General features: G+C 50.3%; 1 protein-coding gene across 2 annotated transcripts; it reads right to left on the bottom strand.

Annotated features, from left to right (window-relative positions):
- Nucleotides 1-42,760: 42,760 nt before the first annotated feature.
- LRRC4B (leucine rich repeat containing 4B) lies at nucleotides 42,761-119,401 on the bottom strand. 2 transcript variants are annotated; one of them, XM_040334487.1, is made up of 3 exons: nucleotides 119,323-119,401; nucleotides 102,823-104,104; nucleotides 42,761-45,921 (listed from the first exon to the last, which is right to left on the bottom strand). In XM_040334487.1, exon 3 carries the CDS (start codon nucleotides 45,861-45,863, stop codon nucleotides 43,938-43,940), a length of 1,926 nt encoding a protein of 641 aa, XP_040190421.1. In that variant the 5' UTR covers nucleotides 45,864-45,921; nucleotides 102,823-104,104; nucleotides 119,323-119,401; the 3' UTR covers nucleotides 42,761-43,937. The 2 variants fall into 2 exon arrangements, with proteins under 2 accessions (XP_040190421.1, XP_040190420.1); XM_040334486.1 differs by lacking the exons at nucleotides 102,823-104,104; nucleotides 119,323-119,401 and adding an exon at nucleotides 78,965-79,319.
- Nucleotides 119,402-144,179: the final 24,778 nt, after the last annotated feature.

Genomic DNA, 144,179 nt, shown 5'->3' with positions numbered 1-144,179 from the left:
GGGGGAGCAGGGAGAAGGATCAGCTGCCATTCTGGGGGAGCAGGGAGAAGGATCAGCTACCATTCTGGGGGAGCAGGGAGAAGGATAAGAGATGATCTTGGGGGAGCAGGATAATAGATGATGTTGGGGGAGCAGGGAGAAGGATAAGAGATGATCTTGGGGGAGCAGGGAGAAGGATCAGCTGCCATTCTGGGGGAGCAGGGAAGAGAAGAATGATAGAGAAGAAAGATCACTGACCATAGTAAGGGAGCGAGGAGGAGAGAGAAGGATGAGTGACCATACTGGGGGAGGAGAGAGATAGGAGTTGTGAAGGACTTTTATGCAATTTCCTATATGCTTCAGTAATTCTCTCCCTGCTATTTTAATGTCTGTGTGTAGAAGGTGATTTCATGTGGACTCATTCCTCTGCATAACAGACTGTTGAAGTGCTAATGTCCCATCCCCAGCCAGCTCTCTATTCTAAAGGGTAATTGATCTATTGTGTGTGTGAAGAAGACCTGTGTTTACCCTTAAGAGATGTGTATTGTATCGTCAGGCTAAATGATTAGATAATTGGCTCATGTTAATTATTCTGATTGCTTCGTTATAGTAATTAACTTCACTGATGTCATTATCTAAAGAAATGTGTCTGTCAGGGTCGGCACCAGAGTGTCTACCTATAATCTGTATGGGAGACCCAGTGTGTGGAAAGGGGGTGGAGATTTCATTGTTCTTTGATTGATGATTAGCTTGTAAACTGTATATAACTAGCAGAATGCTGCCATTAAAGTGTCTCTTGTTCCAGCATTAAGCTTTGGCTCATGTGTGGGTTATTCGGCGATTCCAGGGATTCCTACTCGTGGAATATTGGGGTGATTTTCTTTATGGGAAGAAGGGAATGCTTGACAGGGATATTTTCTACTACTGTCACAGGAGTTATCATCCAGGAGAAGCAGGGATAGGAGAAAAGGGAGAACGAAGAGTGACCATACTAAAGGATAAATGCGTTAACCCTACTAACCCCTCACCCCAAAACCTATTTAATCCTAATGACTGGACCCTTAAAACACTTAGCCCAAAATTCTAACCAACAAAAAGGAAAAAAACAATCAGAATCCACATTACAAGGAGCACAGACCAGCAAAAGTCACAAACCAACATCTTGATGCACAGTCCTGTTTTCTTGTTCAGATGAATCAGCAAAAAAGCTGCAATTCCAGTTCCTGATGAAGCCTCTGAACTTCGGTCAGTGTGTACAGCCGTCTGACCAGCTTTTGTGGGAGGGACATGTTGGAAAACCAGCAGCCAATGGTTGCTGGTGGTGCTCTGTGTATTCTGTCAGGGAGGTGGAAGTCCTCCTGTCAGAATACGGGAGAGATCACTGCACCAACATCACTTTGTGTTAGTACAGGGATCTGTCAGTTTTTTATTGTACTGGGCTCAAAGCCGAACCAACCTCTTTGCTGCTGTCTGTGAACAATCAGGACTGTGCAGCAGCGAAGAAGTTGTCACGGCTTTACTCAGCCACACACACAACTACATTCCAGCCTCTGTGCTGCTGTGTATGAAGAAACAGGACTGTGCAGCTGCAGAGTATTCCATTGTTTGCAGCAGCAATGTGAGCCCGGGCCTTACTTAGTCACATGCAGAGTCCTGTTCAGATATAGCAGCGATGTGAGCCCGGGCCTTACTTAGTCACATGCAGAGTCCTGTTCAGATATAGCAGCGATGTGAGCCCGGGCCTTACTTAGTCACATGCAGAGTCCTGTTCAGATATAGCAGCGATGTGAGCCCGGGCCTTACTTGGTCACATGCAGAGTCCTGTTCAGATATAGCAGCGATGTGAGCCCGGGCCTTACTTAGTCACATGCAGAGTCCTGTTCAGATATAGCAGCGATGTGAGCCCGGGCCTTACTTAGTCACATGCAGAGTCCTGTTCAGATACAGCAGCGATGTGAGCCCGGGCCTTACTTAGTCACATGCAGAGTCCTGTTCAGATATAGCAGCGATGTGAGCCCGGGCCTTACTTAGTCACATGCAGAGTCCTGTTCAGATATAGCAGCGATGTGAGCCCGGGCCTTACTTAGTCACATGCAGAGTCCTGTTCAGATACAGCAGCGATGTGAGCCCGGGCCTTACTTAGTCACATGCAGAGTCCTGTTCAGATATAGCAGCGATGTGAGCCCGGGCCTTACTTAGTCACATGCAGAGTCCTGTTCAGATATAGCAGCGATGTGAGCCCGGCCTTACTTAGTCACATGCAGAGTCCTGTTCAGATATAGCAGCGATGTGAGCCCGGCCTTACTTAGTCACATGCAGAGTCCTGTTCAGATATAGCAGCGATGTGAGCCCGGGCCTTACTTAGTCACATGCAGAGTCCTGTTCAGATATAGCAGCGATGTGAGCCCGGGCCTTACTCAGTCACATGCAGAGTCCTGTTCAGATATAGCAGCGATGTGAGGCCGGGCCTTACTCAGTCACATGCAGAGTCCTGTTCAGATATAGCAGCGATGTGAGCCCGGGCCTTACTTAGTCACATGCAGAGTCCTGTTCAGATATAGCAGCGATGTGAGCCCGGGCCTTACTTAGTCACATGCAGAGTCCTGTTCAGATATAGCAGCGATGTGAGCCCGGGCCTTACTTAGTCACATGCAGAGTCCTGTTCAGATATAGCAGCGATGTGAGCCCGGGCCTTACTTAGTCACATGCAGAGTCCTGTTCAGATATAGCAGCGATGTGAGCCCGGGCCTTACTTAGTCACATGCAGAGTCCTGTTCAGATATAGCAGCGATGTGAGCCCGGGCCTTACTTAGTCACATGCAGAGTCCTGTTCAGATATAGCAGCGATGTGAGCCCGGGCCTTACTTAGTCACATGCAGAGTCCTGTTCAGATATAGCAGCGATGTGAGCCCGGGCCTTACTTAGTCACATGCAGAGTCCTGTTCAGATATAGCAGCGATGTGAGCCCGGGCCTTACTTAGTCACATGCAGAGTCCTGTTCAGATATAGCAGCGATGTGAGCCCGGGCCTTACTTAGTCACATGCAGAGTCCTGTTCAGATATAGCAGCGATGTGAGCCCGGGCCTTACTTAGTCACATGCAGAGTCCTGTTCAGATATAGCAGCGATGTGAGCCCGGGCCTTACTTAGTCACATGCAGAGTCCTGTTCAGATATAGCAGCGATGTGAGCCCGGGCCTTACTTAGTCACATGCAGAGTCCTGTTCAGATATAGCAGCGATGTGAGCCCGGGCCTTACTTAGTCACATGCAGAGTCCTGTTCAGATATAGCAGCGATGTGAGCCCGGGCCTTACTTAGTCACATGCAGAGTCCTGTTCAGATATAGCAGCGATGTGAGCCCGGGCCTTACTTAGTCACATGCAGAGTCCTGTTCAGATATAGCAGCGATGTGAGCCCGGGCCTTACTTAGTCACATGCAGAGTCCTGTTCAGATATAGCAGCGATGTGAGCCCGGGCCTTACTTAGTCACATGCAGAGTCCTGTTCAGATATAGCAGCGATGTGAGCCCGGGCCTTACTTAGTCACATGCAGAGTCCTGTTCAGATATAGCAGCGATGTGAGCCCGGGCCTTACTTAGTCACATGCAGAGTCCTGTTCAGATATAGCAGCGATGTGAGCCCGGGCCTTACTTAGTCACATGCAGAGTCCTGTTCAGATATAGCAGCGATGTGAGCCCGGGCCTTACTTAGTCACATGCAGAGTCCTGTTCAGATATAGCAGCGATGTGAGCCCGGGCCTTACTTAGTCACATGCAGAGTCCTGTTCAGATATAGCAGCGATGTGAGCCCGGGCCTTACTTAGTCACATGCAGAGTCCTGTTCAGATATAGCAGCGATGTGAGCCCGGGCCTTACTTAGTCACATGCAGAGTCCTGTTCAGATATAGCAGCGATGTGAGCCCGGGCCTTACTTAGTCGCATGCAGAGTCCTGTTCAGATATAGCAGCGATGTGAGCCCGGGCCTTACTTAGTCACATGCAGAGTCCTGTTCAGATATAGCAGCGATGTGAGCCCGGGCCTTACTTAGTCACATGCAGAGTCCTGTTCAGATATAGCAGCGATGTGAGCCCAGGGCCTTACTTAGTCACATGCAGAGTCCTGTTCAGATATAGCAGCGATGTGAGCCCGGGCCTTACTTAGTCACATGCAGAGTCCTGTTCAGATATAGCAGCGATGTGAGCCCGGGCCTTACTTAGTCACATGCAGAGTCCTGTTCAGATATAGCAGCGATGTGAGCCCGGGCCTTACTTAGTCACATGCAGAGTCCTGTTCAGATATAGCAGCGATGTGAGCCCGGGCCTTACTTAGTCACATGCAGAGTCCTGTTCAGATATAGCAGCGATGTGAGCCCGGGCCTTACTTAGTCACATGCAGAGTCCTGTTCAGATATAGCAGCGATGTGAGCCCGGGCCTTACTTAGTCACATGCAGAGTCCTGTTCAGATATAGCAGCGATGTGAGCCCGGGCCTTACTTAGTCACATGCAGAGTCCTGTTCAGATATAGCAGCGATGTGAGCCCGGGCCTTACTTAGTCACATGCAGAGTCCTGTTCAGATACAGCAGCGATGTGAGCCCGGGCCTTACTTAGTCACATGCAGAGTCCTGTTCAGATATAGCAGCGATGTGAGCCCGGGCCTTACTTAGTCACATGCAGAGTCCTGTTCAGATACAGCAGCGATGTGAGCCCGGGCCTTACTTAGTCACATGCAGAGTCCTGTTCAGATATAGCAGCGATGTGAGCCCGGGCCTTACTTAGTCACATGCAGAGTCCTGTTCAGATATAGCAGCGATGTGAGCCCGGGCCTTACTTAGTCACACGCAGAGTCCTGTTCAGATACAGCAGCGATGTGAGCCCGGGCCTTACTCAGTCACATGCAGAGTCCCGTTCAGATATAGCAGCGATGTGAGCCCGGGCCTTACTTAGTCACATGCAGAGTCCTGTTCAGATACAGCAGCGATGTGAGCCCGGGCCTTACTTAGTCACATGCAGAGTCCTGTTCAGATATAGCAGCGATGTGAGCCCGGGCCTTACTTAGTCACATGTAGAGTCCTGTTCAGATATAGCAGCGATGTGAGCCTGGGCCTTACTTAGTCACATGCAGAGTCCTGTTCAGATATAGCAGCGATGTGAGCCCGGGCCTTACTTAGTCACATGTAGAGTCCTGTTCAGATATAGCAGCGATGTGAGCCCGGGCCTTACTTAGTCACATGCAGAGTCCTGTTCAGATATAGCAGCGATGTGAGCCCGGGCCTTACTTAGTCACATGCAGAGTCCTGTTCAGATATAGCAGCGATGTGAGCCCGGGCCTTACTTAGTCACATGCAGAGTCCTGTCTGCGTCTTCAGATATAGCAGCAAAGAAGACATTGGCTCGGCCTTAATAAGATACATACACACAACACAATGGCAGTCTCTTTACTGCTGAGTGTGAAGAAATAGGACAGCACAGCAGAAGAGGCTGATATTTAGTTGTGTACATGTGACTAGGGAAGGTCTGGATAAAGTCTTTAATGTGCTGCACAGTCCTGTTCCTTGTTCAGATAGAGCAGCAGACATTGACCCGGCTTATCCCAGCCATGTGCACACAACTAAATGCCGGCCTCTTTGCTGCTGCATCTGAATAAACAGGACTGTGCGGCAGAAAAGCGGCCGACATTCTGTGGTGTGCATGTGGTGAGTAAGTCAGAGCCGACGTCTTCACTACTGCACAGTCCTGTTTATTCAGACACAGCAGCACAGAGCCCGGTATTCTGGAGACTTGGCGTTACTCTGCTACATGCAGACAACATCTTTGGACATGCAATCAGTTTTGTACATGTGGCTGAGGGTGCGCCATCTTAGTTTTGGGTCCAGCTTTAGTCCTGTTGAATGTTCAGAGAGAGTAACTGTATTGCCCCATCACCCCCTTTATACTTACTGTGACTGGAGTCCCTTTGGGCGAGGGGCCCGTGGAACCAGAAACCCTTGGAGAGGTTGGGAAACCCTTGTTTCAGCTCCCCATGCACCTCCTATGTGTAAGTTACCCCGTGTCTATTAGGGGTACAGGTGACAGAGAACCCCGGTCTGATCTGTACTAATCGGACTCACCGTACAACCACACCGGAATGTTGTGTATATATATATATTGTCTCATACTACGGTGTGATCTCTGTTTTTGGCATTTGGGGTGTGGCTGTATTCCATTGTTCTATTATGTCTGTCTTCCTTGGGAGAAAAGTATTATGGGATGTGTGGAAGGACCATCTGATGAGCCACCAGCAGAAGAGCTGGCATCAGGGCCACACATCACTGAGCTCTGTCTTCCTTGGGAGAAAAGTATTATGGGATGTGTGGAAGGACCATCTGATGAGCCTCCAGCAGAAGAGCTGGCATCAGGGCCACACATCACTGAGCTCTGCCCATCACCAACAGCGCCATCTGTGGAGTTACCAGAAACTTCTCCAGCTGAAGCGCTGACAACCGGACAGAGGGTCCAAGACCTCGGCCCCACACCTGCGGCAGTTCTGGAGGCCCAGGGTGAGAAGGAGAAGGTCACTTCCCAGCAGCAGATTAAGATTGAGGGGGAGAAGGGAGTGTCGTTTTCCCTTCTCATCAGTTGGCCAGGGTGGAGAAAGCTTCCTCCAGAGCAAAGATCAGTGCACCAGATCCTCAACAGCATGATGAAGCCACCCTGTCTTCTCCCCAGCGGCTGAAAAGTCTCCAGGGAGAAGGACCAGTCCACACTTCTCCCCAGCGGCTGAAAAGACTCCAGAGAGAAGGACCAGTCCACACTTCTCCCCAGCGGCTGAAAAGACTCCAGGGAGAAGGACCAGTCCACACTTCTCCCCAGCGGCTGAAAAGACTCCAGAGAGAAGGACCAGTCCACACTTCTCCCCAGCGGCTGAAAAGACTCCAGAGAGAAGGACCAGTCCACACTTCTCCCCAGCAGCTGAAAAGACTCCAGGGAGAAGGACCAGTCCACACTTCTCCCCAGCGGCTGAAAAGACTCCAGGGAGAAGGACCAGTCCACACTTCTCCCCAGCGTCTGAAAAGACTCCAGGGAGAAGGACCAGTCCACACTTCTCCCCAGCGGCTGAAAAGACTCCATGGAGAAGGACCAGTCCACACTTCTCCCCAGCGGCTGAAAAGACTCCAGAGAGAAGGACCAGTCCACACTTCTCCCCAGCGGCTGAAAAGACTCCAGGGAGAAGGACCAGTCCACACTTCTCCCCAGCGGCTGAAAAGACTCCAGAGAGAAGGACCAGTCCACACTTCTCCCCAGCGGCTGAAAAGACTCCAGGGAGAAGGACCAGTCCACACTTCTCCCCAGCGGCTGAAAAGACTCCAGGGAGAAGGACCAGTCCACACTTCTCCCCAGCGTCTGAAAAGACTCCAGGGAGAAGGACCAGTCCACACTTCTCCCCAGCGGCTGAAAAGACTCCATGGAGAAGGACCAGTCCACACTTCTCCCCAGCGGCTGAAAAGACTCCAGAGAGAAGGACCAGTCCACACTTCTCCCCAGCGGCTGAAAAGACTCCAGAGAGAAGGACCAGTCCACACTTCTCCCCAGCGGCTGAAAAGACTCCAGAGAGAAGGACCAGTCCACACTTCTCCCCAGCGGCTGAAAAGACTCCAGGGAGAAGGACCAGTCCACACTTCTCCCCAGCGGCTGAAAAGACTCCAGAGAGAAGGGCCAGTCCACACTTCTCCCCAGCGGCTGAAAAGACTCCAGAGAGAAGGACCAGTCCACACTTCTCCCCAGCGGCTGAAAAGACTCCAGGGAGAAGGGTCAGTCCACACTTCTCCCCAGCGGCTGAAAAGACTCCAGAGAGAAGGACCAGTCCACACTTCTCCCCAGCGGCTGAAAAGACTCCAGAGAGAAGGACCAGTCCGCACTTCTCCCCAGCGGCTGAAAAGACTCCAGAGAGAAGGACCAGTCCACACTTCTCCCCAGCGGCTGAAAAGACTCCAGGGAGAAGGACCAGTCCACACTTCTCCCCAGCGGCTGAAAAGACTCCAGAGAGAAGGGTCAGTCCACACTTCTCCCCAGCGGCTGAAAAGACTCCAGAGAGAAGGACCAGTCCACACTTCTCCCCAGCGGCTGAAAAGACTCCAGAGAGAAGGACCAGTCCACACTTCTCCCCAGCGGCTGAAAAGACTCCAGAGAGAAGGACCAGTCCACACTTCTCCCCAGCGGCTGAAAAGACTCCAGAGAGAAGGACCAGTCCACACTTCTCCCTAGCGGCTGAAAAGACTCCAGAGAGAAGGACCAGTCCACACTTCTCCCCAGCGGCTGAAAAGACTCCAGGGAGAAGGACCAGTCCACACTTCTCCCCAGCGGCTGAAAAGACTCCAGAGAGAAGGGTCAGTCCACACTTCTCCCCAGCGGCTGAAAAGACTCCAGAGAGAAGGGTCAGTCCACACTTCTCCCCAGCGGCTGAAAAGACTCCAGAGAGAAGGACCAGTCCACACTTCTCCCCAGCGGCTGAAAAGACTCCAGAGAGAAGGACCAGTCCACACTTCTCCCCACCGGCTGAAAAGACTCCAGAGAGAAGGACCAGTCCACACTTCTCCCCAGCGGCTGAAAAGACTCCAGAGAGAAGGACCAGTCCACACTTCTCCCCAGCGGCTGAAAAGACTCCAGAGAGAAGGGTCAGTCCACACTTCTCCCCAGCGGCTGAAAAGACTCCAGAGAGAAGGACCAGTCCACACTTCTCCCCAGCGGCTGAAAAGACTCCAGAGAGAAAAGTCAGTCCACACTTCTCCCCAGCGGCTGAAAAGACTCCAGAGAGAAGGACCAGTCCACACTTCTCCCCAGCGGCTGAAAAGACTCCAGAGAGAAGGACCAGTCCACACTTCTCCCCAGCGGCTGAAAAGACTCCAGAGAGAAGGACTAGTCCACACTTCTCCCCAGCGGCTGAAAAGACTCCAGAGAGAAGGACCAGTCCACACTTCTCCCCAGCGGCTGGAAAGACTCCAGAGAGAAGGACCAGTCCACACTTCTCCCCAGCGGCTGGAAAGACTCCAGAGAGAAGGACCAGTCCACACTTCTCCCCAGCGGCTGAAAAGTCTCCAGAGAGAAGGACCAGTCCACACTTCTCCCCAGCGGCTGAAAAGACTCCAGAGAGAAGGGTCAGTCCACACTTCTCCCCAGCGGCTGAAAAGACTCCAGAGAGAAGGACCAGTCCACACTTCTCCCCAGCGGCTGAAAAGACTCCAGGGAGAAGGACCAGTCCACACTTCTCCCCAGCGGCTGAAAAGACTCCAGAGAGAAGGACCAGTCCACACTTCTCCCCAGCGGCTGAAAAGACTCCAGAGAGAAGGACCAGTCCACACTTCTCCCCAGCGGCTGAAAAGACTCCAGAGAGAAGGACCAGTCCACACTTCTCCCCAGCGGCTGAAAAGACTCCAGAGAGAAGGACCAGTCCGCACTTCTCCCCAGCGGCTGAAAAGACTCCAGGAGAAGGACCAGTCCACACTTCTCCCCAGTGGCTGAAAAGACTCCAGGGAGAAGGACCAGTCCACACTTCTCCCCAGCGGCTGAAAAGACTCCAGGGAGAAGGACCAGTCCACACTTCTCCCCAGCGGCTGAAAAGACTCCATGGAGAAGGGCCAGTCCGCACTTCTCCCCAGCGGCTGAAAAGACTCCAGAGAGAAGGACCAGTCCACACTTCTCCCCAGCGGCTGAAAAGACTCCAGGGAGAAGGACCAGTCCACACTTCTCCCCAGCGGCTGAAAAGACTCCAGAGAGAAGGACCAGTCCACACTTCTCCCCAGCGGCTGAAAAGACTCCAGAGAGAAGGGTCAGTCCACACTTCTCCCCAGCGGCTGAAAAGACACCAGAGAGAAGGACCAGTCCACACTTCTCCCCAGCGGCTGAAAAGACTCCATGGAGAAGGACCAGTCCACACTTCTCCCCAGCGGCTGAAAAGACTCCAGAGAGAAGGACCAGTCCACACTTCTCCCCAGCGGCTGAAAAGACTCCAGAGAGAAGGACCAGTCCACACTTCTCCCCAGCGGCTGAAAAGACTCCAGAGAGAAGGGTCAGTCCACACTTCTCCCCAGCGGCTGAAAAGACTCCAGAGAGAAGGACCAGTCCACACTTCTCCCCAGCGGCTGAAAAGACTCCAGGGAGAAGGGCCAGTCCACACTTCTCCCCAGCGGCTGAAAAGACTCCAGGGAGAAGGACCAGTCCACACTTCTCCCCAGCGGCTGAAAAGACTCCAGAGAGAAGGGTCAGTCCACACTTCTCCCCAGCGGCTGAAAAGACTCCAGAGAGAAGGGTCAGTCCACACTTCTCCCCAGCGGCTGAAAAGACTCCAGAGAGAAGGACCAGTCCACTCTTCTCCCCAGCGGCGGGCATGTTCTCTGAGGGAGACAGAGGTTGTCTGGGTGAGTAATTCTATGTTTGGGACAATTTATTTGGGGTACTGTGGGGGTACGGGCATTGGGGGACTGGAACTACTGACTAACTTCAGAGTCTATCCATCTGGGGTCTCCTCCTGTGTTAGTCCTCTGCCCAAAGAGATGTGTGACGGGAGTCACTTGGGCGGGGGGGGGGGGGGGGGCGTGTCTATTAGGGGCACAGGGTGACAAGAACCCCGGTCTGATCTGTACTAATAAGACTCATTGTACAACCACACATGAATGTTGTATATATATATATATTGTATATTGTCTCATACTGTAGTCTGCCTTCTGCTGGGTTGTTTGGGGTGTGGCTGTATCCCATTGTTCTATGGTGTCTGCCTTGGGAGAAAGGTATTATGGGATGTGCTGTGAGGAGGGAGGCGGGAGATCCTCCCACAGCTCTCCCTGCTGATTGGACAGTCTACCTCGCCCTGAATGAAAGGGAGGGGGGATGGTCCCGAGTGTTACCTCTGTGTACCTGTGTGTTAATAAACAGTTCATGTTCAGCAGTCAGTACTCTCCAGTCCTTGGTTGTCATTGGTTGGAACATCTGATCTCTGTATTCAGACTGGAGGAAGCGGCGTACGATGAAATCACACAAGCGGAGTGTGGGGCGTTTTGTTACCCTTACCTGAGTCCTATCATGATCCAGGCGCTGTGCCCGTCTACAGCAGCTCTCTCCTCTCTCTCTGGTCACAGAGGCAGCAGCGGGAGACATTGGCTCCTGTTGCTGTCCATCAAATCATGGATACAGAAAGTGAGTGACGGGTTGAGCAGCACTGCGTGCATCAACAGACAAACACTGCATGGCACAGGATTGAGCTGCAGGTGTGCCCCCATAGAAAGTGGCATTCCAGGGCGAGTGTCCGGGGAAGTCCGGGTCAATGTCTTTCCTTGTTCAGACTCAGCAATAGAGAAGAGGGCGGTATAGTGTGACTGTGTTAGAGTGTGTCTGAGTCAGAGACAACATCCTAGCCGCTGCACAGTCCCATTACTAGGAATATCAGCAGCGAGGAGGCCGGGATCTGATGGGATGTGCTGGGAAAATCCTCCTACCTTACATCACAGCCAGGTGTTCTTGGTGCTCCTCCCATCCCCCAATCCAGGAGAAGTCCTCTGTAGATGACGGGACTTCTCTGACATCTGTCAGGGAAGGAAGATCACAGCTTCTTTCTTCTCTGTCCTCAGAAGACTCTTCACTCCACAGACCATCTGAAAGGTGACGAGAAAAACCTCCTAAGACTCCGAGTTACCCCGAGAGGAGAGAAATAAGCTGAGAGTCTGGGGTGATAGGGGGGGAAGACTGCTGCCTCCTGACTATCTTCCATCCTACTCCACCCACATAACCCCCCCTTCCCCATGACCCCAATTACATCCCTCTATTCCCCCCATACACCCATCACCCCAATTGCATCACCCTATTCCCCACCAGACCCCCATTCCATCTGACTAGTCTCCCCCCATACACCCCCAGGCCCTCATTACCCCATTCCATCCCAAAACACACCCCCAGACCATTCCGCTACTCCCCCCATACACCCATTACCCCATACACACCCATTCCATCCCCAAACACACCGACCAGACCCCCATTCCATTCCACTACTCCCCCCATACACCCCATGCCCTCATCACCCCCATTCCATCCCCAAACACACCCCCCAGACCCCCATTCCATTCCGCTACTCCCCCCATACACCCCCATGCCCTCATCACCCCATTCCATCCCCAAACACACCCACCAGACCCCATTCCATTCCGCTACTTCCCCCATACACCCATTACCCCATAGACCCCCATTCCATCCCCAAACACACCCCCCAGACCCCCATTCCATTCCGCTACTCCCCCCATACACACCCATTACCCCATACACACCCATTCCATCCCCAGACCCCCATTCCATTCCGCTACTCCCCCCATACACCCATCTCCCCATACACCCCCATTCCATCCCCAAACACACCCCCCAGACCCCCATTCCATTCCGCTACTCCCCCCATACACCCCCAGGCCCTCATCACCCCCATTCCATCCCAAAACACACCCCCAGACCATTCCGCTACTCCCCCCATACACCCATTACCCCATACACACCCATTCCATCCCCAAACACACCCACCAGACCCCCATTCCATTCCGCTACTCCCCCCATACACCCATTACCCCATACACACCCCCAGACCCCGATTCCATTCCGCTACTCCCCCCATACACCCCATGCCCTCATCACCCCATTCCATCCCCAAACACACCCACCAGACCCCCATTCCATTCCGCTACTCCCCCCATAAACCCATCTCCCCATACACCCCCATTCCATCCCCAAACACACCCCCCAGACCCCCATTCCATTCCGCTACTCCCCCCATAAACCCATCTCCCCATACACCCCCATTCCATCCCCAAACACACCCCCCAGACCCCCATTCCATTCCACTACTCCCCCCATAAACCCATCTCCCCATACACCCCCATTCCATCCCCAAACACACCCCCCAGACCCCCATTCCATTCCGCTACTCCCCCCATAAACCCATCTCCCCATACACCCCCATTCCATCCCCAAACACACCCCCCAGACCCCCATTCCATTCCGCTACTCCCCCCATAAACCCATCTCCCCATACACCCCCATTCCATCCCCAAACACACCCACCAGACCCCCATTCCATTCCGCTACTCCCCCCATACACCCATTACCCCATACACACCCCCAGACCCCGATTCCATTCCGCTACTCCCCCCATACACCCCATGCCCTCATCACCCCATTCCATCCCCAAACACACCCACCAGACCCCCATTCCATTCCGCTACTCCCCCCATAAACCCATCTCCCCATACACCCCCATTCCATCCCCAAACACACCCCCCAGACCCCCATTCCATTCCGCTACTCCCCCCATAAACCCATCTCCCCATACACCCCCATTCCATCCCCAAACACACCCCCCAGACCCCCATTCCATTCCACTACTCCCCCCATAAACCCATCTCCCCATACACCCCCATTCCATCCCCAAACACACCCCCCAGACCCCCATTCCATTCCGCTACTCCCCCCATAAACCCATCTCCCCATACACCCCCATTCCATCCCCAAACACACCCCCCAGACCCCCATTCCATTCCGCTACTCCCCCCATAAACCCATCTCCCCATACACCCCCATTCCATCCCCAAACACACCCACCAGACCCCCATTCCATTCCGCTACTCCCCCCATACACCCATTACCCCATACACACCCATTCCATCACCAAACACACCCACCAGACCCCCATTCCATTCCGCTACTCCCCCCATACACCCATTACCCCATACACACCTATTCCATCCAATAACACACTCCCCAGACCCCCATTCCATTCCGCTACTCCCCCCATAAACCCATCTCCCCATACACCCCCATTCCATCCCCAAACACCCCCCCCAGACCCCCATTCCATTCCGCTACTCCCCCCATACACCCCATGCCCTCATCACCACATTCCATCCCCAAACACACCCCCATGACCTCTATTCCATCCCCCTATTGCCCCTCCCCCCAAAAAAATCACCATTCCATCTTCTTATTCACCCCATACACCCCCCCCCCCCCCCCCAGGGGCCTCCATCTCCTCCATTCCATCCTCCTATTCCCCCCATATACACAGACCCCAGACCCCCATTCCACCTACCTGACCCATACACTGGTTCACCCACCTACCTGACCTACCAGAAGAATATACTGGCTCACCTACTTCACACACACTGACCGACCGACCCACCTACCTGACATCCGGCCTCTCCTCACCGTCACATCCGGGCCTCTCCTCACGGGAAGTATTTATTGGGCGTTCCCTGCCATCCAGCCGCTCTATGGTGTCCCTGCTGGCCGGGAGGTCCACTAACACAGAGCCCCGCCCCTGCGCTGCTCACACCCAGACACACAGCGCCGCACAGAGGGACACGCTGGAGAAAAAGAGTCCCGGAGCGGCGCTGTGTGAGGAGATCATCCCGCCGATTAATTCCCGACCGGATTATACCGAGGAAATATAATATTCGGTTCGGGGCCTTCAGAGGGAGTCATACCAAATTCAGCCACCAGATGGCAGTATTATTATTACGAAGTGCTACCACATTCATCCACAAGGCGGCAGCCGAGTAGCATGTAATATCCTCTGTATAGAAAATCAATGTGAGCGTTACCAGAACCAGCCAGCAGGTGGCAACACAGGGGTACATGAGATACAGCGCATGCCCATAGTTTTGGTCTTCAAGAAAATGGCGGCGCGGCGGACGTTTCGTTTTAATGTACTGCGCATGACCAGAGCAGCTTTCATTTAGGCGAGCAGTAATCTGATGAGTAGAAGTAATCTGATAGAACACCGGCAATGCGAACATCGCCGTTGTTTTGTCACATTCGGCTCCCCACCACAGATCGCTCCGGAAGTGACGTTCCGTCGCCACCATCTTGTTACACTCCACACTCCTGCACAGTAATGATAGAGTGTGAAGGGGGAAGCGGACATCTTGTTACACCCCCCGGAGTTTTAGATTTTACACTTATTTTCAACACAAAACTGAGATTATTTGCTTAAATACAGTATTTTGAATTCTAAAACTCCGGTGGGTGTAACAACATGTCCGCTTGCCCCTTCTCACTGCATCATTACTGTGCAGGAGTGTGGGGTGAAGAAAGATGGCGGCGACAAAACGTCACTTCCGGAGCAATCTATGATAGGGAGCGGAATGTGACACTACAGGTTACACCGTAAATCTATCGGCTGCGGCCGCTGTTTCGTCGATTTTGGCGACCTGACAGAATTGGTAACGGAAGTGACGTACCGTCGCCGCCATTTTGCTACACCTAGCACTCCTCCATAGTAAGGGTACCCTGATAAGGGGGAAAGCGGACATCTTGGTACACCCACCGGAGGATTACATTTCACACTTATTTGTACAAGGAAAGTGAGTTTATACCGTGAAATGCAGAGCTTAGAAGTCCGTCTGATTGGTTAGATATTGAAATTTAAAAGCAGCAGTGTTCTGTCAGATCAGCAAACCTGAGAGGCGCATGCTTGCCGCTGCTTTTGAAATTCAACATCATAAAAGTCAGACGGAGTTCTAAGTCCTGTATTTCCGAATATAAACTCACTTTACTGCTAAATATAAGTGTAAAATGCCAAACTCCGGTGGGTGTAACAATATGTCCGCTTTCCCCTTCTCAGGGAATCCTCCTGTGCGGGGTGTAGCAAGATGGCGACGACGTGGCGACACTTCCGTTACCAATTCTGACGGGTCGCCATATCTGGCGAAACACCGCCATTTTCTCGAAGAGCACGGCAAATGTATCCACTCCAAAATGGCAGCACAAGCATGCGCAGTAGTATACACAACAAGGGATACTCTATTATGGAGACTTTTCACCCGCGCAGAATTGTATGGAAATTGCGCTCAGCATAGTGTTCCCTGCTATGAGGAAACATCCACACCACTCCTGAGTGTTCCGATAAACCTCAATGCGAACATCGCCTGCAACCTGTCTGCTGAGGCCGCCATCTTCTTGAAGAACATTCCTACCGCAAAATGGCGGCACACGCATGCGCAGTACTGCACAGAACACGGATATTCTGATGATGCCCCTGGTGGTTAGACTTGGTAAGACACGTCCCATTATATCACGCTTACGGTATAATCGGTACTCCGATGCCCCCTGGTGGCTGTAACTGGTAATACACCACTTATGATATCAAACACAACATGTGGATGTGACACATTATTCATCCCGCCGATTCCTTCCCGACCCGGATTATACCGAGGAAATATAATATTCTGTGCAGGACCTTCAGAGGGAGACATACGAAATTCAGCCACCAGATGGCAGTGTTATTATGTCATATATATATATATATAGTGTAGAAATATGAAGTGCTACCACATTCATCCACAAGGCGGCGACAGAAAAATCCTCTGTATAGAAAATCAATGTGAGCGTTACCAGAATCAGCCACCAGATGGCAGCACAGTGTTTACATGAGATAAAGCGCATGCCCAGTCCGCCGCCATTTTATTGTAGAGAATTGCGTAGGTCTTCAAGAACATGGCAGCGCGGCGGACTTTTCGTTTTAGTGTACTGCGCATGACCTGAGCAGCAGCCAGTTGGGCGAGCAGTAAATATTCTGGTCTTCAGTAATATGGCGGCCGGCCCGCTGTTCATTCTATTCATAGGGTCAGATTTCCTATTGCGGGGAATTTTCTCTATAACAAAATGACGTCACCGGCTCCAAATCTAAGAAACATTATAAACTGTCCAATAAGAATAATGGGGGCGGAGCACGGCACACTTCCCCGCCCATGTAAAACACGGCACCCTATCATGGACATGGTCACACCCCCTCACAGTGATTGGCGCTCCATCTAACTTTTGGACAACGAGCCTCAAAGGCAAATCTGACCCTATGAGTAGAATGAACAGCGGTCCGGCCGCCATATTACCGAAGACAGAGTACTCTTTACTGCTCGCCCAACTGGCTGCTGCTCAGGTCATGCGCAGTACACTAAACAGAAAAGTCCGCCGCGCCGCCATTTTCTTGAAGACCTAGGCAATTCTCTACGATAAAATGGCGGCGGACTGGGCATGCGCTTTAGATCATGCAAATACTATTCTGCCATCTGGTGGCTGATTCTGGTAACGCTCACATTGATTTTCTATACAGAGGATTTCACTGCTACTCTGTCTCCGCCTTGTGGATGAATGTGGTAGCACTTCGTATTTCTATGCTATCTATATATATGACACAATAATACTGCCATCTGGTGGCTGAACTTTTTAAATTCAACATCCAACCAATCAGACGGAGTTCTAAGTCCTGTATATCTTTATATAAAGTCACTTTACTGGTAAAAATAACTGTAAAATGCAAAACTAGAGTGGGTGTAGCAAGATGTCCGCTTCCCCTTCCCACTCTATCATTACTGTGCAGGAGTGCAGGGTGTAGCAAGATGGCGGCGACAGAACGTCACTTCCGGAACAATCTGTGATGGAGAGCTGAATGTGACGAGACACCGGAATGAATATTATGGAGATTTTTCACAGAATTGTATGGAAAGTGCGCTCAGCATTGTGTCCCCTGCTATGAGGAAACATCCAAAAAACCTCAATGCGAATATCGCCTGAAACCTGTCTGCTGAGGCCGCCATTTTCTTGAAGAACATTCCCACCACAAAATGGCAGCACACGCATGCGCAGTACTGCACAGAACACGGATATTCTGATGATGCCCCTGGTGGTTAGACTTGGTAAGACATGTCCCATTATATCACGCTTGCGGTCTAATCGGTACTCTGATGCCCTCTGGTGGCTGTAACTGGTAATACACCTCTTATGATATCAAACACAACATGTGGATGTGACACATTATTCATCCCGCCGATTCCTTCCCGACCCGGATTATACCGAGGAAATATAATATTCTGTGCAGCACCTTCAGAGGGAGACATACGAAATTCAGCCACCAGATGGCAGTGTTATTATGTCATATATAGATAGTGTAGAAATATGAAGTGCTACCACATTCATCCACAAGGCGGCGACAGAAAAATCCTCTGTATAGAAAATCAATGTGAGCGTTACCAGAATGAGCCACCAGATGGCAGCACAGTGTTTACATGAGATAAAGCGCATGCCCAGTCCGCCGCCATTTTATTGTAGAGAATTGCCTAGGTCTTCAAGAAAATGGCAGCGCGGCGGACATTTCTTTTTAGTGTACTGCGCATGACCTGAGCAGCAGCCCGTTGGGCGAGCAGTAAAGAGTACTCTGGTCTACAGTAATATGGCGGCCGGTCCGCTGTTCATTCTACTCATAGGGTCAGATTTCCCTATTGGACTCGTTTTTCAGAAGTTAGATGGAGCGCCAATCACTGTGCGGTGGGCGTGACTATGTCCATGATAGGGTGCCGTGTTTTACAGGGGCGGGGAAGTGTGCCGTGCTCCGCCCCCATTATTCTTATTGGACAGTTTATAATGTTTCTTAGATTTGGAGCCGGTGACGTCATTTTGTTAGAGAGAAAATTCCCCGCATGGAGATTACGTCACATAATAACCCCGGAGCTACGAGAAGCGTCATTACGTGTAACGGAAGTGACGTTCCATCGCCGCCATCTTGCTACACCCCGCACTCCTCCATAGTGAGGATACCCTGAGAAGGGGAAGCGGACATCTTGGTACACCCACCGGAGTTTTCCATTTTACACTTATTTGTACCAGTAAAGTACGTTTATATCGTGATATTCAGGACTTAGAACTCGTCGGATTGGTTGGATGTTGAATTTTACAAGCTGCGGCGAGTCTTCTGATCTCTGATGTCCGCTTCCCCCTTCTCACTGTATCCTTACTATGGAGGAGTGCGGGGTGTACCAAGATGTCCGCTCTCCCCTTCTCACTATCCTTACTATGGAGGAGTGCGGGGTGTACCAAGATGTCCGCTCTCCCCTTCTCACTGTATCCTTACTATGGAGGAGTGCAGGGTGTACCAAGATGTCCGCTCCCCCTTCTCACTGTATCCTTACTATAAATGAATGCGAGGTGTACCAAGATGTCCGCTCTCTCCCTTATCACTGTATCCTTACTATGGAGGAGTGCGGGGTGTACCAAGATGTCCGCTTCCCCCTTCTCACTGTATCCTTACTATAAATGAATGCGAGGTGTACCAAGATGTCCGCTCTCTCCCTTATCACTGTATCCTTACTATGGAGGAGTGCAGGGTGTACCAAGATGTCCGCTTCCCCCTTCTCACTGTATCCTTACTATAAATGAATGCGGGGTGTACCAAGATGTCCGCTCTCCCCCTTCTCACTCTATCCTTACTATGGAGGAGTGCGGGGTGTACCAAGATGTCCGCTTTCCCCCTTCTCACTGTATCCTTACTATGGAGGAGTGCGGGGTGTACCAAGATGTCCGCTTCCCCCTTCTCACTGTATCCTTACTATGGAGGGGTGCGGGGTGTACCAAGATGTCCGCTTCCCCCTTCTCACTGTATCCTTACTATAAATGAATGCCGGGTGTACCAAGATGTCCACTTCCCCCTTCTCACTGTATCCTTACTATGGAGGAGTGCGGGGTGTACCAAGATGTCCGCTCTCCCCCTTCTCACTGTATCCTTACTATAAATGAATGCGGGGTGTACCAAGATGTCCGCTCTCCCCCTTCTCACTGTATCCTTACTATAAATGAATGCGGGGTGTACCAAGATGGCGGCCTCATAACGTCACTTTTGTTACGCATTCTGACAGGATGCAGAATCTGACTAAACACATGAGCTACGAGAAGTGGGCTCTAGAGGACGACTAGGCCGCTGTAGTGTCACAGTCTGTTGCCTATCGTAGAATGCTGCGGAAGTCACGTGGCGGCCAACTGCGCATTCGCGCGATGCGTTCCAAACGCAAGTGCGATGCGTTCCAATGGATTTACGACAGTACACACCAGCGAACCCGGCATTCAGGGCGACGTGGATTTAGAGGAAAGTGGCCAGTCGGCCTCAAATCCTCGCTTCGCTCAGACCGCTCGCTCCGCTCGCTCGGCCTCCTGGCGCTTTTTTTAACATCCTCCAATCCACGGGGATGATAAGGAAAGAGCCTGGATGCCGACCGAGGTTTCACTGGTGTGTACTGTCGTGAATCCATTGGAACGCATCGCACTTGCGTTTGGAACGCATCACGCATGCACAGTTGGCCGCCATGTGACTTCCGCAGCATTCTACGATAGGCAGCAGAATGTGACAACACACCGCCATTTTATTGAGGTCCTTCACCTTTTATGTTGTCCGACATAGAGGCGGAAATATAAATAAGACCGTGTCTGCTGTTACCGCCATCATGTTGAGGACCAATCAATTGGTATAATGAAAAATGGCGGCTTGGGCATGCGCAGTAGTATATAAGATGATAACACTCGCTATGCTGCCCCCTTGTGGTTGGATCTGGTATGACTCTCCTGTGTTACTATACATATAATATTACCGTCACTCTGCCCCCTTGTGGATGGATCTGGTATGACTCCCCCTGTGTTACTATACATATAATATTACCATCACGCTGCCCCCTTGTGGATGGATCTGATATGACTCCCCTGTGTTACTATACATATAATATTACCGTCACTCTGCCCCCTTGTGGTTGGATCTGGTATGACTCCCCTGTGTTACTATACATATAATATTACTGTCACTCTGCCCCCTTGTGGTTGGATCTGATATGACTCCCCCTGTGTTACTATACATATAATATTACCGTCACTCTGCCCCCTTGTGGATGGATCTGATATGACTCCCCCTGTGTTACTATACATGTAATATTACCGTCACTCTGCCCCCTTGTGGTTGGATCTGGTATGACTCCCCCTGTGTTACTATACATATAATATTACCGTCACTCTGCCCCCTTGTGGTTGGATCTGGTATGACTCCCATGTGTTACTATACATATAATATTACTGTCACTCTGCCCCCTTGTGGTTGGGTCTGGTATGACTCCCCCTGTGTTACTATACATATAATATCACTGTCACTCTGCCCCCTTGTGGTTGGATCTGGTATGACTCCCCTGTGTTACTATACATATAATATAACCGTCACTCTGCCCCCTTGTGGTTGGATCTGGTATGACTCTCCTGTGTTACTATACATATAATATCACTGTCACTCTGCCCCCTTGTGGTTGGATCTGGTATGACTCCCCTGTGTTACTATACATATAATATAACCGTCACTCTGCCCCCTTGTGGTTGGATCTGGTATGACCCCCCCTGTGTTACTGTGACGGTATCGGTATGATATCCCCGTCAAGCATTCCCTCCTCTCCATACAAGAACATCACAGGATTCCCCACACATGAGTCAAGACTGGATGCTGGAACCAAGACACTTTATTGACACAAAAACTCAGCTTATATGTGGTTACAGCCTGTTAGGAACGCCCCCCTCACACAGTGGGGTTTCCCATACAGATTATAGGAGACAAGTCGGAGCCGACCATGCAGACACGTTTCTTTAGATAAAGACATCACTGGAGTTAATTACTACACTGAAGCAATCAGAATAATTACCATACTACTTCTCTAATCATTTAGCCTGATGATACAATACACATCTTTTAAGGGTAAACACAGATCTTCTTTACACAACACAATAGATCAATTAACGTTTAGAATAGTGAGGGGACATTAGCACGTCAATAACCTGTCAGAGGAATGAATCACACATGAAATTCCTTTCTACCTCTACCCATGGCTAGCAGGGAGCAGTACACTGAGACATATAGGCAAATGTATCACAATGGCCCCCCTTTTGCTCCCTGCTCCGGCAAATCCGGTTGGACCTTCCCTGGTCCAGTAGGGTTGACGGGTTCAGAGCTTTTAGTCCGAGGTTAACTCCGTTTGGCGTGACTGACCTCCCTTGACAACTGCTTTAGACTCAGGTATGTCACCGGGTCGTCAGATCACACGCCGGTCAGTCCCCAAGTCTTTGTGCGATCTGCAAAGTCACCAGAAGTCAGTGTGAAGACAGCGAATGGGTCTGTGCGCCGCCGTCTAGGTGTCCCGCTATGGGAGGGGGCAGGTTATGGCTCTGAAGTGACAATCCCAGGAGATTCATAAAAAGAAAAAGTTATATTTGTTGAAATGCTGTAGCACTGGTGCTCAGAGTCCGGGGGGGGGAGGGGAAATTAGAGCCCCATAAGGTCAGCCACCCCCCGCTCCCTCCGCAGCCGCCGGTTCTCCTCTTGGAGCTTCTCCAGCTCCATCTCCAGTTCATGCTGCTGTGACCTCAGGTGGTTGTTCTCCTCCTCCATGCGGCTTATGCACTCCTCCAGCTCTATGTACTCACGGATCAGCTCCTGCTTGCTCATGTCCTGCAGGCTCTCCACGTGGTCCTTCATCATCAGGAACTGGGTGGTGGTGTAAGGGGCCACCGGTGGGCCCTTGGCGAACATCTCGGCACGCATCTGGGACGCCCGCTGCGACTCCCTCTCCTCCAGTCGCTTCTTCTCCTCCCAGGTCAGCTTGTTATACGGCTTCCAGGACCTCTTCTTCTTGAAGGGTGGCCGGCGGTGCCTCTTTCTGCCCAGCTCCCTCCAGGGCCCCTCCGGCTCAGGGCTGTCGCCCATGACCAGCTGACAATGGTGTTCCCTGTTGTCCGTAATAACAGATTGTACCATGAGGGCTTCGTAAGGGGTGCCCAATGGTTATTCCTGACCCAGCTCCTTTGGATCCCAAGCCGAGTCTACACAATGGGCTGCTGCTGGTGAGCGGTACCCAGGTTGAGACCAATTTGACCTGGTGTTGTCATTCATGGGGCAATTCTGCTTGAAGTGACCCAGCTGTTTGCACCGGAAGCAGCGTTGTTCGTTGCCCTCCTGGCGATGATAGCGAGGGCTAGATGTCATCGGTCTGTTAGGAGGTTGGTATCTAGCGGTTGGTGGGTGTGAGGGCACCGTTTGTGGTGGAGGTTGTTCCTGTGGTGTGACCTGGTTCGTCTTGCGAGTATCTGCATATTCATCCGCCAACTTCGCGGCCTCTGGTAGAGTCATGGGCCTGCGATCTCTCACCCAATCTTTGACATCCGTCTGGATGTGATTGTAAAATTGCTCCAGGAGCATTAGTTGCAAAATGTCCTCTGCGGTGGTGGCCTGGCTGCTGTTAGCCCAGTTAGAGGCCGACCGGGACAATTGGCATGCCCATTCTGCGTAAGAGTCTTTCGTGGTTTTGCGTGAGTCCCTGAACTTCTGTCGGTGGGACTCTGGGGTTACTGCATAACGAGCCAGGAGCACTTCTTTAACCCTGGCGTAGCTATGAATATCCTGATCTGGCACGGTCCGGAAAGCATCAGAAGCTTTGCCTGACAGTTTGCCTGACAATATTGCAACCCAGTCTCCTCTAGCTATTCGGTGCAGGTTACATTGTCGCTCAAAATCCGCCAGGAAGTTATCAATCTCACAGTCCTTTTCATCAAAAGCTTTAAAAGCGCTAAACGGAATCTTCCTTGTGTCTGCTGTGCTGTACTCACTGTTCGGAGAATGTGCGGCTGCTTGTTGGACTGCTGCCAGTTTTAACTGTAGCTCTGCGTCCCTTATTTGTTTATCCTTCTGTAGTTCTGCGTCTCTTATTTGTTTATCCTTCTGTAGCTCTGCGTCTCTTATTTGTTTATCCTTCTGTAGTTCTGCGTCTCTTATTTCTTTAGCCTCCTGTAGTTCTGCGTCTCTTATTTGTTTATCCTTCTGTAGTTCTGCGTCTCTTATTTCTTTAGCCTTCTGTAGTTCTGCGTCTCTTATTTCTTTAGCCTCCTGTAGCTCTGCGTTTACTAACATGTCCATCACTTTCAGTACCACATCCGGCGTTGGGTTCGGACCGAACCATGCTAGCTTCTCTCTCATTAGCTTGTTGGCTGGCGATTCCTCCTCCTGAATCACTGGTGTCTCCATCTCTTGTACTGCTGGCGTTGCTGCAATCCCGTCCTCCTGGTCTATCTCCATTGATTCCGCTATGATGACCCGCTTGGTTTTGTTGCTAGCAATCCTTCCACGAACTTCCAGTAGTTCTTCCAGTGTCTGCTTGGAATCCGGGTGTGAAGGGGAATAGAAGGGAAAAATCCCACTGCTACCAACCAATTGTGACGGTATCGGTATGATATCCCCGTCAACGTTCCCTTCTTCCCATAACGAAAATCACCCCAATATTCCACGAGGAGGGATATCCCTGGAGTCGCCCAGAAAGCCACACATGAGACCAGCTTACTGCTTGAGCAACACAGACTTTAATGTTATAACACACACAGCTTATATGTCATTTCCAAAACTGTTACAATGACAAATCTCCGCCCCCCTCACACTGGGGCTTCCATACAGATTATAGGCAGACACGACGGGGCCGATGCTGAAAACACATTTTCTTTAGACAATGACATCAATGACGCTGAGCACTAGCTGTACTGAATACATCAACCAGACGGCTCGACCCCGCATATAGAGAGATAATTACCACAATGAAGCAATCAGAATAATTAACACAAGCCACTTAAACCCAGCTCTCCTTCACACAACACAATAGATCAATTAACCTTTAGAAATAGTGAGGGGACATTAGCACATCAATAACCTGGCTAGCAGGGAGCAGTAAACTGAGACATATAGGCAAATGTATCACAGAGAGGTTCCCACCATCCCTGTGCTGTGCTCATTATGAGGGGCTCCCACCATCCCTGTGCTGTGCTCATTATGAGGGGCTCCCACCATCCCTGTGCTGTGCTCATTATGAGGGGTTCCCACCATCCCTGTGCTCATTATGAGGGGCTCCCACCATCCCTGTGCTGTGCTCATTATGAGGGGCTCCCACCATCCCTGTGCTGTGCTCATTATGAGGGGCCCCCACCATCCCTGTGCTGTGCTCATTATGAGGGGTTCCCACCATCCCTGTGCTGTGCTCATTATGAGGGGCTCCCACCATCCCTGTGCTGTGCTCATTATGAGGGGCTCCCACCATCCCTGTGCTCATTATGAGGGGCTCCCACCATCCCTGTGCTGTGCTCATTATGAGGGGCCCCCACCATCCCTGTGCTCATTATGAGAGGTTCCCACCATCCCTGTGCTGTGCTCATTATGAGGGGCTCCCACCATCCCTGTGCTCATTATGAGGGGCTCCCACCATCCCTGTGCTGTGCTCATTATGAGGGGCTCCCACCATCCCTGTGCTGTGCTCATTATGAGGGGCCCCCACCATCCCTGTGCTGTGCTCATTATGAGGGGTTCCCACCATCCCTGTGCTGTGCTCATTATGAGGGGCTCCCACCATCCCTGTGCTGTGCTCATTATGAGGGGCTCCCACCATCCTTGTGCTGTGCTCATTATGAGGGGCTCCCACCATCCCTGTGCTCATTATGAGGGGCTCCCACCATCCCTGTGCTGTGCTCATTATGAGGGGCCCCCACCATCCCTGTGCTCATTATGAGAGGTTCCCACCATCCATGTGCTGTGCCCATTATGAGGGGCTCCCACCATCCCTGTGCTGTACTCATTATGAGGGGCTCCCACCATCCCTGTGCTGTGCTCATTATGAGGGGTTCCCACCATCCCTGTGCTCATTATGAGGGGCTCCCACCATCCCTGTGCTGTGCTCATTATGAGGGGCTCCCACCATCCCTGTGCTGTGCTCATTATGAGGGGTTCCCACCATCCCTGTGCTCATTATGAGGGGCTCCCACCATCCCTGTGCTGTGCTCATTATGAGGGGCTCCCACCATCCCTGTGCTCATTATGAGGGGCTCCCACCATCCCTGTTCTCATTATGAGGGGCTCCCACCATCCCTGTGCTGTGCTCATTATGAGGGGTTCCCACCATCCCTGTGCTGTGCTCATTAATAGGGGCTCCCACCATCCCTGTGCTCATTATGAGGGGCTCCCACCATCCCTGTGCTCATTATGAGTGGCTCCCACCATCCCTGCGCTGTGCTCATTATGAGGGGCTCCCACCATCCCTGTGCTGTGCTCCTGAGGGGCCCCCACCATCCCTGTGCTGTGCTCATTATGAGGGGCTCCCACCATCCCTGTGCTCATTATGAGGGGCCCCCACCATCCCTGTGCTCATTATGAGGGGCTCCCACCATCCCTGTGCTGGGCTCATTATGAGGGGCCCCCACCATCCCTGTGCTCATTATGAGAGGTTCCCACCATCCCTGTGCTGGGCTCATTATGAGGGGTTCCCACCATCCCTGTGCTGTGCTCATTATGAGGGGCCCCCACCATCCCTGTGCTGTGCTCATTATGAGGGGTTCCCACCATCCCTGTGCTGTGCTCATTAATAGGGGCTCCCACCATCCCTGTTCTCATTATGAGGGGCTCCCACCATCCCTGTTCTCAGTATGAGGGGCTCCCACCATCCCTGTGCTGTGCTCATTATGAGGGGCCCCCACCATCCCTGTGCTCATTATGAGGGGCTCCCACCATCCCTGTGCTGTGCTCATTATGAGGGGCTCCCACCATCCCTGTGCTCATTATGAGGGGCTCCCACCATCCCTGTGCTGTGCTCATTATGAGGGGTTCCCATCATCCCTGTGCTGTGCTCATTATGAGGGGCTCCCACCATCCCTGTGCTCATTATGAGGGGCTCCCACCATCCCTGTGCTGTGCTCATTAATAGGGGCTCCCACCATCCCTGTGCTCATTATGAGGGGCTCCCACCATCCCTGTGCTCATTATGAGTGGCTCCCACCATCCCTGCGCTGTGCTCATTATGAGGGGCTCCCACCATCCCTGTGCTGTGCTCCTGAGGGGCCCCCACCATCCCTGTGCTGTGCTCATTATGAGGGGCTCCCACCATCCCTGTGCTCATTATGAGGGGCCCCCACCATCCCTGTGCTCATTATGAGGGGCTCCCACCATCCCTGTGCTGGGCTCATTATGAGGGGTTCCCACCATCCCTGTGCTGTGCTCATTATGAGGGGCCCCCACCATCCCTGTGCTGTGCTCATTATGAGGGGTTCCCACCATCCCTGTGCTGTGCTCATTAATAGGGGCTCCCACCATCCCTGTTCTCATTATGAGGGGCCCCCACCATCCCTGTGCTCATTATGAGGGGCTCCCACCATCCCTGTGCTGTGCTCATTATGAGGGGCTCCCACCATCCCTGTGCTCATTATGAGGGGCTCCCACCATCCCTGTGCTGTGCTCATTATGAGGGGCTCCCACCATCCCTGTGCTGTGCTCATTATGAGGGGTTCCCACCATCCCTGTGCTGTGCTCATTATGAGGGGCTCCCACCATCCCTGTGCTGTGCTCATTATGAGGGGCTCCCACCATCCCTGTGCTGTGCTCATTATGAGGGGCTCCCACCATCCCTGTGCTCATTATGAGGGGCTCCCACCATCCCTGTGCTGTGCTGACTTCCTGCCAGGTTTGTTTGTAGCCCGTTAGTTCGTATTTCGTGTCCAAAATTCAATTCAATTTACTTTCTGTAACAATTACGAACATTCAGCACTGCTGACTTCCTGGGTTTGCTTTTTAAATTCATCATAACGAAAATTCGTACGAATCCAAATTGAATTTCCGACACAAATTACGAAATATGAATTATCAGCTAATACGAAATGGAACGGAACACATTTATTGACGACACCGACCCACTGGAAGCTCTCAGTCACCCGGGGGTAGATTCAGATAGGTGAGCGGATCTTTAGATCCACGTAATCTATCTTATTTACGATCCGCCAGCGCAAGTTTTTGAGGCAAGTGCTGTATTCAGAAAGCACTTGCCTCTAAAGTTGCGCCGGCAGATCGTAAATCCCCCGGCGGAATTCAAATTCCGCGGCTAGGGGGAGTTTACCATTTAAATCAGGCGCGTCCCCGCGCCGATCATACTGCGCATGCGCCGCCGGCTAAATTTCCCAGCTTGCATTGCTGTAAATGACGTTGCAAGGACGTCATTGGTTTCGACGTGTACGTAAATTACGTCCATCCGTATTCGCAAACGACTTACGCAAATGACGTAAAAATTCAAAACTCGGCGCGGGAACGACGGCCATACTCAACATAGGATACGCCGCATATATAGCAGGGGTAACTATACGCCCGAAAACGCCAAACGCAAACGACGTAAAAAAAAACGGGTGAAAGTTCGTTTCTGAATCGGCGGATCTCCTCATTTGCATATTCGCCGCGTATACAAACGGAAGCGCCACCTAGCGGCCAGCGGGAGATTGCAGCCTAAAATCCGACAGTGTAATTCACTTAGGGAGATCTATGCGGAACCGGATTCTATGAATCAGCCGCATAGATCCGACCGTCGTATCTCTATCTGAATCTGCCCCCCGTGTCTAGAAGGTGACCGAGAAAATGATGGACATTGAGAATGTGGTTTAGATTGATCTTCAGTCATTTTTATCCACAATATCTCCCAGGAAATATACAAAGACTATTCCTGGATTCTTTGATTTTGAACTGTACATGTTGGGTGAGAGAGCCGATCACATTGGCCTCTGTACAATGTAGGAGACGGGCCGACTCCTGCTGGAGCTCCTGCTATTGTGAGAAGGTGTCCTGTGTTTATACTTATGATAATATGTGAAGCTTGGTGACAACAAGTCTGACCTGTAGTGAAATCCTGAGTAATCACAACAATGGCCAGGAGGGCACGAAGTCACCACGGCTGCTTTAGGCCGGGTTCACACTGATACGACAAACACTCCAACATTGGGAGCTCATGACGTGTGTTTCCCTATGGGAGGCGTCTTAACTGGTCCAACACAAGGGCTCCCAGGACTACTTTGATCCGACTTTGATCCTTCTTCAGCCCATTGAATATCACTGAAGTCGAATCAAAGACGTATGGCCATCTTGCATGATCCGACTTTGGAATGCGACTTGTGCTCTGATGGTCTTTAGGAGGAACTCCACGCCACATGTTAAATAAAAAACCGGCATGGGTTCCCCCTCTAAGATCATTCCAGGCCCTTCGGTCTGGTATGGATTTTAAGGGGAACCCCCTAAGCCGAAAAAACGGCATTGGGTCCCCCTAAATTCCATACCAGACCCTTATCCAAGCATGCAGCCCGGCTGGTCAGAAAAGGAGGTGGGATGAGCGAGCGCCCCCCTCCTGAACCGTACCAGGCTGCATTCCCTAAACATTGGGGGGTCGGTGCTTTGGGGTGGGGGGGCCTGTACATTGTACCCCTACCCATTCACCTGAAAAAAAATTCAAAAATAAAACACACTACACAGGTTTTTAAAGTAATTTATTAGGCTGCCCTCTCCGGCTCTTCTCCCTTCTGCCGGGTCTCCTCCGCTATCTTTTGTCTTCTCCGTCATATTATTCTGGGGGCTTGCAGATTCCTGCGTGATAAGGGTCTGGTATGGACTTTGGGGGGGGGGGAGTTCTTCCTAAAGATTCATACCAGACACAGTGCCTGGTATTGTCGGGGATCCAAGTCAACACATGTGTATTAACCCCTCAGCACCCAATCCCCAACACATGTGTATTAACCCCTCAGCACCCAATCCCCAACACATGTGTATTAACCCCTCAGCACCCAATCCCCAACACATGTGTATTAACCCCTCAGCACCCAATTCCCAACACATGTGTATTAACCCCTCAGCACCCAATTCCCAACACATGTGTATTAACCCCTCAGCACCCAATCCCCAACACATGTGTATTAACCCCTCAGCACCCAATCCCCAACACATGTGTATTAACCCCTCAGCACCCAATTCCCAACACATGTGTATTAACCCCTCAGCACCCAATCCCCAACACATGTGTATTAACCCCTCAGCACCCAATCCCCAACACATGTGTATTAACCCCTCAGCACCCAATCCCCAACACATGTGTATTAACCCCTCAGCACCCAATCCCCAACACATGTGTATTAACCCCTCAGCACCAAATCCCCAACACATGTGTATTAACCCCTCAGCACCCAATCCCCAACACATGTGTATTAACCCCTCAGCACCCAATCCCCAACACATGTGTATTAACCCCTCAGCACCCAATCCCCAACACATGTGTATTAACCCCTCAGCACCCAATTCCCAACACATGTGTATTAACCCCTCAGCACCCAATCCCCAACACATGTGTATTAACCCCTCAGCACCCAATCCCCAACACATGTGTATTAACCCCTCAGCACCCAATTCCCAACACATGTGTATTAACCCCTCAGCACCCAATTCCCAACACATGTGTATTAACCCCTCAGCACCCAATTCCCAACACATGTGTATTAACCCCTCAGCACCCAATTCCCAACACATGTGTATTAACCAATCAGCACCCAGTTCCCAACACATGTGTATTAACCCCTCAGCACCCAATTCCCAACACATGTGTATTAACCCCTCAGCACCCAATCCCCAACACATGTGTATTAACCCCTCAGCACCCAATCCCCAACACATGTGTATTAACCCCTCAGCACCCAATTCCCAACACATGTGTATTAACCCCTCAGCACCCAATTCCCAACACATGTGTATTAACCCCTCAGCACCCAATCCCCAACACATGTGTATTAACCCCTCAGCACCCAATCCCCAACACATGTGTATTAACCCCTCAGCACCCAATCCCCAACACATGTGTATTAACCCCTCAGCACCCAATCCCCAACACATGTGTATTAACCCCTCAGCACCCAATCCCCAACACATGTGTATTAACCCCTCAGCACCCAATTCCCAACACATGTGTATTAACCCCTCAGCACCCAATTCCCAACACATGTGTATTAACCAATCAGCACCCAGTTCCCAACACATGTGTATTAACCCCTCAGCACCCAATTCCCAACACATGTGTATTAACCCCTCAGCACCCAATCCCCAACACATGTGTATTAACCCCTCAGCACCCAATCCCCAACACATGTGTATTAACCCCTCAGCACCCAATTCCCAACACATGTGTATTAACCCCTCAGCACCCAATTCCCAACACATGTGTATTAACCCCTCAGCACCCAATCCCCAACACATGTGTATTAACCCCTCAGCACCCAATCCCCAACACATGTGTATTAACCCCTCAGCACCCAATCCCCAACACATGTGTATTAACCCCTCAGCACCCAATCCCCAACACATGTGTATTAACCCCTCAGCACCCAATTCCCAACACATGTGTATTAACCCCTCAGCACCCAATTCCCAACACATGTGTATTAACCCCTCAGCACCCAATCCCCAACACATGTGTATTAACCCCTCAGCACCCAATCCCCAACACATGTGTATTAACCCCTCAGCACCCAATTCCCAACACATGTGTATTAACCCCTCAGCACCCAATCCCCAACACATGTGTATTAACCCCTCAGCACCCAATCCCCAACACATGTGTATTAACCCCTCAGCACCCAATCCCCAACACATGTGTATTAACCCCTCAGCACCCAATCCCCAACACATGTGTATTAACCCCTCAGCACCCAATTCCCAACACATGTGTATTAACCCCTCAGCACCCAATCCCCAACACATGTGTATTAACCCCTCAGCACCCAATCCCCAACACATGTGTATTAACCCCTCAGCACCCAATTCCCAACACATGTGTATTAACCCCTCAGCACCCAATCCCCAACACATGTGTATTAACCCCTCAGCACCCAATCCCCAACACATGTGTATTAACCCCTCAGCACCCAATTCCCAACACATGTGTATTAACCCCTCAGCACCCAATTCCCAACACATGTGTATTAACCCCTCAGCACCCAATTCCCAACACATGTGTATTAACCCCTCAGCACCCAATCCCCAACACATGTGTATTAACCCCTCAGCACCCAGTTCCCAACACATGTGTATTAACCCCTCAGCACCCAATCCCCAACACATGTGTATTAACCCCTCAGCACCCAATCCCCAACACATGTGTATTAACCCCTCAGCACCCAATCCCCAACACATGTGTATTAACCCCTCAGCACCCAATCCCCAACACATGTGTATTAACCCCTCAGCACCCAATCCCCAACACATGTGTATTAACCCCTCAGCACCCAATCCCCAACACATGTGTATTAACCCCTCAGCACCCAATTCCCAACACATGTGTATTAACCCCTCAGCACCCAATTCCCAACACATGTGTATTAACCCCTCAGCACCCAATCCCCAACACATGTGTATTAACCCCTCAGCACCCAATTCCCAACACATGTGTATTAACCCCTCAGCACCCAATCCCCAACACATGTGTATTAACCCCTCAGCACCCAATCCCCAACACATGTGTATTAACCCCTCAGCACCCAATTCCCAACACATGTGTATTAACCCCTCAGCACCCAATTCCCAACACATGTGTATTAACCCCTCAGCACCCAATTCCCAACACATGTGTATTAACCAATCAGCACCCAGTTCCCAACACATGTGTATTAACCCCTCAGCACCCAATTCCCAACACATGTGTATTAACCCCTCAGCACCCAATCCCCAACACATGTGTATTAACCCCTCAGCACCCAATCCCCAACACATGTGTATTAACCCCTCAGCACCCAATTCCCAACACATGTGTATTAACCCCTCAGCACCCAATCCCCAACACATGTGTATTAACCCCTCAGCACCCAATCCCCAACACATGTGTATTAACCCCTCAGCACCCAATTCCCAACACATGTGTATTAACCCCTCAGCACACAATTCCCAACACATGTGTATTAACCAATCAGCACCCAGTTCCCAACACATGTGTATTAACCCCTCAGCACCCAATTCCCAACACATGTGTATTAACCCCTCAGCACCCAATCCCCAACACATGTGTATTAACCCCTCAGCACCCAATCCCCAACACATGTGTATTAACCCCTCAGCACCCAATTCCCAACACATGTGTATTAACCCCTCAGCACCCAATCCCCAACACATGTGTATTAACCCCTCAGCACCCAATCCCCAACACATGTGTATTAACCCCTCAGCACCCAATCCCCAACACATGTGTATTAACCCCTCAGCACCCAATTCCCAACACATGTGTATTAACCCCTCAGCACCCAATTCCCAACACATGTGTATTAACCCCTCAGCACCCAATCCCCAACACATGTGTATTAACCCCTCAGCACCCAATCCCCAACAAATGTGTATTAACCCCTCAGCACCCAATTCCCAACACATGTGTATTAACCCCTCAGCACCCAATCCCCAACACATGTGTATTAACCCCTCAGCACCCAATTCCCAACACATGTGTATTAACCAATCAGCACCCAATTCCCAACACATGTGTATTAACCCCTCAGCACCCAATCCCCAACACATGTGTATTAACCAATCAGCACCCAATTCCCAACACATGTGTATTAACCCCTCAGCACCCAATCCCCAACACATGTGTATTAACCAATCAGCACCCAATTCCCAACACATGTGTATTAACCCCTCAGCACCCAATTCCCAACACATGTGTATTAACCCCTCAGCACCCAATTCCCAACACATGTGTATTAACCCCTCAGCACCCAATTCCCAACACATGTGTATTAACCCCTCAGCACCCAATCCCCAACACATGTGTATTAACCCCTCAGCACCCAATTCCCAACACATGTGTATTAACCCCTCAGCACCCAATCCCCAACACATGTGTATTAACCAATCAGCACCCAGTTCCCAACACATGTGTATTAACCAATCAGCACCCAATCCCCAACACATGTGTATTAACCAATCAGCACCCAATCCCCAACACATGTGTATTAACCCCTCAGCACCCAATCCCCAACACATGTGTATTAACCCCTCAGCACCCAATTCCCAACACATGTGTATTAACCCCTCAGCACCCAATCCCCAACACATGTGTATTAACCCCTCAGCACCCAATCCCCAACACATGTGTATTAACCCCTCAGCACCCAATCCCCAACACATGTGTATTAACCCCTCAGCACCCAATTCCCAACACATGTGTATTAACCCCTCAGCACCCAATCCCCAACGCATGTGTATTAACCCCTCAGCACCCAATCCCGAACACATGTGTATTAACCAATCAGCACCCAATCCCCAACACATGTGTATTAACCCCTCAGCACCCAATCCCCAACACATGTGTATTAACCCCTCAGCACCCAATCCCCAACACATGTGTATTAACCCCTCAGCACCCAATTCCCAACACATGTGTATTAACCAATCAGCACCCAGTTCCCAACACATGTGTATTAACCCCTCAGCACCAAGTTCCCAACACATGTGCATTAACCCCTCAGCACCCAATCCCCAACACATGTGCATTAACCAATCAGCACCCAATTCCCAACACATGTGCATTAACCAATCAGCACCCAATCCCCAACACATGTGTATTAACCCCTCAGCACCCAATCCCCAACACATGTGTATTAACCCCTCAGCACCCAATCCCCAACACATGTGTATTAACCCCTCAGCACCCAATTCCCAACACATGTGTATTAACCCCTCAGCACCCAATTCCCAACACATGTGTATTAACCAATCAGCACCCAGTTCCCACTGTTCCCAGTGTTTGTGATTCACCCCCATCAGTGTGAGTGCATTAATATCTGAGAGACCGAAGCAAGAGAACCCCAAAGAGTCCGACCAATCCTGAGTGACGCTGGAAAACAGAAAACTTTCATCTTTCCTACGAAACAAAAACTCGGGAATAACTCCCCTCCCCCTATTCGGTTTCCATCCAGACAACCTTATACACGTGTATTGGGGTGACATTCAGATGACATACAATACATCCACAAAGTATTCACAGCGCTTCACTTTTCCCACATTTTGTTATGTTACAGCCTCATTCCAAAATGGATTAAATTCATTATTTTCCTCAGAATTCTACAAATAATCCCCCATAATGACAACCCGAGAGAAGTTTGTTTGAAATCTTTGCAAATTAATCAAAAATAAAGAAGGAAAAAATTCCATGTACATAAGTATCACAGGCTCCTCCCATGTACATAAGTATTACAGGCTCCTCCCATGTACATAAGTATCACAGGCTCCTCCCATGTACATAAGTATTACAGGCTCCTCCCATGTACATAAGTATCACAGGCTCCTCCCATGTACATAAGTATCACAGGCTCCTCCCATGTACATAAGTATCACAGGCTCCTCCCATGTACATAAGTATCACATACTCCTCCCATGTACATAAGTATTACAGGCTCCTCCCATGTACATAAGTATCACATACTCCTCCCATGTTCATAAGTATTACAGGCTCCTCCCATGTACATAAGTATCACAGGCTCCTCCCATGTACATAAGTATCACAGGCTCCTCCCATGTACATAAGTATCACAGGCTCCTCCCATGTACATAAGTATCACATACTCCTCCCATGTACATAAGTATCACATACTCCTCCCATGTACATAAGTATCACAGGCTCCTCCCATGTACATAAGTATCACAGGCTCCTCCCATGTACATAAGTATCACATACTCCTCCCATGTACATAAGTATCACATACTCCTCCCATGTACATAAGTATCACAGGCTCCTCCCATGTACATAAGTATCACAGGCTCCTCCCATGTACATAAGTATCACATACTCCTCCCATGTACATAAGTATCACAGGCTCCTCCCATGTACATAAGTATCACAGGCTCCTCCCATGTACATAAGTATCACAGGCTCCTCCCATGTACATAAGTATCACAGGCTCCTCCCATGTACATAAGTATCACAGGCTCCTCCCATGTACATAAGTATCACAGGCTCCTCCCATGTACGTAAGTATCACAGGCTCCTCCCATGTACATAAGTATCACATACTCCTCCCATGTACATAAGTATCACAGGCTCCTCCCATGTACATAAGTATCACAGGCTCCTCCCATGTACATAAGTATCACAGGCTCCTCCCATGTACATAAGTATCACAGACTTCCGGACTGCCCCTCGGGTCCCGAGATCTCCTTCAAAATGTTTGCGCACAAGCTGTCCATAGCATGTCGCCGATGGCTGAAACGGGAGAAGGCCACCTCCCCAGAGGGGATTGTACAGGCTGTCCTGAAGAAACAATTCTTTTCCAAGTGTCCCCCTGAGCTCCGATACTGGGTGCGGGAGAGAAAACTTGCCACCCTATAGGAAGCTGCAGCCTTAGCGGATGAGGCCCACTTGATCAACACACAATGGCGGAAGCCTCCCGCTGAGGCACACCAAGTTCCCAAGGTGTCCAGCCCCACCTCTGGGTCCAACATGCCTCCCCATCGTCGGATGAACCCCCAGTCAGCACCAACCCCTCGGGTCCCGTTACCACATCATCCGATTTCCCCACAGTGGACCGCAAGACCCACCTTGGAAAGGCGCTGTTTTGGCTGTGGGCAGCCTAGTCACTATCAGGCCAGCTGCCCTGCCAGAACCAAGACTCTTGGACCTAGCCCTGGCATGCCAGTACATTATGTGGATCAGTACCAAGCTCCTGAGGACCTGCTGCCACCCCCTTCAGACTGGTGTTCCTCTTCTGCCGACCGTGACACCCTTCCAGGAGTCTTTGGCCTAAAATCTGCTGAGGCCCCTACATCGCTTCTCCAAGGAAAGCACCTACAAGAGGTCACCATGGATGGACAAAAGGCGGTGGGATTCCGAGATTTATGTGCGTTCCTCACTATTGTGGACCCACGAGTTGTGAGCCCTGGTGCTCTGCAGCCAGGCCCAGGAATGGTGATCCGATTGGCAGGCGGAACCAAGCATTCCCCTCGCTACTGTCACCCTGGACTATGGACTGGGGCCCAAGCGCTGTGATGTGGGAGTAATGGGAGGATTACCTGCAGACGTGCTTCTTGGGAATGATGTCGGTGACCTCCAGTGTCACTTTGTCTGGGCCATCCCACGAAATCAAGACCGCCGGGAAGCCACCCAGCGGTACGAGGAGCCCAGTCACCATGTCTTCTCTTCAGTGACTGAAAGGACTCCAGGGAGAAGGGCCAGTCCAGGCCTCTCCTCAGCAGTGGGCATGTTCTCTGAGGCCTTGTACACACGGGCAGACATGTCCGATGAAAACATGTCCGATGAAAACATCGGACATGTCTGCTGGCAGAATTTGGTCTGATGTGTGTACACACCATCAGACCAAATTCCCTGCGGACAGAAAACGCGGCGAAGTAGCGGCGACGATGGCGTGGCGACGATGGCGTGGCGACGTGCGCGAACCCGGAAGTTCAATGCTTCCACGCATGCGTCGAATCACTTTGACGCATGCACGGGATTTCGGGCCAGCGGACATGTCCGATGAGTCGTACTGACCATCGGACATGTCCAACGGACAGCTTTCCAGCGGACATGTTTCTTAGCATGCTAAGAACCTTTTGTCCGCTGGAAACCTGTCCGCTCGGCCAGGAATCCGGTCCACTAGGCCCTACACACGGTCAGACATGTCCGCAGAAACTGGTCCGCGGACCAGTTTCAGCAGACATGTTCGGTCGTGTGTACGAGGCCTGAGAGACGCAGAGGTTGGCTGGGTAAGTAATGCTGGGCTTGAGACAATTTATTTGAGGTACTGTGCGGATACCTGCATTGGGTCTCTGGAACTACTGACTAACTTCGGAGTCAACCCGACTGAGGTCTCCTCCCGTGTTAGTCTCCTGCCGAAAGGGGAGATGTGTGACGGGAGTGACTTTGGATCGGGGGTTTGGGGAACTCAGCTTGCCACACTAGAACCTTGTAAAATGTATATAATGTGTACTGTCTCATGCTGTTGGACAATTTGCTGGGATGGTTTGGGGTGTGACTGTATTCTATTGTCTATTGTGTCTGATGCCTCAACTATTATGGGATGTATAAGTGTCTTGCTGTGAGGAAAGACGGAGGGGGGATTCCTCCAACCCCCTGTTGATAAGACTGTGTACTGAGAAGTTTGAACACACCTGACCTGTGTGTCCATTGTCATTGGACAGTTTGACCCGCCCTGTTTTCCAAGGGTGGGAGGGATGTGTTTTTGAAGGGAGATATCTGTGTGTTCACGTGTGAAAATCAGATTGTTTTTGCCCCTCTACACTGAGGTGTTGTCTGTTGTCTGGTGATCTTGGAAGGTGCTGGATCTGGACAGAGGAAGCATTGACAGCGGACCTAGATCTGTTTGAGGACAGCTGGTTCGTCACACATGTACATAAGTATCACAGGCTCCTGCCATGTACATAAGTATCACAGACTCCTCCTACATACATAAGTATCACAGGCTCCTCCCATGTATATACATATCACAGGTTTCTCCCATGACACTCGGAATTGAGCTCAGGTACATCCTGTTTCCACTAATCATCCTTGAGATGTTTCTACAACTTGATTGGAATTCACCTGGGGGAATTCAGGTGATTGGACATGAACGGAGAGGGACACACCTTTCTATAGAAGGTCCCACCGGTAACAGTGCATGTCAGAGCACAAACCAAGCCATGAAGACCAAGCAATTGTCTGTAGACCTCGGAGACCGGATTGTATGGAGGCACAGATCGGAGGAAGGGTCCCAATGAGCACAGTGGCCTCCATCATCTGTAAATGGAAGAAGTATGGAACCACCAGGAGTCTTCCTAGAGCGGGCCGTCTGGACAAACTGAGTGATCAGGGGAGGGGGCCTTCGACAGGGAGGTGACCAAGAACCCGATGGTCACTCTGACAGATCTCCAGTGTTTCTCTGTGGAGAGAGGAGAACCTTCCAGAAGAACAACCATCTTTTCAACAGTCCACCAATCAGGCCTGTATGGGGGAGTGGCCAGACAGAAGCCACTCCTCAGTAACAGTCACGAGACAGCCCACCTGGAGTTTACCAAAAAGCCCTGAAGGACTCTCAGATCATGAGAAACAAAATTCTGAAGGAAACCAAGCCCGCCCATCACCTGACCAATACCATCCCTACTGTAAAGCATGGTGGTGGCAGCATCATGCTGTGGGGATGTTTTTCAGCATCAGGAACTGGAAGACTAGTCAGGATGGAGGGAAAGATGAATGCAGCAATCGTCATGGAAATTTTATGAAGATGTATGTAATATGTATTGTCATAGTGTCTCCCAGTGTTAGTTCTCCCGCAACCCGCCCTAAAGAGCTGACTGGGGCAGACTGACATTGGTTGAGATCCGTCTGGTAGTGGAAAAACGTCTTAAGGTTGGAGATGATGTTTGCAGAGTGGGGATATGTCCGCCGACAAAGGGCCCCTGTGCATTAGCGCAGACGATCGTGGAGGAGAGGATATGTTTGCTCTGCAAGGACATTATTGGTTATAAGCGCTCTTGTCTCTGCTGTGTCTAATCATGGTCGGGATTCGTAGCGCACATCTGTAGATAGCCACCATTCCACAAGCAATAATAGTATAATCCGGATATGCGCTGTTCTATGGATTCCTATCAGTGGTATTATGAAAGCTTATGAGCGTTTCATAGTCAGGGAAGGCGTCCATGTTTTAAAGTTATACAGCTTTGTTTGTTAAAACCACACAAACACGCTTTCCCTGCCTGGACACGCCCATAAGACTTTTGCCATTATTGTATTATTCATGTTGTTGTATGTATTGAAATTACCCCTTTGGAAGAGTTATCATGTATTGTATTGTATTAGCTGTATTTAGCACATTCATCCTTGTATGGTCATCTGCCTGGGTGGAGCTGACATGCTGTGACATCACTTCCTGTTAGTAACTTCTTGAGTGATGGGAGGAGCCTGTGATACTTATGTACATGGGAGGAGCCTGTGATACTTATGTACATGGGAGGAGCCTGTGATACTTACGTACATGGGAGGAGCCTGTGATACTTACGTACATGGGAGGAGCCTGTGATACTTATGTACATGGGAGGAGCCTGTGATACTTATGTACATGGGAGGAGCCTGTGATACTTATGTACATGGGAGGAGCCTGTGATACTTACGTACATGGGAGGAGCCTGTGATACTTACGTACATGGGAGGAGCCTGTGATACTTACGTACATGGGAGGAGCCTGTGATACTTACGTACATGGGAGGAGTCTGTGATACTTATGTACATGGGAGGAGCCTGTGATACTTATGTACATGGGAGGAGTCTGTGATACTTATGTACATGGGAGGAGCCTGTGATACTTATGTACATGGGAGGAGTCCATGATACTTATGTACATGGGAGGAGCCTGTGATACTTATGTACATGGGAGGAGCCTGTGATACTTATGTACATGGGAGGAGCCTGTGATACTTATGTACATGGGAGGAGTCTGTGATACTTATGTACATGGGAGGAGTCTGTGATACTTATGTACATGGGAGGAGCCTGTGACACTTATGGACATGGGAGGAGCCTGTGATACTTATGTACATGGGAGGAGTCTGTGATACTTATGTACATGGGAGGAGCCTGTGATACTTATGTACATGGGAGGAGTCTGTGATACTTATGTACATGGGAGGAGCCTGTGATACTTATGTACATGGGAGGAGCCTGTGATACTTATGTACATGGGAGGAGTCTGTGATACTTATGTACATGGGAGGAGCCTGTGATACTTATGTACATGGGAGGAGTCTGTGATACTTATGTACATGGGAGGAGCCTGTGATACTTATGTACATGGGAGGAGTCCATGATACTTATGTACATGGGAGGAGCCTGTGATACTTATGTACATGGGAGGAGCCTGTGATACTTATGTACATGGGAGGAGCCTGTGATACTTATGTACATGGGAGGAGTCTGTGATACTTATGTACATGGGAGGAGCCTGTGATACTTATGTACATGGGAGGAGTCTGTGATACTTATGTACATGGGAGGAGTCTGTGATACTTATGTACATGGGAGGAGTCTGTGATACTTATGTACATGGGAGGAGTCTGTGATACTTATGTACATGGGAGGAGTCTGTGATACTTACGTACATGGGAGGAGCCTGTGATACTTATGTACATGGGAGGAGCCTGTGATACTTACGTACATGGGAGGAGCCTGTGATACTTACGTACATGGGAGGAGCCTGTGATACTTATGTACATGGGAGGAGTCTGTGATACTTATGTACATGGGAGGAGCCTGTGATACTTATGTACATGGGAGGAGTCTGTGATACTTATGTACATGGGAGGAGTCTTTGATACTTATGTACATGGGAGGAGCCTGTGATACTTACGTACATGGGAGGAGTCTGTGATACTTATGTACATGGGAGGAGTCTGTGATACTTACGTACATGGGAGGAGCCTGTGATACTTATGTACATGGGAGGAGCCTGTGATACTTATGTACATGGGAGGAGCCTGTGATACTTATGTACATGGGAGGAGCCTGTGATACTTATGTACATGGGAGGAGCCTGTGATACTTACGTACATGGGAGGAGCCTGTGATACTTATGTACATGGGAGGAGCCTGTGATACTTATGTACATGGGAGGAGCCTGTGATACTTATGTACATGGGAGGAGCCTGTGATACTTATGTACATGGGAGGAGCCTGTGATACTTATGTACATGGGAGGAGCCTGTGATACTTATGTACATGGGAGGAGCCTGTGATACTTATGTACATGGGAGGAGCCTGTGATACTTATGTACATGGGAGGAGCCTGTGATACTTATGTACATGGGAGGAGCCTGTGATACTTATGTACATGGGAGGAGCCTGTGATACTTATGTACATGGGAGGAGCCTGTGATACTTATGTACATGGGATGTTTCCTTTTTTATTTTTAATAAATTTGCAAAGATTTCAAACAAACTTCTCTCACGTTGTCATTATGGGGGATTATTTGTAGAATTCTGAGGAAAATAATGAATTTAACCACTTCCTTACTGGGCACTTAAACCCCCTTCCTGCCCAGAGGACTTTTTGCGTTGGCACTGCGTCGCTTTAACTGACAATTGCGCCGTCGTGCGACGTGGCTCCCAAACAAAATTGACGTCCTTTTTTCCCCACAAATAGAGCTTTATTTTGGTGGTATTTGATCGCCTCTGCGGTTTTTATTTTTTGCTCTATAAACAAAAATAGAGCGACAATTTTGAAAAAAATAATAATAATTTTTACTTGTTGCTGTAATAAATAGCTCAATTCCCTATATAGTGTTCTAACTGTGGGGGAAGGGGGGTGACTGGGGGGGGTGACCGATCTGTGTCTCTATGTACAAGAGATACAGATCCGTCTCCTCTCTCCCCTGACAGCACCGCTGTCTCTGTGAGAGCCGGCAATGAGAAATGATCTCATATGTAAACATATGAGATCATCTCTCATTGGCCGCACAGATCGCCTAGCAAACGGCCACTCCGATTGGCCGTTCACGGCGATCTGTGATTGGCTGTGTCCAAGGGACACGGCCAGCACAGAAGTTCCCCGCTGCGCACTCGGGAACGCGGAAAGGGGCAGACGTCAAATGACGGCGCCCCAGAGAAGTAGAACCACCCTGCGGCCGTATATAGTCGTACGGCCGTCGGGAAGTGGTTAAAGGGGTTGTAAAGCTTTGTGCTTTTTCACCTTCATGCATCCTATGCATGAAGGTGAAAAAACACCTTGCAATCCTAGGTCCCCCTGTTTTACTTACCTGAGCCACTCTGTGGGCTTGTTCTCGCGATGGATGCGGCGTTCCGGGGGGTGGGGCCGAGTGATACAGTCGGCGGGTCCACTCGATGCAAAACAAACTGCACAGTGGAGGTAAGTATAACATGTTTGTTATTTAAAATATATATATATATACCTTTACAACCCCTTTATTCCATTTTGGAGTAAGGCTGTATTATAATAAAATGTGAAATAAGTGAAGCTCTGTGAGTACTTCTGCATGCTCTGTAGATGATAAGTATGGAGATTCATGGAACCTTTCCCCGCCAGGAGGGCAGATCTCTGTGACTTCAGATATACCGGCCATTGAAGAGACAAAACATCTTTCCAATAGTTTTATTATTCTTGTGTTGCAGACTCTTGGCGATATCACCAACCTCGCCTGGCACGTTCCGTCTCAGTAAGAGCCACAAGCAGTTTATTTGTTTCCTTTCCTTGTAACAAGAATACATTTCCCTCCCAATCATAATCTTAAAAAAAACACCCAGAAGAAAAAAAAAAAAAAGAAACCAAAGAGAAAATGTTCATCTCATGTTGATGATTCCACACCTTCCAATTTGTATAGAAATCCAGAGAAAATAACCGGCCCAAATTTTCCTGTGCCAGAGAGTTCAAAATCTGAAAGGTCTCCGTGCTCCTTTCCCAAAAACTAAATCATTTGTAAAAACATTTTTATACAGCTTTATTGTTAAGTTCTGAAGATAATTGGCACATTTGTAAAGGGTTATATGGCACAGTACCTCTGAAAATAATCTTCTCCAAGGCTGTAAACACCTCTTATTATCTTTTTTTTATTTTTATTTTTTTTAAAAAGCGTCATGAAAAACCTCAGAAGGTGACGATGATGTTTTTGTGGCAAAAAAAACCTTTCGGCCTTTTCCCTCCCAATCCTAAACTTACATAGAATTGTCCAAGCTATGGTGTCACCTGCCTGCCGGTCAGCGGGGCGCAGCTTCTCCTCGTCATCGCAGGCACCCTTGGCAATGTAAGAACTAAAGAAAATCACATTATATTTTTAGATTCATCTTTCATTTACCAGAAACCTCTCAGTGATATTATGGATTAAAAAGAAAAAAATCTGTCTCTTTAATCCATTATTGTTTTTTCCCATTCCACACACCTTTCCTTGATGAAAATATATCTGAAATAGAATTTACACATAAAGAGCTGTACCACAAAATAAGCTTTTTTCTTACTTTTTTTTTACTTTTCGTATCTATTTTCCCTTTTTCATATATTTTTTTCTTTTTTTATCCTTTTTTTTAGTAATTCATCAGGTAGTCAGAGAGTGAAATATCCCTTTGAAGTTATCAAAAGAGTCTTGGTTGTGTGTCAGTGCTTCAGTTGGAGGGGGGTTGTCTGTTTAAATGGGAATTTGGAGACAAGAGGATGAATTGAAGACGAACCCAGAGAGGCTCCAAGTATAGTCAGTCTATTCTCATACTCTGGAACACCATCGTTTCTGGTCGGATTCTCCCATTAAACTCAAATTATCCAGCTAAATTTGTGTTTCTTGCACATTTTCCTTTGAGCTGCTTTTAAACAAAAGAGGTTCATGAATAGAGTTTAGCATGGGGTTTTTGGCACAGTTAAGGGTTCCTGTATTGTTGTTATAATGAGCTTTGAATGCCGTGTAGTGGTTTAGGTGGTCATGCTCAATTGCTGGTAGTGCCATGTGGTTGTCTCCTGGGCCAGTGGCTGGTATTTCATCTTCTACATTGATGATCTCAATAGTTCGTGTTGGCCCATGATGCTTATGTAACTGGTGCTGTTTACGCAGTTTGTAAAATGCAATCAGCATCACAGCTGCCATAAAGGTGATGGCCACAAAGCAGCCAATTATGATCTTTGTTGTTTTCATGACATCATCTAAATCTTTCATGATGTTTCCTGTCACGTCTGTTATTGGAATAGTGAAAGTCTTCCCTGTGGAGGGTGTACTGCGTGGGGTAAGAGATGTGGTAGAATAGGTTATTCCCCATCGGACTGTAGGAGTTGGACCAGGCTCCTTCTCAGTAGGCTTTATCTCCTCGGGGGAGGAATCCATTGTTTCCACTGTCACAGTAGTAAAATATGTGTAATCAGTTGTCGATGGATCAACAACAGCAGATACATTTAGTGTAGCTGATGCTGTTGTATTTCCCGCAGAGTTTGTAACCATACATGTGTACTGACCAGTGTCCTGGACTGTCACATTTGTGAAATTTAAGGTCCCATCATGGAGAACAGAGATGCGGACTCTGTAGGAGCCATGAGTCATTAAGGTTCCATTTGGTGTTAACCAATTTACGGAAGTCATTGATGTGCCAGTTCTACATTTCAGTTCAGCTGCCATGCCTTCAGTTACATTGAGGTCAGTTGGAGGCTCCACTATAACAGGTGCGTAGCAAGTGAAATGGCTCTGATCTAGTTCTCCAATGTATCTTGTTTTCAGGTTTGGTGGGGAATGACATCGAGCACAGCAGGTCGTATTGTTCGGTACAGTCTCTTTTAACCACCAACTCAACCATAACACATCACAGTTGCAGTGCCAAGGATTATGGTTAAGGTGCACTCGCTCCAGGCGGTGAAGAGGTGTAAAAAGGTCATGGGGAAGAGACATTAAATTGTTATGAGAAAGATTAAGCTCTTCCAAGGATTTTAAATCATCAAATGCATTGCGCTCTATTGTTGTAACATGAGCATGCATCAGCCACAGTTTTCTAAGGCTTGTTAACCCTTGGAAAGATCCAGGTCGAATAATTTCCAGACGATTTCCAGACAACTCGAGTTCTTCCAGCCGGACAAGTGCTGTTAAGTTGGGGATATCTTTTAAATTGCACATTCCTAGGTTCAGGTATCTCAAATTTACAAGACCTTCGAAAGCAGCTTCAGAAATGTATTCCAGTTTCTTGAGCTCCCCCAGATCGAGTCGTCTCAAAGACGGAACCCTATTGAAAGCGTAGGATGGGATGCTCTCAATTGGATTATTTCTCAACCACAACTCCCTCAGCTTTGATAGATATTCGAAGGCTTGTGTTGGAACAGTTGTCAAACGATTATCGAAAAGCTCAAGTGTGCTGAGGTTTGGGAGTCCATTGAAAGCCCCCACCTCAATCTTACGAATCAGGTTTTTGCTGAGCTGTAGAATTTCCAGATGGCGAAGGTGTTTGAAAGTGTCTGTTTTGATGACCTGAATGATATTTTCCTGAAGGTTCAGGTATCGCGTATTGACAGAGATACCCTCTGGCACGTCAACCAGTTCTTTCCGTGTACAGGCAACTCTACTGGCCTGATTGCTGCATGAGCAGACGGCAGGACACGACGTCGGCGATGTACCTCCCAGGGCCAGAGAAGTGACCCATGAGATAAGTAAAAGTTGCTTCAAAATCATTCTACAAATCTTCAAAGCAGGCATTCCGTGGGTGCAATGATGAGTGACCATCTTCAATTCTCATCATTTAATAATATTCTTTTGGTGGATTTGTGTCTTCGGTAAATATCTAGAACAGCAGAAAAAATAAGATAAAAGAGTAATTAATAATATGCATTATAAAGCAATCCTAAGAGAACATAGAAAGCAATGTATTTATATGTAGATTCATTTAAAGGGTACAGAAAATGTGGGAAAGAGTTCCTCAGGAACGACTTCTGGCTCAGCTTGTAGAGCTGCAAACATTCCTAAATGTACAAAATAAATATAGATACTAACAGAAGAAAAGCCAACGTGGTATCAGTCTATAAAAAGGGCCGAGATAAATCCCTGGAAAGTACAGACCAGTCAGCCTAACATCATAAACAGGAACAGCAAGGCGCCACACTAAGTGCAGTATTAAAATCACAAAAACAAATAGCAATTCACAAGATTAAAGAATCAAATAGGCATGTGCAATGGAATCGCCAGTCCTGAAGTCTATGTAACAGCGACAGTATGGCCTATGGCTGCCACGAGCACAGATGATATATGCAGGGGATCCAGGAACCAGGAAGCAGAGAGCAGCTGATCACAGCCGTGACCAGCATGAACCGCAGAATGGCGCCGGGCCGGACGTGACAATTCTCCAAGAAGCGCATTTGTGAGGTCAGGCACTCATGTTGGGGTCAGGACTCTGTTCAGGCCAGTCGAGTTACTCCACCCCAAACTCGCTCATCCATGTCTTTATGGACCTTGCTTTGTGCTCTGGTGAGCAGTCATGTTGGAACAGGAAGGGGCCCTCCCCAAACTCCTCCCACAAAGTTGGGAGCAAGAAATTGTCCAAAATGTCATGGTATGCTGACGCCTTAAGAGTTCCCTTCACTGGAACTAAGGGGCCAAGCCCTGAAAAACAACTCCCAACCGTAAGACATGGATGAGGAGGATGGTCCAAGATTCCCATAGACACCCTCCTAAACCTTGTGGATGGCCTTCCCAGAAGAGGTGAAGCTGTTATATCTGAAAAGGGCGGAGCCAACTCAATATTGAACCCTCTGGACTAAGACTGGGATGTCATTAAAGTTTGTGTGTGTAACAGGACTGATTGGGATGTCTGGGCCGGGAAAAGTTCTCTGAAGAGATTGTTCTATTTTAAAGGAAATTACTTCTAGATGGGAAACTGGTTGAGGACAAGATAGAAGGTGGGAGTAGAAGAGGGAATAGGATGAGATTACTGGTCTGATACTATTGGAGAGAGCAAAAGTGGAAAGAGTGAGTGGGGAAGAAGAGGGAATGAGGAATGACAGGGGCCCCCAAGTTCCACAATGGGGGGACAGCCGTGGTATTTATGTGCAGCAGAGCAGTAGGGCCTAACCCTAATCTGAGGAGATGAAGGCATTCCAAAAGAACTGAGACTTGTCCTGAGACTTGACCTGACTTGTCCCGTGACTTGTCCCGTGACTTGTCCAGAGACTTGACCCGAGACTTGTCCCGAGACTTGTCCCGAGACTTGTCCCGTGACTTGTCCTGAGACTTGACCTGGGACTTGTCCTGAGACTTGTCCCGTGACTTGTCCAGAGACTTGTCCCGTGACTTGTCCCGTGACTTGTCCCTTGACTTGTCCAGAGACTTGACCTGTGACTTGTCCCGTGACTTGACCTGTGACTTGTCCCGAGACTTGACCTGTGACTTGTCCAGAGACTTGTCCCATGACTTGTCCCGTGACTTGACCTGTGACTTGTCCCGAGACTTGACCTGTGACTTGTCCAGAGACTTGTCCCATGACTTGTCCAGAGACTTGTCCCGTGACTTCTCCAGAGACTTGCCCCGTGACTTGTCCAGAGACTTGACCTGTGACTTGTCCCGAGACTTGACCTAACCCAACAAAGGGGTAAAACTCAGGCAGTAGGGGGAATGGGCACAGCACATAGTAATTAGGGTGTGCCCAGGCACACATGTCACACCCCCTGCACACACCTATGGGAAATGTGACTTGTCCAGGGGTATGACAGTGAGCGGTATGTAGAGGAGAGGAGTGTGGAGGGTATGACAGTGAGTGATATGTACAGGAGAGGAGTGTGGAGGGTATGACAGTGAGTGGTATGTACAGGAGAGGAGTGTGGAGGGTATGACAGTGGGCGGTATGTATAGGAGAGAAGTGTGGAGGGTATGACAGTGAGCGGTATGTACAGGAGAGAAGTGTGGAAGGTATGACAGTGGGCGGTATGTACAGGAGAGGAGTGTGGAGGATATGACAGTGGGCGGTATGTAGAGGAGAGAAGTGTGGAAGGTATGACAGTGGGCGGTATGTACAGGAGAGGAGTGTGGAGGGTATGACAGTGAGTGGTATGTAGAGGAGAGGAGTGTGGAGGATACAGGAAAGTGACATGTAAAATGTCCTGAGAAGGTGACATGTGAGATGTCCTGAGAAGGTGACATGTAAGATCTCCTGAGAAGGTGAAATGTAAGATCTCCTGAGAAGGTGACATGTGAGATGTCCTGAGAAGGTGACATGCAAGATCTCCTGAGAAGGTGACATGTAAGATCTCCTGAGAAGGTGACATGCAAGATCTCCTGAGAAGGTGACATGTAAGATCTCCTGAGAAGGTGACATGCGAGATGTCCTGAGAAGGTGACATGTAAGATGTCCTGAGAAGGTGACATGCAAGATCTCCTGAGAAGGTGACATGTGAGATGTCCTGAGAAGGTGACATGTGAGATGTCCTGAGAAGGTGACATGTGAGATGTCCTGAGAAGGTGACATGTAAGATGTCCTAAGAAGGTGACATGTAAGATGACCTGAGAAGGTGACATGTGAGATCTCCTGAGAAGGTGACATGTATGATCTCCTGAGAAGGTGACACGTGAGATGTCCTGAGAAGGTGACATGTAAGATCTCCTGAGAAGGTGACATGTAAGATCTCCTGAGAAGGTGACATGTAAGATCTCCTGAGAAGGTGACATGTAAGATCTCCTGAAAAGGTGACATGTATGATGTCCTGAGAAGGTGACATGTAAGATCTCCTGAGAAGGTGACATGTAAGATCTCCTAAGAAGGTGACATGTAAGATCTCCTGAAAAGGTGACATGTTAGATCTCCTGAGAAGGTGACATGTGAGATGTCCTGAGAAGGTGACATGTGAGATGTCCTGAGAAGGTGACATGTGAGATGTCCTGAGAAGGTGACATGTAAGATGTCCTGAGAAGGTGACATGTGAGATGTCCTGAGAAGGTGACATGTAAGATCTCCTGAGAAGGTGACATGTAAGATGTCCTGAGAAGGTGACATGTAAGATCTCCTGAGAAGGTGACATGTAAGATCTCCTGAAAAGGTGACATGTGAGATGTCCTGAGAAGGTGACATGTAAAGGTGTGAAATCTGCTTTGATTTCATCTTATTAGAAATGATTTGCTGAAGCAGCAGATTTCCCACCAGGCAGATGTAGTAATGCCGCAATCATGTGAAATGGTGTTAGAAGATATCGGTGGGACGTGAAGGGAGCTGAGATTCACGTGACATCACAGAGGAAGCAGAGAATGATGTTCTCAGTTGCCATGGCAATCTCCATAGATACAAGCATGTTCTGCATCCCTGCAGGATGTCTTTTCAATAGGATTCTGCTTAAAAACCCGTCTAGAAGGAGAGAGGAGGAGTGTGGGTGGCGAGTCAAATATATCCAGATAGGCGCTTGTACTCCCGTCCTCAGTGATTTCCATGGAAGGAATTAAAGACAAATCTCTCTTCTATAGTGCGACTGATCGCCATCTTGGTCCATGAGAAGAATGTCGCATCAATATGGAGCGGCATAGAGACAGAGCTTCTCACTGTCAGCTGAAGAATGAGACGTCTGGATGTCCAGCCCTCCTTTTTAGGTTTCAGTTATTCCTACGCCTCTGTACACTCAAACAGCGCCAGTCCGCCCTTTACAGCGGGAGAACTAACACTGGGAGACACTCTGGGCCAGATTCAGATAGGTCAGCGGATCTTTAGATCTGATTTATGTTACGCCGCCGCAAGTTTTTGAGGCAAGTGCTTTATTCAGAAAGCACTTGCCTCTAAAGTTGCGGCGGCGTATCGTAAATCCCCCGGCGGAATTCAAATTCCGCGGCTAGGGGGCGTCTACAATTTAAATCAGGCGCGTCACCGCGCCGATCGAACAGCGCATGCGCCGTCCGCAAATTTTCCCAGCGTGCATTGCTCCAAATGACGTCGCAAGGACGTCATTGGTTTCGACGTTAACGTAAATTCCATCCGGCCGTATTCGTGAACGACTTACGCAAACGACGTAAAAATTTCAAAACTCGGCGCGGGAACGACGGCCATACTTAACATAGGATACGCGGCACTTACCCCTCCTATAGCAGGGGTAACTTTCCGCCGGAAAAAGCCGAACGTAAACGACGTAAAAAAAAAGCGCCGGGTGGTCGTTCGTTTCTGAAGCGGCGTAAATGCTCATTTGCATATTCGACACGTAAAAGATACGGAAGCGCCACCTAATGTGCCCTCCCTCCCCATCTACATCAATTTGCCCTCCCTCCCCACCTCCATCAATGTGCCCTCCCTCCCCATCTCCATCAATGTGCCCTCCCTCCCAACCACCATCAATGTGCCCTTCCTCCCCACCTCCATCAATGTGCCCTCCCTCCCAACCACCATCAATTTGCCCTCCCTCCCCACCTCCATCAATGTGCCCTCCCTCCCCATCTCCATCAATGTGCCCTCCCTCCCAACCACCATCAATGTGCCCTTCCTCCCCACCTCCATCAATGTGCCCTCCCTCCCAACCACCATCAATGTGCCCTCCCTCCCCACCTCCATCAATGTGCCCTCCCTCCCAACCACCATCAATGTGCCCTCCCTCCCCACCTCCATCAATGTGCTCTCCCTCCCCATCTCCATCAATGTGCCCTCCCTCCCAACCACCATCAATGTGCCCTTCCTCCCCACCTCCATCAATGTGCCCTCCCTCCCAACCACCATCAATGTGCCCTCCCTCCCCACCTCCATCAATGTGCCCTCCCTCCCCACCTCCATCAATGTGCCCTCCCTATGTCCATCAATGTGCCCTTCCTCCCAACCACCACCAATGTGCCCTCCCTCCCCATCTCCATCAATGTGCCTTCCCGCCCCATCTCCATCAATGTGCCCTCCCTCCCCATCTCCATCAATGTGCCCTCCCTCCCCATCTCCATCAATGTGCCCTCCCTCCCCATCTCCATCAATGTGCCCTCTGTCCCCACCTCCATCAATGTGCCCTCCCTCCCTCCCTATCTCCATCAATGTGCCCTCCCCCCAACCACCATCAATGTGCCCTCCCCCCCATCTCCATCAATGTGCCCTCCCTCCCCATCTCCATCAATGTGCCCTCCCTCCCCATCTCCATCAATGTGCCCTTCCTCCCAACCACCATCAATGTGCTCTCCCTCCCCATCTCCATCAATGTGCCCTCCCTCCCAACCACCATCAATGTGCCCTTCCTCCCCACCTCCATCAATGTTCCCTCCCTCCCAACCACCATCAATGTGCCCTCCCTCCCCACCTCCATCAATGTGCCCTCCCTCCCCACCTCCATCAATGTGCCCTGCCTCCCCATGTCCATCAATGTGCCCTTCCTCCCAACCACCACCAATGTGCCCTCCCTCCCCATCTCCATCAATGTGCCCTCCCGCCCCATCTCCATCAATGTGCCCTCCCTCCCCATCTATGTGCCCTCCCTCCCCATCTCCATCAATGTGCCCTCCCTCCCCATCTCCATCAATGTGCCCTCTGTCCCCATCTCCATCAATGTGCCCTCCCTCCCCACCTCCATCAATGTGCCCTCCCTCCCTATCTCCATCAATGTGCCCTCCCCCCAACCACCATCAATGTGCCCTCCCTCCCCACCACAATCAATGTGCCCTCCCTCCCAACCACCATCAATGTGCCCTCCCTCCCCATCTCTATCAATGTGCCCTCCCTCCCCATCTCCATCAATGTGCCCTCCCTCCCCACCTCCATCAATGTGCCCTCCCCCCCACCTCCATCAATGTGCCCTCCCTCCCCATCTCTATCAATGTGCCCTTCGTCCCACCACCACCAATGTGCCCTCCCTCCCTATCTCCATCAATGTGCCCTCCCCCCAACCACCATCAATGTGCCCTCCCTCCCCGCCTCCATCAATGTGCCCTCCTTCCCAACCACCATCAATGTGCCCTCCCTCCCCATCTCCATCAATGTGCCCTCCCTCCCCATCTCCATCAATGTGCCCTCCATCCCCATCAATGTGCCCTCCGTCCCCATCTCCATCAATGTGCCCTCAGTCCCCATCTCCATCAATGTGCCCTTAGTCCCCATCTCCATCAATGTGCCCTCCCTCCCCACCTCCATCAATGTGCTCTCCCTCCCCACCTCCATCAATGTGCCCTCCCTCCCAACCACCATCAATGTGCCCTTCCTCCCCACCCCATCAATGTGCCCTCAGTCCCCACCTCCATCAATGTGCCCTCCCTCCCAACCACCATCAATGTGCCCTCCCTCCCCACCTCCATCAATGTGCCCTCCCTCCCAACCACCATCAATGTGCCCTCCCTCCCCACCTCCATCAATGTGCCCTCCCTTCCAACCACCATCAATGTGCCCTCCCTCCCAACCACCATCAATGTGCCCTCCCTCCCCACCTCCATCAATGTGCCCTCCCTCCCCACCTCCACCAATGTGCCCTCCCTCCCCACCACCATCAATGTGCCCTCCCTCCCCATCTCCATCAATGTGCCCTCCCTCCCCATCTCCATCAATGTGCCCTCTGTCCCCATCTCCATCAATGTGCCCTCCCTCCCCACCTCCATCAATGTGAACTCCCTCCCAACCACCATCAATGTGCCCTCCCTCCCCATCAATGTGCCCTCCCTCCCAACCACCATCAATGTGCCCTCCCTCCCCACCTCCATCAATGAGCCATCCCTCCCCACCTCCATCAATGTGCCCTCCCTCCCCATCTCCATCAATGTGCCCTCCGTCCCCATCTCCATCAATGTGCCCTCCTTCCCCGCCTCCATCAATGTGCCCTTCCTCCCAACCACCACCAATGTGCCCTCCCTCCCCATCTCCATCAATGTGCCCTCCCTCTCCATCAATGTGCCCTCCCTCCCCATCTCCATCGATGTGCCCTCCCTCCCCATCAATGTGCCCTCCGTCCCCATCAATGTGCCCTCCCTCCCCACCTCCATCAATGTGCCCTCCCTCCCCACCTCCATCAATGTGCCCTCCCTCCCCATCTCCATCAATGTGCCCTCCCTCCCCACCTCCATCAATGTGCCCTCCTTCCCCACCTCCATCAATGAGCCACCCCTTCCCACCTCCATCAATGAGCCATCCCTCCCCACCTCCATCAATGTGCCCTCCCTCCCCATCAATGTGCCTTCCCTCCCCATCTCCATCAATGTGCCCTCCGTTCCCATCTCCATCAATGTGCCCTCCCTCCCAACCACCATCAACGTGCCCTCCCTCCCCACCTCCATCAATGAGCCATCCCTCCCCATCTCCATCAATGTGCCCTCCGTCCCCATCTCCATCAATGTGCCCTCCCTCCCCTTCTCCATCAATGTGCCCTCCCTCCTCACCTCCATCAATGTGCCCTCCCTCCCCATCTCCATCAATGTGCCCTCCCTCCCAACCACCATCAATGTGCCCTCCCTCCCCATCTCCATCAATGTGCCCTCCGTCCCCATCTCCATTAATTTGCCCTCCCTCCCCATCTCCATCAATGTGCCCTCCCTCCCAACCACCATCAATGTGCCCCCCTCCCCATCTCCATCAATGTGCCCTCTCTCCCAACCACCATCAATGTGCCCCCCTCCCCATCTCCATCAATGTGCCCTCCCTCCCCTTCTCCATCAATGTGCCCTCCCTCCTCACCTCCATCAATGTGCCCTCCCTCCCCATCTCCATCGATGTGCCCTCCCTCCCCATCAATGTGCCCTCCCTCCCAACCACCATCAATGTGCCCCCCTCCCCATCTCCATCAATGTGCCCTCCCTCCCCATCTCCATCAATGTGCCCTCCCTCCCAACCACCATCAATGTGCCCTCCCTCCCCATCAATGTGCCCTCCCTCCCAACCACCATCAATGTGCCCTCCCTCCCCACCTCCATCAATGAGCCATCCCTCCCCACCTCCATCAATGTGCCCTCCCTCCCCATCTCCATCAATGTGCCCTCCGTCCCCATCTCCATCAATGTGCCCTCCTTCCCCGCCTCCATCAATGTGCCCTTCCTCCCAACCACCACCAATGTGCCCTCCCTCCCCATCTCCATCAATGTGCCCTCCCTCTCCATCAATGTGCCCTCCCTCCCCATCTCCATCGATGTGCCCTCCCTCCCCATCAATGTGCCCTCCGTCCCCATCTCCATCAATGTGCCCTCCTTCCCCATCTCCATCAATGTGCCCTCCCTCCCCATCTCCATCAATGTGCCCTCCCTCCCAACCTCCATCAATGTGCCCTCCCTATGTCCATCAATGTGCCCTCCGTCCCCATCTCCATTAATTTGCCCTCTGTCCCCATCTCTATCAATGTGCCCTCCCTCCCCACCTCCATTAATGTGCCCTCCCTCCCCACCTCCATCAATGTGCCCTCCCTCCCCACCACCATCAATGTGCCGTCCCTCCCCACCACCATCAATGTGCCGTCCCTCCCCATCAATGTGCCCTCCCTCCCCACCTCCATCAATGTGCCCTCCCTCCCCACCTCCATCAATGTGCCCTCCCTCCCCACCACCATCAATGTGCCGTCCCTCCCCATCAATGTGCCCTTCCTCCCCACCACCATCAATGTGCCCTCCCTCCCCACCTCCATCAATGTGCCCTCCCTCCCCATCTCCATCAATGTGCCCTCCCTCCCCACCTCCATCAATGTGCCCTCCTTCCCCACCTCCATCAATGAGCCACCCCTTCCCACCTCCATCAATGTGCCCTCCCTCCCCATCTCCATCAATGTGCCCTCCCTCCCCACCTCCATCAATGTGCCCTCCTTCCCCACCTCCATCAATGAGCCACCCCTTCCCACCTCCATCAATGTGCCCTCCCTCCCAACCACCATCAATGTGCCCCCCTCCCCATCTCCATCAATGTGCCCTCTCTCCCAACCACCATCAATGTGCCCCCCTCCCCATCTCCATCAATGTGCCCTCCCTCCCCTTCTCCATCAATGTGCCCTCCCTCCTCACCTCCATCAATGTGCCCTCCCTCCCCATCTCCATCGATGTGCCCTCCCTCCCCATCAATGTGCCCTCCCTCCCAACCACCATCAATGTGCCCCCCTCCCCATCTCCATCAATGTGCCCTCCCTCCCCATCTCCATCAATGTGCCCTCCCTCCCAACCACCATCAATGTGCCCTCCCTCCCCATCAATGTGCCCTCCCTCCCAACCACCATCAATGTGCCCTCCCTCCCCACCTCCATCAATGAGCCATCCCTCCCCACCTCCATCAATGTGCCCTCCCTCCCCATCTCCATCAATGTGCCCTCCGTCCCCATCTCCATCAATGTGCCCTCCTTCCCCGCCTCCATCAATGTGCCCTTCCTCCCAACCACCACCAATGTGCCCTCCCTCCCCATCTCCATCAATGTGCCCTCCCTCTCCATCAATGTGCCCTCCCTCCCCATCTCCATCGATGTGCCCTCCCTCCCCATCAATGTGCCCTCCGTCCCCATCTCCATCAATGTGCCCTCCTTCCCCATCTCCATCAATGTGCCCTCCCTCCCCATCTCCATCAATGTGCCCTCCCTCCCAACCACCATCAATGTGCCCTCCCTTCCCATCTCCATCAATGTGCCCTCCGTCCCCATCTCCATTAATTTGCCCTCTGTCCCCATCTCTATCAATGTGCCCTCCCTCCCCACCTCCATTAATGTGCCCTCCCTCCCCACCTCCATCAATGTGCCCTCCCTCCCCACCACCATCAATGTGCCGTCCCTCCCCACCACCATCAATGTGCCCTCCCTCCCCATCAATGTGCCCTCCCTCCCCACCTCCATCAATGTGCCCTCCCTCCCCACCTCCATCAATGTGCCCTCCCTCCCCACCACCATCAATGTGCCGTCCCTCCCCATCAATGTGCCCTTCCTCCCCACCACCATCAATGTGCCCTCCCTCCCCACCTCCATCAATGTGCCCTCCCTCCCCATCTCCATCAATGTGCCCTCCCTCCCCACCTCCATCAATGTGCCCTCCTTCCCCACCTCCATCAATGAGCCACCCCTTCCCACCTCCATCAATGTGCCCTCCCTCCCCATCTCCATCAATGTGCCCTCCCTCCCCACCTCCATCAATGTGCCCTCCTTCCCCACCTCCATCAATGAGCCACCCCTTCCCACCTCCATCAATGTGCCGTCCCTCCCCATCAATGTGCCCTTCCTCCCCACCACCATCAATGTGCCCTCCCTCCTGTAACGGTCACCACCGTTTACGATATTCCCATTCCATCAACCACGACAGCTTATCTGACACTCCAACCATCCAAAAGAGACGATCCATTCCCCCAGAATCCCTCAGATGGAGACCCCAACATGGAGGCTGAGTACATTTTGGTATATTTAAAGTAAATAATATTTAGAAAAAAAAAAAAATGAAGTAATTAAGAGTGTAGCAGGAGGTTTCTAGAGTATTTGGTAATGTTGGGGAATTGTTAATGAGTTGGAGTTTCTTTTTGTAAAGACTTTGTTTTTGTACAGTGTAAGTAAGTTGTGGGGTGTTGATGTATTAATGTTGTAATGACATAATTATGTTACTCTGTTTTATAGCAAATTGGGGCTTGGCTTTTAATGTTGTGTCTTTAAATAAAGACACAACGTAACAGACAGGGCACCCGAGGAAGAAAGTTTTGATCGGGCTGTTAAACGAGGACTGGCACAGTATGGTCCTAATCCTCCACCGGAGTTCATAGACCTGGTTATAGCGGCTGTTTCGAGGTCTCACAGGACCTCTTCGTCAGGCAAATGATGCCTGACGAAGAGGTCCTGTGCGACCTCGAAACATTGCTGTTTTGATCGCTTTTATGCATTAAAGAATTTCTGGACGTTTTTCTAAATGATCCTTGGTGTGCTGGCGAATATGTCTACATGGTGCTGAGTTACACCTGCTTTATGGGGAATAACTTTAGGCCGGACGTTGAACTTACGCGCACCGCGGCATAAGCCTGCGCCGGGCGCACAAATCAATGGGAGCGCCACATGCGTCCAGCGTAAATATGCGCCCACGATACGCCGGCGTAGACAAGTTACGTCGGTCGGATGAAGCCTATTTTCAGGCGTAACTAGTTTTGTGGGCACGGCGCATAGATACGACGGCGCATATTTACACTTACGCGGCGTAGCTCGAGATACGTCGGCGTAAGTGCTTTGTGAATCCGGGTCCTAGTGAACAATGAATCAACTCCACCCACAAGGCACTTCAATACACACTCTTAGACAATGACATTCAGTTGAGTTAATTATGCCCAGACTATGGACACACAGGTCCTCCAGACTATGGACATAATCACAGGTCCACCAGACTATGGACATAATCACAGGTCTACCAGACTATGGACATAATCACAGGTCCACCAGACTATGGACATAATCACAGGTCTACCAGACTATGGACATAATCACAGGTCCACCAGACTATGGACACACAGGTCCACCAGACTATGGACATAATCACAGGTCTACCAGACTATGGACATAATCACAGGTCCACCAGACTATGGACATAATCACAGGTCTACCAGACTATGGACATAATCACAGGTCCACCAGACTATGGACACACAGGTCCTCCAGACTATGGACATAATCACAGGTCTACCAGACTATGGACATAATCACAGGTCCACCAGACTATGGACATAATCACAGGTCTACCAGACTATGGACATAATCACAGGTCCACCAGACTATGGACACACAGGTCCTCCAGACTATGGACATAATCACAGGTCTACCAGACTATGGACATAATCACAGGTCCACCAGACTATGGACATAATCACAGGTCCTCCAGACTATGGACATAATCACAGGTCCACCAGACTATGGACATAATCACAGGTCTACCAGACTATGGACATAATCACAGGTCTACCAGACTATGGACATAATCACAGGTCTACCAGACTATGGACACACAGGTCCTCCAGACTATGGACATAATCACAGGTCCACCAGACTATGGACATAATCACAGGGCCACCAGACTATGGACATAATCACAGGTCCACCAGACTATGGACATAATCACAGGTCCTCCAGACTATGGACATAATCACAGGTCCACCAGACTATGGACATAATCACAGGTCTACCAGACTATGGACATAATCACAGGTCTACCAGACTATGGACATAATCACAGGTCTACCAGACTATGGACATAATCACAGGTCTACCAGACTATGGACATAATCACAGGTCCACCAGACTATGGACATAATCACAGGTCCACCAGACTATGGACATAATCACAGGTCTACCAGACTATGGACACACAGGTCCTCCAGACTATGGACATAATCACAGGGCCACCAGACTATGGACATAATAATCACAGGCATTGATGATTATTGGAGGAATCTGGGGGTTTTGGCATTGATGATTATTGGAGAAATTGGGGGTCTCTACATGGAAGATAATTGGAGGAATCGGGGGTCTCCGCATTGCTGATTATTGGAGGAATTTTGGGTACTCAGTGTAGCGGGGTCATTCTGTCAGAGACTAATGACAGGCCTGAATTCCCGCTGGAACTTTATCCACGCTGTAAATATGTAAGATACCTTTAAGAAGTTATGCATTGTGGGACTAGAAGTAGCGGGAGATATGGACTCCATTGACTCTTCGGAGAAACAGACTACGCTTCCCACAATGCCCTGCATTATTGGAACATGTGACACCTCCGCACAGACTTATGGGGGAGGTTACTTAAGGGCAAGGAGGGCCTGATCTCGCTTTCTCTGGACCTGCATCTTCTCCTCTGCGGAGCTGTGGAGAGCAGCACTGCCGCGCTGCTAGGCCTGAAGCCTGGGCCTGGAACCACCGAGAGACCAGCCATCCTGAGGGAAGCAAGCCCGCAGTATCCAGCTCGTGTTCTAGGAAGACCGGAGAAGCTATCCAGCTGACGACTGAAACAGTGGGAAGCCTGATGCCGGAAACCCTTGTGCTGTGGAGCAGTGATCTACCAACGCATCTTTGAGAAGGATACAGGCGGGTCATAGACTACCTATATTAGTTTAACTGAATGGTACCATTCCTTAGCTTAGATCTTTTCCTTATCATTATTTTACTGACCCTTGCAAGGGCCCTTGCAGAGTCATTGTGTGTCATTGCATAACAGTTGTTGACTTGTAATTTAAACCCATGAGTAAACTCATAGGCCCGGATTCAGATACAATAGTGTATCTCTCGGCAGGCGTAATGTATCTCAGATACGTTACGCTGCCGTAAATTAGGGCGCAAGTTCCGTATTCAGAAAGAACTTGCGCCCTAAGTTATGGCGGCGTAACGTATGTGGTTCGGCGTAAGCCCGCCTAATTCAAATGTGGATGATGTGGGCGTGTTTTCTTCAAATTAATGTGACCCCACGTATTTGAAGTTTTTTACGAACGGCGCATGCGCTGTTCATGAAAGAATCTCAGTGCGCATGCTCGAAATTACGCCGCAAATCGTCAATGCTTTAGACGTGAACGTAACTTACGTACAGCCCTATTCGCGAACGACTTACGCAAACGACGAAAATTTTTTCAAAATTCGACGCGGGAACGACGTCCATACTTAACATAGGATACCCCTCATATAGCAGGGGTAACTTACACCGGAAAAAGCCTAACGTAAATGATGTAAAAAATGCGCCGGGCAGACGTACGTTTCTGAATCGGTGTATCTCCTTAATTTGCATATTTCTCGCGTAAATCTACGGAAGTGCCACCTAGCGGCCAGCGGAAATATGCAGCCTAAGATACGAGGGTGTAAAACACTTAGGCCGGTCGGATCTTAGGGAAATCTATGCGTAACTGATTCTATGAATCAGTCGCATAGATACGACCCCTCAACTCAGAGTTACGACGGCGTATCCGGAGATACGCCGTCGTAACTGCTCTCTGAATCCGGGCCATTCTCTTTGGTTTAAATATATTAACTGTCATATGATGTGGGAGTGTGCTCCGTTTAGAAAGTTCTGGTCGGAGGTCACGGCCTTCATTAGCTCGCTGATGCTGTTACCAAATATATGTAATCCTCTGAGGTGTTTACTGGGCCACATTGATGACGAGACTATATCTAAGAATATGCAAACCTTCCTGCGGATAGTACTGTTCTATGCTAAGAAGTCTATAACCTTCCACTGGAAGTCTCCATCCTTACCTACCATTGTCTTCTGGCTCACCACCATCAATCGTGCTATACCGCTGTATAAGATGACATATGAGGCCAGAGGGTGTCCAAAAAAATTCTTGAAGGTCTGGGGCTCTTGGGTTGATTCCGAGATCACCATACCTCCTGCTCCTTGAACTTTGACTGATGGCTGATACCTCTGCCCGTTGAATAGAACTAAGTGAGTAAATTAACGATTCTGTTGTTTTTCTCCCACCTTTCTCTGTGTGTTTTTATGAAAATGCTCAATGTGTACCAGCTTCCAAAGTTTTGTAAAATTATGTACCGGCTATGTTCGCCTAGGATGTGTGTTTCTTGTACTGTCTGTTTTGTATGTACAAAAATTTCAAAATAAAAATTTACAATTAAAAAATATATATATATTAACTGTGTGAAGTGTATTTTCTCATCTGGAAAAACCACCTAACAAAGCAGGTAATACTGTTGTCATATTGTCATTATACACTATTAGCCAGATTCAGTAAGACTTACGACGGCGTATCAGTAGATACGCCGTCGTAAGTCCGAATCCGCACCGTCGTATCTTTAAGCGTATTCTCAAACTGAGATACGCTTAACTGTTGCTAAGATACGACCGGCGTAAGTCTTCTACATCGTCGTATCTTAGCTGCATATTTACGCTGGCCGCTAGGGGCGTGTACGTGGATTTACGCCTAGAATATGTAAATGAGCAAGATACGCCTATTCACGAACGTACTTGCGCCCAATACGCTGTTTACGTAAGGCGTTTTTCAGGCGTAAAGATAAACCACCAAAATGATGGCGCAGCCCATGCAAGGTATAGACGTCGGAAGTGCCGTCGAATTTTACGTTGTTTGCGTAAGCGTACGTGAATGGGGCTGGGCGTAGGTTACGTTTACGAAAGCAATGAGTATTTTCGAAGTGATCCTGAGCATGCGCGCGCAAGCGCCGTACAAACGGTCCTCATTTACATGGGGTCACGGGTAATTTACATGGAGCACGCCCCCTACCTGCCTATTTTGAATTAGGCGGGGTTATGCCGGGCCATTTGCGCTACGCCAACGTAACTTAGAACGCAAGTGCTTTGTGAATACAGTACTTGCCTCACTATGTTACGTCGATGTAGTGCAAATGGGATGTGCTACGCCGAACTAAAGATGCGTCCGTCTTTCTGAATCTGGCTATATATGCCTGCTATTGTGACCCCAGCCAAGCAGAGGTCCCAATGCACTCACTATACATCCCATATGTCAAGGGAGGTTTCGAGACAGTTAAATAGGGGTGAGTCAAGCAAAGATAGTAGATCCCAAATCTAATCAGCGGCTCCTTCGGGAGTAGCGCTACATCAGCATTGAAGATTATTGGAGGAATCTGGGGGTCTCCCCATTGCTGATTATTAGAGGAATCTGGGGGGTCTCTGCATTGATGATAATTGGAGGAATCTGAGGGTCTAGACATTGATGATTATTGGAGCAATCTGGGGGTCTCAGCATTGAATGTTATTAGAAAAATCTGGGGGTCATGGGATTGAAGACAATTGGAGGAATCTGGGGGTCTTGGGATTGAAGACAATTGGAGGAATCTGGGGGTCCTGGGATTGAAGACAATTGGAGGAATCTGGGGGTCTTGGGATTGAAGACAATTGGAGAAATCTGGGGGTCTTGGGATTGAAGACAATAGGAGGAATCTGGGGGTCTTGGGATTGAAGACAATTGGAGGAATCTGGGGATCCTAGGATTGAAGACAATTGGAGGAATCTGGGGGTCTTGGGATTGAAGACAATTGGAGGAATCTGGGGGTCTTGGGATTGAAGCCAATTGGAGGAATCTGGGGTCTTGGGATTGAAGATAATTGGAGAAATCTGGGGGTCTTGGGATTGAAGACAATTGGAGGAATCTGGGGGTCTTGGGATTGAAGACAATTGGAGAAATCTGGGGGTCTTGGGATTGAAGACAATTGGAGGAATCTGGGGGTCTTGGGATTGAAGACAATTGGAGGAATCTGGGGGTCTTGGGATTGAAGACAATTGGAGGAATCTGGGGGTCTTGGGATTGAAGACATTTGGAGGAATCTGGGGGTCTTTGGATTGAAGACAATTGGAGGATTCTGGGGGTCTTGGGATTGAAGACAATTGGAGGAATCTGGGGGTATTGGGATTGAAGACAATTGGAGGAATCTGGGGGTCTTGGGATTGAAGACAATTGGAGGAATCTGGGGGTCTTGGGATTGAAGACATTTGGAGGAATCTGGGGGTCTTTGGATTGAAGACAATTGGAGAATTCTGGGGGTCTTGGGATTGAAGACAATTGGAGGAATCTGGGGGTATTGGGATTGAAGACAATTGGAGGAATCTGGGGGTCTTGGGATTGAAGACAATTGGAGGAATCTGGGGGTCCTGGGATTGAAGATAATTGGAGGAATCTGGGGGTCTTGGGATTGAAGACAATTGGAGGAATCTGGGGGTCTTGGGATTGAAGATAATTGGAGGAATCTGGGGGTCTTGGGATTGAAGACAATTGGAGGAATCTGGGGGTCTTGGGATTGAAGATAATTGGAGGAATCTGGGGGTCTTGGGATTGAAGATAATTGGAGGAATCTGGGGGTCTTGGGATTGAAGATAATTGGAGGAATCTGGGGGTCCTGGGATTGAAGATAATTGGAGGAATCTGGGGGTCTTGGGATTGAAGCCAATTGGAGGAATCTGGAGGTCTTGGGATTGAAGATAATTGGAGGAATCTGGTGGTCTTGGGATTGAAGACAATTGGAGGAATCTGGTGGTCTTGGGATTGAAGATAATTGGAGGAATCTGGGGGTCTTGGGATTGAAGATAATTGGAGGAATCTGGGGGTCTTGGGATTGAAGATAATTGGAGGAATCTGGTGGTCTTGGGATCCTCCTGATTACCGGTTGCTATGGCCGCTTGGTGTCTGGCAACCAGTGACGTCACTTCCTCCTCCTCCTCTAGTGCTGCTGTGGAGTTGCGCTAGTTCTCTCACCTCCTCCAGGGACTGGTTTGCGGCTTCTGTGGGCTGTTTCTGTTCCCACAGCTGTGAGGCATCTCTCCCTTCCTCCCCCCTCTTGCCCACCGCACACTAACACATGGACTGAAGTCAGGAGGGAAGGAGGGGGAGGAGAATGGACACACAGCACTCAGGACAGGAGGACGGGACATACTGATCTGAGGTTAGTACATACAATCCTAATGCTTGGCACTTGCAGGAGACACGGGGGCAAGTTGTCAAAAAAGAATACTGGCAGTGATTTGGGGGGATAAGAGCATGTGTATGTGCTAGGGGGGGGGGCACTTTAGGAGGGGAGAGAAATTGTTTTTTATTCAACCCCCCCTTCCAGCACAATTTCTCTCCCCTCCCAAAGTGTGCCCCCCCCCCCCCCCCCGGCAAGTTAGTGAAGCCAAGTGCCTGACCTTTTTCCAGCAATAGGCTCAAGACTCAGGAGCGGTTCACAGCACAAATCACAGAGGAACACGCTGTGCGATTCACATGCCTTCCAGGTTCAGCCCTTTCATGTGAATGGTCAGTCTGCACCAAGAGCTGTGCATGCGCTACTTTACAAAACGCACAGCAACTGGATGGCATGGTACTGCCGATCATACATTCTGGTGCAGGCAAACATTGCATTTGGGTAGTCATTAACACCGGCCACACACAAATATGCGGCTTCTCTGTGTCTGGGCCTTGGCCACTTATTTGAATGAATTGCGATCAGTAGCGCTGTGCCGAGAGCGCACGCCCTGAGCACCCCCTTTATAGTTACCCGGCATCTATGCAAAGGCTTTTTGGATCATGTGTGCCAGGAGGCAAGAGGTTAAGTTGACACCCACTGCAGATCGCTATGGGGGTGAGCAGCATTCTGGTATAAACAGACCCTTAGGCCCCGTACACACGTCCGAGGAACTCGACGGGCAAAACACATCGTTTTGCCCGTCGAGTTCCTTGTGAAGCCGCCGAGGATCTCGGCGAGCCGAAATTTGCCATTGAACAACGAGGAAATAGAGAAAATGTTCTCTATTTCCTCGCCGAGGTCCTCGTCGGCCTCCTCGGCCGAAAGTGTACACACGGCCGGGTTTCTCGGCAGAATTCAGCTCTGAACCGAGTTTCTGTCTGAATTGCGCGATCTACGGGTCTTCCTTTATCTAGATACACCACGTCTACGGGCCTTCCTTTATCTAGATACACTACGTCTAAGGGCCTTCCTTTATCTAGATACACCACGTCTACGGACCTTCCTTTATCCAGATACACCACGTCTATGGACCATCCTTTATCTAGATACATTACGTCTACGGGCTTTCCTTTATCCAGATACACCACGTCTACACTCATAGACGTGGTGTATCTAGATAAAGGAAGGCCCGTAGACGTGGTGTATCTAGATAAAGGAAGGCCCATAGACGTGGTGTATCTAGATAAAGGAAGGTCCGTAGACGTGGTGTATCTAGATAATGGAAGGCCCGTAGACGTGGTGTATCTAGATAAAGGAAGACCCGTAGATCGCGCAATTGTCATTTAAAGTGTGACAGCGCTGAAAGCTGAAAATTGGTCTGGGCAGGAGGGTGTATAAGTGCCCCCCGGTATGAAAGTAACATTATCATTGAAAGTGAAAGAAAATCCCAAATTATGGGTTGTCCCCAGAAAGGTCATAGAGGGGAAATCTTCCAATGGTGACCTGGCCCCCCCCCCCAAGGGATTCCCTTCATGTGCAGGGATTTCCTCTCACTTCCTGTTTGGCTATGGGACAGGAAGTAAAGGAAAATCTTCCCACTGGGACACAGATGCAAAGCTCCCAACTGTCCCTCATTTGGATCTGATCCATAGAGTTGTATATAAAATAACATTTTATCATTCAAAAAGTGTTTCCCAGAGCTAAACTTTTCTTCCGATTTATAAGTTGCAGCATTTGTAAATTCCAGAAACTATTATAAAGGAATAAAAGTGGTAAAAAAATGCACTTGTGGATTTAACTACCGTATTTATCGGCGTATAACGCGCCGGTGTATAACACGCACCCCAATTTAGGAGGGAAGTTTCAGGAATTTTGAAGCTAAATAATGGTATCTGAGCATCAGTGCGGCCCGTTCAGTGCGGCCCGTTCAGTGAGACCCGTTCAGTGCGGCCCGTTCAGTGAGGCCCGTTCAGTGCGGCCCGTTCAGTGCGGCCCGTTCAGTGAGGCCCGTTCAGTGCGGCCCGTTCAGTGCGGCCCGTTCAGTGCGGCCCGTTCAGTGCGGCCTGTTCAGTGAGGCCCGTTCAGTGAGGCCCGTTCAGTGAGGCCCGTTCAGTGAGGCCCGTTCAGTGCGGCCCGTTCAGTGAGGCCCGTTCAGTGAGGCCCGTTCAGTGAGGCCCGTTCAGTGAGGCCCGTTCAGTGCGGCCTGTTCAGTGCGGCCCGTTCAGTGAGGCCCGTTCAGTAAGGCTTGTTCAGTGAGGCCCGTTCAGTGCGGCGGTTGGGGTGGGGGGGCAGGGTTCGGGTGAAGGTGAGGGGAGGGTTGGGGTTGGGATTAAGTTTGGGGTGAAGGTGAGGGTTGGGGTGGAGGGGAGGGTTGGGGTTGGGAATAAGGTTGGGGTGGAGGTGAGGGTTGGGGTTGGGATTAAGGTTGGGGTGAAGGTGAGGGTTGGGATTAAGGTTGGGGTGGAGGGGAGGGTTGGGGTTGGGATTAAGTTTGGGGTGAAGGTAAGGGTTGGGGTGGAGGGGAGGGTTGGGGTGGAGGGGAGGGTTGGGGTTGGGAATAAGGTTAGGGTGAAGGTGAGGGTTGGGGTGGAGGGGAGGGTTGGGGTTGGGATTAAGGTTGGGGTGAAGGTGAGGGTTGGGATTAAGGTTGGGGTGGAGGGGAGGGTTGGGGTTGGGATTAAGGTTGGGGTGAAGGTGAGGGTTGGGATTAAGGTTGGGGTGAAGGTGAGGGTTGGCATTAAGGTTGGGGTGGAGGGGAGGGTTGGGATTAAGGTTGGGGTGAAGGTGAGGGTTGGGATTAAGGTTGGGGTGGAGGGGAGGGTTGGGGTTGGGATTAAGGTTGGGGTGAGGGTGAGGGTTGGGATTAAGGTTGGGGTGAAGGTGAGTGTGATACATTTGCCTATATGTCTCAGTTTACTGCTCCCTGCTAGCCATATGGGTAGAGGTAGAAAGGAATTTCATGTGTGATTCATTCCTCTGACCGGTTATTGACGTGCTAATGTCCCCTCACTATTCTAAAGGTTAATTGATCTATTGTGTTGTGTGAAGAAGATCTGTGTTTACCCTTAAAAGATGAGTATTGTATCATCAGGCTAAATGATTAGAGAAGTAGTATGTTAATTATTCTGATTGCTTCAGTGTATTAATTAACTCCACTGATGTCTTTATCTAAAGAAACGTGTCTGCATGGTCGGCTCCGACTTGTCTCCTATAATCTGTATGGGAAACCCCACTGTGTGAGGGGGGCGTTCCTAACAGGCTGTAACCACATATAAGCTGAGTTTTTGTGTCATTAAAGTGTGTTGTTCTAGCAGTAAGCCTGGACTAATGTGTGGCTTTCTAGGCGATTCCAGGAATATCCCTCCTCGTGGAATATTGGGGTGATTTTCGTTATGGGAAGAAGGGAACGTTGACGGGGATATCATACCAATACCGTCACAATTGGTTGGCAGCAGTGGGATTTTTCCCTTCTATTCCCCTTCACACCCGGATTCCAAGCAGACACTGGAAGAACTACTGGAAGTTCGTGGAAGGATTGCTAGCAACAAAACCAAGTGGGTCATCATAGCAGAATCAATGGAGATAGACCAGGAGGACGGGATTGCAGCAACGCCAGCAGTACAAGAGATGGAGACACCAGTGATTCAGGAGGAGGAATCGCCAGCCAACAAGCTAATGAGAGAGAAGCTAGCGTGGTTCGGCCCGAACCCAACGGCAGATGTGGTGCTGAGAGTGATGGACCTGTTAGCGAAGGAGGCTGAAGAAATAAGGGACGCAGAACTACAGAAGGCTAAAGAAATAAGAGACGCAGAGCTACAGAAGGATAAACAAATAAGGGACGCAGAACTACAGTTAAAACTGGCAGCAGTCCAACAAGCAGCCGCACCTTCTCCGAACAGTGAGTACAGCACAGCAGACACAAGGAAGATTCCGTTTAGCGCTTTTAAAGCTTTTGATGAAAAGGACTGTGAAATTGATAACTACCTGGCGGATTTTGAGCGACAATGTAACCTGCACCGAATAGCTAGAGGAGAGTGGGTTGCAATATTGTCAGGCAAACTGTCAGGCAAAGCTTCTGATGCTTTCCGGACCGTGCCAGATCAGGATATCCATAGCTACGCCAGGGTTAAAGAAGTGCTCCTGGCTCGTTATGCAGTAACCCCAGAGTCCCACCGACAGAAGTTCAGGGACTCACGCAAAACCACGAAAGACTCTTACGCGGAATGGGCATGCCAGTTGTCCCGGTCGGCCTCTAACTGGGCTAACAGCAGCCAGGCCACCACCGCAGAGGACATTTTGCAACTAATGCTCCTGGAGCAATTTTACAATCACATCCAGACGGACGTCAAGGATTGGGTGAGAGATCGCAGGCCCATGACTCTACCAGAGGCCGCGAAGTTGGCGATGAATATGCGGATACTCGCAAGACAAACCAGGTCACACCACGGTACAACCTCCACAACCAACGGCGCCCTCACACCCACCAGCCGCTAGATACCAACCGCCTAACAGACCGATGACATATAGCCCTCGCTACCCACGCCAGGAGGACAACGAACAACGCTGCTTCCGGTGCAAACAGTTGGGTCACTTCAAGCAGAATTGCCCCATGAATGACAACACCAGGTCAAATTGGTCTCAACCTGGGTACCGCCCACCAGCAGCAGCCCATTGTGTAGACTCGGCTTGGGATCCCCAGGAGCTGGGTCAGGAAGAACCATTGGGCACCCCTTACGAAGCCCTCATGGTACAATCTGTTATTACGGACAACAGGGAACACCATTGTCATCTGGTCATGGGCGACAGCCATGATCCGGAGGGGCCTTGGAGGGAGCTGGGCAGAAAGAGGCACCGCCAGCTACCCTCCAAGAAGAAGAGGTCCTGGAAGTCATATAACCAGCGGACCTGGGAGGAGAAGAAGCAACTGGAGGAGATGGAATCGCAGCGGGCGCCCCAGATGCGGGCCAAGATGTTCGCCAAGGGCCCACCGGTGGCCCCTTACACCACCACCCAGTTCCTGATGATGAAGGACCACGTGGAAAGCCTGCAGGACATGAGCAAGCAGGATCTGATCCGTGAGTACATAGAGCTGGAGGAGTGCTTAAGCCGCATGGAGGAGGAGAACAACCACCTGAGGTCACAGCGGGCTGACCCCCCCAGGCTCCATGAACTGGAGATGGAGCTGGAGAAGCTCAAAGAGGAGAACCGGCGGGTGCTGAGGGAGCAGGGGGTGGCTGACCTTATGGGGCTCTGAGTCCCCTCCCCCCCCCGGACTCTGAGCACCAGTGCTACAGCATTTTAACAAATATAACTTTTTCTTTTTATGAATCTCCTGTGACTGTCACTTCAGAGCCATAACCTGCCCCCTCCCATAGCGGGACACCTAGACGGCGGCGCACAGACCCATTCGCTGTCTTCACACTGACTTCTGGTGACTTTGCAGATCGCACAAAGACTTGGGGACTGACCGGCGTGTGATCTGACGACCCGGTGACATACCTGAGTCTGAAGCAGTTGCCAAGGGAGGTCAGTCATGCCAAACGGAGTTAACCTCGGACTAAAAGCTCTGAACCCGTCAACCCTACTGGACCAGGGAAGGTCCAACCGGGTTTGCCGGAGCAGGGAGCAAAAGGGGGGCCATTGTGATACATTTGCCTATATGTCTCAGTTTACTGCTCCCTGCTAGCCATGTGTGTAGAGGTAGAAAGGAATTTCATGTGCTAATGTCCCCTCACTATTCTAAACGTTAATTGATCTATTGTGTTGTGTGAAGAAGATCTGTGTTTACCCTTAAAAGATGTGTATTGTATCATCAGGCTAAATGATTAGAGAAGTAGTATGTTAATTATTCTGATTGCTTCAGTGTATTAATTAACTCCACTGATGTCTTTATCTAAAGAAACGTGTCTGCATGGTCGGCTCCGACTTGTCTCCTATAATCTGTATGGGAAACCCCACTGTGTGAGGGGGGCGTTCCTAACAGGTTGTAACCACATATAAGCTGAGTTTTTGTGTGATTAAAGTGTCTTGTTCTAGCAGTAAGCTTGTCTCATGTGTGGCTTTCTGGGCGATTCCAGGGATATTCCTCCTCGTGGACTATTGGGGTGATTTTCGTTATGGGAAGAAGGGAACGTTGACGGGGATATCATACCAATACCGTCACAGTGAGGGTTGGGATTAAGGTTGGGGTGGAGGGGAGGGTTGGGGTTGGGATTAAGGTTGGGGTGAAGGTGAGGGTTGGGATTAAGGTTGGGGTGAAGGTGAGGGTTGGGGTGGAGGGGAGGGTTGGGATTAAGGTTGGGGTGAAGGTGAGGGTTGGGGTGGAGGGGAGGGTTGGGATTAAGGTTGGGGTGGAGGGGAGAGTTGGGGTTGGGATTAAGGTTGGGGTGGAGGTGAGGGTTGGGGTGGAGGGGAGGGGGGTTGGGATTAAGGTTGGGGTGGAGGTGAGGGTTGGGGTGGAGGGGAGGGTCAGGGTTGGGATTAAGGTTGGGGTGGAGGGGAGGGTCCGGGTTGGGATTAAGGTTGGGGTGGAGGGGAGGGTTGGGGTGGAGGTGAGGGTTGCGGTGGAGGGGAGGGTCGGGGTTGGGATTAAGGTTGGAGTGGAGGGGAGGGTTGGGATTAAGGTTGGGGTGGAGGGGAGGGTCGGGGTGAAGGTGGGGGTCGGGGTGGAGGTGGGGGTCGGGGTGGAGGGGGGGTCGGGGTGGAGGGTCGGGGTGGAGGGTCGGGGTGAAGGTGGGGGTCGGGGTGGAGGGTCGGGGTGAAGGTGGTGGTTGGGGTGGAGGGTCGGGGTGGAGGGGGGGGTCGGGGTGAAGGTGGGGGTCGGGGTGTAAGTGGGGGTTGGGGTGGAGGGGTAAAGGTGGGGGTCGGGGTGGAGGGGGGGTCGGGGTGGAGGGTCGGGGTGAAGGTGGGGGTCGGGGTGGAGGGGGGGGAGGGTCGGGGTGAAGGTGCCATAGCTAAGATTGAATGGGGGTTTTTGTTTATTTCAGTCCATAGGTGAAATTTTCGGCGAATTACAATAACAATGGGGGAAACCAGGAGATGTGGAAAGACACCAAACTTGTCCCTTTCTGGTCACGTGACATGAACAACTTCCGATTTCTTTCATTTCTCACATTTTTGCTGATTGGGGAATATTTTTTAGAAGTTCAAACTAACAAATCAAATCTTCCAATCAGACAAAATAAAGGTCGTTATTTCAAGTCCGATTTATTCAATATTCCTTTCTATTTTCCTACAAGAAAGATATGAAATTGTACATCCTAAAGGGGTCCAGCCAGTCCACTCCACACCTAGATACCACTACCCGTCCACTCCACACCTAGATACCACTACCCGTCCACTCCACGCCTAGATACCACTACCCATCCACTCCACACCTAGATACCACTACCCGTTCACTCCACGCCTAGATACCACTACCCGTCCACTCCACGCCTAGATACCACTACCCGTCCACTCCACGCCTAGATACCACTACCCGTCCATTCCATGCCTAGATACCACTACCCGTCCACTCCACACCTAGATACCACTACCTAGATACCACTACCCGTTCACTCCACGCCTAGATACCACTACCCGTCCACTCCACGCCTAGATACCACTACCCGTCCACTCCATGCCTAGATACCACTACCCGTCCACTCCACACCTAGATACCACTACCCGTCCACTCCACACCTAGATACCACTACCCATCCACTCCACGCCTAGATACCACTACCCGTCCACTCCACACCTAGATACCACTACCTGTCCACTCCACACCTAGATACCACTACCCGTCCACTGCACGCCTAGATACCACTACCTGTCCACTCCACGCCTAGATACCACTACCCATCCACTCCACACCTAGATACCACTACCCATCCACTCCACACCTAGATACCACTACCCGTTCACTCCACGCCTAGATACCACTACCCGTCCACTCCACGCCTAGATACCACTACCCGTCCACTCCACGCCTAGATACTACTACCCGTCCACTCCATGCCTAGATACCACTACCCGTCCACTCCACGCCTAGATACCACTACCCGTCCACTCCACGCCTAGATACCACTACCCATCCACTCCACACCTAGATACCACTACCCGTTCACTCCACGCCTAGATACCACTACCCGTCCACTCCACGCCTAGATACCACTACCCATCCACTCCACACCTAGATACCACTACCCGTCCACTCCACGCCTAGATACCACTACCCGTCCACTCCACACCTAGATACCACTACCCGTCCACTCCACACCTAGATACCACTACCCGTCCACTCCACACCTAGATACCACTACCCGTCCACTCCACGCCTAGATACCACTACCCGTCCACTCCACGCCTAGATACCACTACCCGTCCGCTCCACAACTAGATACCACTACCCGTCCACTCCACACCTAGATACCACTACCCGTCCACTCCACGCCTAGATACCACTACCCGTCCACTCCACACCTAGATACCACTACCCGTCCACTCCACACCTAGATACCACTACCCGTCCACTCCACACCTAGATACCACTACCCGTCCACTCCACACCTAGATACCACTACCCGTCCACTCCACGCCTAGATACCACTACCCGTCCACTCCACGCCTAGATACCACTACCCGTCCACTCCACTCCTAGATACCACTACCCATCCACTCCACGCCTAGATACCACTACCCGTCCACTCCACACCTAGATACCACTACCCATCCACTCCACGCCTAGATACCACTACCCGTCCACTCCACACCTAGATACCACTACCCGTCCACTCCACGCCTAGATACCACTACCCGTCCACTCCATGCCTAGATACCACTACCCCTCCACTCCACACCTAGATACCACTACCCCTCCACTCCACGCCTAGATACCACTACCCGTCCACTCCATGCCTAGATACCACTACCCGTCCATTCCACGCCTAGATACCACTACCCATCCACTCCACACCTAGATACCACTACCCGTCCACTCCACACCTAGATACCACTACCCGTCCACTCCACACCTAGATACCACTACCTGTCCACTCCACGCCTAGATACCACTACCTGTCCACTCCACACCTAGATACCACTACCCGTCCACTGCACGCCTAGATACCACTACCCGTCCACTCCACACCTAGATACCACTACCCCTCCACTCCACACCTAGATACCACTACCCGTCCACTCCACACCTAGATACCACTACCCGTCCACTGCACGCCTAGATACCACTACCCGTCCACTCCACACCTAGATACCACTACCCGTCCACTCCACGCCTAGATACCACTACCCGTCCACTCCACGCCTAGATACCACTACCCGTCCACTCCACACCTAGATACCACTACCCGTCCACTCCACACCTAGATACCACTACCCGTCCACTCCACACCTAGATACCACTACCCGTCCACTCCACACCTAGATACCACTACCCGTCCACTCCACACCTAGATACCACTACCCGTCCACTCCACACCTAGATACCACTACCCGTCCACTCCATGCCTAGATACCACTACCCGTCCACTCCACACCTAGATACCACTACCCGTCCACTCCACACCTAGATACCACTACCCGTCCACTCCACACCTAGATACCACTACCCGTCCATTCCACACCTAGATACCACTACCTGTCCACTCCATGCCTAGATACCACTACCCGTTCACTCCACACCTAGATACCACTACCCATCCACTCCACGCCTAGATACCATTACCCGTCCACCCCACGCCTAGATACCACTACCCGTCCACTCCACGCCTAGATACCACTACCCGTCCACTCCACGCCTAGATACCACTACCCATCCACTCCATGCCTAGATACCACTACCCGTCCACTCCACGCCTAGATACCACTACCCGTCCACTCCACGCCTAGATACCACTACCCATCCACTCCATGCCTAGATACCACTACCCGTCCACTCCACGCCTAGATACCACTACCCGTCCACTCCACACCTAGACACCACTACCCATCCACTCCACGCCTAGATACCACTACCCGTCCACTCCATGACTAGATACCATAACTCGTCCACTCCACGCCTAGATACCACTACCCGTCCACTCCACGCCTAGATACCACTACCCGTCCACTCCACACCTAGATACCACTACCCGTCCACTCCACACCTAGATACCATTACTCGTCCACTCCACGCCTAGATACCACTACCTGTCCACTCCACGCCTAGATACCACTACCCGTCCACTCCACGCCTAGATACCACTACCCGTCCACTCCATGCCTAGATACTACTACCCATCCACTCCACACCTATCACTACCCATCCACTCCATGCCTAGATACCATTACCCGTCCACTCCATGTCTAAATACCACTACCTGTCCAGTCCACGCCTGATATACCACTACCCGTCCACTCCACGCCTAGATACCACTACCCGTCACTCCATGCCTAGATACTACTACCCGTCCACTCCACACCTAGATACCACTACCCGTCCACTCCATGACTAGATACCATAACTCGTCCACTCCACGCCTAGATACCACTACCTGTCCACTCCACGCCTAGATACCACTACCCATCCACTCCACGCCTATCACTACCCATCCACTCCATGCCTAGATACCATTACCCGTCCACTCCATGTCTAGATACCACTACCTGTCCACTCCATGTCTAGATACCACTACCCGTCCACCCCACGCCTAGATACCACTACCCGTCCACTCCACGCCTAGATACCACTACCTGTCCACTCCACGCCTAGATACCACTACCTGTCCACTCCATGCCTAGATACCACTACCCGTTCACTCCACACCTAGATACCACTACCCATCCACTCCACGCCTAGATACCACTACCCGTCCACCCCACGCCTAGATACCACTACCCGTCCACTCCACGCCTAGATACCACTACCCGTCCACTCCACGCCTAGATACCACTACCCATCCACTCCATGCCTAGATACCACTACCTGTCCACTCCACGCCTAGATACCACTACCCGTCCACTCCACGCCTAGATACCACTACCCATCCACTCCATGCCTAGATACCACTACCCGTCCACTCCACGCCTAGATACCACTACCCGTCCACTCCACACCTAGACACCACTACCCATCCACTCCACGCCTAGATACCACTACCCGTCCACTCCATGTCTAGATACCATTACTCGTCCACTCCACGCCTAGATAACACTACCCGTCCACTCCGCGCCTAGATACCACTACCCGTCCACTCCACACCTAGATACCACTACCCGTCCACTCCACGCCTAGATACCACTACCCGTCCATTCCATGCCTAGATACCACTACCCCTCCACTCCACACCTAGATACCACTACCCCTCCACTCCACGCCTAGATACCACTACCCGTCCACTCCATGCCTAGATACCACTACCCGTCCATTCCACGCCTAGATACCACTACCCATCCACTCCACACCTAGATACCACTACCCGTCCACTCCACACCTAGATACCACTACCCGTCCACTCCACACCTAGATACCACTACCTGTCCACTCCACGCCTAGATACCACTACCTGTCCACTCCACACCTAGATACCACTACCCGTCCACTCCACGCCTAGATACCACTACCCGTCCACTCCACACCTAGATACCACTACCTGTCCACTCCACGCCTAGATACCACTACCTGTCCACTCCATGCCTAGATACCACTACCTGTCCACTCCATGTCTAGATACCACTACCCGTCCACTCCACGCCTAGATACCACTACCTGTCCACTCCACGCCTAGATACCACTACCTGTCCACTCCATGCCTAGATACCACTACCCGTTCACTCCACACCTAGATACCACTACCCATCCACTCCACGCCTAGATACCACTACCCGTCCACCCCACGCCTAGATACCACTACCCGTCCACTCCACGCCTAGATACCACTACCCGTCCACTCCACGCCTAGATACCACTACCCATCCACTCCACGCCTAGATACCACTACCCGTCCACTCCACACCTAGATACCATTACTCGTCCACTCCACGCCTAGATACCACTACCCTTCCACTCCACGCCTAGATACCACTACCCGTCCACTCCACGCCTAGATACCACTACCCGTCCACTCCATGCCTAGATACTACTACCCATCCACTCCACACCTATCACTACCCATCCACTCCATGCCTAGATACCATTACCCGTCCACTCCATGTCTAGATACCACTACCTGTCCACTCCACGCCTAGATACCACTACCCGTCCACTCCACGCCTAGATACCACTACCCGTCCACTCCATGCCTAGATACTACTACCCGTCCACTCCACACCTAGATACCACTACCCGTCCACTCCATGACTAGATACCATAACTCGTCCACTCCACGCCTAGATACCACTACCTGTCCACTCCACGCCTAGATACCACTACCCATCCACTCCACGCCTATCACTTCCCATCCACTCCATGCCTAGATACCATTACCCGTCCACTCCATGTCTAGATACCACTACCTGTCCACCCCACGCCTAGATACCACTACCCGTCCACTCCACGCCTAGATACCACTACCCTTCCACTCCACGCCTAGATACCACTACCCGTCCACTCCACGCCTAGATACCACTACCCGTCCACTCCACACCTAGATACCACTACCCGTCCACTCCACGCCTAGATACCACTACCCGTCCACTCCACGCCTAGATACCACTACCCGTCCACTCCACACCTAGATACCACTACCCATCCACTCCACACCTAGATACCACTACCCGTCCACTCCACGCCTAGATACCACTACCCATCCACTCCACACCTAGATACCACTACCCGTCCACTCCATGACTAGATACCATAACTCGTCCACTCAACGCCTAGATACCACTACCTGTCCACTCCACGCCTAGATACCACTACCCATCCACTCCACGCCTATCACTTCCCATCCACTCCATGCCTAGATACCATTACCCGTCCACTCCATGTCTAGATACCACTACCCGTCCACCCCACGCCTCCACTCGCTCATTCATGTCTTTATGGACCTTGCTTTGTGCACCGGTGGGCAGTCATGTTGAAACAGGAAGGTGCCGTCCACAAACTCCTCCCACAAAGTTGGGACCATGAAATTGTCCAAAATGTCATGGTATGCTGATGTCTTAAGAGTTCCCTTCACTTGAACTAAGGGGGCCAACCCTGGAAAACTACCCCACACAATAATTTGGACCAGAGCACAAAGCAAGGCCCATAAAGACATGGATGAGCAAGTTTTGGGTGGAGAAACTTGACTGGCTTGCACAGAGTCCTGACCTCAACCCAATAGAACACCTTTGGGATGAATTAGAGTGGAGACTGAGAGCCAGGCCTTCTCATCCAACATCAGTGCCTGATCTCACAAATGCTCTTCTGGAAGAATGGTCAAACATTCCCATAGACACACCCCTAAACCTTGTGGACGGCCTTCCCAAAGAGGGGAAGTGTTATAGCTGCAAAGGGCGAGCCAACTCAATATTGAACCCTCTGGACTAAGACTGGGAGCCATTAAAGGTCATGTGTGTGTAAAGGCCGGCGTCCCAATACTTTTGATAATAAGGGGGGGATGTTCTGGATGGATGAGCTTGCTGTAGAGTGAGTGGTGAAGAAAGTCTGAACTCCTCTACTTGTGGCTCAGCTGTAGTTACGCAAAGGATCAGTTCACAGCCTTTGATCTGGGAAGGATTCCTGGCTAGAGCTCTGCAGGGGGTGGGCCCAAATTCTCAAGTGTTCATTGGCTAGATGGATACTCTGCTGTCTCATTAGACATATATTGGGGCATCTGTGGGAGATGTAGGAAAGGAAGTCCCAGGATTCGGCTAGATTGGCAGAGAATGGTGATTGTCACCGACGCCATTTGTCAGCAGCGTGGAAGAGATAGAGAGCAATAAAGAATGGAGGAATTGTCCTGACCACTGGAACTCCGAGAACCCAACACAATGGGGCCACTGATAGAGGAGGATGGGGCCACTGATAGAGGAGGATGGGCCCACTGATAGAGGAGGATGGGCCCACTGATAGAGGAGGATGGGGCCACTGATAGAGGAGGATGGGGCCACTGATAGAGGAGGATGGGGCCACTGTAGAGGAGGATGGGGCCACTGATAGAAACCACAGAGGAGGATGGGGCCACTGATAGAGGAGGATGGGGCCACTGATAGAAAGCACAGAGGAGGATGGGGCCACTGATAGAGGAGGATGGGGCCACTGATAGAAAGCACAGAGGAGGATGGGGCCACTGATAGAGGAGGATGGGGCCACTGATAGAAAGCACAGAGGATGGGGCCACTGATAGAGGAGGATGGGGCCACTGACAGAGGAGGATGGGGCCACTGATAGAAAGCACAGAGGAGGAGGGGCCACTGATAGAGGATGGGGCCACTGATAGAAAGCACAGAGGAGGATGGGCCACTGATAGAGAGGATGGGGCCACTGATAGAAAGCACAAGAGGATGGGCCACTGATAGAGGAGATGGGGCCACTGATAGAGGAGGATGGGGCCACTGATAGAAAGCACAGAGGATGGGGCCACTGATAGAGGAGGATGGGGCCACTGATAGAGGAGGATGGGGCCACTGATAGAAAGCACAGAGGAGGATGGGGCCACTGATAGAAACCACAGAGGAGGATAGGGCCACTGATAGAATAGCATAAAATATACATCAAATGGGTTAATAGAAAACATAGCCCCCCAGCAGTGTAGAGGTAATACATAAATAAAACCAATGGGACGGGGCCTGTGGCCCCCAGCAGTGTAGAGGTTAATACATGTATAGAACCAATGGGACGGGGCCTGTGGCCCCCAGCAGTGTAGAGGTTAATACATAAATAAAACCAATGGGGACGGGGCCTGTGGCCCCCAGCAGTGTAGAGGTTAATACATAAATAAAACCAATGGGACGGGGCCTGTGGCCCCCAGCAGTGTAGAGGTTAATACATAAATAAAACCAATCGGACGGGGCCTGTGGCCCCTAGCAGTGAAGGGGTTAATACATGAATAAAACCAATCGGACGGGGCCTGTGGCCCCCAGCAGTGTAGAGGTTAATACATAAATAGAACCAATGGGACGGGGCCTGTGGCCCCCAGCAGTGTAGAGGTTAATACATAAATAAAACCAATGGGACGGGGCCTGTGGCCCCCAGCAGTGCAGGGGTTAATACATGTATAAAACCAATGGGACGGGGCCTGTGGCCCCCAGCAGTGCAGGGGTTAATACATGTATAAAACCAATGGGACGGGGCCTGTGGCCCCCAGCAGTGTAGAGGTTAATACATGTATAGAACCAATGGGACGGGGCCTGTGGCCCCCAGCAGTGCAGGGGTTAATACATGTATAAAACCAATGGGACGGGGCCTGTGGCCCCCAGCAGTGTAGAGGTTAATACATGTATAGAACCAATGGGACGGGGCCTGTGGCCCCCAGCAGTGCAGGGGTTAATACATGTATAGAACCAATGGGAGGGGGCAGTGAAGGGGTTAATCCTCCATGTTACATACGTGTCCCAAAGGTCACAACCTCCGCCTCTCTTGTCCCCATCGCCTCCTCTGGAAGGATTTCTATGGTTACCACTCACCCGTCTCCGGCTCTCGCCTCCTCCCTCCTGCATCTCTGAGGGGATTTAATCACGACTCCCCCCTTTTCTCCTCCATGGATAGAGATCTTCCTCTATAGAACGCACTTCTGCCCGCTAATTTCTGTCTTGTCTTTAATTCCAGACAACAAGCAGGAGGAAAATTGCAGCAAATGTGCCATGAGCAGCACCTGCAGGGCCCACGGCCCCCCGGGGCAGATCTCCTGCTTTGCTGCACAGAGGTGAAGAGACGCAGGAAAGGTGTGCCGTGGATTTCTCTGCCGAAAGGGGAAGAAAATGTCCGTTCTCTCGCTGCCCTGCAAGCTGCAGGCGATTCTCCCCCTCCCTCCCCACTGTGTGAATCTGTCTTTCCAGCCCCCCCAGCAGCAGCAGCTCACCCCCCCCCCAGCAGCAGCACTCACCCCCCCCCCCGGCAGCACTCTCCCCCCCCCCCCGGCAGCTCTGTTTTCCGAGTGAAATAATTTCTCCTTTGTGATGTAATTATGGTTTCTAGTCACACAGCAGTGCAGGGAACCTCTCTTCCCTTCCCCTCCATCCTTCCCTCTCCTCCTCTCTGTGCAGCTGCTCTAGGATTCCATCTTGTAGAACATCAATTTCCCAATAGAAGACGCGTTTCTGTCCTCGCCGCCGACCCTTCTGTGTCTGGAGATTCTCCCGTCCTGATAGATCCGTCTATTTATCCGCAGGATGCTCAGCGAGACCCCCGAAAAGGGCCCTGGGGACCCAAAAACCCATCCTTCACATTCATCACCGATTCCGTCCTTCCCTTCTTCTTCTTCTTCTGCTGCTTTCTCTCCACTTCATCCAACAAATAAAATCACATCATCTAATTAGCAGTCTCCTAGGGCCACGCTTCTGATTGGTTGTGGCGTTGTGAAGATGAGGTGCAGGACTGAGCTGCAAGAGAAAGGATTGAGATCCCCCTTCATGAACACAACTCCTCTCCTCCTACCGGAGAGGCGGGGGCTACGGAGGGAGGATGGGAAGAAAGCCACAAGACTACAGCAAATCCACAAATTGTGCCATTGAGTCACAAGAAGGGCCCCCCCCCTAAGAGACAACCAATCAGATAATGGTCCCCATCACTTCGACCATCTCACATCCTCCACTTGTGTCCTCCATCATCACCCCCACTTGTGTCCTCCATCATCACCATCATCATCATAATCACCACCATCACCCCCACCATCACCATCACTTCAACCATCTCACACCTCCACTTGTGTCCTCCATCATCACCATAATCACCCCCACATCACCATCACTTAAACCATCTCACACCTCCACTTGTGTCCTCCATCATCACCACCATCATCACCATAATCACCCCCACCATCACCATCACTTCAACCATCTCACACCTCCACTTGTGTCCTCCATCATCACCACCATCATCACCATAATCACCCCCACCATCACCATCACTTCAACCATCTCACACCTCCACTTGTGTCCTCCATCATCATCACCACCATCATCACCATAATCACCCCCACCATCACTTCAACCATCTCACACCTCCACTTGTGTCCTCCATCATCACCACCATCATCACCATAATCACCCCCACCATCACCATCACTTCAACCATCTCACACCTCCACTTGTGTCCTCCATCATCACCACCATCATCACCATAATCACCCCCACCATCACCATCACTTCAACCATCTCACACCTCCACTTGTGTCCTCCATCATCACCACCATCATCACCATAATCACCCCCACCATCACCATCACCATAATCACCCCCACCATCACCATCATCACTTCAACCATCTCACACCTCCACTTGTGTCCTCCATCATCGCCACCATCATCACCATAATCACCCCCACCATCACCATCACTTCAACCATCTCACACCTCCACTTGTGTCCTCCATCATCACCACCATCATCACCATAATCACCCCCACCATCACTTCAACCATCTCACACCTCCACTTGTGTCCTCCATCATCACCACCATCATCACCATAATCACCCCCACCATCACCATCACTTCAACCATCTCACACCTCCACTTGTGTCCTCCATCATCACCACCATCATCACCATAATCACCCCCACCATCACCATCACTTCAACCATCTCACACCTCCACTTGTGTCCTCCATCATCATCACCACCATCATCACCATAATCACCCCCACCATCACTTCAACCATCTCACACCTCCACTTGTGTCCTCCATCATCACCACCATCATCACCATAATCACCCCCACCATCACTTCAACCATCTCACACCTCCACTTGTGTCCTCCATCATCACCCCCACCATCACCATCACTTCAACCATCTCACACCTCCACTTGTGTGCTCCATCATCACCCCCACCATCACCACCACCACCATCACCATCATCACCACCATCACCATTTCAACAATCTCACACCTCCACTTGTGTCCTCCATTATCACCATCATCACCACCATCACCCCCACCATCACCACCATCACCCTCACCATCACCATCATCATCACTTCAACCATCTCACACCTCCACTTGTGTCCTCCATCATCACCACCATCATCACCATAATCACCCTCATCACCCCCATCATCACTTCAACCATCTCACACCTCCACTTGTGTCCTCCATCATCACCACCATCACCATAATCACCCCCACCATCACCATCACTTCAACCATCTCACACCTCCACTTGTGTCCTCCATCATCACCATCATCACCCCCACCATCACCATCACTTCAACCATCTCACACCTCCACTTGTGTCCTCCATCATCACCACCATCATCACCATAATCACCCCCACCATCACCATCACTTCAACAATCTCACACCTCCACTTGTGTCCTCCATCACCATCATCACTTCAACCATCTCACACCTCCACTTGTGTCCTCCATCATCACCCCCACCATCACCACCACCACCATCACCATCATCACCACCATCACCATTTCAACAATCTCACACCTCCACTTGTGTCCTCCATCACCATCATCACTTCAACCATCTCACACCTCCACTTGTGTCCTCCATTATCACCATCATCACCACCATCACCCCCACCATCACCATCATCATCACTTCAACCATCTCACACCTCCACTTGTGTCCTCCATCATCATCACCATTAGGGATGAGCCGAACACTCCTCCTGTTTGGTTTGCACCAGAACCTTCGAACGGACCGAACGTTCGCACGAACATTAGAACCACATTGAAGTCTATGGGACTCGAACGTTCGAATTCAAAAGTGCTAATTTTAAAGGCTAATATGCAAGTTATTGTCCTAAAACGGGTTTGGGGACCCGGGTCTTGCCCCAGGGAACATGTATCAATGCAAAAAAAAAGTTTTAAAAACTGACGCTTTTCTGGAGCAGTGATTTTAATGATGCTTAAAGTGAAAAAAAATAATCCTATAAATATCATACCTGCTGGGTGTCTATAGTATGCCTGTGAAGTGGCACGTGTTTAGAACTGTCCCTGCACAAAATGTCATTTCTATAGGAAAAAAGTCATTTAAAACTGCTTGCGGCTTTAATGTAATGTTTGGTCCCTGCAATATGGATGAAAATCACTGAGACAAATAGCATGGGTTTCCCCGCCCCCCTCCCCCAGGTCATTACAAGCCTCTTTGGCCCTATATACTTTGAACAGCAGTATACAGGCGGTGCAAACAAGACAGAGGGCCAGATTCACATAGAGATCTCTGAGTATCTCTGAGTTGTGCCGGTCGTATCTATGCGGCTGATTCATAGAATCAGTTACGCATAGATATGCCTAAGATCCGACAGGTGTAACTGTGTTACACCGTCGGATCTTAGGCTGCAATTCCCGGCCGGCTGCTAGGTGTCGTTTCGGTTTATTTACGCGACGATTATGCAAATGAGGAGATACGCCGTTTCCGAAATGAACGACCGCCCGGCGCTTTTTTTTACGTCGTTTGTGTTCGGCTTTTTCCGGCGTATAGTTACCCCTGCTTCTATGAGGCGCAGCCAATGTTAAGTATGGCCTTCGTTCCCGCGTCAAATTTTTACATTTTACGTCGTTTGCGTACCTCGATTCTTAAAAGCGCTGGACGCAATTTATGCTCACGCCGAAACCAATGACGTCATTGGGAGCAATGCACGCCGGGAAAATACGCGGACGGCGCATGCACTGTTCAATCGGCGCGGGGATTACTGATTTAAATACTACACTCCCCCTAGCCACGGAATTTGAATTCCGCCGGGGGATTTAAGATACGCCGCCGCAAGTTTTGAGGTAAGTGCTTTGTGAATTAGCATTTGCTTTAAAAAATTGCGGCAGCGGATCTAAAGATCCGCTAACCTATGTGAATCTGGCCCAGGGACTTCTTTAAAGTGTAGCTTCAGCCATAAAATCTTTTTTTTAAGCTTTTCTGAAATCATAGAGAAGGGTTATCACCGATGTAACATTTGTTTTGTTGTCTGTGTGCATCTGTTCAGAAGATTGCACCTCACTTTCTGTCCCAATGACAATGTTTATTTTGTGAAACAAGGATTGGTGATAAAGCATCAGTGGACAGGAGACACCTCTTACAGAAGAGAATTTCCCTTCCTAGGGGGAGATTTCCTCTCACTTCCTGTTGTCTCCTTCCGTTTGCAAGTAGGAGTCGTTTGTAAGTTGGATGTATGAAAGTAGGGGCCTGCCGTATATACTCTGCAGAGATTTGGGCCCTAGGTGTTGGTGTTGCCACAACACTGTAAGCCCTCACAGTCAGTCTTGGTGGGCGCTGGAACGCCCTGCTGTGAACTATTAGATCAAGAATTGTAATTACATGCCATTGTTGAACAGTGGCAGAAAAATTGGACCTTTGGTGCTGGTGCCACAACTCTGTAAGTCCTCACAGTTAGTCTTGGTGGGCGAAGGAATGGGCCGTGCTGTGGAATATTAGATCAAGAATTGTAATTACATTACCCTGTTGAACAGGGGCAGAAAAATTGGGCCTTTGGTGGTGGTAGTGCTGGTGCCACAACACTGCAACCCCTCACAAATACTATAGTTGGAGCGCAGTAATAAGCCCTGTTGCAAAGTATTGCATCAAAAATTGTAATTACACGCCCCTGTTAAACAGGAGCAGAAAAATTGGGCCTTAGCCACTGGTGGCGGTGCCCAGAACCAAAAATTTTCTTACAAGCTATCAGCATGATCATTGAGGAGGAAAAGCATAGTCACTCAGCATCAGCATAGGCAGTCTTGAAGGGATCTAAAATCTCCATAAATTACTCAGTTACATCAGCATCAGGTGCTTGGTAGCTTGTGGTGATCCAAGCCCGATTAATTTTTATGAAGGTCAGTCGATCGACTAGTCGGTGGAGAGGCGCACCCTGTGATCGGTTACAAAGCCTCCAGCAGCACTGAATGTGCGTTCTGAAAGAACGCTGGATGCAGGACAGGGCAGTACTGTGCAAGCTCTGGCCAGTGATCCATCCTCAAGACCCAGTAAGCCAGAGGATTTTCGGTGGGAAAGGTGTCCAAATCTGATCTTGCCCCTAGGTATTCCCGCACCATGTAAATCAGACACTGGCGATGGTTGCTGGAACCGGTCATACCTTGGGGCTACAGACTAAAAAATTGTCTGAACGCATCGGTCAGACGGCCACCTTCTCCACCGCTCCTTCTGTGACTCACCGAAGCCTCAACAACACGTTGTCCAGGAACAGGATTTTGTAACCTCCCAGTCTCTGGGAACGCGTTGCACAGACCTTTCTGCAAGGCCTCCCGAAGATGTTTCATCTTCTGCTCCCTCTGTGCCGGCAAGATAAGGTCCGCAACCTTACTCTTGTACCGTGGATCAAGGAGAGTTGCCAGCCAGTAATGATCCCTCTCCTTGATACCACGAATACGAGGATCCTTATGCAGGCTTTGCAGGATCAGGGAGGCCATGCAGCGTAGGTTTGCTGAGGCATTCGGTGCACAGTCCTCTGGGTCACTGAGGACAACATGATCCGCAGCCACCTCGTCCCAGCCACTTACAAGTCCGTGGGTTTCTTGGGACTGTAATTGATCCCTTGAATACTGCTGCTGATGCTGATTGCTAGGCCCCACCTCCATGCTGACACAATCCTCCTCCTCGTCCTCTTCCTGTGTGATAGGCGGGCAAGCAGGAACACTGTCTGGATAAAGGGAGCCTCGAGAGGTAAGGAAGTCCTCCTCTTCCTACCTCTGTTCTGCCTCAAGGGCCCTGTCCATTATTCCACGCAGCGTGTGCTCCAACAGGTGAATAAGAGGGACAGTCTCACTGATGCATGCACTGTCACTGCTCACCATCCTTGTGGCCTCCTCAAATGGTGACAGGACAGTGCATGCATCCCTGATCAAGGCCCACTGGCGTGGTGAAAAAAAACACGCTCCCCCGACCCTGTTCAGCTGCCATATTGGAACAGATACTCATTGATGGCCCTCTGCTGCGTGTGCAGCCGCTGCAGCATGGCCAACGTAGAGTTCCACCTGGTGGGCATGTCACCGATTAGGCGGTTCTTGGGCAGGTTGTATTCCCTTTGGAGGTCTGCCAGCTGACCAAGCCGTCCTCATCCTCTCTCACCCAGGCTCAGGGTACTTTGTCTGTCAAAGCAGCTGCCAAAGCGGCCTCTACCCTCTGCTCAATGGCAGAGTCGCTAGGGGCGTGTACGCTGATTTACGCCTAGAAATATGTAAATCAGCTTAATACGCAAATTCACGAACGTACGCCCGCCATCGCAGTACAGATACACCGACAGCGTTGTATCGGGGACCGAGAGTGAATTACCACCGCTGGAATATATATATATATTATTTTAATAAAGGACTTTCCCAACGGTGTCTGTGTTTTTTTTGTTTTTTTTATTTGTACTATTTATTTGTGAAATGGTAGGGGTAGATCTAGGGGCCTGATATGGAATTTGGGGGGACCCCCACACATTTTTTTTTATCAATGACTTTTCTCTGTATTGCCGGGAGCCGACAATTCATGAATAGCCGCGAGTGATTTTAAATGACTTTTTTTCCTTCAGAAATGTCATTTTGTGCAGGGACAGTTCTAAGCACGGGAAACAAGCACTACTTCACAAGCATACTATAGACACCCCCAGGTAGGAAATTTAAAGGAATATTTCACTTTTATTGTTTCACTTTAAGCGTCATTAAAATCACTGCTCCTGAAAAAACGTCCGTTTACACTGTGATGTGACCCCGCTCTGTACACTGTAATGTGACCCCGCTCTGTACACTGTGATGTGACCCCACTCTGTACACTGTGATGTGACCCCACTCTGTACACTGTGATGTGACCCCGCTCTGTACACTGTGATGTGACGCCGCTCTGTACACTGTGATGTGACCCCGCTCTGTACACTGTAATGTGACCCTGCTCTGTACACTGTGATATGACCCCACTCTGTACACTGTGATGTGACCCCACTCTGTACACTGTGATGTGACACCGCTCTGTACACTGTGATGTGACCCCGCTCTGTACACTGTGATGTGACGCCGCTCTGTACACTGTGATGTGACACCGCTCTGTACACTGTGATGTGACGCCGCTCTGTACACTGTGATGTGACCCCGCTCTGTACACTGTGATGTGACCCCGCTCTGTACACTGTGATGTGACCCCGCTCTGTACACTGTGACGTGACCCCGCTCTGTACACTGTGATGTGACGCCGCTCTGTACACTGTGATGTGACCCCGCTCTGTACACTGTGATGTGACCCCGCTCTGTACACTGTGATGTGACCCCGCTCTGTACACTGTGATGTGACCCCGCTCTGTACACTGTAATGTGACCCTGCTCTGTACACTGTGATGTGACCCCACTCTGTACACTGTGATGTGACCCCACTCTGTACACTGTGATGTGACACCGCTCTGTACACTGTGATGTGACCCCGCTCTGTACACTCTGATGTGACCCCGCTCTGTACACTGTGATGTGACCCCGCTCTGTACACTGTGATGTGACCCCACTCTGTACACTGTGACGTGACCCCGCTCTGTACACTGTGATGTGACCCTGCTCTGTACACTGTGATGTGACCCTGCTCTGTACACTGTGATGTGACCCCGCTCTGTACACTGTGATGTGACCCTGCTCTGTACACTGTGATGTGACCCCGCTCTGTACACTGTGATGTGACCTGGCCACCGGTGATCCTACTCCCTCTCAGCAAATAACTCAACAGGCAGCCGCTCCACTATAGAGTCCCTCCGTACAGTGTTAGAGGCGCGGGCACAGCAGCGGTGGAGCAATGGAGGAAGGTAAGAAAACATCCCCTGTCCGCCCCTGATCATAACAGTGCCACTGGCAGTGAGTGTGACCTGTCTGTGTACCTGCGTTCACATCGTTACCGTCCACTACCAGTCTGCCTCTGATGTACCGCTCCGCCTCCGCTACAGCCAGCCTTTCTGCCCAGTGCTGCCTGTGCCCATATGCATGCCCCCCCCCCCCTCCATCATGGAGGCCGCTCTCTCTCTCTCTCTCCTGTGTTTTTCCTATTGCGGCAGCCAGTGCAAGATTTACAGTACCCTGTTGCCGAGAACCAAAGTGATGAGATCACGCTGAAAGTACAATAACGGCGGCAGGTACTGTATGTCCCTTAGGGTGGGACCTGGGCCCCCATACCCATTTTAAGGCCAATTACTAGAAGATAAGCCAGCCAAGTGGAGTCTAGCAAAATTAACAAGTAATTTCCCATAGACTGCAATGGTATTTATGGTATAACTTTTGCCCATGTTAGGCTCTTTGTTTGCCCACCCGGACCAGGGGGTGTTTGTCCCATCTCTAATTTTGTAGCATGCTGGATGATGTGATTCATTTTGGACAGGGCTTTGCCTCTGCATTTCTGGTGATCTAAGCATGCCCAGGGACTTAGATTTTTGATGTTGCTTTTTGTGTGTGAACAGCACTTGGATGTTTCTGGGCATGCTCATAGAGCGTGTTTTTTGGGTTAGTAATTTAAGGACATCCTTAACAGGTGTACCCACTTTAAAGTCTTAAGTCTAAAGTTTTAAGTCTACATTGGGTGATTTTGTGTTTTGTGTGTTTCATGGGCTGTCCATGTGTTTTCAATTGCCTCATTAGCACACAACCCAATGTTATATAAAGCTTGTATAGAGCAATGGTTAGCTGCCCTGAAAAGAGGCCAGATTGTGTGCAAGGGCCAGCTGGCAAGATTAGATTTGTGTGTCCTTATCGAATGTCTTTGCAAAACAGATATGTTTTTGATCAAGGGTTTTTTGACTGGTTTATTTATTTATTTTGGGTGGGGGCTATCTGTGAGGTTTTCAATTAGCCGGATTCATAGAGAGTTACCAGATACGCTTAAATTAGGCTAAGATACGAGCGGCGTAAGTCTCCTACGCCGTCGTATCTTAAAGTGTAATTTTTAGGCTGGCTGCTAGGTGGCGCTTCCGTTGAGTTCCGCGTAGAATATGTAAATGACTAGATACGCCGCAGTAAAGATACACCGTTTCCATAAGAGATACGCCGCGTATAGATAAAGCTGCCCCCTAGGAGGCGTAGTCAATGTTAAGTATGGCCGTCGTTCCCGCGTCAAAATTTGAAAATTTTACGTCGTTTGCGTAAGTCGTCCGTGAATGGGGCTGGACGTAATTTACGTTCACGTCGAAACCAATACGTCCTTGCGGCGTACTTTGGAGCAATGCACACTGGGATATGTACACGGATGGCGCATGCGCCGTTCGTAAAAACGTCAATCACGTCGGGTCACGAGTAATTTACATAAAACACGCCCCCCCATCCTCATTTGAATTAGGCGCGCTTACACCGGCCCCATTTACGCTACGCCGCCGTAAGTTAGGAGGCAAGTACTTTGTGAATACAGTACTTGCCTCTCTGACTTAAGGCGGCGTAGCGTAAATACGTACGCTGCGCCGCCTTAAAGATACGCGCCCCTTACTGAATCCGGCAAATTGTATGTTGTTTTTAGGGTGTTCACTTTGATGTAATTGTCTGTGCTGCATTATTTTGCTAAATCTTTCTCAAGATGTTGTGACTAATTAATGTTTCAATCCTTAATAGATGTCTGGGTCTATTTATCCTGTTATATTTCCAAAGCATAAACCATATTCTGTTTACTGTCTCAAATGAACCTATGTTTCAACCTATGCTCAATTAAGGAATTATCCGGCCTGCCAATTAAGCCATGAACCGGCGCAGCGCATTGTTTTTAGTAAATCAGCCCCAATGTGTCCTTACTGTTTGTATATTTATTAATTCTATGATGTAGAAAACAATCAATTATTTTTCTTTATTTTTAATGAAGTGTTAATATTGGAAAGAAAATGAATAAAGAATGAAATATGAAAAAAAAAAAACTGTGTGATAATGGGGGACATGTCTTCCACGATGGTCTCTACAAATGATGTGATAATGGGGGAAATGTCTTCCACGATGGTCTCTACAAATGATGTGATAATGGGGGACATGTCTTCCACGATGGTCTCTACAAATGATGTGATAATGGGGGACATGTCTTCCACGATGGTCTCTACAAATGATGTGATAATGGGGGACATGTCTTCCACGATGGTCTCTACAAATGATGTGATAGTGGGGGACATGTCTTCCACGATGGTCTCTACAAATGATGTGATAATGGGGGACATGTCTTCCACGATGGTCTCTACAAATGATGTGATAATGGGGGACATGTCTTCCACGATGGTCTCTACAAATGATGTGATAATGGGGGACATGTCTTCCACGATGGTCTCTACAAATGATGTGATAATGGTGGATTTTCCTTCCACGATGGTCTCTACAAATGATGTGATAATGGGGGACATGTCTTCCATGATGGTCTCTACAAATGATGTGATAATGGGTGATTTTCCTTCCACGAGGGTCTCTACAAATGATGTGATAATGGGGGATTTTCCTTCCACGATGGTCTCTACAAATGATGTGATAATGGGGGACATGTCTTCCACGATGGTCTCTACAAATGATGTGATAATGGGGGACATGTCTTCCACGATGGTCTCTACAAATGATGTAATAATGGTGGATTTTCCTTCCACGATGGTCTCTACAAATGATGTGATAATGGGGGATTTTCCTTCCACGATGGTCTCTACAAATGATGTGATAATGGGGGACATGTCTTCCACGATGGTCTCTACAAATGATGTGATAATGGGGGACATGTCTTCCACGATGGTCTCTACAAATGATGTGATAATGGGGGATTTTCCTTCCACGAGGGTCTCTACAAATGATGTAATAATGGTGGATTTTCCTTCCACGATGGTCTCTACAAATGATGTGATAATGGGGGATATTCCTTCCACGATGGTCTCTACAAATGATGTGATAATGGGTGATTTTCCTTCCACGAGGGTCTCTACAAATGATGTGATAATGGGGGATTTTCCTTCCACGATGGTCTCTACAAATGATGTGATAATGGGGGAAATGTCTTCCACGATGGTCTCTACAAATGATGTGATAATGGGGGATTTTCCTTCCACGATGGTCTCTACAAATGATGTGATAATGGGGGAAATGTCTTCCACGATGGTCTCTACAAATGATGTGATAATGGGGGATTTTCCTTCCACGATGGTCTCTACAAATGATGTGATAATGGTGGATTTTCCTTCCACGATGGTCTCTACAAATGATGTAATAATGGGGGATTTTCCTTCCACGATGGTCTCTACAAATGATGTGATAATGGTGGATTTTCCTTCCACGATGGTCTCTACAAATGATGTGATAATGGGGGATTTTCCTTCCACGATGGTCTCTACAAATGATGTGATAATGGTGGATTTTCCTTCCACGATGGTCTCTACAAATTATGTGATAATGGTGGATTTTCCTTCCACGATGGTCTCTACAAATGATGTGATAATGGGGGATTTTCCTTCCACGATGGTCTCTACAAATGATGTGATAATGGTGGATTTTCCTTCCACGATGGTCTCTACAAATGATGTGATAATGGTGGATTTTCCTTCCACGATGGTCTCTACAAATGATGTGATAATGGTGGATTTTCCTTCCACGATGGTCTCTACAAATGATGTGATAATGGTGGATTTTCCTTCCACGATGGTCTCTACAAATGATGTGATAATGGGGGATATTCCTTCCACGATGGTCTCTACAAATGATGTGATAATGGTGGATTTTCCTTCCACGATGGTCTTTACAAATGATGTGATAATGGGGGATTTTCCTTCCACGATGGTCTCTACAAATGATGTGATAATGGGGGATTTTCCTTCCACGATGGTCTCTACAAATGATGTGATAATGGGGGACATGTCTTCCACGATGGTCTCTACAAATGATGTGATAATGGGGGACATGTCTTCCACGATGGTCTCTACAAATGATGTGATAATGGGGGATTTTCCTTCCACGAGGGTCTCTACAAATGATGTAATAATGGTGGATTTTCCTTCCACGATGGTCTCTACAAATGATGTGATAATGGGGGACATGTCTTCCATGATGGTCTCTACAAATGATGTGATAATGGTGGATTTTCCTTCCACGATGGTCTTTACAAATGATGTGATAATGGTGGATTTTCCTTCCACGATGGTCTTTACAAATGATGTGATAATGGTGGATTTTCCTTCCACGATGGTCTCTACAAATGATGTGATAATGGGGGATTTTCCTTCCACGATGGTCTCTACAAATGATGTGATAATGGTGGATTTTCCTTCCACGATGGTCTCTACAAATGATGTAATAATGGGGGATTTTCCTTCCACGATGGTCTCTACAAATGATGTGATAATGGTGGATTTTCCTTCCACGATGGTCTCTACAAATGATGTGATAATGGGGGATTTTCCTTCCACGATGGTCTCTACAAATGATGTGATAATGGTGGATTTTCCTTCCACGATGGTCTCTACAAATTATGTGATAATGGTGGATTTTCCTTCCACGATGGTCTCTACAAATGATGTGATAATGGGGGATTTTCCTTCCACGATGGTCTCTACAAATGATGTGATAATTGTGGATTTTCCTTCCACGATGGTCTCTACAAATGATGTGATAATGATGGATTTTCCTTCCACGATGGTCTCTACAAATGATGTGATAATGGTGGATTTTCCTTCCACGATGGTCTCTACAAATGATGTGATAATGGTGGATTTTCCTTCCACGATGGTCTCTACAAATGATGTGATAATGGTGGATTTTCCTTCCACGATGGTCTCTACAAATGATGTGATAATGGGGGATTTTCCTTCCACGATGGTCTTTACAAATGATGTGATTATTGTGGATTTTCCTTCCACGATGGTCTCTACAAATGATGTGATAATGGGGGATTTTCCTTCCACGATGGTCTCTACAAATGATGTGATAATGGTGGATTTTCCTTCCACGATGGTCTCTACAAATGATGTGATAATGGGGGATTTTCCTTCCACGATGGTCTCTACAAATGATGTGATAATGGGGGATTTTCCTTCCACGATGGTCTCTACAAATGATGTGATAATGGTGGATTTTCCTTCCACGATGGTCTCTACAAATGATGTGATAATGGTGGATTTTCCTTCCACGATGGTCTCTACAAATGATGTGATAATGGGGGATTTTCCTTCCACGATGGTCTCTACAAATGATGTAATAATGGGGGATTTTCCTTCCACGATGGTCTCTACAAATGATGTGATAATGGGGGATTTTCCTTCCACGATGGTCTCTACAAATGATGTGATAATGGTGGATTTTCCTTCCACGATGGTCTTTACAAATGATGTGATAATGGTGGATTTTCCTTCCACGATGGTCTCTACAAATGATGTAATAATGGGGGATTTTCCTTCCACGATGGTCTCTACAAATGATGTGATAATGGTGGATTTTCCTTCCACGATGGTCTCTACAAATGATGTGATAATGGTGGATTTTCCTTCCACGATGGTCTCTACAAATGATGTGATGATCATTGAAATTATGTTAAAGGGTCAGCATGCTCTGCAGCGTAGCATGGTGTAAGAAAGATGATGAAAGTTGGGATTTAGGGTTCAAATATTGGAGTGTCTGTAGTGCATTGATGGGATTCAGATGTTTAAGCAACTTGCTGGAACTACGTGGATCTACTTGTATTCCTCAAAGTTTGGAAAATATCCATCTATATTCCAGACCTCCCTTTATTGAGTGTCACTTCCCAGATGTAACTCTACGATATATCAGATGACGTGGGGCTCCCTTCCAATGAAGAATGGCGAACGTCCACAGTAGCAGGGATTCTTCTCCTTATTGGGTAGTGTGGAGGGCAAGACTTTGTTACATGACGAGGAACAAAATTCCAACAAGAAAAAACAGAAACACTGCAGCCTGTATGAGAAGTCAAATGTTGAAGACTTCTTCACTACATTCCCATTGGGGTATTTTCTCAGATGGTAAATGAAGGAACTCTCCTGTAGCCGACAGCGGGTCTCCTGTAGCAGATAGTGTTGCTCACGAATATTCGGCTCGAATATGGCATATTCGAGTATTCGCGATATATTTCGAATTTCGCGGTGAATATTCGCGATTCCGAATATTCGCATTTTTTCAATTTTATTTTTAAAACAGATCACATCCTATTGACGTCTAAAAGCATTGCTGGTATGATTAGAGACCCTGGGCCGAGTAGCTAAGCTGAGGCGATCCTTTTATGTTGACGAATATAAAAAAAAAAAAAAATTGCGAAATTTCGCTAATGCGAATGCGAAAATGATTGCGAATTTTCGATAACTGTGGTAGGAGAACTCTGATTGTCTCTGATGCAAAAGGGGGGGGCTTTGTGTATGTTTCTGTTATGAATATTTGTATGTTTGATATTATTTTTTTTTGTAAGAAGGAAAAAATTGCGCATACCTTAAAAAAAGGGGAGAATACAGCAGCAACTCAAAAATGTTATACGACATAAATGAATACAAGACAGAAAATGGAGTCGCTCTACAAGAATAAAAAATATGTCTAGTGACAAGACATGTGGGCAAATTATAAAATAAGCAAGCGCAAATAACTTGTGAAATACACAGTGAAACAAATATATAAAGAAATATAGTCCCAATAATAGAAAAATAATCTTTCATAAAAATGTCTTTGATATGTGAAGTGAAAAAAAGTCCAAAGCATGCAGCATGAACGTGTTCAATCTTCAAGGTGTTTGATTGACAAACGGCTGTGACAGATGGATAGAGTAAAGAATCACCACCAATGCAAAACACTTTTTATTTTCTATTGTAAAATATCACGAATATTCTGAGCCAATCAGAGTGCTCCTTCCGCATTTGCCGAATATTCGCAATTATTTTGTATTGTAAAATATCACGAATATTCTGAGCCAATCAGAGTGCTCCTTCTGCATTTGCCGAATATTCGCAATTATTTTGTATTGTAAAATATCACGAATATTCTGAGCCAATCAGAGTGCTCCTACAGCATTTGTCGAAATTGCGCAGTAAATATAGCATTCGCATTTTGCGAAATTTCGAAAAAATATCAAGAATATTCTGAGCCAATCAGAGTGCTCCTACCGCAGTTATCGAAAATTCGCAATTATTTTCGCATTCGCAATAGCGAAAATTCGCAATCATTTCATTTCGATAAAATATCACGAATATTCGAATTTAGCGAATATATCTTGAATATTCGACTATATATTCGAGATATATCGCGAAATCGAATATGGCGTATTCTGCTCAACACTAGTAGCAGACAGCGGGTCTCCAGTGCGAGGGTCGCATTATGTATTTTATAAATACTTGCAGGCCCCAAAATCTGTTTTATAAACCAATGACTAAAAATTAAATGAATAATTATGTTTATTTGGAGCTTTTTTGTAATCAGCACGATATGATCCAGAACAGAAAAAGAACTTTGGTAAAATAAAGTATTTCCAAATAAAAGTAGCAGGTGCTGCTCAGCCTATCAGCCGCCGCTGCCCCAGGACACAGACCTGGGCAATTTTCTCCCCCTCCTTCTCCTCCAAGCGGTGTCTGTGAGCAGGAGTAGGTGATGCTGCTCCTATTTGTTTAGGAATGGGCCAATCAGGAAAGAGCAGGAGTGGGGCATGGTGGGATATGTAGCCCCACCTCCAGCGGCCAGAGGGGGGTATACAGGAGGCAAAGACTATAACCCTAATATGCTGTGCAGGCAGGAGGGATCACAGGAGAAGGCTAGCTAGGAGCTGAGAGGAGAGCGTTCATAAAGGGGAAGGAAGACCATGAGGCAGGGGAGAGACCGAAAACAGGAAGAAGGGATGAGGGGGGAGGAAACCATGAGGTAGGGGAGAGACCAGACACAGGAAGAAGGGATGAGGGGGGAGGAAGCCATGAGGCAGGGGAGAGACCGAAAACAGGAAGAAGGGATGAGGGGGAAGGAAGACCACAAGGCAGGGGAGAGACCTAACACAGGAAGAATAGATGAGGGGGAAGGAAACCATGAGGTAGGGGAAAGACCGGACACAGGAAGAAGGGATGAGGGGGGAGAAAGACCATGAGGCAGGGGAGAGACCGAAAACAGGAAGAAGGGATGAGGGGGAAGGAAGACCACAAATCAGGGGAGAGACCAGACACAGGAAGAAGGGATGAGGAGGAAGGAAACCATGAGGTAGGGGAAAGACCTAACACAGGAAGAAGGGATGAGGGGGAAGGTAACCATGAGGTAGGGGAGAGACTGGACACAGGAAGAAGGGATGAGGAGGAAGGAAGGCCACAAGGCAGGGGAAAGACCGGACACAGGAAGAAGGGATGAGGGGGAGGAAGACCATGAGGTCGGGGAAAGACCGAACACAGGAAGAAGGGATGAGGAGGAAGGAAGACCATGAGGTAGGGGAGAGACCGGACACAGGAAGAAGGGATGAGGAGGAAGGAAGACCATGAGGCAGGGGAGAGACTGGACACAAGAAGAAGGGATGAGGGGGAGGAAGACCATGTAGCCCCACCTCCAGCGGCCAGAGGGGGTATACAGGAGGCAAAGACTATAGCCCTAATATGCTGTGCAGGCAGGAGGGATCACAGGAGAAGGCTAGCTAGGAGCTGAGAGGAGAGCGTTCATAAAGGGGAAGGAAGACCATGAGGCAGGGGAGAGACCGAAAACAGGAAGAAGGGATGAGGGGGGAGGAAACCATGAGGTAGGGGAGAGACCAGACACAGGAAGAAGGGATGAGGGGGGAGGAAGCCATGAGGTAGGGGAGAGACCAGACACAGGAAGAAGGGATGAGGGGGGAGGAAGCCATGAGGCAGGGGAGAGACCGAAAACAGGAAGAAGGGATGAGGGGGAAGGAAGACCACAAGGCAGGGGAGAGACCTAACACAGGAAGAATAGATGAGGGGGAAGGAAACCATGAGGTAGGGGAAAGACCGGACACAGGAAGAAGGGATGAGGGGGGAGAAAGACCATGAGGCAGGGGAGAGACCGAAAACAGGAAGAAGGGATGAGGGGGAAGGAAGACCACAAATCAGGGGAGAGACCTAACACAGGAAGAAGGGATGAGGGGGAAGGTAACCATGAGGTAGGGGAGAGACTGGACACAGGAAGAAGGGATGAGGAGGAAGGAAGGCCATGAGGCAGGGGAAAGACCTAACACAGGAAGAAGGGATGAGGAGGAAGGAAACCATGAGGTAGGGGAAAGACCTAACACAGGAAGAAGGGATGAGGGGGAAGGTAACCATGAGGTAGGGGAGAGACTGGACACAGGAAGAAGGGATGAGGAGGAAGGAAGGCCACAAGGCAGGGGAAAGACCGGACACAGGAAGAAGGGATGAGGGGGAGGAAGACCATGAGGTCGGGGAAAGACCGAACACAGGAAGAAGGGATGAGGAGGAAGGAAGACCATGAGGTAGGGGAGAGACCGGACACAGGAAGAAGGGATGAGGAGGAAGGAAGACCATGAGGCAGGGGAGAGACTGGACACAAGAAGAAGGGATGAGGGGGAGGAAGACCATGTAGCCCCACCTCCAGCGGCCAGAGGGGGTATACAGGAGGCAAAGACTATAGCCCTAATATGCTGTGCAGGCAGGAGGGATCACAGGAGAAGGCTAGCTAGGAGCTGAGAGGAGAGCGTTCATAAAGGGGAAGGAAGACCATGAGGCAGGGGAGAGACCCGAAAACAGGAAGAAGGGATGAGGGGGGAGGAAACCATGAGGTAGGGGAGAGACCAGACACAGGAAGAAGGGACGAGGGGGGAGGAAACCATGAGGTAGGGGAGAGACCAGACACAGGAAGAAGGGATGAGGGGGAAGGAAGACCATGAGGTAGGGGAGAGACCAGACACAGGAAGAAGGGATGAGGGGGGAGGAAGACCACAAGGCAGGGGAAAAACCGTACACAGGAAGAAGGGATGAGGAGGGAGGAAGACCATGAGGCAGGGGAGAGACTGGACACAGGAAGAAGGGATGAGGAGGAAGGAAGACCATGAGGCAGGGGAGAGACTGGACACAAGAAGAAGGGATGAGGGGGAGGAACACCATGAGGCAGGGGAGAGACTGGACACAGGAAGAAGGGATGAGGAGGAAGGAAGACCACAAGGCAGGGGAGAGACCTAACACAGGAAGAATAGATGAGGGGGAAGGAAACCATGAGGTGGGGGAGAGACTGGACACAGGAAGAAGGGATGAGGGGGAGGAAGACCATGAGGCAGGGGAGAGACTGGACACAGGAAGAAGGGATGAGGAGGAAGGAAGACCACAAGGCAGGGGAGAGACTAGACACAGGAAGAAGGGATGAGGGGGAGGAAGACCATGAGGCAGGGGAGAGACCGAAAACAGGAAGAAGGGATGAGGGGGAAGGAAGACCACAAGGCAGGGGAGAGACTAGACACAGGAAGAATAGATGAGGGGGAAGGAAACCATGAGGTAGGGGAAAGACCGGACACAGGAAGAAGGGATGAGGGGGGAGAAAGACCATGAGGCAGGGGAGAGACCGAAAACAGGAAGAAGGGATGAGGGGAAAGGAAGACCACAAATCAGGGGAAAGACCTAACACAGGAAGAAGGGATGAGGGGGAAGGAAACCATGAGGTAGGGGAAAGACCTAACACAGGAAGAAGGGATGAGGGGGAAGGAAACCATGAGGTAGGGGAGAGACTGGACACAGGAAGAAGGGATGAGGAGGAAGGAAGACCACAAGGCAGGGGAAAGACCGGACACAGGAAGAAGGGATGAGGGGGAAGGAAACCATGAGGTAGGGGAGAGACCTAACACAGGAAGAAGGGATGAGAGGGGAGGAAGACCATGAGGTAGGGGAGAGACTGGACACAGGAAGAATGGACGAGGTGGAAGGAAGACCATGGGGCAGGGGAGAAACTGGACACAGAAAGAAGGGGGAGGGAAACCATGAGGTAGGGGAGAGACCGGACACAGGAAGAAGGGATGAGGGGGAGGAAGACCATGAGGTAGGGGAGAGACTGGACACAGGAAGAAGGGATGAGGGGGAAGGAAGACCATGAGGTCGGGGAAAGACCGAACACAGGAAGAAGGGATGAGGAGGAAGGAAGACCATGAGGTAGGGGAGAGACCGGACACAGGAAGAAGGGATGAGGAGGAAGGAAGACCATGAGGCAGGGGAGAGACTGGACACAAGAAGAAGGGATGAGGGGGAGGAAGACCATGAGGTAGGGGAGAGACTGGGCACAGGAAGAAGGGATGAGGAGGAAGGAAGACCATGAGGCAGGGGAGAGACTGGACACAAGAAGAAGGGATGAGGGGGAGGAAGACCATGAGGCAGGGGAGAGACTGGACACAGGAAGAAGGGATGAGGAGGAAGGAAGACCATGAGGCAGGGGAGAGACTGGACACAGGAAGAAGGGATGAGGGGGAGGAAGACCATGAGGTAGGGGAGAGACTGGACACAAGAAGAAGGGATGAGGGGGAGGAAGACCATGAGGCAGGGGAGAGACTGGACACAGGAAGAAGGGATGAGGAGGAAGGAAGACCATGAGGCAGGGGAGAGACTGGACACAGGAAGAAGGGATGAGGGGGAGGAAGATCATGAGGTAGGGGAGAGACTGGACACAGGAAGAAGGGATGAGGGGGAGGAAGACCATGAGGCAGGGGAGAGACCGGACACAGGAAGAAGGGATGAGGGGGAGGAAGACCATGAGGCAGGGGAGAGACTGGACACAAGAAGAAGGGATGAGGGGGAGGAAGACCATGAGGTAGGGGAGAGACTGGACACAGGAAGAAGGGATGAGGGGGAGGAAGACCATGAGGTAGGGGAGAGACTGGACACAGGAAGAAGGGATGAGGGGGAGGAAGACCATGAGGTAGGGGAGAGACCAGAAACAGGAAAAATGGATGAGGAGGAAGGAAGACAACAAGGCAGGGGAGAGACTGGACACAGGAAGAAGAGATTAGGGGGGAAGGAAACCATGAGGCAGGGGAGAGACCGGACACAGGAAGAAGGGATGAGGGGGAGGAAGACCATGAGGCAGGGGAGAGACTGGACACAAGAAGAAGGGATGAGGGGGAGGAAGACCATGAAGCAGGGGAGAAACTGGACACAAGAAGAAGGGATGAGGGGGGGGAAGACCATGAGGCAGGGGAGAGACCGGACACAGGAAGAAGGGATGAGGGGGAGGAAGACCATGAGGCAGGGGAGAGACTGGACACAAGAAGAAGGGATGAGGGGGAGGAAGACCATGAGGTAGGGGAGAGACTGGACACAGGAAGAAGGGATGAGGGGGAGGAAGACCATGAGGCAGGGGGGAGACTGGACACAGGAAGAAGGGATGAGGGGGGGGAAGACCATGAGGCAGGGGAGAGACTGGACACAGGAAGAAGGGATGAGGGGGAGGAAGACCATGAGGCAGGGGAGAGACTGGACACAGGAAGAAGGGATGAGGGGGGGGAAGACCATGAAGCAGGGGGGAGACTGGGCACAGGAAGAAGGGATGAGGGGGAGGAAGACCATGAGGCAGGGGAGAGACTGGACACTGGAAGAAGGGATGAGGGGGGAGGAAGACCATGAGGTAGGGGAGAGACTGGACACAGGAAGAAGGGATGAGGGGGGGGAAGACCATGAGGTAGGGGAGAGACCAGACACAGGAAGAAGGGATGAGGGGGGGGGGGAAGACCATGAGCAACCAATGATGGGAATGATGACGGGAGAGAGAAAACCTACACTGGAGACTGGGGAGGTAGACGCAGGCTGGATCTGGGGGGCTTACATTGGGGGTACACCAGTGGCCCTAGCTGCAGGACAGATAAAGTCTTGTGGTGGGCCTGATGTGGCCTGTGGGCCATGGCTTGGAGACACTGCAGAAAACTGGGATTTCCACAGTTCACGGAAGGTTTAGCTGCTGCACCAGCACAGCCCGAGTTTTTCAGGGTGCATATGAACCACATCAAATAGATCCTGTATTTCTATTCAAGAGAAACCCAGCAAGTGAGGAAGATGTCATTCTCCATACCGCTGTCCTATGAACACTGTGCTATGAATCACATTCTCCATACCGCTGTCCTATGAACACTGTGCTATAAATCACATAATCCATACCGCTGTCCTATGAACACTGTGCTATGAATCACATTCTCCATACCGCTCTCCTCTGAACACTGTGCTATAAATCACATTCTCCATACAGCTCTCCTCTGAACACTGTGCTATGAATCACATTCTCCATACCGCTCTCCTATGAACACTGTGCTATAAATCACATTCTCCATACCGCTCTCCTCTGAACACTGTGCTATAAATCACATTCTCCATACCGCTCTCCTCTGAACACTGTGCTATAAATCACATTCTCCATACCGCTCTCCTATGAACACTGTGCTATGAATCACATTCTCCATACCGCTCTCCTCTGAACACTGTGCTATAAATCACATTCTCCATACCGCTGTCCTATGAACACTGTGCTATAAATCACATTCTCCATACCGCTCTCCTCTGAACACTGTGCTATAAATCACATTCTCCATACCGCTCTCCTCTGAACACTGTGCTATAAATCACATAATCCATACCGCTCTCCTCTGAACACTGTGCTATGAATCACATTCTCCATACCGCTCTCCTCTGAACACTGTGCTATAAATCACATTCTCCATACCGCTCTCCTCTGAACACTGTGCTATAAATCACATAATCCATACCGCTCTCCTCTGAACACTGTGCTATGAATCACATTCTCCATACCGCTCTCCTATGAACACTGTGCTATAAATCACATAATCCATACCGCTCTCCTCTGAACACTGTGCTATAAATCACATTCTCCATACCGCTCTCCTATGAACACTGTGCTATAAATCACATAATCCATACCGCTCTCCTATGAACACTGTGCTATGAATCACATTCTCCATACCGCTCTCCTCTGAACACTGTGCTATAAATCACATTCTCCATACCGCTCTCCTCTGAACACTGTGCTATAAATCACATAATCCATACCGCTCTCCTATGAACACTGTGCTATGAATCACATTCTCCATACCGCTCTCCTATGAACACTGTGCTATGAATCACATTCTCCATACCGCTCTCCTATGAACACTGTGCTATAAATCACATTCTCCATACCGCTCTCCTCTGAACACTGTGCTATAAATCACATTCTCCATACCGCTCTCCTATGAACACTGTGCTATAAATCACATTCTCCATACCGCTCTCCTCTGAACACTGTGCTATAAATCACATAATCCATACCGCTCTCCTATGAACACTGTGCTATGAATCACATTCTCCATACCGCTCTCCTCTGAACACTGTGCTATAAATCACATAATCCATACCGCTCTCCTATGAACACTGTGCTATGAATCACATAATCCATACCGCTCTCCTATGAACACTGTGCTATAAATCACATTCTCCATACCGCTCTCCTCTGAACACTGTGCTATAAATCACATTCTCCATACCGCTCTCCTCTGAACACTGTGCTATAAATCACATAATCCATACCGCTCTCCTCTGAACACTGTGCTATAAATCACATTCTCCATACCGCTCTCCTATGAACACTGTGCTATAAATCACATAATCCATACCGCTCTCCTATGAACACTGTGCTATAAATCACATTCTCCATACCGCTCTCCTCTGAACACTGTGCTATAAATCACATTCTCCATACCGCTCTCCTATGAACACTGTGCTATAAATCACATTCTCCATACCGCTCTCCTCTGAACACTGTGCTATAAATCACATAATCCATACCGCTCTCCTATGAACACTGTGCTATAAATTACATTCTCCATACCGCTCTCCTCTGAACACTGTGCTATGAATCACATTCTCCATACCGCTCTCCTCTGAACACTGTGCTATAAATCACATTCTCCATACCGCTCTCCTATGAACACTGTGCTATAAATCACATTCTCCATACCGCTCTCCTCTGAACACTGTGCTATAAATCGCATAATCCATACCGCTCTCCTATGAACACTGTGCTATAAATTACATTCTCCATACCGCTCTCCTATGAACACTGTGCTATAAATCACATTCTCCATACCGCTCTCCTCTGAACACTGTGCTATAAATCACATAATCCATACCGCTCTCCTATGAACACTGTGCTATAAATTACATTCTCCATACCGCTCTCCTCTGAACACTGTGCTATAAATCACATTCTCCATACCGCTCTCCTATGAACACTGTGCTATGAATCACATACTATGAATTTGGGACTGTGGAAAAAGGGTAGGATCAGAGAAGACAGGATCAAACAACCTTTTTACACAATGCGGATTACCCCTTAGGTTCCACAGTGAGTATAACAAGCATGCTTTACTGAATATACAGACAGATTTTACTGTTGTGGGTTTAGTAACACTTTAAGTTTAATGCACACAACGATTGTTACAGTCTGTTTTGAAAGTATATCAATGTTACTCACCATAGCCGACACCATTTCCCTTCCAGTTGGGTGAGCCGTGGACTGACTCTTCACAACGTTTCCCTTCCAGTTGGGTGAGCCGTGGACTGACTCTTCACAACGTTTCCCTTCCAGTTGGGTGAGCCGTGGACTGACTCTTCACAACGTTTCCCTTCCAGTTGGGTGAGCCGTGGACTGACTCTTCACAACGTTTCCCTTCCAGTTGGGTGAGCCGTGGACTGACTCTTCACAACGTTTCCCTTCCAGTTGGGTGAGCCGTGGACTGACTCTTCACAACGTTTCCCTTCCAGTTGGGTGAGCCGTGGACTGACTCTTCACAACGTTTCCCTTCCAGTTGGGTGAGCCGTGGACTGACTCTTCACAACGTTTCCCTTCCAGTTGGGTGAGCCGTGGACTGACTCTTCACAACGTTTCCCTTCCAGTTGGGTGAGCCGTGGACTGACTCTTCACACCATTTCCCTTCCAGTTGGGTGAGCCGTGGACTGACTCTTCACAACGTTTCCCTTCCAGTTGGGTGAGCCGTGGACTGACTCTTCACAACGTTTCCCTTCCAGTTGGGTGAGCCGTGGACTGACTCTTCACAACGTTTCCCTTCCAGTTGGGTGAGCCGTGGGTTGACCCTTCACAACGTTTCCCTTCCAGTTGGGTGAGCCGTGGACTGACTCTTCACAACGTTTCCCTTCCAGTTGGGTGAGCCGTGGGTTGACTCTTCACAACGTTTCCCTTCCAGTTGGGTGAGCCGTGGGTTGACTCTTCACAACGTTTCCCTTCCAGTTGGGTGAGCCGTGGGTTGACTCTTCACAACGTTTCCCTTCCAGTTGGGTGAGCCGTGGGTTGACCCTTCACAACGTTTCCCTTCCAGTTGGGTGAGCCGTGGACTGACCGTTCACACCATTTCCCTTCCAGTTGGGTGAGCCGTGGGTTGACCCTTCACACCATTTCCCTTCCAGTTGGGTGAGCCGTGGACTGACCCTTCACAACGTTTCCCTTCCAGTTGGGTGAGCCGTGGACTGACCGTTCACACAATTTCCCTTCCAGTTGGGTGAGCCGTGGACTGACCGTTCACACCATTTCCCTTCCAGTTGGGTGAGCCGTGGACTGACCGTTCACACCATTTCCCTTCCAGTTGGGTGAGCCATGGACTGACTCTTCACACCATTTTCCCTCAAGTTGGTGAGCCGTGGATTGACTCTTCACACCCTTGACCATCCAGTGGGGTGAGGTGTGGACTGACCCTTCACGCTTTTACTGTCTTCAGCTGATGGATGCAGATATAGATTTCCTGCAATAGGACAACAAGTCTCAGGGTTTGGAAGAATTGTGTAGAAACCAGTTAAGTGACTGGAAACTTATTGTGGCGTTTCTCTAATAAGCCAAACCTAACATTCTCATACTACAAGGGGACCATATCACCGCAGACTTATCTTATTGGTATTGCGGGACCCCTAAGTTTTTCTTATTGGTATTACGGGGCCCCTAAGTTGTTCTTATTGGTATTACGGGGCCCCTAAGTTGTTCTTATTGGTATTGCGGGACCCCTAAGTTGTTCTTATTGGTATTGTGGGGCCCCTAAGTTGTTCTTATTGGTATTGCGGGGCCCCTAAGTTGTTCTTATTGGTATTACGGGGCCCCTAAGTTGTTCTTATTGGTATTGCGGGGCCCCTAAGTTGTTCTTATTGGTATTGCGGGACCCCTAAGTTGTTCTTATTGGTATTACGGGGCCCCTAAGTTGTTCTTATTGGTATTTCCAGACCCGTATTGCTGCCTTGAAGTATTGATTGTTGATATAAGTGATCGGGTTCCTGGGCAGACGGCTTCTATATCCGATCTCCACACCACTGCTAAGAGGTTCAGATACAACTTTATCCCAGGAAATGTTGGGACAATCCAAAAAGTAGTTCTTTGTCAGAACTTGATTGACAACATTGTGAATAGAAGTGAAGGTCTAGTCTATTCACATTGTTGTCAATCAAGCCCTGATAAAGGGAGCCCCTGAAACGCGTTAGTTACTTTTTAGATTGTCCCTCAGACTTTTACTGGAATAAAGTTGTATCTGAACCCCTTAGCAGTGGTGTGGCACTAATTTCCATTCAATCAGATCAGCATCTTCCTACAGAATCAATGACTTCTCTAGAATATTCCATAATGGAAGAGGAAGGAAGACACATGATTGGACATTCCTGCATGATGTCAGAAAAAGCTCAGTGCTGCCCTTGGTGACTATGGAGAGTATTACATATTTATAAAATAGACAATCTGACATTCACTGCAGGTGATTCCACCTTTAAATGACAGGAGTTGGTTCATCCCTAGTTAATTTTCTCCACTCCCTTCTCATTCCTGCAACTCCCTCCTTATTCCTGCAACTCCCTCCTCATTTCTGCAACTCCCTTCTCATTCCTGCAACTCCCTTCTCATTCCTGCAACTCCCTCCTCATTCCTGCAACTCCCTTCTCATTCCTGCAACTCCCTTCTCATTCCTGCAACTCCCTTCTCATTCCTGCAACTCCCTCCTCATTCCTGCAACTCCCTCCTCATTTCTGCAACTCCCTCCTCATTCCTGCAACTCCCTTCTCATTCCTGCAACTCCCTCCTCATTCCTGCAACTCCCTTCTCATTCCTGCAACTCCCTTCTCATTCCTGCAACTCCCTCCTCATTCCTGCAACTCCCTTCTCATTCCTGCAACTCCCTCCTCATTCCTGCAACTCCCTTCTCATTCCTGCAACTCCCTCCTCATTCCTGCAACTCCCTCCTCATTTCTGCAACTCCCTCCTCATTCCTGCAACTCCCTCCTCATTACTGCAACTCCCTCCTCATTACTGCAACTCCCTCCTCATTCCTGCAACTCCCTCCTCATTCCTGCAACTCCCTCCTCATTTCTGCAACTCCCTTCTCATTCCTGCAACTCCCTCCTCATTCCTGCAACTCCCTCCTCATTCCTGCAACTCCCTCCTCATTCCTGCAACTCCCTCCCCATTCCTGCAACTCCCTCCTCATTACTGCAACTCTCTCCTCATTACTGCAACTCCCTCCTCATTACTGAAACTCCATCCTCATTGGCTTACCTCTGCATAGGCTCCTCCCCCTTTAGGGGATTCATCCGACCATCTACCTCCCCGGCAGCAATATTTTTTGTAGAAAAAAAGGACCACTCATGACGTCCTTATGTGGACTACCAGGAGCTGAATAAAGTCACGGTCAAGAACCGATATCCTTTACCCCTAGTGCCTGAGCTCTTTCAGAGACTAAGGACTACCGTTGTGTTCACCAAGCTCGATCTTCGAGGGGCCTACAATTTGGTCCATATTCGTGCAGGGGACGAGTGAAAAATAGCCTTCCGTACCAGGTTCGGCCACTATGAATACCTAGTGATTCCCATCGGCCTGTGTAATGCCCCTGCCACCTTCCAGCACTTTGTAAACAATATCTTCAGACTACCTAGATATCTTCGCAATCGTTTACTTAGATGATATCCTGATCTTTTCCACATCCTTGGATCGGCACCGAAGTCATGTCAAGATGGTACTCTACCGACTCCGTCAGCATGGATTATACGCCAAACCAGAAAAATGTGAGTATCAAGTTCTTGGGCCTTGTAATTTCCACGCCAAGCACGATGGGCGCTATACTTTTCCAGATTTTCATTCCATATCACCTACCGACCCAGGTCCAAAAACATCAAGCCGGCGCTCTCTCTCGCATGTACGATGATCCCAAATAAACCTCTGTCCCGGATATCATCTGTAACGGAATGGCCCGTGGGACACAGAGGCTCTTGCAGGGTGTGGGGTACTCCTGTTTCAGATTCACAGATGACTCTGGTGTCTAAAGTCATCCTATGTCTACTAGGGGCATAGGATGAATGAGAAATTATATCTTGGACTACCTGAGATGGGGCACAGGGTGAATGAATGAATGAAAAACTTATATAGCGCGGCACATGCGAACTGAATCGCTTCTGGGCGCTTGTTGTTCCTGTCTCTTGACATCAAAAGAGCAGAGTTTTAATCTGTCTTCTGAAGGTCAGGTGGTTCTCCTCCAACCGAATGCTGGTTGGTAAAGCGTTCCATAGTCTAGGACCTTGGAATGCAAACCTTCTTTCTCCTTTGGACTTGTATCTGGCTTTGGGTACCTTGACCAGGTTTTGGTTAGTGGATCGCAGGAGGCGATTGGAATTGTAAGGTTCTATCTTGTCGCAAAGATAGAACCCCTTCCCATGGATGCACTTATGGGTCAGACAGAGTGCTTTGAAAGCAATTCTGTCCTTTACTGGCAACCAGTGAAGGGTTCTCAACGAAGGTGAGATTGATTCCCATGTTTTTTTCCCAGTCACAAGTCTGGCGGCCGTATTCTGAACGACTTGCAGGCGAGTGATTTGGTATTTTGGCAGTCCGAGGTAAAGGGCATTTGCGTAATCCAGTCTGGAGTTCACAATTGTTCCCACCACGCCTGCCACATCTTCCTTAGGGATAAATGGAATAAGTCTGCGTAGTAGGCGCAGCAGATGGTGGGAACTGCTGACTACTGACCCTATTTGTGCATCCATTGTCATGTAGGTGTCGAAAATGACCCCGAGACTTTTGACTTTGGAGCTAGGGGTGAAGATTTGGCCCAGAATGGGCGGGGGTGTCCAGGTTGTAGCCAGTTGACTCTTGCGACTGGCATGAAACAGGAGAAGTTCTGTTTTGGAACTGTTGAGTTTAAGATAACTCTTAGACATCCAGTTTTCTATCAAAGAGAGGCATGTCTCTAGACTGAGATGATGATCCTTTATGTTGCAGATGCGAAAATACAGTTGCGTATTGTCTGCATAAGAGTGATAGAGTAGTTTTTTGCTACTGATAATATCAAAGAGAGGGCGAAGATAGATGTTGAAAAGCACCGGTGACAGGGGAGATCCTTGGGGGACTCCGCATGACACAGTGCGCCTCTCAGATATGAAAGATCCCAGTTTAACTGTTTGTGATCGGTTTTCCAGGAAGGAGGAAAACCATGGTAAGTCACCTTCTGCGACTCTGGCTACCTCAGCCAGTCGCATCAGTAACAGTTTGTGGTCTACCGTGTCAAAGGCTGCGCTTAGGTCCAGCAGAACCAGGAGACAAGATTCTCCTTCGTCTGCGGCCTCAAGGGCGTCGTCCCATATTTTGAGTAAGGCCGTTTCTGTCCCGTGTCCGGGACGGAAGCCTGATTGTAATGGATCAAGTAGATTATGGGTATCTAGATGCTGTTGCAGCTGTTGTACCACTACTTTCTCCATTATCTTAGAGAAGACATTTAGGCCTGTTATGGGGCGGCGGTGAGTTGGGTCCTTGGGGTCGAGGGTGGGTTTTTTCAAGATGGGCTGGATTGTGCCCTCTTTCAGCAGGGAGGGCACTATGCCTTCCTTAAATGACTGGTTTATAAGCTGCGTGATAGGTGGTGCCAGGATGTCAACACATTCCTTCAGCAGTTTAGTGGGGATGATATCATTGGGCGCTGTGCTGTTTCGCAAAGTACTGATGATAATTTTTGTGGCATCGATGGAGATCGGTTCCAGAGTGAACTTTGTTGTCTGTGGAAAGTTTCTTTGGGTGTTATGTGGTGGGTTGAGGGGGGTATTGTTTTGCAGAATGCTTTCCCGGATTCTCTCAATTTTGTTGATGAAGAAATCCGATAATTCATTGCAAAACTCTTGGGTGTCTGAATTGGGAGCTTCAAGACATCCTGGATTCATGGTCTGGGTGACCATCTTGAAAAATCGAAAAATGTTGTTTCTTGGCTTTGAAGATTTCTTTATGATATTTTCTTGTTATTGCCTTGTAGATGATGAGGTTTTCCTCTGAAGCACTTCTTTTCCAGGCGGCTTCCGCCCTTCTGCGCTCTTGCTTCAGTAGTGACAGCTTGTTGTTGAACCAGCCGGACTTTTTTTTCCGGATGCAGGCTTTGCGTTTCGGTGCTACTAAGTCGTCTGACTGTAATAGGGCTGCACTTATGGCATCCAGTGTTTCTGAGGCTGTTTGATGTGGATGGATTGTTTTGATTTTAATTCCCAAGGTAGATTTGAAGAGTTCCGAATGGAGCTTCTTCTGCGATCTAGTCCAGTGTGTAGTCACCGGCTTGGGTGCTTTTATCTGTGGGGGAATTTTGGAAATTATAAATGTAATTGCATGGTGATCTGTCCATGGCAATGGTTCATTTTCCAAGATGCTTATTTTCAAATTTTGTCTGAAAATTAGGTCGAGCGTGTGACCTGAAGTATGTGTTGGCCCGCATATAAGTTGCTGTAGCCCTAACCCTTCCAGGTGGTCAATACAGGTGTCAGCAACGGGGTCCTGTGAGGAGTTGGCCCAGAGATTGAAATCCCCGAGCAGCAAAAGGCGTTTGCTGTTAAGGGTGTAAGTGGAGATAAACTCCGTTAATGATGAGAACCACACTATGGTCTGTGCTAGTCACATTTAATGCGGTATAGATATTGACCCGGATTTACAAAGTGTAACGGACCTATGAACTATTCTGAGCTCAAAGGGTTAATTGTAGAGTGACTTTTTCCACTGCTGAATGCTAATATTCCCTTTGCATAGCTAATGGACTCTCCTTTGTGTAGTTACAGCCTCCTGTCAGGTGTATGCCGAGGGGATGATGTGTGAGGGGGTAATTGTTTTAAAGGTTAATTGAATTCTATTGTCTGATCAAGTCATGTTAAATGTAAGAATGTCATTATTTCAAAACATGTGTATTGAAGCTCCCCCTGTGTGGGGGGGGGGGGGGGCGGAGAGTGTCATTGTTCATGTAAGTTTTTGTAACCATATAAGAAGTGAGGTGAAATGTGAAAATAAAGACAGTCTTGTTTGACCCTTTAACGTAGCCTTGTCTCGTTCGTGAAGGGGAATTCTCTCTCTCTCTCTGGATCTATTGGACGGGGATACCGGCGGTACTTGCATATCGCAGCTTGCCAGGGAAAAGGACTTCTCCAACGGCTGAGACCCTCTCCCTAACTGGGTAGCCGTTACACAAAGCACTTACGCCAACGTATCTCGAGATACGCCGCGTAAGTCTAAATATGCGCCGTCGTATCTATGCGCCGGACTCCAAGATACGCCTGAAAACAGGCTTTATCCCACTGACGTAACTTTCCTACGCCGGCGTATCAGGGGCACATATTTACGCTGGCGCTCCCATTGATTTTCGATTCAAATATGCAAATTTGTGAAATACGGCGATTCACGAACGTAGATGCGCCCGGCGCATAATGTACGCGGTTTGCATAAAACTTATGTCCGGCGTAAAGTTATTCCCCATATAGGAGGCACAACTCATGCAAAGGTATGGACCAGGGAACACAGCCGTTGTATTTTACGTCGTTTACGTAGTACGTGAATATGGCTAGGCGTAGGTTACGTTCTCGTCGTAGGCAGTGATTCGACGTATCTTAGGCAGTTGTTTCGACGTGATTCTGAGCATGCGCACTGGGATGCGTCCACAGGACGGCGCATGTGCCGTACGTTATTCGTATCTTTATGACGCTCAGTCCTTCATTTACATGGGGTCATGCCTCATTAGCATGGCTCACGCCCACTTCCACCTACGCTGGCTTACGCCAAGGAAACCCAGCGTAGATTTGAGAGCGAGTGCTTTGTGAATACTGTGCTTGCCTCTCTGCGCTGCGTCAGCGTAGCGTATATTCGATACGCTACGCCGGCATAAATATGCGCCGATGTATGTGAATCCGGGCCATTGTATATATTGGGCTGGATTCAGGTAGATCGGCGCATCTTTCTGCCGGCGTAGCGCATCTCATATGCATCTCATAAGGCAAGAAGAGTATTCACAAAGCACTTGCTCCCTACGTTGCGCCAGCGTAACGTAAATTATTCGGCGTAAGCCCGCCTAATTCAAAGTAGGTGGACGGTGGGCGTGATCCATTTAAATGAACCGTGACCCCATGCAAATGATGGGCCGAACGAACGGCGCATACGCCGTCCCGTGGACGCATCCCAGTGCGCATGCTCAGAATCACGTCTAAAATACTCCATAAGATACGTCGAATCACTGCCTACAACGTGACGTAACCTACGCCCAGCCCTATTCACGTAAACGACGTAAAATATGACTTCTGTTCCCTGGTCCATACCTTAACATGACTTACCCCTGCTTTATGAGGCTTAACTTTACGCCGGACGTAAGACTTACGTAAACCGCGTATATGAATACGCCGGGCGCAAGTATGTTCGTGAATCGGCGTATCTCCCTCATTTGCATATTTGAATCGTAAATTAATGGAAGCACCCCTTGCGGCCAGCGTAAATATGCGCCGACGATACTACGGCGTAGGAAACTTACGTCAGTCGGATGAAGCCTAATTTTAGGCGCATAGATACGACGGCGCACATTTACACTTACGCGGCGTATCTCGAGATACGCCGCGTAAGTGCTACGTGAATCCAGGCCATTGTATATATTTTGGGCCAGATTGAGAAAGACTTACGACGGGCGTATCAGTAGATACACCGTCGTAAGTCCTAATCTGAGCCCGCGCAAATTTAAGCGTATGCTCATAATGAGATACGCTTAAATGTTGCTAAGATACGACTGGCGTAAGGCACTTACACCGTCGTATCTTAGATGCATATTTACGCTGGCCGCTAGGTGGCGTTCCCGTTGTTAAATATGCAAATGAGCAAATACGCCGATTCACGAACGTACGCCAGGCCGGCGTATCTGTTTACGTCGTTTGCGTAAGGCTTACGCCCAGCGTAACGTTACCCCTGCTATAGTGAGGTGCAGCCAATGTTAAGTATGGACGTCGGGACAGACGTAATTTACGTTGTTTGCGTAAGCCGATTCACAATTGAGCTGGGCGTAAGTTACGCTCACATCGCTTTCATTGACAATTAGCAACGTGATTTGGAGCATGCGCACTGGGATTCAGTCACGGCCGGCGCATGCGCAGTTCGTTCGGCGCGGGGACGCGCTTGATTTAAATGATACACGCCCCCTACACGCCGAATTTGAATTCCGCCGGGTGATTTGCGCTACGCCGCCTCAACTTTACAGGCAAGTGCTTTGTGAATAAAGCACTTGCCTGAAAAACTTGCGGCGGCGTAACGTAAATGACATCCGTTACGCCAATATAAAGATCCGCTCTCCTACCTGAATCTGGCCCATTGTGTGTTCATTGTGTTTTTTTTTTTTTTTTTTTTCTGTTGAAAAGCCTGTGGCGTGCAAAACACAACCCAAAAACTCCACCCGGTGCAGGGAAAAATGTGCACACACATAAAGAGTGACATCACAAAAAACTGCGACGGGTGCATCGTCAGTGGTCCTCCGAAAAGGACCCGTCTCTGATCCCCCGGGGCGTTAGGCTCCTGGCAGGGAAAAGAGTAAACTGTGGTCCATACAGCCGAAGCCATATGGACCCATCTTGGTCCAAGCAGCCGAAGCCACAAGGACCCAACATCCTCAGAGGGACTGCCGAAACAGAACCCTCCTCGGTGAGGCTCCCCCGAAGGGAGACCCCATGAGAGCCGGTGAACCTAACCAGAAGGCCGAGTCCACCAACTCCCAAGACTTTCAGAGACCGGCCCGAGGACCAGCACCCTACTCGCCACACATAAAGTGCAAGCACCAACAAAAAGAGTGACAAAACAAAACAACACACGGGGAAAAATAATAAAAGAAAGTGGGGAAAAGGAAGATGGGAAGGTGAGGAAAGTGACCAATGTGAAATACATTGGCCGGCCCTCCGGCCAGGATAAAAATTCCACTGGTCCTAGCCAAAAGGCCCGGCCCAAGCGGCAGGTGTGAAAAGTGTGTTGTGGAGATCAGTGACCTGAAGGTGCCACACGATGAGTGCCCCTCAAACACTCGTGCAATGTATGGCACCCCTGGACTGCCACTCCAGGGGCACAATCTCCACGGGCTTTTCAACGATCCCTAGCCCCCGGTCCGGACCGGCAGCACCCTTCCCAGCCAGGAAGGTGGGAGAAGAGGTCGGGGAGAGCCTACTGACGCAGACTCCACCCACAACCCCTATCTCTCCCACCTAATCACATTCTGTGTTCATTGTGTTATGCTAATTGACACTGTATTGTGTGCATTTCTATTGATGATAGATGTGTGTTGTGAGTTAGCACAGTCTAAAGGTCAGATGTCTGACTTATGTCTACTAAAGGAATGTGTATTGTATAGCAGGTGAGAGAAGCCGGAGTCATGATGTCTGACTTATAAGCTGTAGTTAATTAGCTCATGTTAATTATGTCAGACCTGGTGCCAGAAAGTCTGACTAAAAGATGTGTATTGGAGGCTCGTTAGTAACCATTGTGTGATGTTGTGGGTGGAGTGTGTCATTGTCCATTTGATTATTCTTTTTGGTGTATATAAGAGCCTGCCTTCTCGATAAAGATTGTCTATTCCTGTTGAACCAGAGAACAGAGCAGTGTCTCGTTTCTGGGGAATCTGTATGGGCCATGTTCGTCTGCCGGATTGTGGAGTGTCGATAAGCTGTCTTGGGCTCCAAATGGAATATCGTAAACGGCGTTAACCCCTGTCCCATTTGGGGTTCCGTTACACCATCTTATCTAAAGGCAACTTTTTGCTTCTCCAGACAGACCTGATGTCCAGCCTAAAACAAGCCTCAGTGGGGGTATCCTGTCCACCAGGGGTGACCCTGGTACCCAAGAATGGGATGCTTTGGAAGGACAATAACATTTTTGTACCAGAGAGGTTCCAGACAAAAGTTTAGAGCCTATGCCACAACTATTCGCTGGCCGGCCATTTTGGGGTCCACAAGACGCTTGAGCTGATTCAGCGCATGTTTTGGTGGCCGAGACGAGAGAGAGATTGCAGAGAATACGTTAAATCATGTGCCATCTGTATCCAAAGCAAGTCTGCCAGGACCAAGTCCTGGGGTCTCCTTAGACCACTACTAATTCCTGACAGACCCTGGAGCATGATTGCCATGGACATTGTGGTTGAGCTGCCCCCTTCTGAAGGACATAAGGCCATCTTTGTAGTGGTGGACCATCTATCAAAGATGGCCCACTTAATACCCCTAAAGAACACACCGTCTGCCATGGAGACCGCTCGGGTGTTCATCTGGGAGATCGTAAGACTGCATGGGGTGCCAACAAACATTGTATCTAAAAGGGGGGTCCAGTTTACCTGAAAAGCACTATGCCAAATCCTGAAAATTAAACTTTCCCTGTCATCCGCTTGCCACCCTCAGACTAATGGACAAACCGAGAGAACAAATGAGACCCTGGAGCAGTATATCCGTTGCTTTACCTTGTTTGTTCAGGATGATTGGGTAGCATTGTTACCCCTAGCAGAATTTGCTTTCAATAATGCCAACCATTCAGTCACAGGTCAGTCGCCATTTTTTGCAAACTACGGTTTTCATCCAGTCTTCCTGCCCAACATTATCCCGGAATCTCCAGTCCCAGCGGTACAGAGCACGGTCGAGTTTCTGGGTCGCAATAATAAATTGCTGCAAGAAACTATGGCCCAAGCGCAGGCAACCAACAAGAGGTTATACGACAGAAAGAGGAGAATTACGTCTCCAGCCAGGTGATCAGGTGTGGTTATCCACTACCAACCTCAGAATGGCTTGCCCCTCAAAGAAGCTGGGACCCAGATTTATTGGCGCTTTCCCAGTTAAAAGGAAATTGAATGAGGTCTCTTATGAACTTACCTTACCTGATTCCCAGTGTTCCATGTGTCCCTATTGATGCCCACAGTACCTGATCCCTTCCCAGACAGGGGATCGGGGGCCACCTGCACCTCAAATGATTAATGAGGATGAAGAATATGAGGTAGAGGCTGTCGTTGACTGCAGAAGGAGACGTAACCAACTTCAATATTTAATCAAGTGGAGAGGGTATGGACCAGAGGAAAACTCATGGGAACCTAAGCAAAATGTGCATGCCCAAGAACTGATCCAGGCCTTCTTCTGCAGTTACCCTCAAAAAAGAGCTCTTTTGGGTTATTGTGCCTTCACTGCCAGTGCCTTGCTGTTGTCTTCCCTGCTGCCATCCCAATCTGCAACCACCCGTGTTTGACCCTCGGCCGGTTCTTTGACTACTCTACTGCCTGATCCCAACCTGCAGCCACTCGTGATTGATCCCTTGGCTTGTTTAATGACCACACTGCTGTTTCATCCTGGTCTGTTTATCCGCTATTGGACCCCGGCTTGCTCACACCCTGGTGGGGCAAACTTGAGGACCGCGACCTAGTACTAGCTTGCAGCTAAATCCATCTCCACCATCAGGAGCTCTGGGGAAAACCAGCTAGTACTTAGACTCCGCACCTCAGGGGAGCCTGTGTCATCTGCCAGAAGTTACTGCCTGTATTCCTGTCCTGCCACTGCTCTTGTAATTGGCCTTCGAGCCCGATGCCTGATCGTGACCGTATAACCTGGCCCTAAACATGAAGGCCGCTATAGCAGATGCTCTGGCTCCTTTCAGACAGCAAATCTCGGACCTGTAGCAAGAAGTTCTGTTACTGAAAGGTACAGTACGCCCAGCCCTGGAACCAGCATGTCCTGAGCCATTTGTGGTGATGCCAGAGATGTTTGATGGTAGCCGTGCATCATTCTTGTGCTTCAAGACCCTAGGACCTATGCCATCGATTATATAAAGGTTCGCGCTACTATCAACCTGCTCACTGGACCATTCAAAACATTGGCTCATCAGGTATTACAGGAAAGGAATCCAGTCTTGGACAGCTGGGAAGCATTTATGTTAGCCCTGGACTCTCACTGTACAGTTTCCAAGAAAACCAGGGTTCCCAAGTCTTCTCCTAGCACATGTGGCCTACAGGGACCCCATCAAGGAATACCCTGTACAGATACGACTCCAAGCCATCCCAGTATGTGCCAAGCCGTGAAGCCCTAACACCATAAAGCCTTGGCGTTCCTGTGGATATACACACACCTACCCTGGAAGATGTGGAACCTATGCAGATCGGGGTCATCCAGACCTTGCTGTCTAAAGCTGAGAGAGAGCGGAGGAGAGGCTGTGGCCTTTGTTTATATTGTGGAGAAAGAGGGCACCTTATCTCCCTCTGCCCAACTAGTCCATCTCGGCCAAGGGTTCTTTAAGTGTGTACTATTGGGACTCATCATGCTAACCCTGCTGTTCGGCCTGTGAGCTGCCAAGGTTGCTGTAAGGCCTGTCCATGTCCAATGACACAAGTGGGTTCCCAGACTACGGTGGTCCACGATGCCAGTGCCCCTCTTGAACCCGCAACCAATGCCCCTGTGAAACCCCTACAATCTGGCCTAGAGGGAACTATGCAAACACAAAACAGATCAGTTCCAGTAGTAATTCCACACTCCACAGTGGTAAATGCAGTAACATCACCCTGTCCTGCCAAAGAACCACCTCCTGCACCAGAGACCCCTTCACTACCTCCTGCGAAAACACCTGTTCCTGATACCATCAATACTTCCTGTCCTGCCAAAGAACCACCTCCTGCTCCAGAGACCCCTTCACTACCTCCTGAGAAAACGCCTGTTCCTGATACCATCAATACTTCCTGTCCTGCCAAAGAACCACCTCCTGCTCCAGAGACCCCTTCACTACCTCCTGAGAAAACCCCTGTTCCTGATACCATCAATACTTCCTGTCCTGCCAAAGAACCACCTCCTGCCCCAGAGACCCCTTCACTACCTCCTGCGAAAACACCTGTTCCCGATACAATCAATACTTCCTGTCCTGCCAAAGAACCACCTCCTGCTCCAGAGACCCCTTCCCTACCTCCTGCGAAAACGCCTGTTCCTGATACCATCAATACTTCCTGTCCTGCCAAAGAACCACCTCCTGCTCCAGAGACCCCTTCACTACCTCCTGAGAAAACACTTGTTCTTGATACCATCAATACTTCCTGTCCTGCCAAAGAACCACCTCCTGCTCCAGAGACCCCTTCCCTACCTCCTGCGAAAACACTTGTTCCTGATACCATCAATACTTCCTGTCCTGCCAAAGAACCCCCTCCTGCTCCAGAGACCCCTTCACTACCTCCTGAGAAAACGCCTGTTCCTGATACCATCAATACTTCCTGTCCTGCCAAAGAACCACCTCCTGCTCCAGAGACCCTTCACTACCTCCTGCGAAAACACTTGTTCCTGATACCATCAATACTTCCTGTCCTGCCAAAGAACCACCTCCTGCTCCAGAGACCCCTTCCCTACCTCCTGCGAAAACACTTGTTCCTGATACCATCAATACTTCCTGTCCTGCCAAAGAACCACCTCCTGCTCCAGAGACCCCTTCACTACCTCCTGAGAAAATGCCTGTTCCTGATACCATCAATACTTCCTGTCCTGCCAAAGAACCACCTCCTGCTCCAGAGACCCCTTCATTACCTCCTGAGAAAACCCCTGTTCCTGATACCATCAATAATTCCTGTCCTGCCAAAGAACCACCTCCTGCCCTAGAGACCCCTTCACTACCTCCTGCGAAAACACCTGTTCCCGATACAATCAATACTTCCTGTCCTGCCAAAGAACCACCTCCTGCTCCAGAGACCCCTTCCCTACCTCCTGCGAAAACACTTGTTCCTGATACCATCAATACTTCCTGTCCTGCCAAAGAACCACCTCCTGCTCCAGAGACCCCTTCACTACCTCCTGAGAAAATGCCTGTTCCTGATACCATCAATACTTCCTGTCCTGCCAAAGAACCACCTCCTGCTCCAGAGACCCCTTCATTACCTCCTGAGAAAACCCCTGTTCCTGATACCATCAATAATTCCTGTCCTGCCAAAGAACCACCTCCTGCCCTAGAGACCCCTTCACTACCTCCTGCGAAAACCCCTGTTCCCGATACAATCAATACTTCCTGTCCTGCCAAAGAACCACCTCCTGCTCCAGAGACCCCTTCCCTACCTCCTGCAAAAACACTTGTTCCTGATACCATCAATACTTCCTGTCCTGCCAAAGAACCACCTCCTGCTCCAGAGACCCCTTCCCTACCTCCTGCGAAAACGCCTGTTCCTGATACCATCAATACTTCCTGTCCTGCCAAAGAACCACCTCCTGCTCCAGAGACCCCTTCACTACCTCCTGAGAAAACGCCTGTTCCTGATACCATCAATACTTCCTGTCCTGCCAAAGAACCACCTCCTGCTCCAGAGACCCCTTCACTACCTCCTGAGAAAACGCCTGTTCCTGATACCATCAATACTTCCTGTCCTGCCAAAGAACCACCTCCTGCCCTAGAGACCCCTTCACTACCTCCTGCGAAAACACTTGTTCCTGATACCATCAATACTTCCTGTCCTGCCAAAGAACCACCTCCTGCTCCAGAGACCCCTTCCCTACCTCCTGCGAAAACACTTGTTCCTGATACCATCAATACTTCCTGTCCTGCCAAAGAACCACCTCCTGCTCCAGAGACCCCTTCCCTACCTCCTGCGAAAACACTTGTTCCTGATACCATCAATACTTCCTGTCCTGCCAAAGAACCACCTCCTGCTCCAGAGACCCTTCACTACCTCCTGAGAAAACACTTGTTCCTGATACCATCAATACTTCCTGTCCTGCCAAAGAACCACCTCCTGAAGTTATATTTTCTCAGCCCAAAAGGAACTCCCGTCACAAAAACGAAATTGAAATTTGACTTTAAAATGACCACTGGTGTGTAGTGAATGAGAAGAGATTTTTCACTCCAGCTGTATAGAATGAGTTTGGAAATTGTAGAGAAATGCTGAGATAATGCAATACAATTTAATTCCCCCCATTAGATTTTAGATGACTAAAATTCGTTTTAGTCGACTAAAATCTGCTAGAGATTTAGTTGACTAAATATGACTAAAACTAAAACAATTGCAGAAGACTAACATGGGACTAAAACTAAAATGGCATTTTCATCCTAAGAATAATGCCGATTACACACGGTCGTTTTTCGGCATGAAAAAAAACGTTTAAAATCATCGTGTGTGGGCTTCACATCGTTTTTCGGCTTCTGAAAATGTTGTTTTTCGGGTTGTAAAAAATGATGGTGTGTGGGCTAAAACAACGTTTTAAACCCGCGCATGCCCAGAAGCGAGTTATGAGACGGGAGCGCTCGTTCTGGTAAAACTAGCGTTCATAATGGAGATCGCACATTCATCATGCTGTAACAGACAGAAAGGCGCGAATCGTCTTTTACTAACAAGGAATCGGCTAAAAGCAGCCCCAAGGCGAATAGAACTTCCCCTTTAGAGTGCCGTCGTACGTGTTGTACGTCACCGCGCTTTGTTCATCATTTTTCAAAAACGATGGTGTGTGGGCAACATCGTTTTTAATGATGAAGTTGGAAAAACTTCGTTTTTTTTGGACATGCTGAAAAATGTAGTTTTTTTTCATGCCGAAAAATGACCGTGTATACGCGGCATAAGACTAAAACTAAATCGAAATTTGCTGCCAAAATTAACACTGCAGAACACATGAAAATAATTTTCTGGAAGAAGGTTGAGCCGTCGAAGAAGCCGATGATGTTTGAGATGGATGAGAAGACAATGATGGAGGGAAGGAGTCTCACCACTGTGTGGAGGTTTACCAGACGTCAGCGACCATCCCTTCCGTCTGTACCCTGCAGAGAGACATGGAGGACATACTGAGAAACCACTTCTGCGTCTTCTCTTCACAGAACATAAATTCTACCACCAAAGAGGTGTGACCAAAATAAGGGGTGTGACCAAACAAAGGGGTGTGACCAAATAACCCTTATCCTAACCCTATAACCCTAACCCTAAACTGAACCCTAATCCTAACCCTAAACTAAACCCTGACCCTAAACTGAACCCTGACCCTAATCCTAACCCTCACCCTAAACTGAACCCGAACACTAAGCTGAACCCTTACCCTAAACTGAACCCTGACCCTAACCCTAAACTGAACCCTGACCCTAATCCTAACCCTAAACTGAACCCTAATCCGCAAATAAACCCTAACCTAAATCTTAACTGTAAAATGGACCCTAATCCTATTCCTAAACTGAACTCTAACCCTTATCCTAAACTAAACCCTAACCCAAATCCTAGCCCTAAACTGGTGGTTTGATTGGTGGCTGTGGACGTTGTATACATGGACACAGGGGTGGCTGTGGACGTGGTATACTTGGACAGAGGGGTGGTGGTAGACGTGGTATACTTGGACAGAGGGGTGGCTGTGGATGTCGTATACTTGGACAGAGGGGTGGCTGTGGATGTGGTATACTTGGACAGAAGGGTGGCTGTGGACATGGTATACTTGGACAGAGGGGTGGCTGTGGATGTGGTATACTTGGACAGAGGGGGGCTGTGGACGTGGTATACTTGGACAGAGGGGTGGCTGTGGATGTGGTATACTTGGACAGAGGGGTGGTGGTAGACGTGGTATACTTGGACAGAGGGGTGGCTGTGGACGTGGTATACTTGGACAGAGGGGTGACTGTGGACGTGATATACTTGGACAGAGGTGTGGCTGTGGACGTGGTATACTTGGACAGAAGGGTGGCTGTGGACGTGGTATACTTGGACAGAAGGGTGGCTGTGGACGTGGTATACTTGGACAGAAGGGTGGCTGTGGATGTGGTATACTTGGACAGAGGGGTGGCTGTGGATGTGGTATACTTGGACAGAGGGGTGGCTGTTGGGCGTGGTATACTTGGACAGAGGGGGGCTGTGGATGTGGTATACTTGGACAGAGGGGTGGCTGTGGACGTGGTATACTTGGACAGAGGGGTGGCTGTGGACGTGGTATACTTGGACAGAGGGGTGGCTGTGGACGTGGTATACTTGGACAGAGGGGTGGCTGTGGACGTGGTATACTTGGACAGAGGGGGGGCAGTGAACGTGGTATACTTGGACAGAGGGGGGCTGTGGACATGGTATACTTGGACAGAGGGGTGGCTGTAAATGTGGTATACTTGGACAGAGGGGTGGCTGTGGACGTGGTATACTTGGACAGAGGGATGGCTGTTGGGCGTGGTATACTTGGACAGAGGGGGGCTGTGGATGTGGTATACTTGGACAGAGGGGTGGCTGTGGATGTGGTATACTTGGACAGAGGGGTGGCTGTTGGGCGTGGTATACTTGGACAGAGGGGGGCTGTGGATGTGGTATACTTGGACAGAGGGGTGGCTGTGGACGTGGTATACTTGGACAGAGGGGTGGCTGTGGACGTGGTATACTTGGACAGAGGGGTGGCTGTGGACGTGGTATACTTGGACAGAGGGGTGGCTGTGGACGTGGTATACTTGGACAGAGGGGGGGCAGTGAACGTGGTATACTTGGACAGAGGGGGGCTGTGGACATGGTATACTTGGACAGAGGGGTGGCTGTAAATGTGGTATACTTGGACAGAGGGGTGGCTGTGGACGTGGTATACTTGGACAGAGGGATGGCTGTTGGGCGTGGTATACTTGGACAGAGGGGGGCTGTGGATGTGGTATACTTGGACAGAGGGGTGGCTGTGGATGTGGTATACTTGGACAGAGGGGTGGCTGTTGGGCGTGGTATACTTGGACAGAGGGGGCTGTGGATGTGGTATACTTGGACAGAGGGGTGGCTGTGGACGTGGTATACTTGGACAGAGGGGTGGCTGTGGACGTGGTATACTTGGACAGAGGGGTGGCTGTGGACGTGGTATACTTGGACAGAGGGGGGCTGTGGACGTGGTATACTTGGACAGAGGGGTGGCTGTGGACGTGGTATACCTGGACAGAGTGGTGGCTGTGGACGTGGTATACTTGGACAGAGGGGTGGCTGTTGGGCGTGGTATACTTGGACAGAGGGGGGCTGTGGATGTGGTATACTTGGACAGAGGGGTGGCTGTAGACGTGGTATACTTGGACAGAGGGGGGCTGTGGATGTGGTATACTTGGACAGAGGGGTGGCTGTAGACGTGGTATACTTGGACAGAGGTGTGGCTGTGGACGTGGTATACTTGGACAGAGGGGTGGCTGTGGACGTGGTATACTTGGACAGAGGTGTGGCTGTGGACGTAGTATACTTGGACAGAGGGGGGCTGTGGACGTGGTATACTTGGACAGAGTGGTGGCTGTGGACGTGGTATACCTGGACAGAGTGGTGGCTGTGGACGTGGTATACTTGGACAGAGGGGTGGCTGTTGGGCGTGGTATACTTGGACAGAGGGGGGCTGTGGACGTGGTATACTTGGACAGAGGGGGGGCAGTGGACGTGGTATACTTAAACACAATTCAGAGAGCCGTAGTTAATGATTCTTACTCTGAATGGTCCAAGGTTATCAGAGGTGTACCCCAAGGTTCAGTGTTATCAGTGGTGTACCCCAAGGTTCAGTGTTATCAGTGGTGTACCCCAAGGTTCAGTGTTATCAGAGGTGTATCCCAAGGTTCAGTGTTATCAGTGGTGTACCCCAAGGTTCAGTGTTATCAGTGGTGTACCCCAAGGTTCAGTGTTATCAGCGGTGTACCCCAAGGTTCAGTGTTATCAGTGGTGTACCCCAAGGTTCAGTGTTATCAGTGGTGTACCCCAAGGTTCAGTGTTATCAGAGGTGTATCCCAAGGTTCAGTGTTATCAGTGGTGTATCCCAAGGTTCAGTGTTATCAGCGGTGTACCCCAAGGTTCAGTGTTATCAGAGGTGTACCCCAAGGTTCAGTGTTATCAGAGGTGTATCCCAAGGTTCAGTGTTATCAGCGGTGTACCCCAAGGTTCAGTGTTATCAGTGGTGTACCCCAAGGTTTAGTGTTATCAGTGGTGTACCCCAAGGTTCAGTGTTATCAGAGGTGTACCCCAAGGTTCAGTGTTATCAGTGGTGTATCCCAAGGTTCAGTGTTATCAGCGGTGTACCCCAAGGTTCAGTGTTATCAGAGGTGTACCCCAAGGTTCAGTGTTATCAGTGGTGTATCCCAAGGTTCAGTGTTATCAGTGGTGTACCCCAAGGTTCAGTGTTATCAGCGGTGTACCCCAAGGTTCAGTGTTATCAGAGGTGTATCCCAAGGTTCAGTGTTATCAGCGGTGTACCCCAAGGTTCAGTGTTATCAGTGGTGTATCCCAAGGTTCAGTGTTATCAGCGGTGTACCCCTAGGTTCAGTGTTATCAGTGGTGTACCCCAAGGTTCAGTGTTATCAGTGGTGTACCCCAAGGTTCAGTGTTATCAGAGGTGTATCCCAAGGTTCAGTGTTATCAGTGGTGTACCCCAAGGTTCAGTGTTATCAGAGGTGTATCCCAAGGTTCAGTGTTATCAGTGGTGTACCCCAAGGTTCAGTGTTATCGGTGGTGTACCCCAAGGTTCAGTGTTATCAGCGGTGTACCCCAAGGTTCAGTGTTATCAGTGGTGTACCCCAAGGTTCAGTGTTATCAGTGGTGTACCCCAAGGTTCAGTGTTATCAGTGGTGTACCCCGAGGTTCAGTGTTATCAGTGGTGTACCCCAAGGTTCAGTGTTATCAGTGGTGTACCCCAAGGTTCAGTGTTATCAGTGGTGTACCCCAAGGTTCAGTGTTGGGACCCTTACATTTCATTATCTTTATAAATGTCTTTGCAGATGACACCAAGCTATGCAGCGGAATAACGTCTGTAACGGAACGTCCCACACTCCGCTTTAGTGCTTCCGTCATATTCCGCTTCTTATCAGTCTGGATATAGATATCAGATATTCCAGCTGCTCTCAAGCACACAACGAGACGAGACTTGTTTGTCTGCTGAACATGGAGAGTTTAACCACTTGCTGACCGCGCTATAGCAAAAATACTGCTACAGCGCGGTCGAGTTGCTGTGACACGACGTCTCTGGGACATCCTCGTGCACTTCCGCGTCCCCTGGGGCGCGCTCGCGGAAGTGTCCGTGCTCCCGGAGCATCACGGATCACGGTCTACCTCCATTGCCTCCCCCAGTACATCCCTTCCTCCAATGCCTCCTCCAGGACATCCCTACCTCCAATGCCTTTTCCCAGCATATCTCTGCCTCCAATGCCTCTTCCCAGCATATCTCTGCCTCCAATGCGCCCCTTCCCAACGACCCACCAGCACGCCTCATCTTCTGACCTCCCCTCTAAAGAACACCTATGCCTCCAATCTCCCCCCAATCCTGTACAACTATGCTTTCAATATTCTCCCCAATCCATGATATCTATGCCTCCAATTCCACCACCTTCCCCCACATTCTATCATATCGTATGATAAATTAGGGGAGCGAAGGTGGAATTGGAGGCATAGAAATCATGAATTGAGGGGGTGGGGGGCGGGGTGGGTGTAATTGAAGGCATAGATTCAGACCTCCAATTCCACCCCCCTCCCCATCCATGATATTTATGCTTTCAATAACCCCCCCCCCCATCCAGCACATGCTTGCTCTCAATCCCACCCCCCTTCCTTCCAACACACCTCTTGTTTTAATCCCCCCATTTCATTAATGCCTCCAGCACACTGTCATTGTACTTACCGTTCTGCAGCCACGGTGGTCAGTCATCACTGCACACTGAGGGTGGAGTGACGTTTGAGCCTGCCCACTTAGAACCACCCCACTCCTTAGATGTGCAGCAGAACGAAAGCAGAGAGGGGCGGTCCTGTCTGTTAACTTGGGCAAGGATGTGCAGAACGGAGGCGGAGGGGGCGGTCCCAGTCACCTCTTACATGTATAGTGCACGGTGGGGATGTGCAGGAGAACAGAGGTGGAGGGGGGCGGTCCCATTGGCTTTTTCATGCCCGATGAACAGCACACTCTTCGAGCCATTGGCGGGGATGTGTGGAAAGAGGTGGAGAGGGGCGGTCCCAGTCACCTCTTACATGTATAGTGCACGGTGGGGATGTGCAGGAGAACAGAGGTGGAGGGGGGCGGTCCCATTGGCTTTTTCATGCCCGATGAACAGCACACTCTTCGAGCCATTGGCGGGGATGTGTGGAAAGAGGTGGAGAGGGGCGGTCCTAGGCGGCTCTTTAATGGTGAAGTGCATGGTCTGTGAACCTGGGGGGACGTGCAGTAGAACGGAGGTGGAGGGGGCGAGCCTGGTCAGGGATGTGTGGAAGGAGGTGGAGAGGGGTGGTCCTAGACGGCTGAATGTATGAATTGAAATATCTGCGCTGCGAGCCTGTGCGCGGCGGAAGGGACACTTGAAATACAATCCTGTGATAGCACAGCCCTGTCATTACTCGCCCTGAGCATTTGTTTACTCGCCAAATGCGAGTAGGCTAGTGTAAATTTTGAGGGCTGGATGGAATAGTAATGTTAAAGTATGGCCGCCGTTCCCGCTTCGAAATTTTTACGTAGTTTGTGTAAGTCGTCCGTGAATCGGGAGTTACGTAGTTTACGTCCACATCGAAATCAATAGGCCCGTGCGGCGTACTTAGCCGCAATGCACACTGGGAAATGTTGGCGCCCAGCGCATGCGCAGTTGAAAAAAAACGTCAATCACATTGGGTCAAGCCTCATTACCATTAAACACGCCCCCTCAGACAAATTTGAATTAGGCGCCCTTACGCCCGCCCGCTTAAGGCTACGCCGTCATAACTTAGCAGGCAAGTACTTTGAGAATCAAGTACTTGCCTCGCTAACTTACGGCGGCGTAGCCTAAACTCGCTAAGACACACCGCCGCAATTTTACACCATTCTACCTGAATCTACCTAAATAATTACATAATAATCCCATCTCAGGGAGTCCAAGATATAATTTCTCAGTCATCCTATGCCCCTAGTGGACATAGGATGATTTTAGACATAAGAGGGTCCAGGGATGTCCCGGGTGAGTCTGTCACATTTCTCCCCCATCAAAAGTCGACTAACAAGGTCCCATCACCTGGTCTGGACATGCGTTAATCGGACAAAGTGAACTCACATAGTCTGTCCGCATGACCTCCAATCTTGGCTGCAAGGAGTAGTTGACACCAGTAGGTGTGGGGCAGAGGTCATTGACTCTGTTCGGCTGCCAGCGCTTCAGCTGGGTGATTTTTAACATTCCGGGGCTTGGTCTGCTGCTGGGCAGAGGGACCGACTGCCCCAGCTTTCTGAAGCTGAAGAGACACTGTATGAGCTAGGCAGGGGCCAGCGGCGCTCTGTCCTCTTGTCAGCACTTCTGCTGGGGACTCCACATCATCCGCCCCGGCTAACCATTGGGGAAGGAGGCTGGATTCCTCCACAACCGAACTGTGTGGCTGCCATTGGGGAGGTGAGCCGGCTGCTTCCTTTTCCATTCCCTCATCTGGCTGCCGGGACAACATGTTTGTGGTACCGTCTCCCAGATGCACGGATCTTTGCTGGGGAGGAAAGACCACGTTCTCCACCCTGGCCAACTGTTGGGGAGGGATGATGAACACCACCTCCTCTCCCTTCTCCCCCTGTATCTGCTGCTGGGAAGTGATCGCCACCTTCTCACCCTGAGCCTCCGGAACTGCTACAGGGGTGGGGCAGAGGTCTTGCGCCCTCTGTCCGGTGACCAGCGCTTTAGCTGGGGAAGTTCCTTGCAACTCCAAAGATACTGCCCTCGGTGATGGGCAGAGCACAGTTATGTGTGGCCCTGATACCAGCTCTTCTGCTGGAGGCTCCTCAGGTTGTTCTTCCTCAGCAGAAAAGTATATTAAATATATATCATCTGTACAAAACATTAGTAAGATCTCATCTGGAATATGATGTTCAGTTTTGGGCCCCAGTTCTCAAGAAGGATATCGGGGAACTGGAGAAAGTGCAGAGAAGGGCAACCAAACTGATAAGAGGCATGGAGGAGCTCAGCTATGAGGAGAGATTAGAAGAACTGAATTTATTCTCTCCTGAGAAGAGGAGAATAAGGGGGGATATGATCAACATGTACAAATATATAAGAGGTCCATACAGTGAACTTGGTGTTGAGTTATTCATCACAGAGGACAAGGGGGCGCTCTTTACGTCTAGAGGAAAAGAGAAATACGGAAAGGTTTCTTCACAGTAAGAGGTGTGAAAATGTGGAACAGACTCCCTCCAGAGGTGGTTCTGGACAGATCAATAGATTGCTATAAGAAAGGCCTGGATTATTTCCTAAATGTACAGAATATAACTGAGTGACATTTATAGGGAAAGGTGATCCGGGGAAAATCCGATTGCCTCTCGGGGGATCAGGAAGGAATTTTTCCCCTGCTGTAGTAAATTGGATGATGCTCTGCTGGGGTTTTTCACCTTCCTCTGGATCAACTGTGGGCATAGAATTGTGTATATGGGATTGTACGATATTGGGCCAGATTCAAGAAGCACTTGCGCCCGTGCAACCATAGGTTGCGCGGCGCAAGTGCTTACTTGCTCCGGTGTAACGAGTGCTCCTGATTCAGGAACCTCGTTACACCGACTGCAGCCTAGGATGTGACAGACATAAGCCTCCTTATGCCTTCATATCTCAGGCTGCATTCTTGCGTTGGCCGCTAGGAAAACTCGTTGCCCTTTGCCAAATATTGCATGAATCTACCTGAATCTGGCCCATTGTGTATATATATATTTTTGTGGTTGAACTGGATGGACTTGTGTCTTTTTTCAACCTGACTCACTATATAAATATATAAATATATAACTATGTAACTATATAACTATGTAACTCAGGGATTGACAAATCCCGGGCGCCAGGTCACCATGGCGACTAGAAATAGTGTCCTGGCGACTTGGCTTGGAAGGTGGGCAAAAAAAATATTTTTTTTTTTTGTGAGCTGGTGCCATCTGGTGGTGAGCCGTTGGTATTACAAGTTATTACCACCATATGTGAGCTGGCGCCATCTGGTGGTGAGCCGATGGTATTACAAGTTATTACCACCATATGTGAGCTGGCGCCATCTGGTGGTGGCCGTTGGTATTAAAAGTTAAGCATTACAAGTTAAACAGCAATTCTAATGTCATTTTTCACTATTTTCACTGCCATCTTCTTCCCTCTAATTAGAACCCCCAAACATTATATATATTTTTTATCCTAACACCCTAGAGAATAAAATGGCGATCGTTGCAATACTTTCTGTCACGCCGTATTTGCGCAGTGGTCTTACAAACGCACTTTTTTGGGGAAAAATTACACTTTTTTTAATTAAAAAATAAGACAACAGTAAAGTTATCCCCATTTTTTTTTATATTATGAAAGATAATGTTACGCCGAGTAAATTCATACCCAACATGTCACGCTTCAAAATTGCGTTTGAACACCGTTTACATATGCGGGCGCTGCTCACGTATGTGTTCGCTTCTGCGTGCAAGCTCGTCGGGACGGGGTGCGTTTTCTGGCTCCTAACTTTTTTAGCTGGCTCCTAGATTCCAAGCAAATTTGTCAACCCCTGATGTAACTATATAACTATGGCCTAGATTCACGTACGGCCAATCTACGTTGCGCGGGCGTAGCGTACCGTATTTACGCTAAGCCGTAGCTCAGGAGATCCTCAGGGAGAAGATGATGAGGTGGGTGAGGGAAGACCCCAAAGGGGAGGCAGGGAAGGCGAGGTCCTCCTCCGTATGGATGGTGGGTCCCATCATGATTATGTATCCCACCAATAAAGGAGCAGGTTGTAGCTCAGGAGATCCTCAGGGAGAAGATGATGAGGTGGGTGAGGGAAGACCCCAAAGTGGAGGCAGGGAAGGGAAGGCGAGGTCCTCCTCCGTATGGATGGTGGGTCCCATCATGATTATGTATCCCACCAATAAAGGAGCAGGTTGTAGCTCAGGAGATCCTCAGGGAGAAGATGATGAGGTGGGTGAGGGAAGACCCCAAAGTGGAGGCAGGGAAGGGAAGGCGAGGTCCTCCTCCGTATGGATGGTGGGTCCCATCATGATTATGTATCCCACCAATAAAGGAGCAGGTTGTAGCTCAGGAGATCCTCAGGGAGAAGATGATGAGGTGGGTGAGGGAAGACCCCAAAGTGGAGGCAGGGAAGGGAAGGCGAGGTCCTCCTCCGTATGGATGGTGGGTCCCATCATGATTATGTATCCCACCAATAAAGGAGCAGGTTGTAGCTCAGGAGATCCTCAGGGAGAAGATGATGAGGTGGGTGAGGGAAGACCCCAAAGTGGAGGCAGGGAAGGGAAGGCGAGGTCCTCCTCCGTATGGATGGTGGGTCCCATCATGATTATGTATCCCACCAATAAAGGAGCAGGTTGTAGCTCAGGAGATCCTCACGGAGAAGATGATGAGGTGGGTGAGGGAAGACCCCAAAGTGGAGGCAGGGAAGGGAAGGCGAGGTCCTCCTCCGTATGGATGGTGGGTCCCATCATGATTATGTATCCCACCAATAAAGGAGCAGGTTGTAGCTCAGGAGATCCTCAGGGAGAAGATGAGGTGGGGACCATCGGGCCCCTTACAGGTGTAATGCCTGTACCCCCTGACTAACTAATATCCTCCATTCCTCCTCCAGACCCTTTATTAGCTTTGTTGTCCTTCTCTGTACTCTCTCCATTTCCAGTACATCCTTCCTGAGGACTGGAGCCCAGAACTGGACGACATACTCCAGGTGCGGCCGGACCAGAGTCTTGTAGAGAGGAGAATTATTCTTTTATCTCTGGAGTTGATCTCCTTTTTAATGCCAATATTCTGTTTGCTTTGTTAGCAGCAGCTTGTCATTGCTGAGCCCCTCATCTACTAGGACCCCCAGAGGTTCTCCCCCTATACCTGAGCTCCTCCCTCCCCCCATACCTGAGCTCCTCCCTCCCCCCATACCTGAGCTCCTCCCTCCACCCATATTGAGCTCCTCCCTACCCCATACCTGAGCTCCTCCCTCCCCCCATACTTGAGCTCCTCCCTCCCCCCATACCTGAGCTCCTCCCTCCCCCCATATTGAGCTCCTCCCCCCATATCTGAGCTCCTCCCTCCCCCCATACCTGAGCTCCTCCCTCCACCCATATTGAGCTCCTCCCTCCCCCATACCTGAGCTCCTCCCTCCCCCCATACTTGAGCTCCTCCCTCCCTCCATACCTGAGCTCCTCCCTCCCCCCATATTGAGCTCCTCCCTCCTCCCATATTGAGCTCCTCCTTCCCCCATTGCTGAACCTATCATCTACTGGGACCCCCAGGTCCGTTTCCATCCTAGAGCCCCCCAGAGTTTCTCCCCCCAGTGTATAGATTGCATTCATATTTTTACCACCCAAATGTATAATTTTACATTTCTCTACATTGAACCTCATTGGCCATGTAGTTGCCCCCCCCCGCATTAATTAGTTCAGATCTTCTTACAAGGTTTCCACATCCAAGTATTCCTGAGAAGACCACCTTGGAGGTCATTTTCCTCAATTTAGCTCCCAAGTCCCTAAAATGGTTCTTTAGGACACTCCATCAGACGTTGTCATTGGTGCCAATGTGGACCATGCCAGTCTTCCCCATTGGTGCCAACGTGGGCCATGCCAGTCTTCCCCGTGCGGATTTCCTTCTTAGTAGACCCATGAGGACCCTGAATCTCCTCCGCAGTTTCTTCTAATGACCTTGTGATTCTTCCGTATTACACCATCCGACTCTCTCTCCGCTTCCCACACAAAGAGCCCCATGCCCATAAGCGGCACCTCCGCTACCACTGGCGCCGGGAGGCCGGTGCGTCTGGCAGGCCGCAAACACACCGACGAAGCAAGCTGGCTCTGTGATTCTGAGGAATCATTCCGGACTCAGCCAAAGGTTTTCCGAGATTTCATCCTCCTAAATCACAATGTCAGCGGCGCCAATTGATTGCTAAATGTTTAAGAAGCAAAGCGCAGCAATTGGTTTTGATAAACGGATGCTTTGTGCGATATTTAGCACGGCTTTTCATATGATGTGTCTCCCCTCACGGCGTTGTGAGTATAAATTAGATGTACGCCTCAGAACCTGCGTTCCAGTCGCTGCTTTCTCCTGCTTGCATCTGAATGGAAGGAATTTATTATACTGATAACCCAGCCAACGCTACCCAGTGCCTCTTCTGTCCTGGGACCAAAGCTCTATGGTGGGGGGGAGGGGGCCTCTTCTGTCCTGGGGACCAAAGCGCTATGGTGGGGGGAGGGGGCCACTTCTGTCCTGGGGACCAAAGCGCAATGTTGGGGTTGGAGGGGGCCTCTTCTGTCCTGGGGACCAAAGCGCTATGGTGGGGGGAGGGGACCTCTCCTGTCCTGTGGACCAAAGCGCTATAGTGAGGGGGCCTCTTCTGTTCTGGGGACCACAGCGCTATGGTGGGGGCTTCTTTTGTCCTGGGGACCAACGTGCTATGGTGGGGGGAGGGGGCCCCTCCTGTCCTGGGGACCAAAGCGCTATGGTGGGGGGAGGGGGCCTCTCCTGTCCTGGGGACCAAAGCGCTATGGTGGGGGGAGGAGGCCTCTTCTGTCCTGGGGACCAAAGCGCTATGGTGGGGGGAGGGGACCTCTCCTGTCCTGTGGACCAAAGTGCTATAGTGGGGGGCCTCTTCTGTCCTGGGGACCACAGCGCTATGGTGGGGGGCCTCTTTTGTCCTGGGGACCAACGCGCTATGGTGGGGGCCTCTCCTGGGGACCGAAGCGCTATGGGGAGGGGGCCTCTTCTGTCCTGGGGACCAAAGCGCTATGGTGGGGGGAGGGGGCCTCTTCTGTCCTGGGGACCAAAGCGCTATGGGGAGGGGGCCTCTTCTGTCCTGAGGACCAAAGCGCTATGGTGGGGGGAGGGGGCTTCTTCTGTCCTGGGGACCAAAGCGCTATGGTGGGGGGCCTCTTCTGTCCTGGGGACCAAAGCGCTATGGTGGGGGCCTCTTCTGTCCTGGGGACCAAAGCGCTATGGGGAGGGGGCCTCTTCTGTCCTGGGGACCAAAGCGCTATGGTGGGGGCCTCTTCTGTCCTGGGGACCAAAGCGCTATGGGGAGGGGGCCTCTTCTGTCCTGGGGACCAAAGCGCTATGGTGGGGGCCTCTTCTGTCCTGGGGACCAAAGCGCTATGGTGGGGGGAGGGGGCCTCTTCTGTCCTGGGGACCAAAGCGCTATGGTGGGGGGGGTCACACGTGAGACTGACATACATGATCGTTATATCCACAAAGAAAAGAACACCAATTTATCTACATTATCCTTTCCCTTTTCATCCTTCAACCTATGTCCCTCCCCCATATCATCTACCCTTAACCAATCTCTGAACATTTCACTCCCCCCCCCACTTTCATATCACTCTCCTCTCCACACTTCTCCCCTCTCCTTATCATTCTCCTCTCCCCTCTCCTTATCATTCTCCTCTCCCCTCTTCTTATCATTCTCCTCCCCCCTCTCCTTATCATTCTCCTCTCCCCTCTCCTTATCATTCTCCTCTCCCCTCTCCTTATCATTCTCCTCCCCCCTCTCCTTATCATTCTCCTCCCCCCTCTCCTTATCATTCTCCTCTCCCCTCTCCTTATCATTCTCCTCTCCCCACTTCTTATCATTCTCCTCCCCCCTCTCCTTATCATTCTCCTCCCCCCTCTCCTTATCATTCTCCTCTCCCCTCTCCTTATCATTCTCCTCCCCTCACCTCTCTCCTTATCACTCTCCTCTCCCCACTTCTCCCCTCCCCTTATCATTCTCCTCCCCTCTTCTTATCATTCTCCTCCCCTCTCCTTATCATTCTCCTCCCCCCTCTCCTTATCACTCTCCTCTCCACACTTCTCCCCTCCCCTTATCATTCTCCTCCCCTCACCTCTCCCCTTATCATTCTACTCCCCTCTTCTTATCATTCTCCTCCCCTCTCCTTATCATTCTCCTCCACCCTCTCCTTATCATTCTCCTCCCCTCTCCTTATCATTCTCCTCCCCTCTCCTTATCATTCTCCTCCCCTCTCCTTATCATTCTCCTCCCCTCTCCTTATCATTCTCCTCCCCCCTCTCCTTATCATTCTCCTCCCCTCTCCTTATCATTCTCCTCCCCTCTCCTTATCATTCTCCTCCCCTCTCCTTATCATTCTCCTCCCCTCTCCTTATCATTCTCCTCCCCCCTCTCCTTATCATTCTCCTCCCCTCTCCTTATCATTCTCCTCCCCTCTCCTTATCATTCTCCTCCCCTCTCCTTATCATTCTCCTCCCCTCTCCTTATCATTCTCCTCTCCCCACTTCTTATCATTCTCCTCTCCTCCCCTCTCATTATCATTCTTCTCTCCTCCCCGCTTCTTCCCTCTCCTCTCTCTCATCCCTCCATCTTTCTCTGTCTCTCATCCCTCCATCTTTCTCTCTCTCACCCCTCAATCTTTCTCTCTCTCCTCTTTCTCATCCCTCCACCTTTCTCTCTCTCCTCTCTCTCATTCCTCAATCTTTCTCTCTCTCCTCTTTCTCATCCCTCCACCTTTCTCTCTCTCCTCTCTCTCATTCCTCAATCTTTCTCTCTCTCCTCTTTCTCATCCCTCCACCTTTCTCTCTCTCCTCTCTCTCATTCCTCCATCTTTCTCTCTCTCCTCTTTCTCTCTCATCCCTCCATCTTTCTCTCTCCTCTCTCTCATCCCTCCATCTTTCTCTCTCCTCTTTCTCATCCCTCCATCTTTCTCTCTCTCCTCTTTCTCTCTCATCCCTCCATCTTTCTCTCTCCTCTCTCTCATCCCTCCATCTTTCTCTCTCCTCTCTCCATCTTTCTCTCTCTCTCTTCTCTCTCATCCCTCCATCTTCCTCTCTCTCCTCTCTCTCATCCCTCCATACTTCTCTCTCTCATCCCTCCATCTTTCTCTCTATCATCCCTCCATCTTTCTCTCTCTCATCCCTCCATCTTTCTCTATCCTCTCTCTCATCCACCATCTTTCTCTCTCTCTCTCATCCCTCCATCTTTCTCTCTCCTCTCTCTCTCATCCCTCCATCTTTCTCTCTCTCATCCCTCCATCTTTCTCTCTCTCATCCCTCCATCTTTCTCTCTATCATCCCTCCATCTTTCTCTCTCTCATCCCTCCATCTTTCTCTCTCTCATCCCTCTATCTTTCTCTCTCTTCTCTCTCATCCCTCAATCTTTCTCTCTCTCCTCTCTCTCATCCCTCCATCTTTCTCTCTCTCATCCCTCCATCTTTCTCTCTCCTCTCTCTCATCCCTCCATCTTTCTCTCTCTCCTCTCTCTCATCCCTCCATCTTTCTCTCTCTCATCGCTCCATCTTTCTCTCTCTCCTCTCTCTCATCCCTCCATCTTTCTCTCTCTCATCCCTCCATCTTTCTCCCTCTCATCCCTCCATCTTTCTCTCTCTCATCCCTCCATCTTTCTCTCTCTCATCCCTCCATCTTTCTCTCTCATCCCTCCATCTTTCTCTCTCTCATCCCTCCATCTTTCTCTCTCATCCCTCCATCTTTCTCTCTCTCATCCCTCCATCTTTCTCTCTCATCCCTCCATCTTTCTCTCTCATCCCTCCATCTTTCTCTCTCTCATCCCTCCATCTTTCTCTCTCATCCCTCCATCTTTCTCTCTCTCATCCCTCCATCTTTCTCTCTCATCCCTCCATCTTTCTCTCTCATCCCTCCATCTTTCTTTCTTTCTCTCCTCTCTCATCCCTCCATCTTTCTTTCTCATCCCTCAATCTTTCTCTCTCTCATCCCTCCATCTTTCTCTCTCATCCCTCCATCTTTCCCTCTCATCCCTCCATCTTTCTCTCTCTCATCCCTCCATCTTTCTCTCTCTCATCCCTCCATCTTTCCCTCTCATCCCTCCATCTTTCTCTCTCTCATCCCTCCATCTTTCTCTCTCATCCCTCCATCTTTCCCTCTCATCCCTCCATCTTTCTCTCTCATCCCTCCATCTTTCCCTCTCATCCCTCCATCTTTCTCTCTCTCATCCCTCCATCTTTCTCTCTCATCCCTCCATCTTTCTCTCTCATCCCTCCATCTTTCTTTCTTTCTCTCCTCTCTCATCCCTCCATCTTTCCCTCTCATCCCTCCATCTTTCTCTCTCTCATCCCTCCATCTTTCTCTCTCATCCCTCCATCTTTCTCTCTCATCCCTCCATCTTTCTCTCTCTCATCCCTCCATCTTTCTCTCTCTCATCCCTCCATCTTTCTCTCTCATCCCTCCATCTTTCTCTCTCATCCCTCCATCTTTCTCTCTCTCATCCCTCCATCTTTCCCTCTCATCCCTCCATCTTTCTTTCTTTCTCTCTCCTCTCTCATCCCTCCATCTTTCTCTCTCTCATCCCTCCATCTTTCTCTCTCTCATCCCTCCATCTTTCTCTCTCTCATCCCTCCATCTTTCTCTCTCATCCCTCCATCTTTCTCTCTCTCATCCCTCCATCTTTCTCTCTCTCATCCCTCCATCTTTCCTTCTCATCCCTCCATCTTTCTTTCTCTCTCTCTCATCCCCCCATCTTTCTCTCTCATCCCTCCATCTTTCTCTCTCATCCCTCCATCTTTCTCTCTCATCCCTCCATCTTTCTCTCTCATCCCTCCATCTTTCTCTCTCATCCCTCCATCTTTCTCTCTCATCCCTCCATCTTTCTCTCTCATCCCTCCATCTTTCTCTCTCATCCCTCCATCTTTCTCTATCCTCTCTCTCATCCCTCCATCTTTCTCTCTCATCCCTCCATCTTTCTCTCTCTCATCCCTCCATCTTTCTCTCTCTCATCCCTCCATCTTTCTCTCTCATCCCTCCATCTTTCTCTCTCATCCCTCCATCTTTCTCTCCCCCCGTTTTTCTCCCCTCTTCCCTGCCCCCATCTCTCCCTCTTTTCCCCTCCCCCTAGCCCCCTTCACATCTTTCTCCTGTTGCTATTCATTTTCTGCGCTGGCTGCTGTTGTCATGGAAACAGGTCCTAGTTTCCTGTCTCTGCTCCCAGGTTCTTGTTGTGTGATTCGGGAGGACGGAGGCTGAGCTCTTACTGCCCAGTTATAATTATAAACTCAGAGGACATTGTGCTAATATGGTGACTGCAGCCAGCTGTAATCCAGCAATCAGCAGCCATTTATCCCCGAGGTCGTCTTCCACCAATGACATTGTCCGCACCACTCCATCACTCTCCCACCATCTACATACAAGGCCTATGGACCTCTAACGTTATAGTCAATGCAATGTGTGTGTGAGAAGGGGAGACAGAAGAGAGATGGAGGACGAGGGGGAGAGAAAGGCAGGAGAGATGGAGGACGAGGGGGAGAGAAAGACAGGAGAGGTGAAGGACGAGGGGGAGAGAAAGACAGGAGAGATGGAGGACGAGGGGGAGAGAAAGGCAGGAGAGATGGAGGACGAGGGGGAGAGAAAGACAGGAGAGGTGAAGGACGAGGGGGAGAGAAAGACAGGAGAGATGGAGGACGAGGGGGAGAGAAAGGCAGGAGAGATGGAGGACGAGGGGTAGAGAAAGACAGGAGAGATGGAGGACGAGGGGAGAGAAAGGCAGGAGAGATGGAGGACGAGGGGGAGAGAAAGGCATGAGAGATGGAGGACGAGGGGGAGAGAAAGGCAGGAGAGATGGAGGACGAGGGGAGAGAAAGACAGGAGAGATGGAGGACGAGGGGGAGAGAAAGGCAGGGGAGATGGAGGACGAGGGGGAGAGAAAGACAGGAGAGATGGAGGACGAGGGGGAGAGAAAGGCAGGAGAGATGGAGGACGAGGGGGAGAGAAAGGCAGGAGAGATGGAGGAAGAGGGGGAGAGAAAGACAGGAGAGATGGAGGACTAGGGAGAGAAAAAGGCAGGAGCGATGGAGGAAGAGGGGGAGAGAAAGACAGGAGAGATGGAGGACGAGGGGGAGAGAAAGACAGGAGCGATGGAGGAAGAGGGGGAGAGAAAGACAGGAGAGATGGAGGACTAGGGAGAGAAAAAGGCAGGAGAGATGGAGGACGAGGGGGAGAGAAAGGCAGGAGAGATGGAGGACGAGGGGGAGAGAAAGACAGGAGAGATGGAGGACGAGGGGGAGAGAAAGACAGGAGAGATGGAGGACGAGGGGGAGAGAAAGACAGGAGAGATGGAGGATGAGGGGAGAGAAAGGCAGGAGAGATGGAGATCGAAGGGGAGAGAAAGGCAGGAGAGATGGAGGAAGAGGGGGAGAGAAAGACAGGAGAGATGGAGGACTAGGGAGAGAAAAAGGCAGGAGCGATGGAGGAAGAGGGGGAGAGAAAGACAGGAGAGATGGAGGACGAGGGGGAGAGAAAGACAGGAGCGATGGAGGAAGAGGGGGAGAGAAAGACAGGAGAGATGGAGGACTAGGGAGAGAAAAAGGCAGGAGAGATGGAGGACGAGGGGGAGAGAAAGGCAGGAGAGATGGAGGACGAGGGGGAGAGAAAGATAGGAGAGATGGAGGACGAGGGGGAGAGAAAGACAGGAGAGATGGAGGACGAGGGGGAGAGAAAGACAGGAGAGATGGAGGACTAGGGAGAGAAAAAGGCAGGAGAGATGGAGGACGAGGGGGAGAGAAAGGCAGGAGAGATGGAGGACGAGGGGGAGAGAAAGGCAGGAGAGATGGAGGACAAGGGGGAGAGAAAGACAGGAGAGATGAAGGACGAGGGGGAGATAAAGACAGGAGAGATGGAGGACGAGGGGGAGATAAAGACAGGAGAGATGGAGGACGAGGGGGAGAGAAAGACAGGAGAGATGGAGATCGAAGGGGAGAGAAAGACAGGAGAGATGAAGGACGAGGGGGAGAGAAAGACAGGAGAGATGGAGGACGAGGGGGAGAGAAAGGCAGGGGAGATGGAGGACGAGGGGGAAAGAAAGGCAGGAGAGATGGAGGATGAGGGGGAAAGAAAGACAGGAGAGATGGAGGACTAGGGAGAGAAAAAGGCAGGAGAGATGGAGGACGAGGGGGAGAGAAAGACAGGAGAGTTGGAGGACTAGGGAGAGAGAAAGACAGGAGAGTTGGAGGACGAGGGGGAGAGAAAGACAGGAGAGATGGAAGACGAGGGGGAGAGAAAGACAGGAGAGATGGAGGACGAGGGGGAGAGAAAGGCAGGAGAGATGGAGGACTAGGGAGAGAGAAGGCAGGAGAGTTGGAGGACGAGGGGGAGAGAAAGACAGGAGAGATGGAGGACGAGGGGGAGAGAAAGACAGGAGAGATGGAGGACTAGGGAGAGAGAAAGACAGGAGAGTTGGAGGACGAGGGGGAGAGAAAGGCAGGAGAGATGGAGGACTAGGGAGAGAGAAAGACAGGAGAGTTGGAGGACGAGGGGGAGAGAAAAGCAGGAGAGATGGAGGACGAGGGGGAGAGAAAGACAGGAGAGATGAAGGACGAGGGGGAGAGAAAGACAGGAGAGATGAAGGACGAGGGGGAGAGAAAGACAGGAGAGTTGGAGGACGAGGGGGAGAGAAAGGCAGGAGAGATGGAGGACGAGGGGGAGAGAAAGACAGGAGAGATGAAGGACGAGGGGGAGAGAAAGACAGGAGAGATGGAAGACGAGGGGGAGAGAAAGACAGGAGAGATGGAAGACGAGGGGGAGAGAAAGACAGGAGAGATGGAAGACGAGGGGGAGAGAAAGGCAGGAGAGATGGAGGACAAGGGAGAGAAAGACAGGAGAGATGGAGGACGAGGGGGAGAGAAAGGCAGGAGAGATGGAGGACGAGGGAAAGAGAAAGGCAGGAGAGATGAAGGACGAGGGGGAGAGAAAGGCAGGAGAGATGGAGGACGAGGGGGAGAGAAATACAGGAGAGATGAAGGACAAGGGGGAGAGAAAGACAGGAGAGATGGAGGACGAGGGGAGAGAAAGACAGGAGAGATGAAGGACGAGGGGGAGAGAAAGACAGGAGAGATGGAAGACGAGGGGGAGAGAAAGACAGGAGAGATGGAGGACGAGGGGGAGATAAAGACAGGAGAGATGGAGGACGAGAGAAAGACAGGAGAGATGGAGGACGAGGGGGAGAGAAAGGCAGGAGAGATGGAGGACGAGGGGGAGAGAAAGACAGGAGAGATGGAGGACGAGGGGGAGAGAAAGGCAGGAGAGATGGAGTACGAGGGGGAGAGAAAGGCAGGAGAGATGGAGGACAAGAGATGAAGGACAAGGGGGAGAGAAATACAGGAGAGATGAAGGACAAGGGGGAGAGAAAGACAGGAGAGATGGAGGATGAGGGGAGAGAAAGACAGGAGAGATGAAGGACGAGGGGGAGAGAAAGACAGGAGAGATGGAAGACGAGGGGGAGAGAAAGACAGGAGAGATGGAGGACGAGGGGGAGATAAAGACAGGAGAGATGGAGGACGAGGGGGAGAGAAAGACAGGAGAGATGGAGGACGAGGGGGAGAGAAAGGCAGGGGAGATGGATGACGAGGGGGAGAGAAAGACAGGAGAGATGAAGGACAAGGGGGAGAGAAAGACAGGAGAGATGGAGGACGAGGGGGAGAGAAAGACAGGAGAGATGGAGGACAAGGGGGAGAGAAAGACAGGAGAGATGGAGGACGAGGGGAGAGAAAGGCAGGAGAGATGGAGGACAAGGGAGAGAGAAAGGCAGGAGAGATGGAGGACGAGGGGGAGAGAAAGACAGGAGAGATGGAGGACAAGGGGGAGAGAAAGGCAGGAGAGATGGAGGACGAGGGGGGGAGAAAGACAGGAGAGATGGAGGACGAGGGGGAGAGAAAGCCAGGAGAGATGGAGGACGAGGGGGAGAGAAAGACAGGAGAGATGGAGGACGAGGGGGAGAGAAAGGCAGGAGAGATGGAGGACGAGGGGGAGAGAAAGGCAGGAGAGATGGAGGACGAGGGGGAGAGAAAGACAGGAGAGATGGAGGACGAGGGGGAGAGAAAGAAAGGAGAGATGAAGGACGAGGGGGAGAGAAAGACAGGAGAGATGGAGGACGAGGGGGAGAGAAAGGCAGGGGAGATGGAGGACAAGGGAGAGAGAAAGGCAGGAGAGATGGAGGGGGAGGGGGAGGGAAAGACAAGAGAGATGGAGGACGAGGGGGAGAGAAAGACATGAGAGATGAAGGACAAGGGGGAGAGAAAGACAAGAGAGATGGAGGACGAGGGGGAGAGAAAGAAAGGAGAGATGAAGGACAAGGGGGAGAGAAAGACAGGAGAGATGGAGGACGAGGGGAGAGAAAGACAGGAGAGATGAAGGACGAGGGGGAGAGAAAGACAGGAGAGATGGAAGACGAGGGGGAGAGAAAGACAGGAGAGATGGAGGACAAGGGGGAGAAAAAGACAGGAGAGATGGAGGACGAGGGGGAGAGAAAGACCGGAGAGATGGAGGACGAGGGGGAGAGAAAGACAGGAGAGATGAAGGACGAGCGGGAGAGAAAGACATGAGAGATGAAGGACAAGGGGGAGAGAAAGACAAGAGAGATGGAGGACGAGGGGGAGAGAAAGGCAGGGGAGATGGAGGACGAGGGGGAGAGAAAGGCAGGAGATATGGAGGACAAGGGAGAGAGAAAGACAGGAGAGATGGAGGACGAGGGGAGAGAAAGGCAGGAGATATGGAGGACAAGGGAGAGAGAAAGACAGGAGAGATGGAGGACGAGGGGAGAGAAAGGCAGGAGAGATGGAGGACAAGGGGGAGATAAAGACAGGAGAGATGGAGGACGAGGGGGAGAGAAAGACATGAGAGATGAAGGACAAGGGGGAGAGAAAGACAGGAGAGATGGAGGACGAGGGGAGAGAAAGGCAGGAGAGATGGAGGACGAGGGGGAGAGAAAGACAGGAGAGATGGAGGACAAGGGGGAGAGAAAGGCAGGAGAGATGGAGGACGAGGGGGAGAGAAAGACAGGAGAGATAGAGGACGAGGGGAGAGAAAGGCAGGAGAGATGGAGGACGAGGGGGAGAGAAAGACAGGAGAGATGGAGGATGAGGGGGAGAGAAAGGCAGGAGAGATGGAGGACGAGGGGGAGAGAAAGGCAGGAGAGATGGAGGACGAGGGGGAGAGAAAGACAGGAGAGATGGAGGACGAGGGGGAGAGAAAGACAGGAGAGATGGAGGACGAGGGGGAGAGAAAGACAGGAGAGATGAAGGACGAGGGGGAGAGAAAGACAGAAGAGATGGAGGACGAGGGGGAGAGAAAGGCAGGAGAGATGGAAGACGAGGGGGAGAGAAAGACAGGAGAGATGGAGGACGAGGGGGAGAGAAAGGCAGGGGAGATGGAGGACAAGGGAGAGAGAAAGGCAGGAGAGATGGAGGACGAGGGGGAGAGAAAGACAAGAGAGATGGAGGACGAGGGGGAGAGAAAGACAGGAGAGATGAAGGACAAGGGGGAGAGAAAGACAAGAGAGATGGAGGACGAGGGGGAGAGAAAGACAGGAGAGATGGAGGACGAGGGGGAGATAAAGACAGGAGAGATGGAGGACAAGGGAGAGAGAAAGGCAGGAGAGATGGAGGACGAGGGGGAGAGAAAGACAGGAGAGATGGAGGACAAGGGGGAGAGAAAGGCAGGAGAGATGGAGGATGAGGGGGAGAGAAAGACAGGAGAGATAGAGGACGAGGGGAGAGAAAGGCAGGAGAGATGGAGGACGAGGGGGAGAGAAAGACAGGAGAGATGGAGGATGAGGGGGAGAGAAAGGCAGGAGAGATGGAGGACGAGGGGGAGAGAAAGGCAGGAGAGATGGAGGACGAGGGGGAGAGAAAGACAGGAGAGATGGAGGACGAGGGGGAGAGAAAGACAGGAGAGATGGAGGACGAGGGGGAGAGAAAGACAGGAGAGATGAAGGACGAGGGGGAGAGAAAGACAGAAGAGATGGAGGACGAGGGGGAGAGAAAGGCAGGAGAGATGGAAGACGAGGGGGAGAGAAAGACAGGAGAGATGGAGGACGAGGGGGAGAGAAAGGCAGGGGAGATGGAGGACAAGGGAGAGAGAAAGGCAGGAGAGATGGAGGACGAGGGGGAGATAAAGACAAGAGAGATGGAGGACGAGGGGGAGAGAAAGACAGGAGAGATGAAGGACAAGGGGGAGAGAAAGACAAGAGAGATGGAGGACGAGGGGGAGAGAAAGACAGGAGAGATGGAGGACGAGGGGGAGATAAAGACAGGAGAGATGGAGGACAAGGGAGAGAGAAAGGCAGGAGAGATGGAGTATGAGGGGGAGAGAAAGGCAGGAGAGATGGAGGATGAGGGGGAAAGAAAGACAGGAGAGGGGGAGAGAAAGACAGGAGAGATGGAGGACGAGGGGGAGAGAAAGGCAGGAGAGATGGAAGACAAGGGGGAGAGAAAGACAGGAGATGGAGGACGAGGGGGAGAAAAAGACAGGAGAGGTGAAGGACGAGGGGGAGAGAAAGACAGGAGAGATGGAGGACGAGGGGGAGAGAAAGGCAGGAGAGATGGAATACGAGGGGGAGAGAAAGACAGGAGAGATGGAGGACGAGGGGGAGATAAAGACAGGAGAGATGGAGGACAAGGGAGAGAGAAAGGCAGGAGAGATGGAGGACGAGGGGGAGAGAAAGGCAGGAGAGATGGAAGACGAGGGGGAGAGAAAGACAGGAGAGATGGAGGACGAGGGGGAGATAAAGACAGGAGAAATGGAGGACAAGGGAGAGAGAAAGGCAGGAGAGATGGAGTATGAGGGGGAGAGAAAGGCAGGAGAGATGGAGGATGAGGGGGAAAGAAAGACAGGAGAGATGGAGTACGAGGGGAGAGAAAGACAGGAGAGATGAAGGACGAGGGGGAGAGAAAGACAGGAGAGATGGAAGATGAGGGGGAGATAAAGACAGGAGAGATGGAGGACAAGGGGGAGATAAAGACAGGAGAGATGGAGGACGAGGGGGAGAGAAAGACAGGAGAGATGGAGATCGAAGAGGAGAGAAAGACAGGAGAGATGAAGGACGAGGGGGAGAGAAAGACAGGAGAGATGGAGGACGAGGGGGAGAGAAAGGCAGGGGAGATGGAGGACGAGGGGGAAAGAAAGGCAGGAGAGATGGAGGATGAGGAGGAAAGAAAGACAGGAGAGATGGAGGACGAGGGGAGAGAAAGGCAGGAGAGATGGAGGACAAGGAGGAGAGAAAGACAGGAGAGATGGAGGACAAGGGGGAGAGAAAGACAGGAGAGATGGAGGACGAGGGCGAGAGAACGACAGGAGAGATGGAGGACAAGGGCGAGAGAAAGACAGGAGAGATGGAGGACGAGGGGGAGAATAGACAGGAGAGATGGAGGATGAGGGGAGAGAAAGGCAGGAGAGATGGAGGACAAGGGAGAGAGAAATCCAGGAGAGATGGAGGACGAGGGGAAGAGAAAGACAGGAGAGATGGAGGACGAGGGGGAGAGAAAGACAGGAGAGATGGAGGACGAGGGGGAGAGAAAGGCAAGAGAGATGGAGGACAAGGGGGAGAGAAAGACAGGAGAGATGGAGGACGAGGGGGAGAATAGACAGGAGAGATGGAAGACGAGGGGGAAAGAAAGACAGGAGAGATGGAGGACAAGGGAGAGAGAAAGACAGGAGAGATGGAGGACGAGGGCAGAAGAAAGACAGGAGAGATGGAAGACGAGGGGGAGAGAAAGACAGGAGAGATGGAGGACGAGGGGGAGATAAGGACAGGAGAGATGGAGGACGAGGGGGAGAGAAAGACAGGAGAGATGGAGGACGAGGGGGAGAGAAAGACAGGAGAGATGAAGGACGAGGGGGAGAGAAAGACAGGAGAGATGGAGGACGAGGGGGAGAGAAAGGCAGGGGAGATGGAGGCCAAGGGAGAGAGAAAGGCAGGAGAGATGGAGGACGAGGGGGAGATAAAGACAAGAGAGATGGAGGATGAGGGGGAGAGAAAGACAGGAGAGATGAAGGACAAGGGGGAGAGAAAGACAAGAGAGATGGAGGACGAGGGGGAGAGAAAGACAGGAGAGATGGAGGACGAGGGGGAGATAAAGACAGGAGAGATGGAGGACAAGGGAGAGAGAAAGGCAGGAGAGATGGAGTATGAGGGGGAGAGAAAGGCAGGAGAGATGGAGGATGAGGGGGAAAGAAAGACAGGAGAGGGGGAGAGAAAGACAGGAGAGATGGAGGACGAGGGGGAGAGAAAGGCAGGAGAGATGGAAGACAAGGGGGAGAGAAAGACAGGAGATGGAGGACGAGGGGGAGAAAAAGACAGGAGAGGTGAAGGACGAGGGGGAGAGAAAGACAGGAGAGATGGAGGACGAGGGGGAGAGAAAGGCAGGAGAGATGGAAGACGAGGGGGAGAGAAAGACAGGAGAGATGGAGGACGAGGGGGAGATAAAGACAGGAGAGATGGAGGACAAGGGAGAGAGAAAGGCAGGAGAGATGGAGGACGAGGGGGAGAGAAAGGCAGGAGAGATGGAAGACGAGGGGGAGAGAAAGACAGGAGAGATGGAGGACGAGGGGGAGATAAAGACAGGAGAAATGGAGGACAAGGGAGAGAGAAAGGCAGGAGAGATGGAGTATGAGGGGGAGAGAAAGGCAGGAGAGATGGAGGATGAGGGGGAAAGAAAGACAGGAGAGATGGAGTACGAGGGGAGAGAAAGACAGGAGAGATGAAGGACGAGGGGAAGAGAAAGACAGGAGAGATGGAAGATGAGGGGGAGATAAAGACAGGAGAGATGGAGGACAAGGGGGAGATAAAGACAGGAGAGATGGAGGACGAGGGGGAGAGAAAGACAGGAGAGATGGAGATCGAAGAGGAGAGAAAGACAGGAGAGATGAAGGACGAGGGGGAGAGAAAGACAGGAGAGATGGAGGACGAGGGGGAGAGAAAGGCAGGGGAGATGGAG

Source organism: Rana temporaria (assembly GCF_905171775.1).
Source record: "Rana temporaria chromosome 10 unlocalized genomic scaffold, aRanTem1.1 chr10z, whole genome shotgun sequence".
NCBI classification, from domain to species: domain Eukaryota; kingdom Metazoa; phylum Chordata; class Amphibia; order Anura; family Ranidae; genus Rana; species Rana temporaria.
Note: the sequence above shows the minus strand (reverse complement) of the source record. Positions and strands in the feature narration are given on the sequence as shown.

Excerpts from the sequence above, each read along its gene's own strand:
- LRRC4B (XM_040334487.1), bottom strand. The coding sequence starts at position 45,863 with ATGGTCACTCATCATTGCACCCACGGAATGCCTGCTTTGAAGATTTGT.